General features: G+C 29.2%; 1 protein-coding gene across 1 annotated transcript; it reads right to left on the reverse strand.

Annotated features, from left to right (window-relative positions):
- Positions 1 to 25,996: 25,996 nt before the first annotated feature.
- Positions 25,997 to 98,508, reverse strand: LOC129961192 (follistatin-like). Its single transcript, XM_056074969.1, has 6 exons — positions 98,283 to 98,508; positions 51,353 to 51,541; positions 40,887 to 41,105; positions 39,511 to 39,732; positions 29,901 to 30,128; positions 25,997 to 28,078 (listed from the first exon to the last, which is right to left on the reverse strand). The coding sequence occupies exons 1-6, from the start codon at positions 98,362 to 98,364 to the stop codon at positions 28,014 to 28,016; spliced, it is 1,005 nt and encodes a 334-aa protein (XP_055930944.1). The 5' UTR covers positions 98,365 to 98,508; the 3' UTR covers positions 25,997 to 28,013.
- Positions 98,509 to 144,179: the final 45,671 nt, after the last annotated feature.

Raw genomic sequence — 144,179 nt, forward strand, 5'->3', positions numbered from 1 at the left:
CATATGATTTTGAGATTACAATGGTAGTTCTCTATGACATTTTGTTTTCAATCGGTTGGAAACAAAACATCTGAAACGCAAATTGGATTTTCGGCTACCATTAATCCATGTTATGGATTAATCGCAAAAGAAGTCGTCAACAATCATATAATAGATTCAGTAAAAATGCTACATTTACGCCAAAGATCAATATTTTGTAACTATTTTTCGCCAATGTCATACAAATTATTCGCAGACCTAAAATTTTATGCGGTGGGAAGAGGGAGGGCAGTTAACACCTTCAATAGAAAGTATACGAGAAATCTTTGTGGTGTTCCGCTGGTTATTTTGGATAACGGACCAGACGGTTATGACCTGTTGCGTTATTTTCAATTACAAATCTTTAATTTCACATTTATCCTAATTCTGCGTTCTTTTATTCTTGCCATTCTGAAAAAAATGAAAAGGCGGTTATGTCTTTTTAAATGCCATTTTTAATATTTTTCTTAATACTATTTTTTTAAGCTTAGTTTTTTTTTACCAGTTACTGCTTTAAATTTTCCGAAAAATCATATTAATCTTCTTCCATTATGTATAGTGGCATAGATATACTGAAAATGACCTTAACTGTTCAGTTTTTGTTGTTAAATAACATTTAGTTCGAAACTCTCAATATTAAGATGATTTATTTCGTAGAAGAAAAAAATAATTTATCAAATTCAATTCGAATTAATTCAAATTTTAATTTCCATTCAATTTCAGTCTTATCAAACAACAAAAATGAAATTTCAAATATTTTCCATTTCATATTCATAGTTTAATCATCAGAAAAATAAATATTCGAGGAAAACAAGGTAGTCTCTAAAGGTGACAAATCATCTATAAGAAAGACTGATGGAAGTAGATTTTCGTTACAAAAAAATTTTGCTATATATTTGACATCAAATGTGTTTTTGGCAAAAAAAGGAACAGTAGGAAAATGTATCATGTTTTCGTAGAAAAGAATTTCACTACGATTATAAACGCAAAAATAGAGAGCGATAAATGCGTACGTCTCTGATCATAAAGCGTGAACTACGCCTATCTCATGAATCAATGAGATAGCAGATGTGGTATTTTTTTAAAAATTTATATTCTTTAGAATAATAAATATGGTATAGTTGTTGTTGAAACGGATAAAAAAATTAATTTTGTCATATTTTTTATGGAAACTTTTAATTGATTAGTTATGTAAAGTGCTGCATGTCACACATTAAACACTTTTTAAATCCTCATTATTCCTGATTTAATATTAAATATTTATAAAGAAAAAATATTTCCGTAGCACAATTTAATCATATTTTGAAACCCAAAGAGCTATAAAATTGGTAATTAAAACTGACTGGATTAATGTGTTAGATATTCAAAGCGTCTTAGAAAGTCTAGAACATTCTCGAAAAAGAAATCAAAATATAATTGATCAGTTTATAGTCATTCGTTAAACTACACTATAATCACTATTCTTACTAGCTAACTAACGAATATAGATTCCTGCAGAATAATGATAATGTTTTGAATGATATATGACATGATTCTATAATATGACATTGATATATTGCTCTTTAGAATCTATTACCTGCAATTTGTTAAAGTAATTATTAAATTTTCAAACTTTTATGAAAATTTATAGTTTTATCAGAGAAAATTTGTGGACCAAGTTAATCGAATTTAAACCATTTCAGCCTTAGCTGCTAGACACTCATCAAGTGTATTGGAATTAACAGCCTTGCTTAAGATATTTTCATATTAAAACCAGTAATATGCTGAACATTGAGTGTACTGAAAACTTTTCAAGAGATATGCGCCATAAATAATCTCAATTCAGTTATAAAGGCGGGTATTGGATGGTTAAATAAAAGCATTCGCATTAGGATATGTTCTATAAAATATTGCTGTTAGTATAATGGTTAGGAAATCAATGCCAGACGCGAGATGAAAATCGGAAAAGTTATATTTAATGCCATGGTTATATTTATTACCAGTTCATATTATGGTAAGCCTTTGGGTTGGACTTAACTTGTATTAGCAGATTTTTCTATTTTTATTATTTAAATGATTTAAATGAATCTTTTGCTTTCAATAGTATTGTCTTATATAGGTCTAATTTTTAAAACTCAGTTCGCGTGCAGTATTTTTGTTTTTATTATCATTATCGGAAAATAAAATGCCATTCTTTGTAAAATGTCCCCATATTTTACACTAATTCGTTTGTTAGAATGATAAATGTTATGTAAATCGGAAGCAAATGTGCTTTTTCAAGTAGACATTTTTTATGATCGTTTAGAGACTCTTCATATAATTTAAAATTATTTTGATTCTTTTTTTATGCTTTTATTTAAATAAAAAATATTTTGTCATTTCGAAGTCTATTTTTAAGCGGAATCAATAAAAACTTTAGGAGCGTTTAGTTATTATAAAGTGGCAAAAAGTTATGTGACACCAAAATTATATGATAATTTTAGTTAGTTCAGATTTCATTCATGTATAGCGTGTATAAATCAATGAGATATGTAGTCTTAAGAGAATTTGCAGAAACGAAGAAAAACGCGTTACTAAAATAATAAGATACGCTCTTTTGATATAAAATTTCAACTTCAAAATAACATAAGTGTATATAAACAAATCTATTAGTTTAGAAATTTTATAATCTGTATGAAAAGAAAAGGAAGGAAGGAGGGGAGGGGGAGGGAAATGAATTTCAATAAAAATTGAAATAAAATGTTAAATAGGGAAGATGAGAAATTCAGTCTCAATTGCTAATTGCTAATATAAACCGATACGGTTTTGAAAAGAATGAGAAAGTTTTAAGCTAAAAAAATGTATTCATTTCAATAACATTTAAAAAAAACGAGGAAACAAATATGTTTTTTCCATCAAAACACATTTACAAAAGAATCTAGTAATTTTATTAACAAATTATCATTCCAAAATCTCCAGATAGGAATGGGTACCAATGATAAATGGAAGGGAATTAGAGGGAGAAGTAAGCATGTTCTCGCTTCCTTTTATAGTGCAACAAAGGTGGTGTAATTGTGGTGGTTACAGTTTCATTTATGGGACATATTCCTTGGGATGGATTGATATATATAGTTCAATGACGGCTATTTTGTAAATGATCACAATAAGCATGATATTATCGCGCCCGTCTGGTCGCTTTGGACTTGGACTCTTAAGCAGGGGGGAGGGAGGGTTATGATTCGTCGCAAATTCTTTGATGGACTTCGGAGTTTTTGACTTTTCCTACTGATTTAATTAACTAAAAGAATTTTACAAGATTAGGAAGCGAACCAATAAAATAAATAATAGCTAAGGCATGAATCTCATTACTTTATCGATCAGCTTATTAGTAGAAATATTTTCTTATGACAGATGATTAGTTTAAATGAACAGTAAATATTTAGGACTCAAAATGAAGCTTGATTTATATTCATTATATTTTCATCACTTATAACTTTCATATATAAGAATGGTTTTTGTCATTGAAGTTACCTTATATAAACTCTTATTGCTTTCATTATTGTTGAGGGAGAAATTCTTTTTTAACACCTTCAATAAATGCTAAGGTTTAGTTAACTATTAAGATTGTAAGCAACCTTAGTCTTAGCTAATGATGGAATATAATAGAATAAAAAAGACTTTGTAACAGAAATAAGAGATTTGAATCATTTGCACGCATTTAAATTTTAAATAATATATTTAAACAGAAATGAAAGAAATTATTGATGTTTAATTTAAAACAGACGTAATGATATAATTTCTTTTTTATGTGATTTTATAGCTCTTAATTTCATTTTGAATACTTTTCTCCGTCTTCATTGTGAATAATGCTTTAAAATACTTCTCCCTTCCTATGTTTATGCTGTATGTAATTCTGTTAAATGTTTCTTTGTAAAAACATATTTTGTAAATTATTAGAATTTTAGAGCATTTAAAAACTGATCGCGAAACACTAATTCTTTATACAAGAATCTGCAGTTAAAACGAGTGGTGGATTTCTGCAGTTATTTCCTTTAAAGAAAAAAAAAGCACTAACACAGAGAAATATTTAAAAAAAAATTCTGTTTCATTAATTTAAACATTCAGAAAATTAAACACGTATTATTTGATCATTTATGATTAACTTTCTGGAAATTATAACATGATTTCTTTGGAAAATCGGCCGCATTTTCGCCGATTTCAAGAATAATATCGTTAATGTTCTTCATTTCTTATTTTCTTCGAATGCAGAGTCGAGAGAAATGAGAATGAAGAGTTCGCGTGCTATAAATGGATTTTTTTTAAAAAATTTTTTCCACATTTTCTTAAGAAAAACAAGAATAATAAAGAAAATATTCTTACGCAGAAACAAACCTTTTTCATGGTAAAACTTGGCTCATAAAATTAAGATTCTTTTTTTAAAAACATAATGTTTCAAAATGATGGCAAAGTTAAGAGTTTTAATGTGAGATGTTCATTATCATTTTTTTCCAAGGAACATAATTGACTTCCATGAGTGATAGATATCCGTCATTTGTTCAGAGCACTTTAGGCAATTAAATTCATTCCATTTTGTTTGTTCATGGAAACACAACAAACGCTGATCGCTCTCCCCCAACCCCCCTATAATACATCTTCTTCGGAATTAGCGTCACATTTTCAGGGTAGTGTATTATTTTCGAGAAGAAAATGAATCAAAACATGTTCCTGGAAAAGCGCAAAAGTAATGTCTGAAAAATGATGTTTCAAGAATTACGGTCCATGATTTTTCTGACTCTATTCTTAGGATATCGCTTCTGAGAAGACGATTGATGAGGGTAGCGTGCCACATCTTCATTTTCATCCCGAATGCTTAAACGGCCAACTTCTAGTAAACGAGACATTCCAAAATTCAGCAAGCGGGCGCCACTTCTCCGTGGATTGAGATTGATCTCCGTCAGGCGAACAAAAGGAGGAGAAAAACAATTCTTAAATTTCTGATTCCGAATAAGAAACACATAACTAAGATGCACGTTTATTTTTGATGAGAGTATCAAAATGCTTGTAGTAATTGATTTTAATGCAGGAAAACGTCACGTTACGTTTGTTTACTTATATAAAAGGATACAGATGAAGCAATTGATTGTAAACGTTATATAAAGGACGAAATGTCACCGTAGGGACTGAATGAATGGTTTTGTTATTGTTGCCATTTAAAATTCAAAGAATTATTATTGAGTCTAAGGTAATAAAATAAATCAAAAAGATTTTTTAATATCTAATAAGCATTTTTCCTGACATATAAGATCGCAATTCGTGACAAGTTTTTCTCATTTTAATAACATGCTTACTGGCATAGAGAATTTGATAAACTGTCTAAACGAACAAAATGTAATGAAATAAAATTCTATTAAAAATTAAGGCGCTTTATTAGCTTTTGAAAAATATTCAGTTTTTTTTGTAGTAGGATTAAAATAATTTTTAACAGTTCCTGTGGAACAAAGATTACAATTATAAAACCAATCATTAACAGAAATTTCAAAAACTAATTATTTAAATTTGATGGGATTAATTCCCGCTGCCCTCCTAAAAAGCCTTAACCGCATCACGCTTATTTTGGAATCCAAAATTCGTCTTCTGATTCTTTAGGGGCTGAAGAATACGACATCATACTGCTGTGTAAAATAAGCTATATTTTAGTAACTGCGAGGTGATGTTATCTGCTATATGTCTAATGTTGCACAATTTTGAATATTAAGGAAAAGCTTTCGAAACCTTATGAATTTTTAACGAAGTTTAAAGAACATGACATCCGAAGTATTAAATGGTTAATTAGGAATAATTTTTTTATTGTTGATGATCATCTATTGGATGATAATTTAAATAAAATTTATCCTAAATGCTATTGATTATTACATTCCTAATTAGGTAATTAAATTGACTTATATATGATTTAAATAACATTATTTAGAAAATATTAAGTTTTATTTCATTTCATGTGTAGCATATAAACTAAAAGGATTGTAATTCACACACACACACACACACACACACACACACACACACACACACACACACACACACACACACACACACACACACACACACACACACACACACACACACACACACACACACACACACACACACACACACACACACACAAATGATTTGAGATTCTGATGAACGTCGAAGAACGCCTATTTATCCATTTGCGTTTATGGGAATACAAATAATTCAAAAGTCAAAAATAGCTATATAATAATTTAGAATATGGCATAGTAAATAAAAATGTGTTTGAAATTTTAGGCCAAATCTGTTTTAGGCCAATATTTGATCATCTGTCGATCTGTCAATACGAAAATATGTAACTACAATAACTGAATGTCTAAGGCAATGTCTAAGGAATGTCTAAGACTTTTATGTTTGATATAAGACCCGTATAAAATTTTGAACCCATCTTATTTTCGGAAAAAAGTCCAAAATTCTTAGATTACTTTCAATATACAATGAAACAAAATGCAAAACGCGCTATATTTTGGAAATAACGAAAGATCTGGAAGGAGGAATAAATAATATTTTCTCTAGTTTCGCTTTCTTTAAAACAGCTTTGTGAAAAGACCTATAAACCCTCAGAAAACTTATAAACCTCTTGTACTCAGAAAAGCAATATATATACTGAAGAGCCGGAAAAACTGGTACAGGCGTGCTTATGCAAATAAAGGAGCTCTGCAGCAAATCAGCGTAACGTGATATCATAGGCAGTACCTACAAAAGACAATAAGTGTTTTAAAAGGCTGCTGGATCGGCTCGTACTGATACAATGTAAGGTAGTGAAGGATTTTGAACAAATCGTTCAAGTTGTCACACATCATTATCGAGGTAGCATCACAAAGCATCATCGAGGTAGTGATGAAATTTGAATTGTCATGTATGGAATGTATCGTGAATATCGAATATTCGGTAAAATATCAGATCTCCGACATCCTTGTGGCCAGAAAAATACTTCGAAAGAATAGGACCATCGGTGACCGATGAGAATGTTTAAACCAGGTAGACGTGCAAAACTTCCTCAAATTGCCGCTGATATTTGCCTCAATTGCCACTCAATGTTTGGGCATCAACAAGTGTCAGTGTGAGAATCATGCAACAAATCATCATTGTTATGTGCTTTGAGAGCCGAAAGCCCACTTCGCGTAACATTTTGACTGCGCGGAAAAAAGTTTTACGTCTTTGCCTGAGACTTCCAACACCGCCATTGACTGGAAATGCATTGTCTTGACTGACAAATCTCTTTCCCAGTTCTAACGGACGGATGCGCACATGTATGAGTATGGAGACAATCTCAGGAATCTATGAACTTTACATGTCAATCTGGTGGAATCTTTGGGATGATATGGGCCGTGTGCAGTTAGCGTCATATAGAATTCCTGATATGCCAAGAGATGGATCTGACAAGTGGCAGGTATATAGCATCGTGTCAGTTTCATGTTCATTGTGCAATCTGATGGATATCGATAATTTCAGCAGGGTCCTAAGCGTCGAGAATTGCTAACGAGTGACACAAGGAACACTGTTTTGACTTTAGACACATTGTCACTTACTCTTGGCCTCCTAATTTTCAGATATTATAGAACGCCTTACAAACGTGCTATTCATAAAAGATCTCTATCACATCGCACTTCTACAAATTTATGGTTTGCCATGTGAAATTCATGATATGATACACCCCAGTATACATTCAGACGTTTATTAAATCCATGCTATGTCATTTTTTGGCACTTCTGCTAGCTCTATACAATGTTTGGTAAGCATACACGTTTTTTTTTGTTCCTACGTATAATTATACACGTATGAGTGTAAGGATTCACTGTAATGGTTAGGAAACTGAGAAATCCAGTAATTAATTTGTTTGAATTTCTTAAATTTATCTTGAGTGTTATTTGAGTAAGTTGCCTTCGCAGATTTAGCAAGATTTAGCATTTCCAAATTGAAAAATGTTAATAAAGCCACAATCTTACTTGGAATTTAAAGAAAGCCGATGAAAAAGTTCAGCAACTACATATCCTTTTCCAAATAAAGCACATTTTTTTTTGCAATACATGGGTATTAAAATATGACATAAAACTCTATACTAATATTTTCTTAACTGCAGCACTTTCTTGCATATTAAATTTTTAATTACGTATCCAGAGTATGTTATTCTTTGCTTATGATCACATTAAGATATTATTAAATTATCATCTCATTATATCATTGGTTATATTTTCAAGTTTCTTTGAGCTAAAGAATTCTTTGAGTCTAGTAATAAGCTTATTTCCCTTTGAAGATCTGCTGTATGTTAAAAGCAAAATAAAATTTGTCTGTGAAATAATAAATTATTTACTGTTCTGAAAAATGAAATAAGAAATCCTAAAATTTCTATTTCATCGACTGTATTAAAAGTATAAAGTCGAGCATTTTTATGTACGAAATATTGTATTCGTTAAAAAAAATCGAACTGGAGATTTTGGAAAACTTATTTTTCAGACCATTTGAGTATGAAAAATATAATTCTGTTTGTCCGTGAACACGATAACTCAAAACTGCTTTAAACTCGAAATGAAACTAGATGAAATTGAGTATGTGTCTTTAAACTAAATTTGTAGATTTATGTAAATTTTGAGCGAAATCTATTCAGAGGAATCTACCTGCCATTTGTCCGAGTACTAGTGAGCATGATAACAACATTATATCTTACAATGAGCTATGTAGATAAAATTTAGTACTCAGGTTTAGCATAAAAATGTAGGTGAATTAAATTTCGAACCAAATCTGCCGATGGATCGACTGTTTATCGATCTGTACTTTCGCATGCATGGGAACTCTATGCCACAAAAACATAATAATTGAAATAAATGAAATCATTCTATTTAAACTTTTGACTTTATTCAGTCGGCAAAAAAGGCACCCAAAATATATATTCTATTTTTTGATATTCGTGCATTAACCAAATGTCTGCGATTAATCGCCCCAAATCACTTACAAGATTTAGTAAAACTGCTAGATTCACGGCAAAGATCGATATTTCTCTACCATTGTTCGCCAATGACATGTAATTAACACAAAAGCGCTAGTTTCATTTCCTGCATCCTATAAAGCTCAAAACTGTGTTTAGGATTTTGAAAATAAAAATGTGAGCACCCGAAGCTTTCATGGCCTTGTCCAAGGTTCACAGTTATATTCGGGGAAGGGGGGGGGAGAATAACACCTATGTTAGATAATATGCAAAAAAGTTTCAGATAGGCCACTCACAAATTTTAAATATGTTTTTATTTATGCTTTGGGTTCAAAATTTGAATACTTTGGATGTTGGACGTTAAAGATATTAGAATTCACACATTATTCGTTTGTATTAAGTTGCTGCTTTCTGAGTTCATAAGTTAGACTTTTTAAAACTTTGTTCAAGCGGAAAGCGGTATGTATGGGATTTTTTTTTCAGAATAAAAGAAAAAAGAACTGTGAATAGAAGGTAATAACATTCTTTTTTTTAAGAAAAAGATTGTGCTTTATGAGAACAATAAATATTATGATTCGATTTAATAAAAAAGCATTATATGTAGATAATCCATCGGATTTCGCCGGGAAACTAGAAATGAGCACAAAAGAAACAATTGTAACCATAAATACATAATGAAAATAATATTGAAACTACGAATTTTATTCCACTTTAATAAAAATAATATAGAAATATTCATTTTGCATAAAGAATTCGTTGTGCGTTTAAATGAGATTTTAAGTGTGTTTTAGCGGTTGCTAAAACTTAAAAATTTACATTAAGTTCAGAAAAATTAGGATTGAATGGTTTATACATACACGGTCAATATTTAAATGAATTGAATAGAATCATTTTACGACCAAGAACCGGAGTATTTGGTATAATTCTTTACGCGGTATTAATGACGCAAGTTATGATTGTGTGTAAAAAAAAGGCAGGACAAAGATACTTATATTTTTTTTTCAGTATCTAAATTTAATCACTTATTTATTTGATTTTATAAGTAATTACTTAATCCTCCAACAATCTAATGCAAAATTTCGTTTAAAGCTTCAGGCAAAACGCGGGTGAAAAAAAACCAAGGTTATTTGAGAGTAGAAATGAGGAAAAAAATAATTTACGCTGGAATTTTTCCCTGCCTGAGCTTCTTGTTCCAATTTCCTTCAGTTGAATACGCGCATTTAGAAAAAGTTTAGTGCATTTTTTTTACAATAGACTTTTAAGAAGGAAAATTGTTGCCAAAATCATAGTATCCAACTATGTTATAAACTGAGTTTTAAACCTTTTTTTTTTCCCTCTTAAAAATTTTAAGAGGCGAAAAGAGGAAAGCAATGAATGATAAATTAAAATACTGTCGGTAAATGTGAATAACGTTTTTGTATCCAAAATAATTTTCTTAACATCTTTTATTTAGAAAAGTGAAAAGTCCGAAAGTCGGTGCTTTCAATTTTTTTTCTAGTACTATATGCCATATTATCAACTTTTAACAAAAAATGAATAGTAATCAGCTTCTTAAACAGCATCAACTAATGCATTCCGCAACATGGAGTGATGTAGTATTGTAATTGAATGCTGTTTTTCTCATAATCGAAATATGTAAAGAAAAGTCAATATTGTAATTGCCTAAATGCACGACCTCGAGATTTTTCTTCAAGTTTTAAAGCTATTTCTTAGCAGTGATATTTTGAATTAATCATGAATATTATTTCATTTCAAAACTGAAGCTTAAGTTTTGAAAATGAAATCCTAAAAGGTAATTTTTCTTCTTTTTTTTTATAAAAAAAATAATTATAAATTTAATCATTTCATTTACCAGTTCATATTATTTTCTTTAAAATTTAGCATATGAAATAAATTACACTACTGAAGGCTGGAAATTTTCGATGTAATATACATATATATATTTTATTTTGCTTCCGATGAGCATACGCAGACCTTCCTGGAAATGACACTTTGGTATTTAATAAATATTCTACTTTGGTATTTCATGCATTATCAATTCTGTACCCAACAGTAAAGACATAGGGCAGAATAAAAGTTTATGGAATTAATGACTCGCTTTATTAGTTTAAAATTCAATGATGCTAAAGTAAGAAACAATCGCAGGATTCATTCTATGTAATAATTACATAGATATAGATTATACTTTATTATTTATTTTAATAGTAGCATTTTTTTTCTTCAAAGTTTTTATTTCACCAACTGCTTTTCTTTTAAATCTTCAGTAGGATTAAAATTATTTGATATACACAAAGATTATCGATGAAAGATAACAGAGAAAGCTGAAGAACTCTTTGTGTTGTTTTCTCTTTAATAATATATATGAAATGAGTCTTTCTTGATGAAATTCCAATAATTACGATCTATTTTTATAATTTAGATAACTGATAATTAATGAAATAATAATTTTTATTTACAACAACACAATAATTTATGATTATTACGATTCCTAAATTTATGATTGAAACTGCTTTTATACAAACCTATTTTTTTTTTCTTAAAGGTATTCGGGTCATTTCTTAAAAAATACCATATCCATACTTTCTCTTCTTACACTGTGTATTCCACCTATTAAGCACTATGCATATAGCTTCATGCCATCTGTTTTAACTTCACCTCAGCTTCTTCAATGTTGTTTCAACAATTAGTTCACCCCTGTAAGCCATTTTAATGCCATCGAATTCTTTCGGCTGCTCTTCTAGCTCTTCCATTGAAGAAATAATTTTCCTCCGTTTGTTCGCCATAATAAAACTATCGAATAATAGAACATAAAAATAAATATAAGAAATTCAGATGAAAGGTTGGCGCAGTATATCCAAATATGGTTTTTGCGCATTCAACTCACACAACCATCCAACTTATTCAGATAAAAGGATAAAAACATAGAAAAAAATTAATTAAAAATTAAATACTTTGGCATTCACTACTACACTGATGTGATTAATTTGGAATCATTAGCAGCACTCACTCTATGGCCGTTCAGATGCAGTATTCATCTGATCTCTTATCTGATAACAGCTCATCTAACGATCTTGATAACAGTAGTGATTCATATTATATCTATCTATGATATGGGTATGAAAAAGTTAAAACGAGCTTTCAATGATCATGTTGATAAAAGAGAATTTAAACGAACTAGCCTTTAAAAAGAGAAAAAATATATATATTTATCGTATCAAACACTGCATTGCCTTTGGCGATCAGATGTTTCACAAGAAATATTGGTTTTCAGTTAAATCATTTCTACATAATTCCCTCAAATTAGGATATAAATAAATGAAATAAAAAAAAGTCCCATTCTTTTGCAATTAAAACTGAAAAAAAAAACCGCTTTGACTTTGGCCAAGATTGATTGTGTAAAGTAATGAAATTGTTGATTGCCCTAAAATAATGATATTCTGAGTTTAATAACTCGATCAAGCTTGATTTCAGATCTTGAAATGTTAGATTGTTAAGATAATTTTTACTGAATATGATTTTTAAGATCGAAGGAGTGTATAAAATTTAGATTTCATAATTGTTTGCAGAATGCATTTATTGATTGCAATAAAATGTTATCACATTTAAATCTTTGAATTCTAATCTTTATCACATTTAAATCTTTTTTATTGAATAATTCTTTGCAATGCAGAAATATTTTTAAAAATATTCTGAGATACATTGAAGATTACAATGCTGAAGGATTCGATTTTCTGTGGTCATATTTTTAAAAAAATATGTTTGATTTCAGTAAAACATTTTGGTATTAATTGAAGTCTTATATACTCCATTTCAAATTCGAATTTGATATCTAGTACAATGAACAAAATATCATAAAATACTATAACGCCTATAATAATATATGTTACGTGACTATCAAAATGTGTACTTAAAAATATTTTACCGAAGTAGCTATTAAAAGATCAAGGCACATAAATACTTAATTAAAAGTATTAGGGAGCATTTCTATTGGCGAAGTGGCTGCTCGCCAGAGGCGCAATTAGCATTTAATAATGTGAAATTTAAAAATGTACTTCCCATATTAATTGTTTAGCAACCTAAAAAATTATTAATCTCGATGACCATGCTGATCTGCCAAAAATGGCTAATTGTAAGAATTTAAGGAATAAAATTTCATGACAGTTTAATTGATATTAAAAAAGATTTTTTTTTTTTAATTTTAGGATGATGCAAAAATTAATTTTTGTACGATATTTCTAGACGTTGTCAATAAAAAATGTAAAGAATTTTGCCCTACTATTATTTAAGATACGAAAATTTTCTTTCCGTGGTATGCGTTTCACTTTCTAAAATTTATTTGTGCCAAATCGGACAAAAATTTGCTTTTATTATAAACTAGCTGCCTTTGGACAATAGCGGTTTCGGCAGTATTAATGCAAGCTAAATTATTAATTATTTTATGTAACTTGGTCTCTTAGTAGTTACATCAGCAAAATATTTTAAAGCTTCCATTTTTGATAGTCGTATAATTCACGCATACTATTATGGACGTTCCGTTCATTATACTATGTATCTATCCCTAATTTTCAATCAGCTTCCATAAAATTTCAATTTAAAATAAAATAGGAAATGATTAAACTGCAATTAATATAAAAACATATGTTACCGACATAAAGCATTTGTTTTAAAATAAGAGCATTTAAAACAGAGTCGTTCACTAAAAACAGAGTGCCCTACAGAATAATTCTCATAATTTATGCAATAGCTCAAAGAATATTCAACAAAAAGTTCTCTGATTCATCATAAAGTTCAACTTTTCGTTTTACTGTCAAAATGATTTAAATGACTTTAGTAATATTTTATTTTGTGTCGGTCTATAAATATCTTTCAAAAAACTATGATGTCCAAATTTTATACAGTCTTTTGGTCTAAGGAATCAGATTCTTCGAAATATTTTTGACACTCCAACTTTTAGATTAATGAATAAACGCTTCTATCTTCTGCCATCACATTTGACCGATTTATAAAGTTTTGAATATTTTAAATTTATTACAATGAACTTTTTCGGAATATTAAGCTAATCAGTGATGAGACTGGCGGATCTTCTTTGAGACAATCGATGAAGAGGTCTAAAATCGACCTTTTTATAGAATAGTGATATTCAAATTTTCATAAATCTGGCAGTTTAATTTTCATAAATCAGTCAGTTGATTGGAGGGCAATTTTTTTATATAAAATACAATATCTCGAGAATAGTTTGTAAAATATGATTCACAAGGCAGAGGATCTATGCAAACATTTAAAATTCGCAATTCATCAGAACATTTACTGACTCAATTTACATGAAATATAATTATTTATTTCATGTAGACTATTTTTTAATTAAATATATACTTGAATTAATAAATTTCTAGAAATTAACTGTTGAATCTTGAATAGAGTGGATATTTTGTATATATTAAACAATGTATTCCTTAAATACAGCTGAATTATTGAATTAATAATATACTTGTTCTAAAAGGCCACACAAAACTTTTTATTGCATTATTTTTTAAAATTAATATCACATTTTATATTTATTCAATTTTATACAGACACGTGCTGAGTTTTCTAAGTTCGTTTGCAATGAAATTTAACTTAATTTTTCAGTTTGTGTTGTCAAACGTGTTTGTGTATGTTACATTTTATTTTCATTTTATGCGAAATAATTTTTGAAAAATATAATTAAAATATTTTTTAAATTATTAAAAATAGAGACGTTATTTATGGGTAAGACATTGGTACAATTGAAAAGATTACTTTTTTGAACATTAAGATGATGTAAAAATCAGTTTTGTGCTGTAATATTGGAGTCATTACCTCACAATATTTTTCGAGGCAATGGCGGTGGAGGTGAAAAGTTTCCCTAATTTTTAATTAATTAATATGTTAAAAAAATGTGTTAAAAACATGGCTCCTAGGTGTACATTTTAGCCCTCGAAAGTATGTGTGATGCAAGCCTACAAATTATAGGCCTAAAGAACACACACACACACACACACACACACACACACACACACACACACACACACACACACACACACACACACACACACACACACACACACACACACACACACACACACACACACACACACACACACACACACACACACACACACACACACACACACACACACACACACACACACACACACACACACACACACACACACACACACACACACACACACACACACACACACACACACACACACACACACACACACACACACACACACACACACACACACACACACACACACACACACACACACACACACACACACACACACACACACACACACGTACGTACGTACGTACGTACGTAACGAATAATTCTTAGAATTCTTGCAAAATGAATTTATTTAAATTCCAATTAGAGAAATCCTCTTATTTAATTTAATTTATTGTTATTTAAAGAAAGAAAAATACGCCAGATATTTACGCATGCCCAAATAATTTTTTTACAAAGTAATAACTGCATCGATTCAATTAAATACTTTAAACATCAAAAATTTTGTTATTCGATGCATGAGGATGGTTGGCATGGCATTATATGCGAATTATTCGTTACGAAATCACGTTTTCAAAAAATAATGTAAAAAAAATAGTGAAAGGGATAAAAAATGTTTTTTATTTTGATTTTCTATAAAAGCCGAGGCTTTGAAATAATAAAATTACTATAAATAGCATTGTCCAATAATTATCACTGGCTAACTAATAATTATCACCATGACAACATAATGTATTGTAAAAAATTACCTTTTAAAAATTTTGTTTTTAAAATTTCCTTTTATAAATTCAAAATTGATTACAGATATACATCATGGTTGACAGAATGCGTAATTGCCCGAATTTATCGCTGAGTGCCAGGGGAAAAAAATCCAGAGTCGAAGAAAAATGCAAATGAGATTTCGTGAATGGGGGGATGGATTAGATTTTCTTCAATTATGCATTCCCTTCCATGTTAGTGATTAAAAATTACAACTTGGAAGTTAGTGAAATTATAGTTTCAGTGGAATTTTCTAAACTCTTGATTGTTTTGATGCACAATAGGTGTGTTTCGAAAATCTCCATATGCAAAATCTGGAGGTATTACAAGAGAATTAGCGATCTTTAACCTTTGACGTGACAACAAATAAAATATTCAACCAGAAGTTGCCACGGAGTTACTAAAGTGTAGCGTTTGTAGGAAAGACCTGGAGGCGTTCCGATCTATCTCATTTAAAATGCCACACCCAAGGTTGGAGTAATTAGAGGTTTCCCTTTGCCCTGTGCGGCTGGGGACAGAAGTGATCTGTCTTCCATGAAAAGTTCCATTTGTCCGCACGAAACTCGATATTACTTACCTACCTCACCCTACGTTAATAAGGTGCGGCATTCCTTTCAGAATTGCACCCACGGTATGCAATGGAACAACATGAGACCCCGCTCTCTCTCTCTCTCTGGAGCACTGGAACATTAAGTGAGAAGACAACGAGAAGCATTAGCATGTTGCGAGGAGCATCTTCACGTTTCTGCAGTGACTCACTCACCATAGTCGAGTCTCGACAGCATCGGTACATGAATCTATAGCAAGGCTTCGATACCGACCTCAAGTGATTTCGTAGAAACATTGACAGCGCATGCTTTGCCGGATTCTTCAATAATAATAGACAATTAATACAGCCTCCTTCATTTGAAGTATTTATTTCAAATTTTTCAAATATAGGTTTAAAATTAAATTTTACTTTGTATTTTATTAATGCTCTTTCTTTAGCTTTTTTTCTCCTTTGTGTTTCTCTCTTTTAAGTCGAGAAGGAATTTTTTTTAATGAATGAATGAATGGGATAAAAGAGTCACATATTGATATCACAGTCATGTAAATATTTGTGCCATCTTGAATTGAACTACACGATGCTTCACTCAGTAATGCGATTCCCCTCCTCTTCCCTTTAGCAAATGCGTAAATGACTCAAAAATCAATTTGGCATCCATCATTTCCAGCAAGGAAGAAAAAGTCTAATGAAGAAATTTTGATCTGAAGAGTAGACTATAATTCTACGTGTTCATTTCAGTTTAATTATATACATTAAATTCAAAGTTTATATAATTTCTCTATAATGAAGATATTTTGATATCTCATATGTATATTTGTACATATATCTTTCTACCTTCGATCCATAGCGTCTTTATTTTAATTTTCTTTTAAGTACGCATTTCTGATCTTTCAAGTAGAACGAATTGTTTTTCCACAAAAGCTCTTCACTTCTCGGATTATAGAGCGAAAAAAAAATTGTTGATTTAAAAAAATGAGATTCCAGTCTCGATCAATCTTTCAAATTTGTGAAAACTTTCTGGAATTTTCCAATGCATGATGTATAGTAAACATAATCGAAACTTAATAGCCCTCAGATTTGTATGGGATTAAGATTAAAAAAAGAGTCATAACTCACAGTTGAAATTTACAAGAACATGGCTTGATTACCTGCTTCCTTTCTTAATTATTTCGTAGATGATTTCGTGAATATCAAAAATAAACAAATGAAAAATAAATTGCTGTTTCCCCAGAACTACCTCGCATAATCTTTAATAAATGTGTTATTCACCGTTATAATGTGGCCATGATTACCTTGCGTATCATTTGCATACAATACTTATGATTATATAGATATTTGGTGTCAATCTACTATTTTTACTGAATCTATCGGGGAGAAACAAAAATATGCATTTTGGATGACTTTTTTTCCAATCGACTGAAATCGAAATTTGGCATAGAACTGCAGTTATAATCACATTCCATTTATTTGAGTCATTACATTTACACGCATGAGAAATTACAGACTGACAGACAGGAAATCCTTGGGCAGATTTAGTTCAAAATTTTATAATAATCTATATTTTAGTTGCCAAATTTGAATAATACATCTTATTCATCTAGATCTCTTCGTTTTGTAGTTATCGTATTAAAATATATAACGAACAAACAGGCTTCTTATGAATGGAGTTGGCCCCAAATTTGATAGAAATCAAGAAATTTGGTGTTGATGTGACTTATGGCACTTTAGAAGCCTGCTGACAGTTGTATATCAGCGATTTAAGCCGAGTGAGCGTCTCTTGTTTTTTCAGTAGCGGCAGCTAAGGCCAAGAGTACGACTTAACTACGTAATGCTTCTCATTCGCTTGCATAACCCCTTTTTTCAGGGGGGGGGCACATTCACACACCTCACAGATAGAGTACAGAAGAAGAACCATATTCGAACCGAGATTAGAACCCGGGACACCCAGATCACGAGGAAGATGCGCTATCCCTATGGCAGGACACCGGCAGAAATTTGGTGTAAAGTCCAGATATGAAATTTCATCCATCTTCTTTTCAGGTTATCGTGTGACATGTGACACTTTCTGTCACTTACTCACACTGTGAGTAAGTTATTGTGGTCACACACAAACATAATTTTAAAAATGTGTTTTTCGAAGTCAGGAAGGTCATAAGTTCCGATATTCAACAAAATCTCGAGTTCGAATGTTTTTGAATATTTTCGTTTGCAATATTTTTCTTTGCATACTTCGTATAGACGATAGTGAAAAAGAAAGTCTTGAAACTTACTTTACATTCTTAAGAATTGGGAGATTCAAATAGGAAAAATTATTTTATTGTAAAACTACAAACTTATTAGAAATAGTCTTATGTCCATGAACTGGTAAAGTTTCAAGTTTTCTACCAAGAATATGCATTTTTTATAACATAGCTTTACTTTTCAGGTATTTTTTAAAACGGTTGTCATGTAATAATCTGAAATAGGTAATTTTAAAGTTATAAGATCTTTAATTAATTAAATATGAAACCTCTAATCAAGATTTAAACGCAATTTAATTATGCAATCAAATTTCTAAAATGAACGGACTACTATAGGCAAGATGAATTTTGAAGAATAACGTGACTTTGTAATATAACATCAATTAAAAATGGTTGATCCCGCCTTTTTAGATATCAATAACATCAAAATGGAGTATTAATCAAATCATGTTTGATTTAGATATTCATCTTCTTAGATGCTCTCCAAAAATTCAACGTTATATAAGTTGGTCAACAAAGTTTTTAAAAAATGGGGCTTTAAAATATTATATAAATACTAGAAATAAAATGATAGTAAAAAATGACAAGTTTGAAAAAGCGTATGCATACTACACTTGACTCAATATCTGCTAGTTTTGTGATCGGCTTAAAAGAATGTGCGCTTTGCGTTCTTATATCACCAAACAGGTATTTTTTTCAGCAATTCTGAAAGGCTGTTTACTATCAATAGATGACGTCATGCATCATATAATATGCATGTTGCAAATTAAATTACTTAGAGAATTTCTCTGTGTGCCTCATGCTTTCGCGATATTTGTCATGAGATTTGTTTTGAGATATTGTTTGTCTCTATATCTTTGATAAAAAGTACTGATTTTCCTTTTTGGGTGATTGATAATTTTATATAACACATCGAAAGAAATAAGATATTGCCTACCGATTTCCGAATCGGGTACAAAATTTCATACAGAGTTAAGTATTTTTTTTTGCAAAGGAAATATGGCAGAAATGACCCAATTAGATTATAGAATTGCAAAATTGTCATACTCATGAACAGAAGAATAATTCCAAAAATATTTCTTTTCCAGGAGGTTTAAAATATAGAAATTCTGAGAACGGTATTGTTCTTGATATACCAAAAAATAAAATGTCGATTTATAAGCATAGCTGCGAATTTTTTTTAAAAAGGAAGGAATAGTGAATAAAATAATTTTTGATTCAAATCAATATATGCGCTTTATGAAAACTGAACTGATAATACAAATTTTCCAACTGATACCTAAAGGTACTGTGATTAAATTTGTCCTATTGCATTCTCAGAGCATAGAAATCAGAAATGTCTTAAAATCTTTCACAGAACCAACTATTCATCTTTACAATATCAAATGTGCTGCTGAAATCCCATTTCTAAATCAAACCATATTTTTAATCTTACCATTATTAATGTTAAAGAAATCTCCGTTCTTAAGATAATTCTTTCTTAAGACATGGTATTGAGTCAATATCCAAACATTTTAAAATTTTTTACCTTCCTTGTCGTTAGGCAATTTACTGAAAGGAAATGTTTTATTTGGAAGAAGTTTTAATAACATTAGGAAATATTCGTTGTTTTGTGTTGGATAATACAACTAAAATTCAGACGATGATTCTAGCACACTAATTAATAATAATAACTAGAAGATAGATTATCCGGAAAGTTGCGTTTTTAAAGATGCTATGATGTGGTGGGAGTTGACTCCATTAAGAAGGTTTATGTACACAATAAAAAGAATGATTTTAAGGTTATTAAAACAACGCGACTTTAAGGTCTGTCACAATTCAATGCACAAAAATATTTCTTTAAGGAATCATGAGCATTAAGATGAATAAAAGTGATTTAAACATGAAGCATCCCGTGAAACAACGGGTCGCCAAAGCGGTTAGTATAGAATAATTTTTTGCCATGTTTAGGTTAGAAGACCGCTTTGAAATGTCATATTGGTTATCTTTGGGGCAGAATTCATCATTATGAACTATGGTCGAATCACATGAAAGGCACTGCAATCTATAGAGAGATACTACCTTTTTCAAATCTTTTGTACTACACGAAAATGCTTGACACTAGCGGAATAAAAGTGCAGTAACAAGCTAAATCTTCGCTGAAATCGGGTGTGAAATTCACAATCATTGGGTCCTGAGCCTGAAATTTTGTAGCAGGATCAATGAATCTGTTAGTTCGTGTCTTTCGATTCCGGGTTCAAGGTTGGCATCCAAACTAATTTTTTTCATTCGGATTCATTAGAAAATGAAATAAATTTTTCGATAATATACTTTTTAATGATTTTTTCAGGGCAAAGAACTGAGTAGCTTTGCGGTTATTTTCGAATACGAAACTTTTTTCTTCATTCAATTTTAGTCGTATTAATTCTTAAGCATTTATATATAGGGGAGAGTGTTGCGGAGAGTTAGAAGGTTGACTTGACTACCCTTGGCCGATTTGCACTATTAGCTTTCTATAAGCTTCATATTTTGCATTTTATTGATTATAAGGTTGTGTGCCAACAGCGATGTTCATCGGAATAAGCTCTATTAGCAATGATTACAAATTTAGATATGAAGGAACATTTCTTCCCTAGAAAACATGAAGACATGTGCAGACATGAAAAAAGGAGAAGGGTACTGTAAAGGGACACAAGCAGCATAGCCTACACCACATGCTACAAAAAACATTAAATTTTGAATAAAATAAATTGAAAATGAAGTTATGAGGAAGAAAATAAATGCACCGAGGTGACAAGTCATGGGAAAATCATTCAAGTATGCAGTGCATTGGCAGAGATTTCATTTAAATTCAAATGATTCATGTAAAAAGGCTTCTGACATGATTATGGCCACACGACGGGAATTAACAGACTCTGCTTTGCTGAATGGTAGTTGAAGCTAGACACATGGAACATTCTATTCGGAAATCTTTTGGGAATTCAACATTCCAAAATTCTTGGCGAAGGATTTGGCTACCTAGGTCACCCGACATGAGTCACTCGAACATTTATGGAACATAATTTAGAGGGAGTCAGTTTGTGCATAAAATCCTGCACCTGCAACACTTTTCCAACTACAGATGTCTATTGGGGTAGTATGACTTAATATCTCTACAGGGTATTTCAAAAGACTTGTTGAGTCCATGCCACATCGAGTTGCAGCATTTCGTCAGGCAATAGGAGGTCCGGCATTTTATTACGAGGTATACCAAGACTTTTGTCACCTCAGTGTAAATAAATAAAAATTAAAAGAAAAGAAAAACTAAGAATGTTTATAAACTAGTATATGTGGCAAAGAGAATAAACCAGCAGAAGAATAAACCAGACATAAACCAGTAGTCTCGTGGATTTCGTTTACCAATTCTATTTTACCTATAACCTCAGAAACAGACATCCCCATCTTAATATAGTTTCTGATGTATTCCAGCGGTGGACAAGAATATATGTAACAGTTGATATTATCATTGATGCATCGGCAATAGCAGGATTTAAAGTTGAAATGGAATAAAAATTTGGGACAAAGACTATGATTTGTAAATGTTTGAGTAATGAATCTATTATCTATGCATCTGGAAATTTTAATTTCATTAAATATTTAGTATAGGAATCTTCTTCAAAATCCAAGCGTCTTTGCCATTCATTTTTAAATAATTTTTTAATTTAGTTTTGAAAGTTCATTCTGGAACTTTCAAATAAATATACAGGCAGAAGAGTGTATTCTTAATTGTATTAAAAAATGTTAATCATATTATAGGTAAGGTAATATCATATTTACTTTTTAGTAGTGAAATCAAGTAAATATTTTTATTAATCAAAGTATTAGTTTCTTTGAAACAGCAACAGGTTAAATTAGTTATTAATCTTTGCACCAAGTTTAAAAAACTTCACACATTTTGTCGCCCACTGCTAGCACAGGCATAAGTGGCCCAAAGTATAGCACTTTTCTTTACCAGAATTTTGATTTCAAATTTAAAGCTCCTAAAAAGATTTTTTTTATTGAAGCTTACTTTGATAATTGACTTCTTTTCCCTTTTGGTTTAAAGAAATATTAAGCAATCTTTTGCAGAAGCATGGAAGAAAATTTTGCTGAAAAAGAAATGAAAACACATAGGAACATATGCGCTTCATTAAATACTGTAAAGTTTCGATTTTTGAATGTGTTAGTAAATTAAATACTTTAAAAATTTATTAGTTAATCTACTCATTGACGTATGAATAAAAAACAAACAGTAAACAAAATTGTGCGACACAACTAATTCTTTATTTTTGTATACATTTACAACGTTTGTTCGAAACTTGAACATATCAAATGAAAGTACGAAACATCAAAACGTAACAAATAACTCTAAAACACATAGAACATGAAAGCTGCACAATTAATTACAACATCAATTAGTGAAGGTTGACCACTTATAAAAAGATATCAAAAGATTTCTATTCACTTTTAATAAATATTTTACTTAAGAAACATGAATTTCTCTCTAAGTTAAGATGTCTTATTTATTCATTCTGCTTATCTTTAACAATGTATTATCTCATTTTAGAAAATTCTGTTCAAAGGACAACTAACGTACATGAAGTGCAACAAAAACCAACTTAATTATTTTTAAAACTTTACATTGATTTTTATAAGAAAATTCATTAAAAAAATGTAAAACAGCACAAATTTTTAAACGAATTTGTGCGTCGACTAGACAGCAACATTAATAGCTACTCAAATATTAGTAGTTACTCTGATGAGGAAAAATTGTTTATTCTTTTGATCTCACTTTTTTGACGATATAATTTAGGAAGCACTGCTTTAAAATCAAATGAAGGACTTATTTCTTTGTTTTGCTTCAGTTTTTAACGTTATACCGGATATTCACTTACATTCCATCGAATTTTTCAGGACGAATTATTGCACAAAATATGTAACAAAAGTCATTTTAACCATGTATGCAAGACAAGCATATACGTCAATTAAAATTTCTTATTCTGTGCATTAAAACAGAACAGCGACGTCTCATGCATTGTAACTATGAGGAAGTGGAGGAGGATATAAAATATGTTACATTGTGCAGTGATGTCTTTCGGCATGTGATAAATAACATCTTTTCAAATTAATTTTGAATAATTCCTTCAAGACCCGTGACTTCAACTGATTTTTTTATATTCCTTATTTTAGTTTCGAATTAAAGATGTACAATAAAAGTCATGAAATTGAAGATTAAAATAAATACATAGGTGGAAATTTTCATACTTAAAAAAAATGTAATACTTTATTTACTAATTAATTATTATTTATTTATTTTATATATATTCAAGCTCAAGATTTTTTTTCTTTCATCCCTGTTAAAATGTTTAAAATCCCATTTCTAAAGTACCCTGGAAAGATGAAAATAAATGTTTCACAGACCGTGCAGCGAAATGAATGCGCGTTGTTACTTTGTGAGCAGAGCAGCTGAAATGGATACTGAATTTAAAAACAGTAAGAATTTTCCTCGCTCTGAAAAGAAAGGCTCATTGTTTTTGTTTTTTTTGTTTTTTTTCCACTTTCCCTGGAAATTAAAATCTCTTAAAGAAATGGTGTTAGATTTTCTCTTATGGGTTTATATTCCAGTGCAAAATTGCATAAATGAGTGCTTATTGTTTTTACTCTGAGAAAAGTAAGGTTTGTTGCATTCTGTAGACCCCATGCACGAACTGTTCCTGAAGAAGGACAATTGACATATTATGAAAAATATACCATACACTGAAGTACAGCAGGAAACATTGATAACATAGATAATACCATTTAAATCCTTGTAGAATGAATATCCTAACATCTAACTTGAGTTGATCATATTTATTCTAATTGTTATATATTATTCAAATATTTAAATATTAGACGTATATACTTACTATTAATTCAATACCTAAAAACTTTCAGAAATGACTTTCGTAGCTAATAGGTTAAATATCCCTACAGTTAAATAGGGTTTCTTTCACAATCAAATGCTATGAAATCTTAATATATGTCACTTAAAGTACGTAGAACATTTAAATCTTTTTTTTAGTTTTTTTTTTCAAATGATATCGATAATTGGTTATTTAAAAATTAAATCACGTTTTTTTATATCAAATATCAATAAAATGCAAATAGCATTTTCTTTTTTATCGCTGTCAGAGATATGATGTTCTAACTTTAATTAAGAAATAGGATCAAAAGATAATTTGACACTTTTTATCAAATATATTACATTGAGTGTTTAAGTAAATTTGGTAAAAGGTAAAAAAAAATCAATCATATTCGGCTTATATAACTAAACAAAAAAAAAAAAAAAATGCTACATTAAATTTTTTAAGCAATGAATAATCAGAACAGTGGCATTTATTTTTAAAATGACTAGTCTTGAATCAAATATTGTTTTGGTAGCAAAAAGTAAATTTAATACCCTTATTAGTGCCTTAAATACCATAGGAAAACTAGAAAATCTACACAGTTAAAAAGATTATCAACTATTCGCAGATTGCATATGCAGCAAGAGCTATTTTTCAAAAAGTTTAAGAAAGATATCTTACAAATCCTGAAATTATTAGTTATTATAAAGCGGTAGAAGAATTTCTGCAACCAGTTTTTGACGCATCACAGAAACTGTAAAGGACTAGGCTTCTTTTTGTTCAAATTACAATTTAAAATAACTTTCCATATCAATTTTAAGCTATAAAATATTTGTACGTAAACAGAACTGAATTTTCAATTCAGCAGCTTCTTTAAAAATAGGTCTTCGTTATATATATACTTTTTACTCCCTTTTAATCTTTTCATCATAAATAAAATATCAAAATTATGAATAAATGATATATACAATGGACTTATCATCAGTTTAATTCTCCTAGAACATATTAATATTACATGAGATTTGAATTTTTAGGTATGCGAAAAATGCTAAATCTGAAGTATTAGCCTATTAATTACATGTGGTGCCAAATCAAGCGAATAAAAATTTGGATAGGATAATGAGATGTTTCCAAATTTATTGCTGATTAATTGCCAAAAGGATTAAAAGTTACATGCAATTTCTAAAGTATAATCTTGTCTAGAATTAAAAAAAAAACGCAACATGGCCCATTCTTTAGTAATAAAGCCATTCAAGCATATTTTAAGAGAAATTCTGAAATGGTCAAGAGAGGAAAATAACAAAGAGAAAACTTCAATATTAATTTATAAAATTATAAAAAGTAGTCTTTTTTCCAAATATTTTTTGAACATTTCGAAAAACAAAATTTTGATGTACAATATAATTTTAATATTTTCATCGTTTATGTAATGTGCTGACATTTTTCATCATTTTGCACCAATTTTTATAGACAATAAAATAAAAATTAAGTAGAAGTGCATTTCACACTTTATATATAAAAGGAAATAAAAAAAATCATACATAATTACTATCAACCTTAACCATTTTCTTTAATCCATATGCAAAAAAAAAAAAATCAATGAAATATGATTTACATAAAAAACAATACACATAAATATTTTGTTATATTACACCTATACTTATCAGTACAATTTATAAAAATATGCAACACATATAGTTCAAACAAGAGAAAAAGATAACTTTTATATTTTGCTTAAAAAGTAAGAGTAAGATTTCCATTACAATAAAACAGAAACAATATCTGGGAATTCCAGGAACGAGTTTCTGTTTTTAAAACTTTTTACATTGTGAATGTAAGATCGAAACAATAATAATAACGTAAGAAACCTTCTTCCTTGTACGATCCATGTTGTATATAAAATGTAATTTACAATCAGAATGAGATACATATCATACGAATGAAACTTGCACATAAATTCAAAAAAATGCTTTACAGTTTCAATGATAATTAAATATTCAAATGATACTCGTGATACCCGTTTCGTAGCGACAAATAGCAAAAGTCCTATCATTCGTACACAACACAAACAGCCACTACATCAGTATAACATCAAAGTAAAGGTTGCCATGCTGTCTCTGTGGAAGGTTTACTTTATTGGCTAGACACAGAACAGCACTGAAGAAAAATTCAGAATAAATATCCCATATGAAGAGTCGACCGCCAGCGGATTTCTTCTCATTTTAAAAACTGATCTCAAAAGTTTTCTTTTTTCGGGAAATGATATAAAAAAGGCGAATGAATAGCAGAAATACTTACTGCGATTTACAGAAATATTTGTAGTAACTAATAAATCAAAACTAACATTCAAGCTAACGTTTCTTTTTTAAAATTCCTTTGATTAAACCATTTCACATCGAGAGGAAAAACTTATAATTTAAAATTCTTTAAAAAGTAAAAATTTATTGATCACTAAATTTTTTGAAAAATAACGATTTTTCGCACTTTTTATTAAAAATTTCAATGGACAAAAAAATTCTTTTTTTTTTTCATTCAATTTCGTTCCTAAAACTTTTTTTAACACCCACAATTCCGCGAGTAATAATGATTTACAGACAGCCAATAAAAAGATGAAATATCTTTAAATAGTTAATAAATTAATTAGTAAGAATTATTAAATCTATACTATAAAAATGATTCAAATGGCTGAACTGCAGTCTTCCTTAGGATATATAGCTGTATCGCATTTCCCTATATTTTCAAGATTAGTGATATTTCATTCCATAGTTTGACCACACAAGTGGAATATCTAAAAGAATTAAAATACACAGAGAAGGAAAAAACATTTTTTTAAAACTACATTAACAACTTCGCACGCGTTATATCTATTTTCTAGGAACATTTAGTTTTCTAATTAGCGCTTGCGTATTTGTTTTGACCTAAATCAAAAGTGTAGTCAAACCGTGGTTAATTAACTAACACTGAATCTTCAGCGATAATCAAGTGAGCTTAAAAAATTAGTTCAAGGTATTGCGTGGCATGAGCTATCGGTTGTTTCTATGTCTGCCACTGACACATTTTGACTCACGCATGTGATTTACACCTAGTGCATATTAGGTGATCACTCTTCTACCATAGTTAAGGGAAAAGGTAATTTCATTATACAGGTAGTACCCACAGGCGTTAGTCATGACAGTTAAAGTGTTAACATTACCTTTTAAATAGTTGTTCTTGATAATTTCTTTGACTGTCTTTTTTTAACTGATAGCCTAAGAGTCACAGCAACCTTTACAATTCAATACTGATTCTCCAGTACAAATAAAAAAAAAATGAAAGGAACTGAGATCTCGTAACTGTCGTATGTGAGCCCATGCAACAAATACACTACTAGTGACCACTTAAAAAAAACCTGCTAAAAAAGATCTTGCAAAGGAAATACTCCTGAAGTAAAACAATTCCAGTAAATAACTTTGCACAGATTGTTTCTATTTAGACCACTAGAGGGCTCTCTGTCGTAGGAATGTGATGTTATTCAAATATCAAGACGCGCCACATCAAGGCAGGTGAAAAGTTGGAAATGAACGAAGAGTCATTTGCACAACTATAGATGGTCTTGGGAATCAAACACGTTTATAGGGATTACATTTGTTTGCTGAGATGTAGTTTCTGCAAGAAAAGCACACAAAAAAAAGAAATTAGGATAAATAATAATAAAGAAAATAAATATGTAGATATATTTTTTTCCCTTATGGGTTTTAATTTGATCCTTGATTCAATTTACATCTTATTCGTTAAATAGTCACAGCCGGTAATTTTCATGACAGCTCGTTCTATCCCCGCGGCGAGCACATTTCAATGCCAGTAACCGAGCTTAATTCAGAATGTATTTCTTTAAATTGCTTTATTAGCCTGCAGACAGATATAATGTCATTTATTATGGAGAACTGTTATATTTATTTTACAGTCATTGTTTGTAAAAAAAAAAAGTTATAAATTTCTGACATAAAAATCACCATATTGCGCTCAGAAAAATTAACTTATTCTTCGAGTTGAAATTACTTAATAATGTCATTTAACTTATTAAAACAAATTACAATAAATTTACAACAGAATTTCACCCATCAAAAAGAAACTTTATCATCATATATTTTTCGAAATTAACAAATGACATTTATTGTTATGTCATACATAACGTTAAATCTATCCGATTAATTTCCCCGTATTAGCATAAAGCTTTAGACTATCCTTTAATATTCATAATACAATAAGACATTGCTGGCATGCAGTTCCATCGATGCCATTTACCGTATTTTGCAAATATTCTCGTCAAATACTTTTGAATAAATAGCAAATAATTCCACATTAATGGTATGGTCAGACTATTCATTCAAAATTAGATAATCTTTCTGTATATACTAGCAGAGAGAAGAAATATAAAAGATTTTGCTTGTGTTATATTCCAAAATGGGAGCAGGAAAATCTGGAACCCCTTGACTTCGAATCCGCATAAGTCGGAGTAGCATAACTCGAGATATTTCTGTATAATGCTTCATTATTATTAGAAATTCTGTATTTAATTAGATATTTCGCTTGACTTTTTCATAAACTTATTAAAATTTATTTCAAAAAATGAATTACGATTTTTGGAACAGCACTTTAAAGATTTATACGTTTAAATTATATCTTCCAACATATAAAATCTCTCGATTTAATTGGTTCTTATATGACCTTTTTTCTTTAATAATATATTCAATTGCGACTTTAAAATATTTCAGATTGCAATAACAATTAAATTCTTTATTATATATATATGTGTGTGTGTGTATATGTGTATATATACATACTGTATATAAATGTGTATATATGTGTGTGTGTGTGTGTGTGTGTGTGTGTGTGTGTGTGTGTGTGTGTGTACATATATATATATATACGTGCGTGTATGTGTATGTATATATATATATATATATATATATATATATATATATATATATATATATGTGTGTGTGTGTGTGTGTGCGTGTGTGTGTATGTGTGTATATATATATATATGTGTGTGTGTGTATTATATGCATGCATACATGCACACACAAACACACACACACACACTGAAATTATGTTTTCTTTGTGTGCAAATACAAATTAAGAACCATACTTGTGCAAATACAATCTATTATAGAAATCTATATATTTTTTTCTTTTTAAAAATGTGAGACATATGCTTCGTGGACACTGAAATGACATGGGCCATTGCTTGCTTTTTAAATCCAAATGAAATGATTTGAGAAGATTACATTTCGTTTCAACATAAGTTTTCAAATATTTCCTTCTGTTATTAATCTACAAACCTTTATTATTGACTATCAGTCCTGGCCATACATCGATAGAAACTTATCAGATATTTCTATATTTTAAAAACCTAATGTATAAACAATAAATTAGGTCTTCCAATAAAGCAGGCGGCATTATAAACTAATATAGAGCATCTTACCTTCACAGGGTCCCTCATACTTCGGTTCCAACAATATACCATGCTTGCAAGCATCTTGTATCATATGGCACCAAGTAGAATATGTGTAATTGTTGTTGGCACAGAGCATCGTAGTTTTCGGAACATTGCATTGATTTGGACAGGTCACGCAACGAGGCGGTCCTCCTTTGGGGTCAATCAAACAACTTTGACCTTTGCGGCATCGAATATTTTCACAAGACGCACCAGCTGAAATTACAAAAAAAAAAAAAAAAAAAAAAAAAAAATCGAAGTTTTGAGCTATTAGAAAAATTAAACAAAAACTTGTAAATTTAAACTTATAAAGTAATTCTTAAAATATATGCAACAAGCGGACCCCCATTTATGAAACACTGAATAATTTATAAATACGTTTTGTTCTTTTTGCAAAACAGATTCATTATAGTGAGTTGAGCCCTACTTATCATCACGGAAATGATCACTGCCAGTGCTTTCTTTTATTCCTAAATTTAACACTCAGGAACGTTTCACTCTTGTATATAAATTCCTGTATCTCGTCGAATTATCAGCAGATGAAAGAAAGTATGCTGGATAAATGGAATTAATGCAAATCCGCCGACATGAATTCCTTCGAATATGAAGAGTTCTGGAGATTTCTTACCATTGTGTTTGTAATTTAATAAAATTTCTACTTGTATGACTTTGAAATAACCTGATCTTTCTTTTTTGATTTTAAAATTACCTAAACTTTCTTATTTCGTTTAAAAATAAATAACCTAAATAAAGCTAACTAAAGTAGCAAGCTGAAGTCGGACAAGAATCTGCCTTTTGCGACAATTGTTTTTATTTTCTGACGAATGCAGATTTGAATGATGCATTGTAAACGAAAAAATTAAACTTTTCCTGAACTAGGACGCTGATATAGTTTATTGTAGCCTCATCGAAAGCTGATAGAATAGAATAGTTTTTGAACAATCTGACAATTTGTGGCTTTAACAGTATTTGCGATATTCAACATTGAAGATTTGGCTTCAAATAGAAAAGGTACCTCAATGAGTTCAAATATAAGGACAACTAAAATGTAGTTTATTGATATGAATTTCTCTTACACCCTATCCCATCCCTACCTCCTCATCCTTTGAAGAAGAAACCAAATTTTTCAATGTAAGTAACTACTAGTGCATTGCTTGTGACAGGATTAAAATAATATTATGGAAATGTAAAGAAGTACTATTTTTGCACATTTATTTTTTCACGACATTGATAAGAATTAAAACAAATAGTTAAAAATGCAGAAATGTCAAAAAAAAAAAAAAAAAACAGAAACTATGAAATTAGTAATATTGTGCAAACGACGCAAGTGTAATCTGAATCGTGCAAAAATAAATTTCTGATTTTTTTTTCCTCGCCGTAAGAAATAAATTGGGTAAAGCAATTAATATCTCTATTAGTGTGCAAGATCAGAAAAACGTGTGGCACGCTATGCTAATAGTCTAGAAAATAATGAACATTTTTTTCCTCTTTTCCCATCGCAGTTCTGCGGAAAAAAACCTTGAATTAATCAACAAAACAATCAATTAAAAATAAATTTTAAAAAGATATTTTGAATCATTTTTTTAAATTTTGAATTACGAAAAAAAATAAATAATCCAGTCATTGTTTGCCAAGGGATTCTAAAACCCTCCGTGTTTTTGCTCCCTATGTTAGGATGGGTTTAATTCGGCAAAATAGGCGAGAGGATAGAGGAAAGGAGGAGATGTTTACATTTAACAATAAAGTAAATTCCGGAAATGGACATCCTCCCCTGTGTCAATCTTTAGTGAGATAGAACCGCCGAAAAGGGGTCGTCTCAGAATACTGAAACAAACAGTATTGCCTCAAATATGCTAAAAATAGATAGCAAAATGGGAATGTCGGATATAAGAATTTTAAATTTAGTTTTTTTATGTTCTTTTCACGGAAATGATTGGATAATATTTAAAAAAATTCTGAAAATTTATTAAATTACAATGGAATTTCTTTAGAATGATAAATATTCGTTCTATTTGATGATGCATAGGTTTTTATTTCCTGTGATAATTAAGCCGATATTGCTGGTAAATGTAAATAAATAATCCAAAACAAAGCAAAATAAAATTTTAAAATTTAGACTTCGAGTGGACGGAGTCACCATTACGATTACTTTTATGGCTGTGTAGGTGATAACGTTCTGGACACTGTAAACAGATAAATATCTCCTTTTTATAAATATGAATAGATTAATGGTAATTAATAAAATTATAATAAATAAAAATGTTATAATACTACAGTAAAATATTATATAACATTTTAAGTAATTTAAGGAATGCAATGTTTTGCACGAATAAATGAGAATTTACATGCATCTATAATAAAGACTTTTTTTCAGAAGAAAGTTGTTCTATTTTCATATTTCATCTAGTTCTGTCATTATTGAGGAAAATATTAGCAGATGTTGTTTCATATCGCCCATCTCATTTTTTTTTCTTAAGAAATAAATTTCAATTTTAATGAATTTTAATATGATAGATAAAAGTATATCCGACATGAATCGCATTGTGCAAGAAACTATTTTTTTTTTATTTAGAAAACAAAGCAATTTTTGTCTTTTCCCTTCACACACGTGTTAAGAATCGAAAAAGAAATTGTGGAAGAGGATGTTTTGCTTAAACAAAACTTTTCTTCGATGTTTTCCCGTTTCTGTGGCATGATAGATGGATGGGCGAAAGTTAGGAGCAGATTACGGTGAACTATTTTTGGTTGTAGTGTTTACTTCACACTAAAAGCCATCTTCAGATCGAAAACAACTTAAGATAGCTCCACGGGACACTGTTTTCCAGTCTCTTTCTCGTAGAGTAGACAGAATGCTCAGACAGATGAAACGTAGTTTGTAAAACCTAGATAACGAGAGTTTTTGGGAACTCATTCAAAAAAAAAAAAAAAATGCTAATAATTGTGTTTATTCTTGTCTTTTATGAGTTTTTATTTAACGTCCTTTAGATATATGCTTCTCTATGAAGCACAAGCTGCCATTGTCTCGAGTTCTAAATATCATCTCGTAAACGACATTTCCTTCCTTGCTGCGAAACAACTAGCAGTCGAATTATGTAGGCCCCAAAAAAATTGGTATATTTCACAATATGTATTATGTATTTTTCTATCTTTAAACGATTCTAATATTATATATATATATATATATATCCATTAAAATATGCCACAAAGAATTAACAGTGCATTAATTGCAACTATTTTTTTATTCAGACAACGAAACATTTGAAAAATTGCCATCATTCGTACATTTTTTACAGTTTATTAAAATTATTTCACAAATAAATATTATTTCCAGCATTTGACATAAATTCTATCTTTTGTATGTGTTTAGCATTGCCAGTTCTTTCTACTCCCAAAACAAACAGAAACGCACTTTTTTTCGGAAGCTGCATGGTTCGATCACGATGGTAGTGAGATTAACTTTTACTTATTTGCATCCTTATGAAAAAAAAACCATTTATATTTCTATTTATGCATGAATTATCTAAATAAACGTCAAATACTTAGGGGGAAAAATATAGAGCACACACCTGATCTAATATTCAATAATATTTCCTAATATTTGATAATTCTGAGAATTTCTACTTTTTACTTATTTATTTGGTAACATAAAAGTAAGTTAAAAGGAACATAAAAGTTTTTTAATCAACTTGCTCACGACACTTTTCTAGACTTGTGGCTCTATGCCACTGGCTGCCTGTTGGGAATATGCCATTGACATTGGAATGATGATATATATATATCTAATATATAAAATTCTCGTGTCACAGTTTTCGTTGCCATACTCCTCCGAAACGGCTTGACCGATTTTGATGAAATTTTTTGTGCTTATCCGGTATCTATGAGAATCGGCCAACATCTATTTTTCATCCCCCTAAATGTTAGGGGTAGTCAATTATTAATTAAAAACTAACTTTCCCGCCAAAAAAATCTTCCATTTTCCCCACCGCCAACTTTTCCGCCAAAAAAATCTTCAATTTTCCCCAACGCCAAATGATTTAGGCTTTAGTTCTTTTTTTCTCCCAACAGTAATGAGGCTAGGGTTAAGATTTTTCGGCGGATTATTTCAAACGATTCTGTTTATTTTCTTAATGTTTTATGCATTTAAAATTAAACATTGTTAATTAATCCATGTTTCAGATTCATTCTGAAGTACTTTTGAATTAAAATAGCACAGAATAAAGGAAATTAAAAATGTCTAATCTTCATAGCGTTACCCCAACTGGCGTAGAAAAATTCACGCATTTACGTTACGTAAAAGGCGAAGAAAATTCACGCATGCGCACTGTGTTCTGATCGTTGGCATGACAACCATTATCAACGGACGATTTAAATTACTTTTAGGTTAGTTGTATGCTTTTGTAAGTAAATTGTATTTATGTTATATATTTTTTGTATATGCTTATAGTTTTAAGTACATCGTTTTTTAAGTAGTTTTTTTTAACCTGTTTACAATGATTTAAATTATTTTTAGGTTAGTTGCATGCTTTTGTAATTAAATTGTATTTATGTTAGTTATATATATATTTTTTATATATGCTTATAGTTTTAAGTACGTCGTTTTTTAAGTAGTTTTTTTTAACCTGTTTTCAATGATTTAAATTATTTTTAGGTTAGTTGCATGCTTTTGTAATTAAATTGTATTTATGTTAGTTATATATATTTTTTATATATGCTTATAGTTTTAAGTACATCGTTTTTTAAGTAGTTTTTTTAAACCTGTTTTCGACAGATTATTTTAAACGATTCATTTTATTTTCTGAGTGTTTGATGCATTTAAAATGAAACATTGTTAATAAATCGATCCATTCATGATGAATCTGAGAAAATTTTGTTGACAAATGCTTGAGATATTACATAAATTAAGAAAGATATTCTTTAGTGCCCATAAAGTTTAAACGCTCAGTGACTCTATTATCAGTAATCATATTATTAAAAAAATGCTTTGTTTCAGTAAAAAATATTGTTATATTAATTGCAGATTAATCCTTTACACTTTAATTTAAAGCATAAATTCTACGAGGGGTAACAGAAAATTAGAGAGATACATATCACGTTATGACTGAAGGCCTTTATAATATTATGAGTGAATTATATGACTATCAAAATTTGAAGTTTTAAAATATTTTGCTGAAGAATAAAATATTTTGCTGAAGAAGTTGGAATTGCATAAAATATTTAATTATTAAAATTTTAACGAACACTAAGATTGGCGAACCGGCTGGTCGCCAAAGGCGGCTAGTATATATATATATATAATTAAGATTTGATTCATCAATTTAAGAAAAATGTGGAGCCGCGATGGCCTGGTGGTAAGGTCTCGCTTCGGAACCGGAGGGCTTCAAGCTCGAAACCCGATTCCACCGAAGAACCGTCGTCTAGCGCACATTAAATCCGTCGGGGCCAAACGTCCTCCCGCTAGAGTGGTGTGGAAGTTTGGAGAGGGAAGGGGGTGCCAGCTCAGGTGTCGTCCTCTCATCTGACCATGGTTCAAAATTACGAGGTATGTCCCAAAATAGCCCTAGTTTGCTTTAAAACGAGACGTTAATATAATTAAACTAAACTAAATCTAAGTAAAATGTCGATAATAATATTACTGATAAAATAAAAATAAGAAGATACTGTCGAATTGGTCTTACTAGTGATCCTTCAGTTTACAAGGATTCAACATGGAATAATAATAGCAACAATAGTAAGTATTTACAAAACTTTATTTATTTATTAACTAGACATCTTTGGTGACTAACTGGTTCGCCTAGAATATTGGTTATGCTTACTCTTATCTAAAATTATATCTTTTATGCATAACTTAATGATCATGATTCCGCCATTGAAATCTTTTTATCAAATTGCCATAAACATTAAAGATGTTATTTTAATGGCTTTATGCCAGTTCAATTCATTATGTGTATGAATCATCGTATAATGACTTCACAATGCTATTAAAATCGTAACTTCATTTTCCAATTCGTTAAGTAAACTATATAGAAATTAAACAGAATCTTTGTTCCTTAGCATTCATCAGCGAAAGAAAACCACACGAGCGCAAGATTTTCTTAATTATTGTTCGCGATAATTATGCATAAGTACATGCGAAAAAGTTTCCACTTCCGATAGCTATTTTTGAAAATCCTCATTATGGCTATTGCAGTCATTTACCTGTACATACAAAGTAACTGGATAAAGATTGCCTTCGTTGAGTTTTGTAGTTAAGAATATACGTCTCAAGAATTAGAAAAGTGTATTTTGATACTTGACTGACTGATCCCCAATTATTAAATCTGCCTAATACCACATTTTAAGTAAACAGATTCTGATCTAAATTCTCAGTAATTTTATCTCTTGTACAAGCTTCCACATTAATTCACTAATTTAGTAATAAATTATTGAAAGACATTTTTTTCTGATTCTTAAAAAAAGTAAAGAAAAAAAATGAATTCTCAGTTACGGATTGTTTAATGCAATTATCCATACAAACACAGGGAATTTTGATTTTAAGAATGACGGGGGTGTTGAAGGACCTAGAAAGTTTTAAATGATATATGCAAGCGTTAACAATATTTAATGAGTTTAAATGGGCAAGACAACGCTTAATCGAATGCCACGTGCTTGTTTGTAGAAATTTATTAATATTGGATATGTGTATGTGTGTGTGATTCCACCTTTTTAAAATAACAAGAAAACGTTTATAATAAATATTAAACATTTATTTATTCCAATACTTTGGGAAATAAAAAAAATTCCGCAAAGAAAAAATTCTGGTTGTTGAGATGCATCAAGTTATCAACAGAATATTTGATATCTAGGTAAGAATTAAACTTCTTTCCAGAAAAGGCACTCTGCACGGAGTTAAACAGAAAGTAATCTGAAGGAGCAACATCTGGTGAATATGGCGGGTGGAATAACACATTCATGCGAAGTTATTCTTTCATTAATCTGGTAACAAGTTGGCGAGCACCAACGTGATGGAAAACAATCGTGTCATGTCTTTTGCCATATTCTGAACCTTTCTCTTTAAATGCTTCGTTCAAATGGATCAACTGCTTTTTGTATCGTTGATCATCGATGGTATCATCAAATAATGTTTCTAAATCTGCATCCTTCATTTTTTTCGTGATTTACCATGTTCTTTATCATGTCAAATCGTTCTGTTGAAATTGTATTTCATGACACGTATTTACTATAAATATTTAGTAGCAATCGTTTTCCTTTTCAATAAAATACATTACAAAACTTCCCACAAAAACTGTTTGTTTAACACGAAATAACTTTTTTCCAAAGTTAAAACTTAGCATTTTTTTAAAAAGATGTACAGGTGTTAAGGATTTTTATCCTTTCTTTCTTGCCATTAGAACGACGAAATCGGCCATTTTGTTAAGTGTCTTTTAGAAATGATTAAGTGAAAAAGGGAATGGGGAAATAATTAAGTAAAAAATAAGAGAACATTTTAGAACGAAGTTAACACGGACTAATTTAAGATAAAATCAGGAAAAGCAGGATTTAAAATAGATTTAACAATATCAATACACACACACACACATATACATACTAATCTTTGAAGTTGTAGCCAAACAAATCAAATGCAACTTTTTCTATTTATTTACAAGCAAGAAACACTACTATCAACACCTAAAAAAATTGGGTGAGGCCATTTTTATATACTTAATAATTCTATATGAAGGCGCTTACCGCACGAGCTTTAAAACCAACTATTCAAAGGAAAATAATAAATACCCATGTTACGATAATTCGAAACGCAGAATTCCCCCCCCCCCCCACACAGACAAATAGACGTGGAAAAATGAATCCTTCTGCCCTCCCCACTTCTCCAGCTATTCTCATCGTTCTTGTGGGCAAGAAAGACTTTCTTCTCGACTGTTAGCAGAAACCACGCTTTTTACGAAACCATCAGCAACTATGTATGCTTGTCGCAGGTCTCTTCGAGTGAAAAGCGCATTTTTGTTCAGGCAATCCATCTTAAGTGCGATGTCACATCCTTTGAAATTTAGCGCGCTTTGTGTTTTCAGTCATTAGTTGTTTTTTTCGGGCGGGTTGCTACCATTTTTTTTTCCGGAGGCGTGCAGAGATAATGAAATGGCAATAAACATGATGGTAAATTTAAGCTCCTCTATATAAAATGAAATCATTTTTTTAAAAGGAGGGGAGTATGATTTTTCAATGCACCATTCATCGTCCGTTTTTGAAACATTTTATGCAATGGAAAATGTCTGTAGCAAACACGTATCTTTAATTGGGGAGATTGGAAAGAAAAAAGAAAGCCTAAATTTCCAGTATTTCAAAATGATACGCACATGAGCATTTTTACACATTGCAGAATTTTTTTTAATTTTACATAGAACATAAAAAAACTAAATACTCTCAAGTATTCGTTTTTGGTTTTTCAAAAGAAAGAAATCAAGAAATATTGCACATTTAAGTATGAGTAGTACTTCGTATCGAAGAAGCCACTATGGACCATAAGGACTGAATATCACAATGTTTAAGTTCTCTCTTTTTGAAGCGAAAAGGCTGATGGCTGACCAACACGCTACTATCAAATCTGTCATTCTACAATACAGTGACAACATTCAAACAGTATATGAATCAACCGAAAAATGAGGTTGTTATTTATTACCTCTGGATTCCTTATCACTCTGTGGCTGGAAAGTAGTTATTAAGCTACGGAACTATGCCTCTGTATGGCTCCTGATGTTAGATCCAAAGATTTCTCCTTTTTTGGCCCAATTTCGAAATAAAAATATTTTTTATTTGACTACGTAAGCTTAAAGTTATCAGAAACAGGAAAAAGCGACTTTAGAGACACGCCTTTTTTCTAGAAATATGATGTGTGATGTTTCTTAAAAGATATCAAAATGAAGACGATATAAGAAACTGATATTCGTATGATAATCGTAATATCAGATATATTTTGAAATATATTTTCTGAAGCCTTACTTATTATCTAAAATAGATTTTTGCGATATTACTAAGGAACAAATCTCGTGTCCTTCGTTTTAGTTCGATCAAGGTTCAAAATACTGAGAGTTGTCGATCCCATTCACCCCAAGCGGAAAACTGATAAGGCCATCTATGATTCGGTTCATATCAGAACACTACAGTTCCTTCTGATTATACCAAAGCGCCTACTCTGGTTTCAAATTAAGGATTCCATTTTTTTAAATAAGAAAAGTTGAAAATCCAACCTATTCCAGTTAAGTTGAAATGAGGAAATCTTATCAAAGAGTCTTGGTGCGTGATGGAATGAACAAAATTATCGAAATGATGCATGAGTGGAACTCGGCACATTAAATTCGGAGTTAGATTAAGCGTTCTTCATTCGTGTAATATGTCAAAAGCCGGAATCCTTGGTTTAAAATTACGAGGTCTATCTTCAGTAGCCTTTTTTTTTAATTTCAAAATGAGACGATTATCTAGCATGTTATTCGCGCCAAGCATGCTAAAATGCAATATAAAGAGATAATGAATGTAAATGGACTGTGAACAAATAAATACACGGAGAGTATTATCAAGCAAGTGGAGTTTTGCACAGATTACAACTTACCTTTGCATTTTCCTCTGTAAGCTAGTGGTACAGCTTTCCCCTTGGCGCATGCAGCTTGACGAATGTGACACGAGCTACTGTACGTGACATTGTCGGCGCCACAAACATACTCTCCAATAGAGCCCCGGGGACAGTATCCTTGACAGCGAACACAGTGAGGCCGTAGAACTTGATCCAGAAGACAAGTCTTGCGCCCCGCACAGTGAACTTTATCACAGGTTTCTAAAGTAGGAAAAAAAAACAGATTTTAGTTTTGAGGGGTAATAACTAGACACTTTTAAAGAGGCAATAATTTTAATGTGTCCATTCTAGTATAGCTATTGTCCTAGTGTAAAGTAAACATTTTAGTGCTATTCCATATTTAATAATACAAGTTCCTGAAAATCGAAGTTATTTATTAAGTCATTCATATTATAAATTTTTGGAGGGTCCTCATACTTTATTTATTTACATCTAAAATTAAAATTCCAAAATTATTAGAAGATATTATTTCTAAATACAATGAAATAATATGCATTTTGAATGACGAAATTAACTTTAGTTGTCGATACAGTTTCAAAATATCGATTTATCTGTTCATTTTATGCCAAAAAATTAAAATATATATAAATAACTTCTCATAAAATTTATTTTTATAGAAAGAACTGTTTGCCATAAAATATATACAAGGAGAAAAATTAAATAATTAAAATATTTCGAAAACAAACTTAGAATGAAATTACCTATTCCAATCTGATATACACCCCGGTTTGAAGCTATAACAATTAAAATATCGTTTACATATCAATGGAAAGATGTTTGATACACGAACGCTTTCATATGTGTTACTGAGTTCCGGTTCGTGTTCAATATACGAAGATTGTTTCTAATATGAGAATTAAGTCTTAACATAAAGAGATAGATGATTGTAGTGCCAGTTTTTTTTTTTTTCCATTTTAGAATTCAAATGTTTTTTTTTATTCTATAAATCTTTAAATTCGCCAAAGTCAGTTGCAAAATTTTACTATAATCTTATTTATTTTTACTAAAGGAGATTGCATGCACAAACGCATAAAAAAATATAAAATAAGCCGAGTTCAAGACAATCGATCGAGTTGAAAGTAATCCAGACTGTATTTAACCATCGAATGTGATTTAAAATATCAGACATTCGTAGGACTGCACTCGAGAATACCTTATATGAATAATGCATGCAAAAGAAGATTCAAAAATTAAATTCCTTGATTAATGAAGTAAATAGATATATAATTCAACTGCTTTTTCATACTAAACTCTTTTCACTCGTTTCCCTTTTTTCACTCTTGGAAAATAAGTAGCAGACATTTTGATGTTATTTCGATTATCTTATGAAGTACTCTTTCTTATGAAGTACTTACTTTGACATTTCCCGAAGTACTCGATGGTGAGTTGTTTGTTTTTTCGGCACTGACGCTTTAGTAGCCTGCACATATGCTTGTAAGTTCTTCCGTCCGATCCGCACACCTCTCCCATTTGTCTCTTTTTGCGCGAGCAGGCTGGTGAACAAACGCAAGCGGGTCTCTGCTTGCGAAGGATGCACCGCATTCCTTTGCCACACCTTACGCCTTCACACGACACTGAAAAGAAAATGGCAAAAAGTTGATTCAATTAGTCTTATGAATGCGCTTTCAATATTGTTTGTTTAATAAAATGCCTTTAACTATAAATTATTTTATTTTTACTGTGAGCGCGTTTTTGTTTTACCAAACTCGGTCCCGATTTGAACTTTTTAAGACATCGTCAATATCTAATTTTTATTTTCAGTTCTTAAAATATGACTGTCACTGTTAAAAGTAAAATCTGAAGATGAGATTAGGTATCTGTTTTACATTTTTGGATTTCTCAAGAGATGTTATGGAATGTATATTTTGTGGCACAAAATCAGAAGTAAATGATGACGGCGGCGAACCAAGAATTAATTGTTCAGTGTTGGTAGGAAGTAATGAAAAACTATAAAAGAACTATAAAAGATGTTTTGTATTAAAAAACTAACATGAATAAAGCAAGAAATACAACATTTAACATATTTTATTTATTTGCTTGTGTTTAATTATCGAAAATCCGAAGAAAATTTAAGGAATTTTAACACATTTAATAAACTTGTGAATAATATGCTTCTTTATATATAATTTTTTAAATTAGAAAAGTTCTAAAAATAATTTTCTAATCATTCGAATTCTGTCTGTTCTGTAAGTTGCGCACTAAGTTCCTTTTTCTATAGAATCAAAATGCTAAATTGACAAATTCTTTTCTAAAATTATATAAGTTCAATTTCTTTCTCACGGACTCTCTTTCCTGCTTTATGCGTTTCTACACGCTTCTGTTCTCTTGCCATGGTTCGGGAAAAAAAATCATGAAAAAAGCTAAAAACTGAACTATTTCTTTAAAAGTATGAAGAATAAGTATTGTTTAAGAACTCAATGATAGCTTCTTCAAATCATGTTTTTATATTTAAATCATGTTTTATATTTAAATGTATAACTGTCAAGATAGTATAAAAATTTGTTTCTGAAGGCAATCGTTTCTAAAATAATTACAGGCGTACATCAAAAATTCGAAACTGAAAAAGAACAACAGCAAACTTAGTATAAAAGATAATTTTTATTGGTGTTAATTGAGACTATTTGGTTTTATAAAACATATGTGCCATTATTGATTAAACGCTATAAATGACAATCTTAAATGAGAGCATAATTGTAAAAGGAAAAGTTACCCTGATTTTTGAATAATTTTTAATAATTTCATAATACAGACTGTACATCTTCAAATATTAGAAATCGTTATACTTTGTTATTTTGTCGAAAAAAAGATGTTGTAAGTTAGTATGGCTTCCTAATATAAATTTTCCCCAAATGTTACATATATTTATTTGCAGCACTACATCTTTTATGTTATATAATTACTTCATAAAGACTGCAATACCAGAGGCTGTCGATTTCATCATTTTCGGGAATTTATATCTTGATGTTTGCAATGCGGTGTTTATCCATCTTATGAAATGCATTTGATCTGAAAAGAGAGCACCTGATATACCTTAAAGAAGCGTACCTTAATCTAGTTTTTATGAAGATTGACGTCAGTTTCGTGCAATGGAAAATGATCTGATAATTGATGTGGGTGTGAGAAAAAAGTTCTATTCTCAGCCGAGAGATGAAGTCAAAGTGTTATGTTCCAAGAAACAGCTGCCGTATTTTTCAGCGGACGAGAGTAGATTTTCAAGACAAGAGGGTGTCTTCGCTTACATCCCACCCATAATGCGAACTATGCCACACGAACTTCGCCATTTGATTCATTAGATCCACGGTATCAACTTGTTAAAATACAGATGCTTGCCTCCAGAATCAAATTTCAAGGGAGAGATATCGTCATCCGCTCAACAAAATACTCTCCAAACAAAATGAAAGTGGTTGACTGAATGCATAATAAAAAGGATGAAAGCCTAAAGGCCTGCAATTTAGTCTTAATAGCAGAAAATTACGCCTATCAATTCTTTGATCAAGTTACAGTAATTTCCGTACTACTGATAATAGCTTATTATATAATTCGAACGCTTCTTTTTTAATGAAAGAAATTTTGGCTTAGTTTCTTCCAACACAACAATCTTCTTTCATTTTTAATTTTGTTAGAAAAATAATTCCATGCCTTGTTATTCATTCAAGTTATTCAAAATGTATTCCTTTCAAGTTGCTCTTTGAAACTTAGGATAATATTGTAATAAATTTGACAGAAAAAAACAGAACTAATCAATGGTATGAATTCCTAGATGAAGGTTTATGTATTGAAATAATTTATTTATTTATTAAGAATGTGACTTTAGCAAGTTCGCATTCTACAGCTTATGCATTCCTTCTCATTTCATTCAGCCGTTCATTTCAAAACAAGAAAAAAAAAACATTTAAAAAAAGAAGAGAATTGAGTCTACTCACTTTGTATGCGTAAATATTTAATGATAGTAATATCTCTTTTCAGACAAATTCGAATAAACATATTTAGTGTATAATAATGCATGATATGGTATTACATTATTTAAGCCCATTCATACGGTCAACAAAGTAAATCATGATCTAAAAAATTTAAAGCCCATCATTGGATTTTTTTCTTACGAATCAGTATTAAATGAATTTGAAAGCATGGAAATCTGAAAAATTGCAAAATAATCGACTCTAATAAAAAGTTGAAACATTTCTAAAACTGTTTAACTCGGGAGGAAATTAGGAAAAGCCTTTGAAGGGAAGGGATTACATGACCTTTCTTAATGATTAAATAAACTTTCTTAATTTCTTAAAATTCAAAACGTTTTGATAATTTATGTTTATTTATGTAACATAATTTTGACCACTTAAGAGCTTTTAAATAATGGTTTTAGCTTTAAAAAAACTTTTTATAATTTTTGCTTAAAAAAATCACTTTTTATAATTTTTCTGCTTCTCAAAATTATATTGCTGCAAAATATCTTTAAGAATTATTCACATTCTTACGAATGCTTTTTATTTCTCATAACAATATGAATTAGACTAACTATTTATAGATTTTTTCGATTTTATAAGACCAGCATAATTTTGTTTGCTGACCAATATATGCAACATTTATATACAGCAACTTCAATATAAGCGAAATATATGATTAAATAAAATTAATCAGTTTAATAAAATAATTCTTTTGGAAATTTTTATTTTTAAATTTGTTACTGCATTAAATTTAGACTTCATATTTATAAAATGTCGTCTTCACATATCCCAAGTACTATATCGGGTTTTGTTGTGAATAAAAAAAATGTGCAGAATGTAATTAGCATTAAATTTAAATATTTTATTCAGTCTTTTTATAGTTAAAGAGTTTTCCTTAAGCAAAAATCTTTAAAAAGTATTTTTATTTCGTTACAATTGAAGATAGTTCAAGTTTCTTAAAGAAGTCACATGAAATCATCTTGAACTTTCAAACTTCATACATGTATTCAATTCTAGCGCTGAGAAATTCTTAGTCATAAGTTTAAAAAAACATAAAAGCAAAGAACGCATCATTAAATTAGCCATATTGGCATAAGAAGTTGCACACTTCAAAATCCAATAAACTATGATTATATCGCATACGGCTGTTCTCGAATAAAAAAGAATTATTAGAAAGCCAATAAATAAGAAACACAATAAAATTTAGCACACAAAGAATCTAAAAATGTTTCGATTTTTTTATCTGTAACGGAACGTGATTTCAGAGGCAATTTAAATCACACAAAAATATCCATACTTCTTTTTCCTTGCGTTCAAAACTTAAGGACAACTATAAAATCTTTCCACGTTTCCAAAATGAATTTTCAAATATATATAACTTTTGCAATGATAAAAGCCAGTAAATGTACATTGAAATTCAAAATGTAAAACTACACAGATATGAAACAAAACATGACAAATAAAATTATAGTACTGCGAAAAATCTTTTTACATTTTTTAATAGAAAAAAAAGTTATGATAATTTTAAAACTAGTTTTTAAATTATTCTTTTTTCATTTACATATACTTTCCGAATAATAAAGAAACCTTTCTTTTCTTTTCCCCTAAAAGTGATAAGAATCGTAATATATTTTCTACATAGTTCATCCATTAACAACGATAAAAATTCTTAATTTTATTAACATTTTTTTAGTTGATTCGCTCAATTATGTAATGAAAGTTACTTTAGTAATTCTAAATAGTTTTTTTTAAAATAAGGTAATGTAATTGCATTAGGCAATAATATAAAAGAAAAATACACTTGAACTGAAAGACAAAAATACAGAAAAGCATATATTTCTTTGATGAGCACTATTCAGTAATTTGATCAAAATATCAATGGTAAAATAGAGTATGGGGCTGTCAGGAAATGTTTTGCACGGACCCTTAAAAAATTAAACTCTTTTCTGTCACACATTCTAAAGGTACTTCATTATTTGAATTTGAGACATTCAAACATTCTTTATATTACTATTAATTGATTTTAAAGAATCTTATCATTTAGAAGAAACAATCCAGAATTTCTTTATCAAACGTGGAGCGAAAGATAATAGCAATGCCCATGTGCTTAGATCAGGGGATTTCAAATTTTAAATATTTATTAATATTTTAATACTGTTAAATGTTAATAAATGAATAGGAATAACAAAATGCACATATCACTAAAAAAGAGTTTTTGATAAAAAAAATTCAATGTTTTCTAAAGAAAGAGCCAATAATGAAAAAATCAAATTTATATTACTGAATCATTTTCATTAATGAAATTTCCCATTACATTATTTTATTCTTTTCAGGAACAATATACTTAGCAAGTTGTTTGCAATGATATATAATAGTATTTAATGTCACTGATGAGGATTCATTGGACACACGAGCTTATTTTATTGTGATCAATTTCAAAATGTCGAACTTTATTTATCATCCATTTCAAAAGTACAATTCAAGTTGTAACCTTGTCTTAAAACATGGTTGAAAATTCAACTTCGATTGGATTTGGTTAATTGAAAAGCATTAGAAAATTTTATCACTTTATTGGTAATTAGGGATTGCAATACCGGTATTTTGAGGCATTTGTACAATTTTGTAATACCGGCATTCACAAGTTTAAATACCGTTTTTTCGATATTTACTAGAAATTTTTAAAATTGTCTCCACTATACGTTCAAAGATCGCCAATACGCCAACATAGCAAAATAGTCTCCCTAACGGGCTAAATTGATTAGACTGTGAATACAAAGTTGCATCGTACAATCAAGAGAAGTGATAAAATACGGTTTGACAACGGATTGTAAAACCCTCCGCGCTTTTGTGCATGTGTTGGGATGGTTTAATTCGACAAAATAGGGGTGAGAGGAAAGATGAAAGGAGGAGATGTTTGCATTTAACGACGAAGACTCGCGGTTTTATGAGACGCAAACCTTACAGATTAATTAGTAATACAGAAGGAAAAGGGTGCTAATGCACAGTAAAATATTTCAGAGCAATTTTTATTTAATATAAGGTACATAAACATTAAATTATGAAGAATAAATGAAAAATTTCTGTTCTCAAAATTTGGTAATTATTTTTTACAAAATAATAATGATCTTTTTTATATTAAAATGTTTCTTTTTTATATGTTATTAAATTTTTTCAGGAATATTTTAATACCCCGTTTTCTGCTTCTTGATCACAATATTTAATGATATTATGTAAAATTTTCTTCGTACCATTCCTGAAGGCTTTTTTATCACTTTTGGCTTCACATATTAATATGAAATTTTGAACACAACACTCACATGCACATGAAAAAAAAAAGTATATCGCGCATTGCTAACAGTACCACCAACTAGCGTAGATGTCGAAAGAGCGTTTTCGACGGTTGGTATTTTTTGCACAAAATTATGTTCCTGACTTAATGATAGTACAATTAATGCGTTATGTTTTTTAAGATCACATTTCAAAAATTTGTTATAGTACCATAGACTAAATAGTTATATTTACACTCTTTTGTGATTTAAATAAATAAGATGTTCCTTTACCTTTTTGTGATTCTTTATATACTTATTTATAAGTTACAAATTATTTTTTGTAATATTTAAGCTCTCTAATAAAACTGGCAAATATTTTTTTTCTTTCTTTTTCCAAAATTTCTACTACTGGTATTTAAACCGGTATCCTAGTGTTAAGATCTAAAAAATACCGAATACCGGTATTGAAATTTTGGTCCGATATTGCAATCTCTATTGGCAATATATTGTTTTCAAACAAAAAAAACTGTATAAGTTAATTCATTAGAGAAAACTCTACAGCATAAAATACTAAAAATTTGATATCTTCCTTTAATTAACTGTCTCGGAAATCACCTAGAAACACAACGTGGAAATGAAAGCAGATATCCAATGTTACTTTCATTTTCTGGGAACTTGCTAACAAGTCTTTTGCACGCTTTTCTATAAATTTAACTAATTGCTCAATATCCGAATAATAGAAGATTAAAATAAAATATAAAAGTGACGCCATTTAACATCAGTTTAAATCTTAAGTGCAAAAAATTGGAACACCGAAATTAAAACAGTACTATTAGTTTTACTTGTGTCATGATTTGAGAAACTCGGGTCTAATTGTGACAATTCGGATCGGTCCCCCCCCCCCGGACTGCGCATCGTGCATTCCTGGGATTTTGTCCTGGATAGTTTTTAAGTAGGGACATTTGGGATCTTTTATATTATCTATTAGTCGCCTCAGGTGATCAACTGGTTCGCCAGAAATATTGGTTATATTTGTTTTCAGATAAACCGCTTAAATGCAATTGATCATGATACTGCCAAATTCTTTTACATTAATACCATGTTATTTTAATGATCTTGCAGCGGCCAAACAGGCGATAAATGGCTGTTTGTTTCGCCAGTTGACGATAAGCATCAATCATACCTACGGAGATGAACTTTGCTCTCCAACGAATACGAGCGATTCACTTCCTGCCTTCGCCGGCTTGCTTAGAACTTCTGCCTCGTGCTGGTCGATGGAATTACGGCCAATATATCATGATTTATATTTGTTAATTTAATTTGTAATTAAAATTTATTTTTGTTATTTACATGGCTGGCAGTTTTCATTAAGTAAAAATGTTTTAATACTTTAATTTAAAGTAAATTTAGCAATGCGTGTTAAACCACGCACCAAAATCTTAAGTAAGTTTTATTTATTGTATACATGAATCTTTCTAATGATGGCTGTGTTATAGCATCTTGGGGCAATTAAAAACGAAAATGCCCGGCTCATTTAAGTTTCTCGCTGTTGTAACTTAACATTGTAACTACAATATAGCGAAACTAACAACAAATATATTAAACAGAAACCTTGTTCTTTAGCTTTCAACAATGGAAAAAAATTACCGGATCAGATAGTTGATGAAACAATGAAACCGATTTAAACTTCAGTAATAAATTATACTTCTTTCCAATAATAAATTACACTCAGTATAATTTATTATTGGAAATTAAAAGAAATTTTTAAAAATTTCCAAAATTCAGGAAAAACTTCCACGCTTATTAAATTGACATTATTAAAAATACAATTTTTTTTAAATTTCTGAAAAGTGTAAATTTTTTTTCAGCAATAATATTTTAGGAAAATATCGTGGGAAAACGCCAAAATATTGTTTAATTTTTAATTAATAAAAACTTTAAAAAATCGCACATTCAAAGTGCACATTCCCATTCTCCAAAGTATATATGTGCCAAATTTGGTAGACTTAGGTCAACTGATTTGGCATGCAGAGAGCAAACACACGTACATCTTTATTAGTAGTATTGATGAGTGATAACTAACAGAATGCAAGAAATAATTTCAAACACTCTAAAAAAAACCCTGATGAATTAACAACTGATTGATTTACAGTACCACCAAGTATACTTCAAAATCTACGACTGGCAACAGTTAGTAATAAAATCATCCTTCGGAATTTTGTTTTGATTATGTAAGTTTTTATTAAAACTTCAATTCTGTTCCAAATTTGTACCTACATTCCCTGGCATTCATAAACAAAATAAATTTAAAAAAATTAAAATGAGCAATTGCATCAGTTGATACATCAGTTACATTATCATAGTTATTGCAGCAGGTTCATAATAATGAATTAAAGATTTAAAGAATCGGATTTAAACAGCATATACACTATACAAAACAAATAATTAATTGCACTTCGGGAAATATTTATTAGTATTTTTGTCCAAGGGAAATATTTTCTATATCCATGTTAGGGGAAAAAGAAACAAAAAACATTGACTTTATTTATTTTGACTACGCAACATGTCTTCTTGCCTCTCCCCCACCCCCACCCCTCTTACCCTCTTTTTTAGAAGAAATAAGTGTTGTAATGAACTAACCACCGATGCTGATTTTTAAAAAATATGTCGTGGAAAAAACTATGTAACAGGTTTTATTACATGAATCAACGTATCTGATTTTCGTATAGTGTATGAAAGAAAGAAATAAAAAATATGTTTTTAACTAGAAATAAAGAATAACGAAACAATAAAGAAAGAAATGCACCAGACGATCAACGGTAACCTTTGCACTCAAATACAAAAATAAAATTAAAATATTATTCAAAGATGATGAATTTATAGCAATTTTGGATACAAAATATTCACAAAGTATTAACAGCTCCGAGAAATATGAATATAATTTCTACTCTTCTTGAATAAAAAATTAATTAATATTCTAATTTAAAGATCATGGGCTGACAGGAGCGCGGGATTTGGTTCAAGGGCAAAACATGCATAAATATCCGAGTTGGGCTACGATTTCCGAATACCACACATTTATAATTTGATACAAGAAAAATATAAATGGATATTAAACCTTAAGGTACTTGGTTTACGAGTAAACCTAATTTTTCGGAAAGAGCGGAATAAAAATATTTTCCTATGAGCGAAATACCAACACGTGGAAATCGCCGATCGCATTTCTCACAGCTCAGTTACATTTGAACTTTAGCGAGTGACCTTGTAATATTACTTCAAAACGTTCTGAATGAGTTGGCGCGTATTCGCCTATATTAAAATAAAGGGGTTAAAAAAAACACGAGAAGAGATCATTCAGTCCACATTCCTGCAATTGAAATAGCTTTAATTCCAGAAAAAACATAGACACGTGTTGACCCTTTTGTACTTGGATTAATACAACTGCACGTTGTATAAGCCACATGATGCCTAAGGAAGAAGAAAAAATACTGAAATAAGTGATCTAACTGATGTGTAGGCAAGTGGGCGTCCTATTAATTTCTTAACGAACTGTAAACCAGCAGCTCAGCGCTGCAGGTGGTTGTAAAGCTTTCAATTGCTATAAAGGCACGTTTGAGTATAAAATGCTTCCACCGACATCGTAAATGTGGCTTCTGTCTTTTTCTAGCATGCTTGAGAATTATTCTGTTCCACAGATCTTTAAATATAATTGTCGAAAGCGAGCCACATCTTATTCTAAATTCTTTGAATCTTTATTATCTCTGAATAGTTCTAAAATTGTAATTTTAAATCTCATTTTTTATATGTGTGAGTATGTTTCTTTTGCATACTGTTTTGTTTTATGATATTCTGGTAATATTTGATGGATAGCATGTTAATGTATATTTATCGTAAAATGTGTAGCTATCTATAAGTACAAGCAAAAATTTGAGGATTGGCGTCTCAAAGCCCAAAAATAAAGCATAAATATAGCCTCTAGGACCCTGCAATATTAAATTATTTTCATAGAAATGTACTTTCTGAAAGTCCTACTTTTCTGTGTCATCTCCTTCCTAAAAGATCATATCATCGAAACCCAGTAAATTTGAATTTTTTTCATTATGCAAGATTACACGATTTCCATTTAGGCCAAAATTAACACACAAAATAGGACTGACCTGGAAAAAATAATTCAGTTCTTTATTGTAATAGAAATATTTGTCCTATATATATTTACATATCTTCAAAATATATGTTGGAAATAACACTATCTCTTTGTATGGTTTATGATAAATGTTTAAGTACATATAGTTTTGAGAAAGGATTTCTTTTTGTTGTTGTTCTGTGCTTTATTATAAACATGCTAAAAAGGACGCAAGGTAAGTCTTTCTGTGTTTACTCACTCAACACCTTCGACAGCTACGAAATCTTCGCATTCTTATAGAAAACTTACATATGAATGACATTTACGTATTATTAAATTATACCTTTGTATTTCAAATATAATCTCTTGAAAAAATATATATATATTGGAACACAGTTCGCTTTTGAGTTGCTCTGTATCTGAGAAGCAAACTGATAATCGAGATCATAAACAGGAAACGAGTCCATTTTACAGAAAGCATTTACCTTTGCAAGCTTTGCACGTGACTCCTCCACCAAGAGACATCCAGAAGAAAAGATCTCCCGATGTTAAATCTTTAGGACTCCAGGCAGTCGTTGCACTGCCATCACTGCAACATTCTTCTCGCGTCACATTGGTCCGAAGGCTTTCGGTACACCTTTCTGGCCGGCTCATCATACTCCAACACTGGCCACCTAAGCGAAATTAAAAACTAACATGAGTCATATGTTGAGACATTTTTGCAGGAAATATGAATTTTGAAACTGCGATTCAAAGTGCATGTACGTAATACTTAACTGAAACATTCATTAAATTTAAAGGAAAACGTAAATTGTAATAAATGTGGTTTTTCAGAAAAATGTATTGATTTTTTTTTTCAAATTCAGAAGCTTTAAGAAAATATGCAGACCTGGACAATAATACTTATTCAAAGAAATTTTGCTGTTTTAAGATTTTGCTAAAAGCTTTATATATCTGAGATTTTATGATCTCCTAGTATAAACCATTTTCACATAAATAATTCGAAGTATATAATGAATTGTTTTAATAGAGAGTTTCAGATCTTTTTTGTACTTATTTAAGAAATAATATCACGAGTTATACATCACAATTATAAAATTACTGAAAAATTTCAGATTTTTATAATAATAATAACACATGCAAATGCTGACAGCACCAATCAATAAAAATACATTAATTAAAAATTTAATTCAGATTACTATTAATTAATTCTATAAAGAAAATAAATCATAGTTTGAAAGATTAATTATTAAGTTCAATGTTTTTTTTTTTTAATTTCATTTAAAGTTCAAGGTTTTCAAAGTGTCATTTCAAGTTTTCTGAAACAACTTTGAATGAGAACTGGCATCAATACGAACACTGTTTATGAATTGAAGTTCACTACTAGTCCAAGGTTTTGTTTATCTATTTATCTCCTCTTAACTAACACATCTAGTAATGTAAAGAAAGCTTCTTATGATTGATTAATTGCCAACAGAAGACTGGACAATGGCGTCATTCAGTGTTTATTTGAATAGAAAAGTCTCAATTTTTATCAACAAATTTAAACAAAACAAATGGAAAGGAGCGTCGTCATCGTTTTTTTTCTCTCCTTCCAACAGCTGAAATGAAATACGTCAAACGAGAGTGAAAAACAAACGAGCATTTGATAGAGCGGTATGAAAGTGGACTAGGTAGAGATGAGAAAGTGGCGTTGAAGCAGTAGCTGCGGCCTGGATGAATGAACGACAGAGTAAACAAGGATGACCTCGGACAGGAAACTTCATTCATTTTCCCAAACGCCTTCCTGAAAACATCCGCTCTTCGTTAATGACAGAACGATGTAAATCAAAGCAGCAGTCTTGTGCACTTCCTCGATCTGCACCGAGCAGAAGTACCGCAAACACGCGTCAAAATACTGTGCTTTCCAGACAAACAAAACCATTAAAGTCAACCGAGAAGATGAGTTTATAGATTAATTTGGATCACTTCCCATACCCTTATGCACACACTGAAGTGCTCGAATCTCGTCTCAGCAAGTGTCAATTGCCGTCTTACCATGATCAGGAATGAAAGTTAAAACTTGCCCATGAGAAACCTACCGATTTTTTACAAATTGGATAAAATAGATATCAAATTTCACACGTGCTTGTTCCTATAAACCGTGCTAAATTATTCAAAGGATTTTGACCTCTGGAAATGGAACAGAACACTGAACTTCTGTTGAGGAGTAAATATTATTGCAAAACAAACTACCACTGCTATTAACTCTAGCGTAAGTAGTACATTACTACTGTGATCTAGTTCATATAAATTCACCCACTTTACAATAAAGCTACCACAGTTCAAAACGTTTGTTTGACCATTAATTCAAGTTTATTGTCTTTTTAAATCGCACTGAGTTTTCCATAAATATAAAATATCTGCTCGCACTTTGCTATTAATACTTTTTTTAAGAAGAGGAACACTTTTAGTTTGTAGTTCTTAAATGGACGCTACTAATTAACATTACATTAAAGCAGGTTATTCACTTTTTGAAATCCTAAATATGTTTTTAAAAATATTGCAATATCTCGGTGTTTTTTTTTGTTTTTTTTTTTGCAATTTTAAAAAATTTTAATTGCTAAACACATATTTATGTAATAAGATTTTATTGGTTACAGAAAAAAAAAGTAATCGGTAAGGACTATGAATCTATTCATTCTGACGCAGCAACACTGTTTCAGTTTTATGCCGAAAAGAATCAACACATCTGGCCTAGAAACGTTATGCTGATTCTTTGTAGACTTCGAATGTTATGAAATTTTTAAGATGCGACTGCACCACATGGTATATATCAACTTAATTAATTCAAGCATCACTGCACCGCTTAACACATTTCATCAAAATTTATCAAATATGTATTGAAACTCAAAGATACAAAGGCACTACGATTTCGTGGATCACTGAAAAATGTTCCCGTTTTCCTATTGGATACAGCAATATTTAAAGATCTATTCACCTTTAGACTAATAACCGGATATCTCTCCTGTAAGAGAGATTGGACTAAAGCCGTTGTTATCTCCAACCTTACTTTCTCGTCTTTTGCTGTCGTGATAATGATCAGTTAGGTCTCCCTAGTGCCAAATTAGGGCAGAAGTAAGAAGTAAAGAAACAGTTATTTTGGTTATATGAGTTAAAAAAGGAAATTTTAATTCATTTAATCGTACATATTATGGAAGATTTTGTAAAATAGTCAAAATATATACTAAGCCATGAGACTTTCTATTTTGCCACAAAAGTAAGGTGCCCGCTTGAAAGTTAAAGTATCTCTTTTAAAAACATTAAATTTGAATGTCGTTTAAGTATTTAATTAGTCATAATTACTTTGTTTCTCATCCTAGCATATCTAAATAATCTGTGAAAGAAGCTCTTGCACATTTTCCCTAAAAAAAGTGCTGTTAAATACTTAAACCTCATACATATAAAATATTTTTTAGATTTACTCAGTAAAGCAATATATATTTCATCCCCTTTATACATGGTAAGAATATTTATAATGATGATAAAATGTAAATTAAGAGGTTTTGCTAATGATAACATTTTTGCCATACTGGTTACAGATCAGAAATATGACTTTCATAAAAATGTTGTTTTCGGTTAGCAATGAAATCACATGTTTGCAAAAGAATGCATGAACCAATTTATAAATTCAGAATCAAGGAATTTTAAATTATATAATTTACATTCCTTTCAAAGATTTATTTTAAAGTACTTCTCTAATTTATTTTGCGCTTTAAATTAGGCACATTCTTTTTAGGAATACTATTTGTGCAATGGTTATTATGGCACGATATCGGAAAAATTTCCGTACTATTTCTTTGATCATGGTCCTTAGAATTCAAAAGCGCCACTCATTTAAAAGTTTATATGTAATACTTATTATATATATATATATGGAAAAATTTCCGTATTATTTCTTTGATCATGGTCCTTAGAATTCAAAAGCGCCACTCATTTAAAAGTTTATATGTAATATATATATATATATATATATATATATATATATATATATATATATATATATATATATATATATATATATATATATATATATATATATATATATATTAAACACGTTAACGTAAAAAAATTTTTTTACTCGAAACACCTTGTGGTAAACTTTTTGGTACAAAATTCAATGACTGTGGTTGTTTGAAAGATGATTGTATCACGGGACATTGTCATTTTCTTTATGCAGGGTGTCCACTTAAATTCCTTGTATCAGAACGATGACAACTATATTCAGGAAAGTGGTATCTAAATAAATTAAAACGGATATGCGTTACACGAAGTGATTATTTATATCTTCACATGGTGGCAATTTCTGGAGTTAGCGTTCCTATCTCAAAAACAATACAAAGGAAAATGTCAGTTACAAAATTGTAGAGAATTATCGATTTAGTACTAAAAGATACCACACACGCATTAATGCTAAGAACAAAATGCTAAAAATAAACTTTTGTTTATTCACGTTTTATGAAATTATATCATAAAACGTGACAAAAAAAAAAGAAAAATGAAAAAGAAATTAAGAAAACTAGTTATCACAAGATAAATTTATTTTTGGCATTTAAGCTGCTCTCCCATTGCTTACAATGTAAATTTGGGGTTTGTTTGAATTTTAACTCTACCCTTTTAACATGTCAGTTGATGCGCTAGCGCAAGCATGACTAATAATATTTTATAAGTTCTGCAATGTTAGTGATGTTAGTGGATATCTGCTGTCTGCGATAAACCTGCAAGAAGAAGTGGATCGGGTCATATTTTGTCAGAAAAATAAAAATTCCTCAATCTGTTTTTGTCTTGTGATATCCAATTTCGAAAAATACAAAAACTAAATACGTACTTTAAGCACACTGTTCTTAGCATTAATATAGTTAAAATATCGTTCTGTACTTAAAAATAGCGCTCTAATACTTTAAAATTTATATTCCCAATTTTAGGGAGAAATTTAAGTTTATAATTCCAATTTATAATAATAATATTTCGAAACAAAAATACAAATTCCAGAATTTTTCACTAGTTAGCGCTGAAAATGTCTTATCGCGTAATGCATAACTTTTTTATTGTATCTAGATGCCACTTTCATGGCTATAGCTATCTCCCTTCTGAAGCTCAGAGAAAGGATTTAAATGGGCATCCTGTATATTTTTATTTAATTTTTTCTGCACTATTTAAAACAAGTGACATTTAATTTTAATATGAATATGAGTTAAGCTCAAAATATAAGAAGAAAGTTATAAAAGTTATAAGTTATAAAAGAAAACAATATATGAAATTTAGATGATTTGTTGGCTAGAGGCAATCCTGCGATATCTTATAAGAAACTCTCAAGGTAAAATTTAGTTTTAGTAGTAAATAAGTTGATGTAATTATTACTAAGAATATTTCTTTTTCACAAATGCACATTTTATTTTAAAGCAAAAGATAGTCAACATGACCGCCACAACAAGGTATTAAGCAAGTGAGGCGCGTTACTACGCCTTTTACAGCTGAGCATTTCGACATAAATACCACCCATGATCCGTTGAATGGAAGCTTTCAGTTCAACTAATATGGCTAGAGAACCCCGTTAGACACGGGTCTTAGGTATCCTCACAACCAAAAGTCCGCTTTAATAAAGTAAGGTGATCGTAAGGGCTGCATAATTAAATATCCTTGGCTTATCATTAGGTCCTCAGTGAATGAGTCCAGGAGAAAACGTCTTGACGGAACGAGAAACGTGAGGCGGGGCACCATCCTCCATGAAGGTGACTGTAGGTAACTCACGTCTTTACAGCAAGGCAAGCACAATGTGGTCTCGTAAAAGCGTAAGATATCGTTGTGTAGTACGAATGGGTGTTGCAAACGAATACACAACAAAGCTCTTCAAAAAGAAGAGCGAATGAATGAGCGGTGAAACCACACCAAACAGCCACATGCGGAGAAAGTAGTGGTTTGGTCGTGTAGTCAAGAAGGTTTGATGTCGCCCAGATACGACTGTTTTGCATTTTGACGTCTAAATGCTTTATCTGTCCATATGATGTTCAGCAATCGTTGTGAGTCACATTCCATTTGTGCTGGCACCCATGTTGCAAAGGCGTATCTTTCACTGGAATCTGATGACAATATTTGGAGGAATATCTGTATTTTACACGGACGCAGTTTCGAGACTCCATGCAGAATGTGTCGGATAAACGCTTCTGGAATCCCCGTTACTCTTTCAGCTTCAAGTGCACTCTTATTCCGTCTTATTCTTCTCTTATTTCTGTCTTGCCTTGTGACACCTGGTACAACAGAGACGAGGCAGCACTCACGGATGGTCTGCCATTTAGTGGACAATCTTCGAAATTCTTCGTTTCCTCAAAATGGTGTATTAAATTTAGTATCCCATTCAATCAAATAGGTCTTTTATTCGCCTTGATATCTTTTACCTTGAAGAATTTTCGCAATGCTTTTTGTCGCGAATTCACGGTCCTTATAGAAAAGTTTAACCACTAATTCTCGATTCGATAATAATAGAAGGCAGCTGGCATTCTATTATTAATCATGGATCCATTTCCAATCACTTGTTTTCTAGCTATCTTAATTTTCATAAACCGTCTAGGTTTCACGTGTGAGCGCCATCTATCTGTCATTTTTTGAATCATTTTAATAGGGGGAAAATCCAAAAAACATATTCCCGTAAACCGCAACTTTCTCAAGCAACACTTTTCATTATGATTTTTTGAAATTTAAACGAACTTATGGCGCACCTTGTATTTAACATAATAGAAGTAGAAAACTCAAAATAAACCAGCGTTTTCTGGAGTAAAAGTTTTTTGATAAATGCTAAAATATTATATTGGAAAAAAAACACAGCATAAAATTGTTATATGAGAGGCAATTATTCGCAATGTCTAATCACCAACAAAAATTAAAATTCTAAAGAAATAGGATCTTGTTTAAATTAGTATATGGATATCGGATATTTCTTAAATTTATATAAAAATACATTTTTTTTTAAAAAATTTTGAAGTTTTTCGTTAATTAAAAACAAAAGATAATATACATGCCAGAAAATATGTCGTATTCGAAACATTTTTGAATCACTCTTCACGTGTTCGAGGCATAAATGCATATAAACCCTTAACTCAATTGCCTTCATCATATCGAATTATATCATAATTTGACAAAGCAGAAATAAATCTAACATAGTAAAGTTTCAAAAATAAATTCAGCACTAGCAATAAAGAAATATATGTAATATTTTTATAATATTATTTTAATCTAAAACTATTTAGTATAATTTTATTTAAACGTTAGCTATTTTACTCATCGTTCGACTCAACATAATTAAAACGTACCAGCTCTAGCTAATACAGCAAAAGAACCCTAAAAAAATTGATAATGAAAATCAAAACAAATACTGAAAACAAAAAACAGATACAGTAAAATTAACACTACTTTTTCACAATTTCATAAATCTTAGTATATCTTATACAGTAGTTAGTTAAAGCACAATTTAGTTCGAATGAAAAATATAATTACAAAAATAAAATTAAGACTCAATAAAAAAAAAAGAGCAAAAAAATATTCTTATCCTCAGAAATTTGAAAAAACAACTGTAGGAGATAATCGAGAAATTGATCTCTGTCATATTGAAGATAAACGTTTAAAGATTAAATAGACTCAGTAACCTTTATTGATAAAATATATAATTAGTTAGATAGGGTTTAATATTAAACTAATAGAAAACATATGGCATGTCCGTAACATGATGAATGTGAGCACAATAAAGATCAAAATGACATTAAATAAAGAAATGAAGTTTAAGGAAGCCAATTAAAAATAATAGAAATGCATTTGTACGTTTATTTTTCTTAACGACAATCATGTTGGACGAAAATAGAATGAAATAACAGAAAATGAGCATATGCTAAAAATAGAGAAGATGAAATTAAAATATTTGCAACAAAAGATAATTAGAATTTAATTATTGTAGAATTAGTTTCACGAATTTTGGAGAGACCAGTATGTTCACTCCTTAAAATAAAATAATAATTCAATTTAGACTGAAGAATTAAAATCTTCGCATATTTCTTTAAATATTCAATGCTGAATGCTGAAGGAATTAGCAATACTTAAGTAAAATAATCCCACAAAATAATTTTATAATTAAATTATTAATTTTGAAAAAAAATTATGATTTATTAGAGTAATTTCTATAAACAAGGTAAAATATTATATTTAAGATCAACTTGAAGAAAAAAAATATGAAATTTTCAGGTAGATAACTAACTTTTAAAGCCATATTATGAAACTAAAAACATCGGATTTTTTCAGGTTCGTTTGCTGATATTTGCTAAGCACATAAACATACAAAAACAAACAAATTTTAGGAGAACAATGTTCTTTTCAATGGTAACTGAATCCAAGACTTAATATTCACGATTCATTTAACAATTAAACATAGTTTAACACTTTTTAAATTGTTACAGACAGTAAAGGATTTTATTTCAATAGATCCTTTACTGTCTATTGAAAGTTCATTTACTCTGTAAATGAACTTTCCTAATGAAGTCAAACTCTATGATGCACAATGCCATTAAAAATGTAGTTGGTCGGAAAACGAAATAATTGCAAGTCTTTCGTCGTCTGTAACTTTACTGTTTCTCCTCATGTAAACCAAACAGATAATAAACAGAATTTATCTACCTAAGCTTTCAACTATAGAAGAAAATCTTATAATTAAAAAATTGATGACATAAAAAAATTGGCTTGAATTTCTTTGCAACAATAAAATGCATTGTTGAAATTTATGGAACAAATATTTTTGAAAAATAATCGAAATTAAGAGAAAAAATTACTCGGCAATTAAACTGATATCAATATAAATATAATTATTTGAACTTTAAAATGATGTAAAAATCATTTTTTGGAATGATATTTGAAGTGACAAAATCTCGCTTTTATTTTAATAAATAAAGTTTCAAAAAAATTGCTCCGAGGTGACAGCACGCATAGCGCGCGCGCGCACGCACACCCACACCCACTCCCCCCCCCACACACACACTTTCTTTTTTAATTATGAGTAGAAAGATGTGAAAAATCAGAATTTGAAAATAATGATTAAAATAATTCATTTTTTTATTTCATCAAATATTTTTATTCATAATCAGCTCCGCAATGATTTATTTTGCTGCTATTAATCAGTCCAAACAGTGTAAAAAATGAATCTCGGGTAACCAAAATTACATACAAAGCTTTTTCTGTGCACGTGCAAAGACCGATCCTTGAAGATACCGATAGTCATCTCGAACGGGTAGCAACTAGAGCATCCATTACGCGTTGCACGAAGAGCTAACTGAAACCAGTAAAAGTATTTTTCAGTATGAGTGGCTTTTCTTTGCCAGTTAAGAATGTGTAAGTTGCGATCGTACTCTAATGAAGAAGGAAGGGTGGTCCTGTAAGATGCCAGCAGACAGCACGACGGCGAGAGTCCTTCTGCTCTCTCTCTCGGTCAAGGTCGCCTAATGCCATTCCTTCCTCCTCTGATTTAACATTCCGCATCACTCTCTTTCACCGTCTGTTGACTCTTTTCACATAAGCTTCCTCTCATTGCAGGTTGACTTTTCCAACCCCCAGACGTACATTCAGATACCACACAGCAGAGCAACCTTATTCCCTCCTTTATTTTCTTCTAAAAAGCAGGTGGTAACTATTTCATTCAGAAGTGATATAACAGAATTCATCCCCTGTTTAAACATACAGTCAATATATACCAGATATCGCAATCTGTATAATATAATCGACTGGCTTTGGTTTCCGTTTGGTTCAAGATCGAAAAAAAAATTTAGCTTGCGACTGGCCCTTTCTTCTTATATATATTTTTTTTCATAGAAGTAGTATTTGTAAAAATAAAAATATTAAATTTTAAATACGTATTCCATAAAAACCAATTAATTTGAAAATGTAATACTTTGTTGATCTCCTTACGAAAGAAAACAATTTTATTAAAAATTCGTAATCCGATCTGACCCTGGTGAATTTGTCAACTATACGATCTGGTAAATTTTACCAGGTAGGCAGTTGATCATGCTTATACTGATATTGGCAATCGAGGCGGAATCAGGGGTTTCTTTATTCCTGAAAAAGCTATCGCACACTATATATAGCAGGGCCAAATTTATAGATTTTTAAATTTTTTTTTTCTAATTTCCCAATTTCAGTTTCATTTTAAACTGAATCCATATATTTGACACACACACATCTTCATCATCAGTAGAGATACATCGATATTTAACCCAATTAATAAATGTTTGATTTATGTTACTCTAAGAAAAGATCTTTTTAAATATATTTAAAAGTTGATCATGAAGATACTCTCCTACCCCCCCCCCCCCCCTTTAAATCTCTAAAAGAATCCCTCTTCACTTTTATCATTATCCCTCTATCTTTCTTCACTCTTAGCATTATTCAAAATAAAATTATCACTTTATAACCTTGAATATTTGTTATTTTTACAATCCATTTTACAAATCATTGGTTAAGTATATGGTCAAATATAAACTTTTGTACGCCTATTTTTTTTTAAATTTGCAAAGGAAATATGTTTGAAAAAATAATTTGCAAAGACTTAAATTTTTGTTTTTCATTATTTTTCGTCATCAACAAATTATTCGAAGCGTTTATCACTTGCTTGAAGAATGCTGACGATTTCACGAATCACCATGTGATATTGATGGAACTGAAATTTCACATACTGTTTTTTCTGTTGAATTCAAATTTATTTAAAGATCACAGTATTCAACCACGAGTGTCGAAGAAGAACCCAGCATGAATGATCGCCTTAAAACTTTTTCGCATACTCTCAAATAAAGGTATTATACCAAAGAACGATTAGCATAGCAATAGCGTACCACAGCTATGAAATATTAACATTTGGCGTGTATTTAGCATTTTTATTGAATCTATCGTTTCATCTTTGGCGATTATTTTTTGGCGATCTGGAATTTTTTCATTCGCTGGTACCGACTGTTTCTGATTTTTTTTCCCTCCATGATCCGGATTTGAAGTACATAGCTCTCTTCACGAGAAGTAAGTTGAAGTAATCTGAGACTATATGCTTATCCTTGAACAACAAAACTTTTTGAACCTGAAACGAACTCAGCCATAAGTGATGTCAAAGCCGTGCTACTGTTTAAATGACGAATGTGTATCAGCAATTCTGTTTATTCTTAATGGTGATCTCGATTCGAGTTATTAACTCTTCAAATCGAGGATGGGTTAGGATATTTCCGCATAATTTTTTTTTCTTTCCCGTACTATCACTTCTATGGTCACATTTTCATTTAGCTTGAAATTGCTGTTTTTAGAATATTAATAAATGCTTTTCACAAAATACCATAGTTTGAAATTCGATATGACCCTGATCTACAGTAGACAACTATCCAATAGTGATTATTGGTTCTACATTATTGATCTAAAAATTCACTTCGAACAGTCCTCGTTCACAAATTCATTTCATTTCGGTATGCTTCCGTAGTTTAGAAATATAATAAAATGAAATAAATGAATGACTTATCTTATAAAACATTATGAAAGTATAAAATTTACTTAAAATTGTAATCAAGTATATTTTTTTACACGATTGTTTTAACTATTACTCATCATCACATTTATTTTTCAAAAAGGACAACGTAATATACTCACATTTTGATTTATAGAAAATTTATATGAAAATATTCATATCAAACATTACCTAGTGCAACGTTTCAAACGTTTCTTTCATCTTAAGCAGAGAGAATCGTATAAAATTTCAAAAGAAATTTACAGAATCAGCCATAATTTAAGGTATTTAAAAAGTACGATGAATTTTAAATGAATATCCATGGAATAACCCCCCTCCTCCCCCTCCCCCAAAAAAACCCCTGCCTTGCACGCACTATGGTGGGAAATCCATTCTGGGCCATTTATGGAATAGTCACCTTACCCACTTAAAATACATGAATACTCTCCATACATGAACGCAAAAAGCTATTGCTGCAAGAAATAAATAACTTCCAAATATTTTTCTGGTTAGAATTTTTTCAAATGTCAGTACACCTTGCTAATTCCCGATGGACGTCAATACAAATGTATTTTCAATGAATCAATGATTAATTATACTTTTAATTACTTTGCAACTATAAAGAAATGCTTTTTTACGATGAAAAAATAATGATATGCATGTAAATGAACGTTTAAATTAATTGTAACAAAAAGAACACAAAGAAAAAATCATTGTATACAAATAAAAGTGAAAAACAACATAAATCGTAACAAATAAGAACGAGCTATCCCAATTGACTGTTTTATAGGAACTGATATTTACTCTGATTCTCCTGATGGCGACAAGTGTCAAGGAAGTCAATTCATACTAATATGATACCAGCAAAATGAGCAGCCCCATTTTAGTTCTGGAGACCAATTAGATAACTATCATGCAATCAAAGCCACACGATACAAATAATTGCGTATGTTGTATACTATCTGCAAAACATTCTGTGATATCACATCAATTATTTTCCCCTAAAAGGGGCGTAAATTTATTCAAAATTTGAATTCGCACGGAGGGCTTTTAAGTCATATAAACGGCACCAGATTGCAGTTTATCTTCAAAACAGCACCTGCATCATTGATAAGGTGGTTGCGGATAATGGGAAATGGTTACATCAACAAGAACTGTTGTTATGAGATAGTGAAATAACGCAGCATTTTCCCTTGAGAATTAAAAACAAACTTTAAAGTTCGTGTTTGTGGTTATTTTCCAAATTTTCTTCAATTAGAACTTAATTTAAACATTCTTAAACAATTAAATGATTTCTAAATCTTCCAAGTACTTTTGACGACAAACCATATTCAGATACATCGACTGATCTTAGATATATATTTATTTTAGTTAAACATACATAAAACTTATTAATTTTAACTGAAAAAGGAAACTGATCTTCCATTTCATATATCCGTTTTTCGATTTAGTAAATTATTGTATAAGAAAGATCTCAGTTCCTAGAAAAGAAATCTAGTTACCATGTAATGAATTTCAAGTACATTTAACCTTTTAATGACTATTTAATTATTTTAGCACAGAACTGCAAACATAATTTTTTTTTACTTCATCATAAAAAAATCATTAACATTTTTTTCATTTAATTTATTAGGCTTTTTTTTTTAAAGAGATCAGAATCTAAAAGTAATCATTCTGGAATAAAGATGAGAAGCTAACTATCCTGAAAATAAGCAAATATCCCTAATTATTATCTATAAATGGGACTTAAAAACATCAATTTAAAGGCACAGTACAATGGTCTTCAAAACACAGCAACACGAAAGTCGTTAAAATGATTTAAGATCTTTTTATAGGTTGAACCAAGTGTGATGCAGAATCCAAATTGAGCATGTAAAAGCAGGCATATCATAAACTTATTACTTCCGTTGCATGCCATAAAACCGTCAATAAATCTTTTGTTTCTCCTTTTTTAGAAAAATAGATTTTACTGACTTTCGTAGTTTCATTTTTCCTTTGAAATCCAAACATAGGATTCCCGAGAGTGGAGAGATGGGAGCAAAGACCCTCATTTTATGTTCTGCAAAAAATTCTTTACGAATATCTTGAAACCTTCGCCAGAGGCAGGTATGAGTGCAAAGGTGGATTTCCGATTAGATCTAGAATCGGTGACTTGAAAGAAGAAGGAGGAGAAAATCGATTAAAAATGCTATTAACATATTTGCCAAATTTGTAAACAATAAAATTCTAGGATTTATAAAACATTACAGCTGCAATTCGCATCCATATTGAATTATTAAAACAATTATTAAAGAAAGTGAAATACAATTAAATACTTATTTTAATATTTTGGAATACATATAATTATTTTATGCTATATTCTTTACATTTGACAAGAATGTAAAACTACTTTTTAATGCTACATTTCCTTTACAGTTTATTATTTCCTTATTATCTATCAAAATAATACAAAAATGTTTTTATTTGCAAGTAAGAACTATTAGCCAATAACTATGGTTAACCTTTAAATTATTTTATTATTTTAGTCTTTTTCCCCATTATATACATATCAAGAAAAATCCATAAATGTAATATATTCTCACAAAGTTCTTAGATCATGAAAAAATTATCTGAGCTTCCGTATAATATTTAAGTTAAGTAAATCATGAATATATTAAGTCAAAATATGAAGTTAAATTAACAGTTATTGAAACAGAATATCGAAATGTTCATCGCATGTGGCTACAAAATGCTCACAACTGCCACTGTATATGAGTACTTAGTTCTATGTGCATAAAAAAAAATGCATGCGCCCACAATCATTATATTATTTCAATATTCACATGCTTTGTCAAGTACAACATAGGAAATATAGTGAATATACAATTATTGAAATTAACACTTTCAAACGTTGTTAATAATAAACATTTCAATAATGTCACGATCCTGACATTATTATTTGAACCACTTTTATTATTTAATGCATTGTGGTTCAGTTTTTAAATCACTAAAATCACTGAAAAATAATTAAGTAAAAATAATTAAATAATAAGTAAGTGTACTTTTCAAAGCTTAAAATTAAAACTGACCTGTTTAAAAACTGAAACCATGCTTTACTGTAAGTGGTTTAGGAAATCAACAACCATGTTTGTAATAGTTAACAAAGTAGTATTTATCAATAATTCGTTCATTTACTTAGAATTCACTTATAACTAAAGATTAAATATGTATTACAATTTAGAATTTAAGTAAGTATTCTTTTTATAATTGTTAAAGAAAATGAAACATAATTAGCTTTGATGCTTTAAATTTTACTTGAGATAATTTTCAAAAAACGTATTACTGCAATTAATATTCAATTGACAAAATCAATATTTGTTAAGATTTAAAATCGATCAAATATCTGTTATCTTTAATTTAGAAAAATTAAAAGTTCTAAATTAGTTTACAATATTATTATACTGACAATTCCGAATATACTCAAAGCAACACAAAAATTGAAAAACTGTTTAGTTCATTTATGTTGACGTATATGAAAGGAAATCAATGCCAAAGTGTATTAGTTATTACTAGCATTTCCTTATTTAAACATGCTTGATTGAAAATTGTATGTGTGATATCCTTCTAAAATTTAACAGATTTGAGGCAGTTCTTCAAATACATTGTTTTGCACTTTTTTATTATAATTTAATGCAGACATTTGCTCAATTCTGTCATACATATTTGTAACAAAAAAAATCAATAATTGAAATAATATTTTAAAAATCAACGTTAAATATTTATATTAAAATTGCTTACAGATTGATCCTCAAACTATATTAAAAATGTGAATCGCTTCAACCAACTTCTGGTATACGAAGCGTAGTATAAGGAGAAAATATTGCAATGGTTTTAAAAAAATCATCCGCGAAATTTTAATGAATCACCGAATTTTTTATCTCCTTGATTTCGATGACCGGCAATTATGAACCAATTAACTCAAAAACAGAAGGAAATATTTGAATGTAATTTAGTATATGGCATTAACACCCAAAATGTAGAACTGCGACACATTTTGGACTAAATGATGAGATAATTGTCAGTAGGTCTTTTATTTATGCTTATGTAAAAGAAATAAGTAAAACATGCAACAAACGGAATATATGAAATTTGGTATATGAATTTGATTTTTTAAAAAAAATATACATCTTTATGAATTTTCGTACCGATAGGTTAAATGGAAGAAATGTAAAAAGTGTATTTTTCACTATACAGTGAAGTTGAAAGTAAAACGCACAAGTCGAGGGATAAAAATATCACTGGATTATAAATCCTGAATTTATACAATTAATGATTCTATTGAATTACATTTAAAATACATGAAGTTGTATACCTGTCACATTTACTTCAATGAGTATTTTATCAACACATATACAACGTTAAGTGTTATTTGTATGTATGATTTTTCAGCTTCACTTCCGAACAGCTAGGGTGATTCTCATGAAGTTTCGTTTGTCAACCAAAGGTACTATAGAATTAAACAAATACTAACCCAATCTCTTACAGTAGGGCAAGGGTGGGGGGCGATTTAAATGTGAGCGACGAACGACAGATCAATCATTGGATAAGCTGAGATAATTTTGATGAAACTTCAAATACATGCAAAACTTCAAACAGTCATTATTTGCACAGAATTCTTTTACTTTAGAAAGATAGTCTATAAAAGTTCAAAGAACACCTTCGAGAGGCAGGGGTGGTCGCCCGTTCATTTTCCAATAAAAAAAATAGAATCAATTCTTTTCGTTTCCTTGATTTTACACTTCTTATTGAGCAAAAAATGAGGAGAGAAAGAGAAATACTACTACTAATAATAATAATAAAAACTCCAACGCAGAGAGGATGTGGAACTTCCAATGTTGAGAAAAATGAACGTCGTCTTTTGAATTGTTGATGATTCAAGTGATCGTGAACGTTTAACAAAGACCAAGAAGCAAATTTCGACAGAAGCATAGCATTTCATTTAACTTTTGCAAATGCCACGTCTTTTTTTAAATGCTTTTTATTTAAATTTGCAAAATACATAATTTTTTTAACCGAATATTGAATATTTTAATAATTGATAATTAATATAATGATAATAACGAGATTGATATAATACTAATTTAATATTTTGATTGTGGGAGAATGTAAAGAAACAAAATCATTAATCATTAATTCACAGACTTTGAAAACATCGATGGTATTTTCCCCATAAATACTAATGATCGATCAAGGTTTCATAATTTTGATTACAAAACAAAATTGCAAAAATTTTGTCAATGGAGAAAAATTAAAAGATCCAAGCAAATACAAATTGTAAATACTTTTTAAAAAATTTTTGGAGCTTTCTATTAATGCATTTTTTAAAGACAAGACTTAAAATTCAATGTCTAGGGCTTGTTTTAATAATTTTTTTGTCTACCAAACATGAAAACCCAATACAACGGTCGATTTTGTTTGGAAAGGAGGGCGGTCACAATTTCACTTTCTTTTTAAGGATAATACATTAAGTTCCAATTGCTTCTACTTTCAAAGCCATTTTTCTGCCATTAAATTCGGCTAACGATAATATTCAAATGTCTACCAATGCAGGTTTGGCTATTTTATTTTCCATCTTTTGCCCATCGGACTGGTTCTCAGTGTTACAGGCACCGAAGGGGGGGGGCAAAGGGTTATATTATGTCTACCATGCAAATTTTATCTCAAAAGCTTCTATGACTCATTTCCACTTTCTCGTCATGTGTCAAATCTAATTATTCATGCAATTCATTTAATTGATTTAATTATTCATGCAATTTTCCCAAGTTCGTTACCGATGAACATTGCGAAGCATCACGTATAACAAACGATTATTCTAATGAAAAGTACCGTCATCAAAGCTATAAACATTAAAGCTCGCAACTAAAATTCAACAAATACGAAATGCGAGGTTTATACTTTGCTCTTGAATTTAACTTTGTATAACTTCTGTATCCTCTTTAATGTTGCATGTACGCAAGTCGGGTCTTCGAAGCATGCAAAGCGCGCATGCACGAAGGCAGCTAACATAGAGAGTGACATTTCTCAAAAAAAACGTAGTCCTGGTGACTGGCCTGACTTTTTCCAAAAAATGTCGATTGTTTACTTGCCTTAAACAGAGAGAAAGAGAGAAACAAATTACATCAATTGAACTGTGGCAGTTCAAGTATCTTCATTTATTGTGGAAATCTGTATTCATTTACACAGTTTTTGTTATTATTAGAAAATGGAAAATATCAACCCTTCAACCCTTTTCCTTCCTGCATCTTACTAATAATTTAATTAAACATTAAATGCATAAATTAAGATTTCTTTCGTCTATGAAGATCTGCTTTTTTTTTTTTGCCATTATGAAAACTATGAAAATGATTAATTTGAAATATACTAATTTTGAAAATGAGTGGAGGTTTCATAGCAGGCCTTCTCAAATTATAGTAACATTAGTAATGGTATATTACATTATTTTTGGCGGCATAATTTTCATACCGAAGATTTAAATGAACGTTCGAAATAAATTTAAAACGACAATAGTTTTTAACATTTAATATTTAATTCTTTAATAATCAGATTTATATTTTATTCTCCATTTTTATCTTCCAACGAAATCGCATTTTTGATGGCAGAAACAGCAGCTACATGATAATTCCGGGTCTGAGGTAATATTTCTGACAATTTAAAAAATAAAAGTTGGATGATAACCCCCTTTTTTTTATTTTGAATACTTTGCTAGATAGTATAGAGTTAAAAATAGAGGAATTGGCTTTTAGATATTTCATGTGACAGAAGTATAAAATACAAAAAAGATAACGAAAAGATGAATCTGAAAATATTTCCAAGAAAGTGATTTTATTGTTTTCTACTGGAGTTTCAGCCATGCTATTCATTCAAAATAAATATAAAAGACTATTAAAACCTAACATAGTTTGAAATAAATGAAAATAAAGCTTAGTGCCTCGAAATTATTTACAAAGTCAGAAGCTCTTTCGTTAGATAAAATTCATTTATAAATATTAATATTTGCTGTTATATATTTATTACCCATTATTTGTTAGAATACACAGATTTTAAAACGAAATTTCAGTTTGAGTTACAATTGAAAACAAGTTTAGAATGTTTTTATTCTTTGATTATAAATCCTCTTTATAGGATGCATTGCATTCAAGTCAGAAATATTTTTGCGACGATACGCATACTTTTTATTCTTATTTATATAATACAAAATCAAAAAGTGTGAGAAGCTACATGATTGGTGAGGGCAGTCTGAAATTTAAATAGCACGATAATAGCTCCACCTTTAGAAACAGACCTACTTATAAACATTATATTTCTCCGGATTGATAAAGATCATTTTCTGAAAAATATACAGTCATACATTCATTTGACTTACAATTAAACCATGTATAAGGGACAAAAAAAATGTAAAAAAATGACTCGCTTAGTGAGCGATATTTCGAGAAACGAGTGGCGAGAAGACATCGTGACATCATATGCTGGATTGGACTGTATCAGCCTGTGTTGAGCCTTTGTTTGAAGAGGGAGCCTTACATTCATATGGAAGAAGTTTCGACCGGACAGCGTTGTCGAACCCGACTCCGACTACCTTTTAAGCCTTAATCGACGAGACTTTGTCTCTAGCCGAGATTATGGGACTAGAAGTGGACGGCAAAGGCAATTATGAGCTATTCTACAAATATACCTAGAACTACCGAAAGGCTTGTGGAATTGCAGTCTTTGACACAACAAAAAGTCATTGAAGTGGTTAGTCAGGAGAGGAAGAAATAACGGACACAACAGAGCAACATCTTCCGGTGAACTAAGGGAGATATTGAAAGAATGGGTTCAACTAACCAGGAGAGTATAATTTAATAACAAAGCCTTGTCTCATTTTCGCCAAATTCTGAAATGCAACCACTGACGAATGTCTTTAAACAATTTTCTTGCAAAAACAACATACATTATAAATGATAAGTTAATATTATAAATTTGTTTGCCCGCATTTTTTTGGAGTGGAACACATTGTCCTATTTAACATGAATTACTATGAAAGAAACTGCTTCGTTTAACGAGTGCTCCGCATCACAAGTAAGATTCAGGAACGAATAATACTCGTTAGGCGAGATTCTATTCTCCTTTCTCCTATAGAACTTCATACACCTACTAATCTCAAAAATGTTACCACGAGGAAAGTTCATTATCAGTTGATGTAAATGCGCTCATTTTTTCCGTGCCAGCAGTATCGAGAGAATTGTCAGCAATAATAATAATAATAATAATAAAACAGTATTTAACGAAAAAAAAAAATATTTAAAAAATCATGCTTTTCAGCACAGCATTAAACAAGATATGCCTTTTCTTTTATACATCATTTCTCAAATCATGGCTGAAGTATAAGGAAGAAACAACGGTTTCATTTAAAGGAGATATGCCTTATAATTGTGACACCAATAAGGGGTTCACTTAAAGGTAAAATCAGCTTAGCACTAATTAATAAGTATTTCTCATCACGTTTACTGTCACTGTTAATTGGAATTTTTTCAAATTAACAATGGCTTTAATAGAATCAATTCATGTTCAAGAGTAAATAACGTAAACATAATATGGATCTCAAATTATGTTTAGCTTGTATTCAATGACACAACCCACCCTCAACACATGTAACACATATGTAAAAATACTTCAATTAGATATTTAGTGCGTAATATTTTTTTTTCAGATCGTATCCATATCTCTGTATATGAAATTATGTTCTATTTGAAGTAATTTTACTTTACTTTTTCTCTGTATAGTATATTTGAATTAAAAAAAAATTAATTCTCTATAGAGATAAATAATACTACAAAACTTAAAACATCTCAATAGTTTAGGTCAGTCTGGAGTTGTTCATTTAGATAGACTTTTAGCATCGATTATTATTTTGTTGGGTATTATTTAAGACTGACAGAAATGACTACTTTAAAATGAGGCACAGAAAAGAAAGTAGAAGTTGTGCAACTGTCTGGAATTTTTGTTCGTCTCTTACGTAAGTTCAATTGTTTTTGTCATCTTGCGAAGCTAAATTGTATTGCCTCCTACCTTTACATACATTGAGTTTGATATGTTCCAGTTCTACACATGTGCATAAATGTTTCTTCTTGTAGAAATAAAAATTTCTGCTTTAAGATGAAATAAAATAAATTTGAAGCATAATGCGTATAATAGAGCATTGATCATTCAATATACATTTTTACCGCTTTCATTTTTGATAACTTTGTGCATTTAAGTAACTAACATATATGACATTTGTTAAGATAATTGCAAATTTATCGAATGTCACTATTTTCAGATTAAACTTAGAAATATAATCGTCACATAAGCAACGAAACATTATATATATAACCGCTCGTCTTTTAAATTTCGAATAGCAGCTGAAGATGTGATTCAACAGTCAATAATAGTTTTTCCTTAAAAAAAAGTTGCGAGAATTAAATCTGCGAGGACATTTTCTTTTAATTATTAAACCTGAACGCATTTTTCCAATTATTTTTATTCTTGTGAACACTAATATTTAGTGTTTCTTCTTTCATTTCTTAGTTTCCGCAATTCTTTTCAAATTTATTTTCATCATTTTTTTTTTCTAAAAATTTGCCATGATAATACCACCTGAAATCATCGAGTAACGCTTTTAGAAAAGGATTTTTTTTCTATCCTGCAGTTTGTTGGAAAAAAATACTTACAGGTATTTTCGACGACTTCCCCCCCCCACGTCAAAGTTGAATGTTTTAAAAGATAACGCAGATATCAATCTGAAATTTTAACCAGGTATTCACTACAATGTAATACAAACTGAAGCATAATTATAAAAACTTCATGTAAATTGAAAATTATATATATTTCCAAATTTATATGTTTTTAAATAAAATTTATTCCAAAACTAATTAACTATCTCAACATTCGAAGCTTTATAATACAAACCTTAACAAACTGGCTTTATAACGCAAACCTCAACAAAAATTTAAGTTTTTTTTTTTTAATATAACTTTCCAATTTAATTTTTTTACTCTCAGATTAACAGTCTTATTTAATCGCGACGAGAAAAAGTTAAAAACTTTTTCTTACCCTCCTCTCCTTATTCGGTCCTATATCAGAAAATATATATAGTGACCTGTTTCAGATGATCAAATCAGTAACTTAAATATTGCTTTTGTGTATTTTCCCAAAACTTTGATACTTTTTATGGCGATTCGATTGGACTAACCGGCTTGGAGAATAAATGGCTTGCTTGCATTCCCACAAATATAAGCATTGCGTCAGGAATACCAGCCATTATCACTAAACTAAAGCAGCTTTAAAAATAACTAAAAATAAGTGATTAAAATACCACATTAAATCTGGGTTGAGAGCCAAATTTCAACAGACAATTTCTACTTATTTACGATGCACCTTCTGAAATAGATATACCACAAATTTCTTCCGTTCCTTATTCCGTTCAGTCGTGACCATCTACCGAATTCGTCGATATTTTCATTGACAAATTATCCGGCAGAAATCAAACCCTGTTTATTTTGCATTATTGCCTTCCTGAAAGCATCGCTACTAACAATTGTAAAGTTGCAAGATCTCGAAAAAGCGGAAGAGTCAGCCTGCTTCGAATTTCTAAAACCTTAGTTCGTCTTACACTGAATCCTAAATCAACTGCTTGTAATCTCACCTCATTTCATTAAAATTTTAGGTAATCTAGATAAAAATTAAGTAATCTTCGTAAATGCCTCAAGCAATGTGAATTCCATCAGAGCAGAGTAAACATCGACAGCAACAAAAAAAAGTCTTTCGAGTTTCACTATTAACCACTGAAGTTTTAAGTCAGTTTCAGCACGTATTTTAGTTTCTTTTAGAATCAAAATTCTACTTCCATGAGACCATTTATTTAATAATTTTATCACCTCATTCCCAATTCTACTATTAATACATTTTCTAGCTTGAGTGATAATTTGTTATGATATTTCTTGCATGATTATTTAAATAACATATTCGAGATGATTTCAGTATATCTGAAAAACATAATCACAGTAGATATAATCTTTAAAAATCTTAGTAGATCTTTAAGAATTTTACAAGATAAAGATACTCATTATAAAATATCATTAATAACAGAAACCTATGCAAATATTCTACTCTTTTGATTAACATAATACAAGATTCAACATTCAATTTTAAAATACATATTTATAAAGTCAGCGTCAATGACAATCACGAAAATACGGAAACTCCCGGTGGTAATATTGTTTAAGGAGAAGGAAAATGTAATTAATGGCAGTACATGTAAAATATTAGCATATCTTTCAGTACACGCTGAATAGTGTAGACGTTAGCAGTCTCTTTCATTTCCATAAGTTGTTGCTCCCGAATTAAAATTTAGAAGAATCGAGGAATGAATAATTTTTATAAATTGGGCCAGGAACCAAAGTAGAATGAACTTAGAGGTTAAAGATATTATTTTACTTCAAATTTGATCAACTCATTTGTTATGACCAGAAAGAAAGCACTGTGGTTTCAGACCATTATGATCCCGATATATTTAATGTTTAAGAAGCTATAGTTTTACAACAGGGACACCTAAGGCTATTTTCCAGCACTTAGTAAAATAATTATATACTAGAAAATAATTCAGATGGAACTATTTGCTTAGAAATAGTGAACCAAGTATTTAATTGCACCAAACTACAACAAACGTTACGTGCTTATTAAAAGCTTTGAAAACTTATATCCTCTCCTGACAAATTGTCAGGAGAGCATTTTTGCTTTAATGCAAGATCAAATCTAATTTAAAGGAACCTAATACTTTTATTGTGAAACTTATAACTTTTTAGAGAAAGTTTCAATGTATCGTTATTTCTTGAAAAGAAACGTTCGCCGCGCCAAGAAAAAGGAGAGCATTCACAGAAAAAGAAAAATTTGGGTACAATACAAATGGTATTCATGATGATTCGAAAAACTCGGAATTATGAATCGACGAGGGTAATCCCATACGCAGGTAATGTAACATCGTTTTGATCCCTGACACCCTAAGGGATTGTTTTGCATAACTGATGAGAAGCGATTACCTTACAGGGAGATCAAAGAAAAAATATTTCCCGTCTGCGAAGATGACTGAGAGGCAAACAGGTGAGAAGATAGCGGCTGTGTTTGCCAAGGAATTTTTTTCTAGCTCTTAGACGAGACGGTAGGTTCTTGGGTGACCTTCACAAATCTTAACTGGCGTAGAGAAAAAGAAAAGCACAGAGATACATAGCACTGCTACACATAAAGCACTGATGCCCGCTTTCTTTCTTCACTTTTTATTGTGATGCGACGACAAATTACAAACAGCAAGATGGATTAGAAAAGACACGTTGTTGAATGTTTGCGCTGGATACCCAAATAAGACATCTATAAAACCATAAAAATCGCTCTTAATGTAAACGAGGGAGACAAATTTTAAGCAAAACTACTTGATTGAAGAGTTGTTCGTGTGTATGAATTTACTTACTTTTACGTCTCAAGATAAATTGCATTTGAATTGCTTCACTGTAATTCCTTCATCATTTTTTTTCAAAGAATAATTTAGGCATTTCAAACCTACATTTTAGTAATCAATAAACATATATTGAAAAACTTTCCAGACTTTGTGAGGAAGGACGTTTAATATGTTTAGCACTTTCTCACCAGATTTATGTGTTTTTTTTCATTCGAATATTTCTATTCAAAACTATTAAATACAATTGTGTGTATTTATATTATATATAATATTAGGTAACTAAAATCTATCCCTGAAAACAAAGATTCAATTCTCACATGAGTAAACTCAATATCAAAAATTTAGGAGTACTGGAATATCAATTAATTTCTACATTTTGTAATGTGTACAAAAATTATACAGCGTTTTCTTATTACAAATATTTTCAATTTTTAATTGTATTTCAGGAGATTTCTTTTCAAACGAATGAATTTTTTTAATTCCAAGATTTGAACGAGTTCTATGATAAACCCACATCTTCTGCAATGTGCACTTAAAGAACTAAGAAAGAAGAGATATTCTAATGAAAGTAATCCATTCTAATTACTTTATTTTGTCATTAACAAAGATTATGTTGGATTTGTATTCATAGATAACATTTTTTGTTGTTGTAATGCAGTTAGAGTATAATTAATTGCATTAAAAATCTAAAAATAAAAATGCTTCTGCATTATGTGAAATCAACAGGAAAAAAACAATTTTATTTTATTTTAAAGATGCAATAATTATGATAAAAACGAATGAACAACTTAATATCTCCATACAATTACTTTAAAAACAATATATAAAACAAAATGTTCTTTAAAACAATAAAAATATTCATTGAGATTTTGCTTGAAATTAACAAAAATTATATTAAATTAATTATTCTTCATTTATATGAAAGTATAGTTGAAAACAACTATAAAAGTATATATTTTTCGAGGAACTAAAAATAAAAATAAAAAATAAATTGCCGTCAGAAGAGAGAGTTCTTCAGTTTCCTGAAATCAACTGATAAACTTTCAACTGGTTTTTAGTTTTAAAAATTCATTAAGTCTGCTTTACAAGAGTGAAAGAATGTGGCTCCATGCCAATCCATTTACGGAAGAAAGAAATACTTCAGCCTCATCTTAACGTGTGATCTGTAACCCAAATAGAATACAAAAATCTGCCATCCATATGAAAGCCAAATATTCCCATTATCTCTGCACTCCTCTTTTTGTGTACTTTTTGAATTTCAGATTGTTTCTTTTTCATAAATGAATTTAAAAAAAAAAAAACAGGCTTAGTCAAAAGTAGTTCTGCGTCAAGAAACAGGTAGGCAATATATCTATATATATATATGATGAAGCAAAATAGATAAGACTTAAACCAGCGCCATCTACGTTTATTTTGGCTAACTCTGTTTCTACTTGGAACGAAATCATATTTGCAAATGATAATGCAGCAACTAATAATGGTTTCAAACTGTCTTTTACGTTTTTGAACGTTTTTTAAGGGTTACTATGAAAGAGAAGTTTCTTTATGTTAATATTTAACAATAAATGTTACGTAATTTGCTCTAGCAAAACACGAGCCACATCTGAGTACGAAAAAAAATATATATAACTATAAATTTATTCTATTATCCAATGAAAAATATATTTATTAATTAAATTAATATCGGAAATATAATCGAATCAATTTCAATATTACAGTTTTAATAATTTTAATTATAAGAGCAAAATTTGAAAAAATTAAAAAATTAAAAAGAAAAATATGTTTTCCCTTTCCGGTACACTGTCTGATAAAAAATAATCATGCTGTGTAATTTGAATGACATAATAACAACTTTCCAGAGGTAAAAAAAGAACTTGGTGAGCATTTATAAATAGAAAAAGACTGATAATTAATCTTAATTCGACATTAATTACTAAGATATTTACAAAAACAAATAATATTTAAAGCTTGAGAATAAACTATTTCTTTTCAATTCTAAGAAAGCGAGAGAGAAAGAGGCGACAGCTTACAGACAGTTCAAGTTAATTTTAAATACAAATACGCGGTAGCTGCTTTTTTTCTTACGATGTGAATCTTATTTCTGAAAGATAGACACTTTTTCATATCACTAGCTACAGATGTCATAAATATTCAGAGGATTTTATTAATAAAACTCTTTAATGTATATCCAGAAATATTCTCACAAATAATGATAAAAAATGAACGAGATTTTAAAAATCTGATCTTATAAGTGTACTAAAAGTAGAAATTTTTTTGATGAAGAATATGAGATCAAAACAAGATATTAAATGCGTGAAACACTCCTATAAAATTTTAAGCAATCTGAATTTTAAAAATATTTATAATATATTTTCAAATTTGAATAAATGTTAGAGAATTTTCCCTATTTCATATTCATTTTACTTTTATTTTCTAATTTTATTATTTTTAACCCCTCCAGGCCTTTTGTCATTTTGCTTCGACATCAAATTTTTGCGATAAAAATTATTTCTAAATTTTAGTACATTAATAAAAGCATACTTTTAAAATTTTAAATTTATTTTAATTATTTTACAGTTTTTAGTTTTGAATTCATTATGATAAATATTATGCATTTTATATCGCAATACACATTTTTTTTCTCCTAACAAAATAAAATCTGATAAAAAGTAACAAAATATATTTAGAATTAATAGATCAACTTATAATCGAAAATAGAATAAAATGTAATTATCTTATAATCTCAAAAATATTAAACAGTATTTCATCTGAACATACAGCTGCTCAAAATGTTAGAATTATATTACACTGGATTATTAAAAATCGATTACAAATTTTTACCCTTACAACCATGATATTTACAAACATAAGATGAGAGAGTTTAAAAATCATTAAATTAATAATTAAAACTCAATTAAGATCAATTTAAAGTTAATTATTAAAGTCATGTTCTTTGGCTAACATTTGAATTTCATATTTAACAATTATGCTAATTTACGAATTCATGTTATTTATTTGTTCATCGTTTCATGGAAAGCTTTAATTACCTTTTCCCCAACGATGTAAAAAAAGAACTTTCATTCATACTTCCGGACCCAAGCAGTTTGCCGTTACAGAATAGAAAAAAACATAAATAACATGTTAAGTCTTCACACACCAATTACCACACACAGATTCTTCTGCAAAGTAAACTACAGTAGGACTGAAATTCATCTGTAGTAAGCTGTCATAGTGTGCCATCAGCAGTTGAATGAAAATTATTGCTGTCACTCAAAACCATTCCCTAAAGAGCCAGGCCATGGTAAGTTTGTGCATCAACAGCTAAAATAGTTCTCCTTAGAGACGAAGGAACACACGCTAAATCTCTCATTTCCTCCTCATATTGAGAGGACAACTCATCTCTGAGCTTAGGAGGGAAGGCAGGGGTACCTGCTGGGTAACAAGGTGTGTTTCTTATCACTTGTGAACGGATGAATACGTTTTCTTGCTGGCATCCATCCTGCGACGCGCTTCGTACTGCGTTCAAGATATTTCGGTTTTAACCACACTTCCTCTCCTTTACACTAACAATTTACAAGTAAATGATTAGATGTTAATGTAAGCAATAAATGGGTAAAGACAAAAAATTTAAATAAGTGACAGCATTCAATGAGTTCCTCAACATTGTTAATTCATGATTATTTGAATGTGGATAAATTTCTTTTAAATTAACTTATCTGTCATTAAATTTCTCCTCTCATAGTTATAATTTAAATCCTTTTCCGCTTCTATTTGTTTTTATGCAAATCCTAAATTCACTTTTTTTTTTCATTCAATAAAACTTATATGGAAAATAGAAAAATCAATCTCAGAAATGCAATTAACTCATTATGTTATTTATGAGTTATGTTATGATATTTTATGTATTAAAATAGATGAAAAGAAATTTTGAAATCACCGAGAATGAGCAAAAAGAGATTGAAAATAAAATGCACACACACATGAAATTACGAAGAAAAATTAAACTACTTTCAAAAATTTTCACGTATAAGACCACACTATTATGAGTTAAAACGAAAAAGTACAGATTAAAGAAATCTTGATATTATGAATTAAGGATCCAATTATAAAAGGCTATAGAGAAGTTGAAATCTCTGAAGTTTCAATGAAAAATAAAAACCTCTCAAACAATATTGCTTGACAGTGACCCTCTGAAGCATGCAGTAAAGTGCTTCAATTGTGTCAAATGTGTTGAATGCTGTCATTTACATTAGATCACGAAATTTTTAAAAAGTTGTATATAACTCCCAAATCTACAAATCTTATGAAACAGTCATATCTCATCTTCTTTTGGATATCGATAATAAAACCTCTTTAGTACGTCCTAGAAGCTGTGCTATAAAGTGACGTATTATCTGATATTAGTTTTAAAATTAGAAATAATAGTATCTAAAGCAATCGATGATAAAACGATGAAGGTCTATTTTTAATATTTCATGACATTTTTGGTATCTGCCTAAATTAATACTATTTTTATTTTCTTTTAATTAATTGATTAACACTTATTGAAAATTACAGCTTCAACCTTTGGTGAATCGATTACTTCATAAAAGTCGAATATCCTGAAGGAGTTAAAAAAAAAAGAAAAAAAGATTATAGATGAGTTGGAAATTCAGAGAAAGTGTCGTATTATTGATACGTTTTTTTAACACTAAAATGAATAAATAATAATTAAGACCTAGACTCACTGGCGTTTTTACAAGCAATGTAGGGAAGATGTTGCAAATTCGATGTTCTCCAATTGTTTTTTGAATGTCTAAAAATTTAAAACTCATCCTTATTCTAGTGGAGATTCTATAATATATTGATCATTAAAAATTTAATATTCTTTATTATGCCAATTGCCTTGATTCTTATTTATTTTAAAGCAAATATTCTTTACTACGACAGGTATATGACATGCATATTCTGAACTTTCAACTCATCGATTTTTATTTTTTGAGCTCACATTAAAACGGCGGTATTTTCACTTTACTTTCCTAGTTAGATGTTAAAATACTGGCCGATGCCGGGACCTATCAGTCTTAAAATAAACATCTTGTTAAGACAAATCCCTTAAATACCTTGGGGAACATTTAAAACCATTGATATTCTAGAATTCCACCTTGAAATACTAGAAAATAAAATAATCACCAATGTGTAATATCTTTCTTAAAGTAATCTCTGGATCTTGATATTGCTGGGGGGAGGGTCGGAAATAGTATTACAAATACAATAACTTAATATATATGTAAGTAAAATATTATAAATAATAATGCAATATTATAGATATGCCAGTTTCACAGTATATATCGTTCCATTGAATCAAGTAATTAATGTGCTATTTCGAGTGGCCACAGACCTTACCCTGATCGTTACCTGTCCTTTCAGTGAATAAAAGATTCAAGCTGAAAAAATTAAAAAGAATAAAGAAACTAAATCCTTGGAGAATTATTCTCAATGCGGTGATTAAGCAGAGGCTGTAGAAGAAAATGATAATATATTTGAAAGTAAACGGTACTTTGGATGATTTCTCAAATCTGTACCCGAATTTAACGGAATTTAAAATGCGCTATTTATGCGCTATAGTTATGTTTTGCGCTATAGTTATGTTTTGTCTGATTAAGATGAAGCCAATGGCAATGATAAAAAGCACAAGCCATTGAAGACTTTTCTTTTAGGTATTTTGTTGTAAGTAAAAATTTCCAATTACTTTAATTTTAAATTAACCACAAGATAAAATAAATAAAAGTTAAATAAGAATATTTATTTTTAAATATTAATTAAATCCACAATACATGTTGCAGAGTTTGAGAAGTAATTTATCAACTGAATAAATCTAAATGATCAAAAGCGTTTTCATGAAATGCACCGAGCTGATATTTCGATGTCTGTGTTAAGTTTATTTAAGGGAGGAAAACAGAATGAAAAGTATTCGGATTATTGACTTAAAATGAATATAGATAGTTGGCAACACTTTTTTCCCACTCTAGAAGATAATATTTCAACAAAATCGTTTCAGAATGGTGTGCGATTTGTGTCCTCTCCATATGTAATCTGAAAGACAAAGAAATCATAAAATTTCACCTTTTGGAATTCGTACATGCTTCTTTTTTCAGAAAATGTAATCGAATACATCAATAATGTTTCTGTTGAATATTACTGAATAAGGATTTTTATCGCAAATTTTTAAATGGGTCGTAGGGTTGAGTTCACTGCATCTCTCCAAAATAAAATCGTAAACCTTGGCAAGTGGCGCGCCAAGCGTACAAGATGTTGTTGCCTGCTGATTTATAGATTTGATGATCGGCCGATGGAACGAATCGCATGTTTTTGTAGCAGGCCAGCAGTAGGGCATTTATTTTGAGATCCTCCTATCTGTTGCTGGAAGACGCAGTCGGGGTTCTCTCTCAAGTGGGATCGGAAGATTTTGGTGTCAATGGCTCTTCCATCGGAGAAGGAATTTCCTCATTCTTTGCAGCTTACTAAGCTCATCACGAATAACCTTTTACAATATCAAATATGAACAAGAATGAAATCTCATTATATTCACAGCTCAGGTGATGATTACGAACTAGCTATTAAAATAAGTGAATTTAAAATATTTAAAAGAATAAAAGAATTTTTATGAATAAAGAGTCTCAAATCACACATTGTTAGAAACGCCGCCTTTTGATATTCTTCTTCCATATGGAACATAAATATTAAACTTCAAAAATGTACATTTAACTAATTCGAATTTTTCAACTTTTTTTTACGGATTCTTTGAATAGAAATTCGTAAATACTGAAATTACATCAGTCGATTTAATGTCCTCAAAAGTAAATTTTGAAAATTATTTGTATTGTTTCTGCTTTAAACAGATAACGAGATTTTCACATTTTATATAGAGGTTTCAAAAAAATTGTAGCTAATAATTTTTCAGGTAGTTTTGCATACATATTCATAGATTTTATTATATATGCTGGATGGGCAGCCTCAAGATATCCGAAAATAATGCTTTATAGAACCACATGGCTGGTTATGAATTTTAGTAGCATTAAAGAAGACAATTCCGCAAGTTACTCTGTAGGTGAAAGATGCTCAATGGGACAACTATTACTAGATTTGAGTGCCAAGACAATAATTGATCATTTGAAAAATGTAATGTGAATGTTATTCTTTTATCTGTAATTTCCTAACACCAATCAATCACTTGAAAAGCTTATTATACAAGATGTTATAATACAAATTTCTACTGTGATATGTCTCTGCGATCTTAAAAATAATTTTTTTGCTAATATACAGCCAGTTCCAAGAAAATTATCAGAAGTTCTAAAAACTGTATGTAAAGAGATCGAGGTGGGCGAAGAAAGCCATCCACGTTTTACAGTGTTACAGTTTTTTTAATTGTCTGATATAGACAGTGTAGTCTATATCAGACAATTAAAAAAAAAATGGTCCGAAGCAGCTTTTCATAGCAAGTGAACTCAATCTTGATAGGGAACTTTGAACCCCACATACATTTTGCTTTCTTCAAGTATTTCTTTTCGTATAAAAAAATCGGATCATGATCCAACATAACACTAGATAACTCGTGTTCATTTATCAATAATTTGAGATTAAAATAATGCTTTGTAACATTAATCAATGAACCAATGTATATTATCTATGAAGAAAAAAGTAATACTTGTGCACAAGTTAAAAATTCATAATCTGACAATTATAAATACGAAAAAAAAATAAACCAGTACGATTTCCATTCGAAAAAGGAAATTGGATAATGAGAATTAATTAATAAAAATATACACAACTCGGGAATTATTGTTTCTTTTTGCATATTTATATTGTCATATTTTGAATAAATCAGCTCGACTTCTACATTTAATTTTATATTTAGAAAAAAATGGAAATTTTTAAAATTCCCTACGCTAACTGGAAATTTAAATTAATTGTTGAATCAATCAAAAAGGAAGATTAAAGTAAAATCGTAATTTTTTTTTCGGCTAGGTTTGACAAGGAGAGGGCACGGGTTGGAAAATTGATATTGATTAGTATAAAGGTAGTATGCCAATAGGATGCTTCCGATAAAATATTAAAGCACAATAGCCAGCCAATTTCGGCAAAATGCCCCTCAAACTTACAATATAACTTATACACTAATAATGTGTCACCATATGCAAGTATACTCAGTGGGTAAGGTACTACTGTCTTAGCAATCGCCAGACCCAAGTATGGTCCCAGACTTGTGTGTGTGTCTATTTTCTTTTAAAATTATTTCAAATTAATTTAAGAATTTACTAATAGTTTTAATTAATCTATTTTCACTTTTTATGCAAAAATAAATGCTTATTCTTATAATTCTTGAATTATAATTTAGTTGAAAAAATTAGTTATGAATGCGTTTTAAAAACTTTAAAATGATGGAAAAGTTTAAAAAAATGATAAAAATTATACGAATAAAGTTTAAAACTTAGACAGTTTTAATTAATATATAACTCTCATATAATGCATTTTTCAAATAATCAACACATAATTTTATTTTTAAGACGGAAAATAATTACAACTATAACTTAAATGATGATAAATATTGATTATAAGTATTGACATCATAAAAATATTTCATTAATATTATATTATATACAAAAGCCATAATGGCAATAACCATAAAAACACTGGAAACAAGATAAATATATTTTGACATTTTGCACAATTAATAAATAATGATAACCCAGAAGAGAAACATTAAGTGGAAAATGAACTTCATTTACCTACGAGATATATTTATCTTTCTTCAGAGAATCGTGCAGCCTACGAAGCATACCGAATCACGTTATTAAATATTTTGAATTCTCTGCTTATGCATTCCGTAACTTAACACTTACTTTTTTTTTTTTTCCTTTTTGATTATTATTATTGAGAGTATTTGCTGATGTATTTTTTTTTATTAATTTCAGTTGTTCTTTTTAATTTCCGAAATAAATGCAGCTTTGCTGAGGTATAATAAATAATTTTTCATTATTAAAATTCAAAAATTTAAAACTTTTAATGATTTCAAGATGGTAATAGTTATTTAAATTAATTTATCATTAAGCTTATATTTATAATTAATTTAATACTTAAAAATCAAATTATAATTCAAGTACCTTATGAATGAACAAAATTATTTTTTAAAAATTTATTTATAACTCACGTATTAAAATATATAAAACATTTATTTTTGCATACAAAAACGATTAGCATATTAGTTGAAAACATTTTTAAACTGTTAATTTAATTTATATAATTCTGAATATTTTAAAAAATCGTATGTAAATTTATAATCAGTTTTCTTCTAAAAAGCAAACCATAATTCAAGAACTAGGAGAATGAACAATCATTTTTGCATAAAAAATTAAATTAATAATAAATTAGTTAAACCTATTTGTAAATTCTTAAATTAATTTGAAATAATTTTAAAAGAAAAAAATACACTATACCAGAGCCAAACTTGGATCTCGTAAGTAAAATGAATGTTTTACTTAAAAAATTAGAATTTTTTTTTCCTTCTTCATATAGACGTAAAACATGCTAAAATTGTTTAAAAGCAATCGCTTCATTTCTGACTTGCACGGACACAGTCAACTGCTGAATAAAGTTTGACGTTGATCCAATTCAGTTTTCAGAGCGAGTCAGGCCTATCAGCTGACAAATGCCGGAAATTTCCCACAAATTATTATTCTCTCCCCCCCCCCAAATACGCATAAGTAAGATTGCAAGAAAATTCCTGAAATACAATTTAATTTAAAAAATCGAATATTGTAGTGATTTATTTTAGTTTGCCAACTTTCTCTTTTTTTTATAAATAAATCAAGATAGAACTGATAAAAGTAAAGAAACGTGTCGGACTCGGATAATTATAACCGAGCTAAAATTATTTCAGGATAGAGCTTCAAACTCCGCGTCTGCTCAGAACTCTCTAACCCTGATTTCTGAGTATAATTTACAAAGAAATTTCAAATAAATAAACTAGTTTATGGTCTCTTTAAATGTCATTAAACTGAGTACAGACAGAAATTTATCAATCAAATATTTCATTGTCCGTTCTAAAACATGAGGCTAGTCTCTTTTTCCTCTTCCCTTAACGCTGTCGTAAAAGAAATATATTAATGCATTTAAACTTAAAACCTCAGACAAAACAGCAACAGTCGGAATTTCATTTCTGTGTCACGCAAATATCGCCCTTTAACGATCAGCTATGCACAATACCAGTATTCAAGACTTGTTCAGGTATCACGTGGAGGGAAAAATTCGCTTACCCACCCATAAATTAATGCACACACATACATTCGCGTGTTGGGAAAAAGAAAAACCGAATAGTAAAATCAAAAGAAGAAACGACCGTTCTATTTCAGTGCACAGTAAATCTCCGGCTTTGTTTTCCGAGGCGTAAATTACGTCAGCACTGTTGACATCGCCCCTGAATGTCGCATCAAGTGCCATTATTTCATCGGTTTCTTTATTTTTGTCGTGTTTGGCCTGACGCCAGATGACCATTGGGTCGGTGGCCCTGCCTGATCATGACAGCTTCAAAACAACCCTCACCGACACATCATCCCAAGGATGTTTTTCTCCGCAGAGGCATGCATGAATAAACGATTCATTCATCGCAAAACATTCCGAATACTTCACATTCATTTAACCACACCACAAATACTTAAACTTGCCCACATTAAAATTGTTTCATTTTCAAACCTGTTTTCGATTAAGAAAATAAAAATTACAATTTATATTTAACGTCAAAAACTTCTTACTGAATAGAAAAACTGGCAATATGAAGTGTCTTCTTACTAAATAGCACAAGATCGAATAAATTTATAAAGAGATTTCATTATAAGTACTCATTTAAATTTACTATATCACAGGTAACAGAAAATATCGGATAAATATTCATAAGTATAAAAATTCTGATTTTTAAAAGATCTCAGAAGTAGAAAGTCTATGGTATAATAGAAATTGGCCATTATTTAAATTTTCTGGCAGAAAAAATAAAACATCAGTTTAGGAAGTTCGATGAATGGGTTTAACTTAAGACAAAGGAGTAATGATCTAATTAAGGGATATTTAAATGGGAAGGCGGTAACATTAATCGATAGATGTTATTACTGAATCAGACATAAATGCATCTATTATGCATGCAGCATTTAATAAGATCTTTTATTTAACTGCATTTTAAATATCCATTGCACGATTATTCCGAATACTATTTTTTATGAAATGATTCGAATACAAATGAATAACAACTACAATTTCTATTCAAGATCTTCATAAAATAAAAATATTCAACTGAAAACTGAATTAATGATGAAAAATGTATTGCAAATGCGATATATTACAGTAAGCAAGGTCAAAATATCTGAAATCAACGAAATCGTTTAAAGAATTGAAATTCGGGATCATTAAACAAAGTATTTTTATTGTTAATATTACACATTGTTATTTCGGTTATTTTTTTATCACCTATCGTTATGTACTATCTACATTCGATGACCACCTGTTTGCCTTCCATATATACGAAGTTTTAACCAAACCATTTCAATCAATTGAAATGAAATACATCTAATAACAACGGAAGAATGTATTAATATTTACATTACAATAAAAACAGAATATTAGCTATATAGCAGATAAAACTGACAAAATCTCTCTAATTATTGAGGATAGGAACTCAGGAAAATTTTTATTTTACAATATCTCCCAAAACTCCAAGAAGATTGCCTCATGTACAATGAAATATTTCTCTCGAAAATGGAAGGCAGTAAAAGCAGAAGGTCATTGATGACATAAGAGATTATAAGCTTTCATACAATAGAAAAATTGGTTAAATTAGTGAACTAGTGTTTGAGATTAAGGTCCTAAGATTTCGTTAACTCATTTTAAAATACATATTTCACATATTGTTATATTATTTATATCACACATCGTTAATTTTAAATATGTGACTTTCAATTATTATAGCATGTATATATATAGCAGGCAAACATACATACGTAATATTAATACTGCAAATGAAGGCAATAATTCGGTTTCTTTAGTTTCGTTATTTCTTTCTCTATATCGATGTAGCCAATATTTTAGATATAAAGAAGTCCCCCTCCCCTCCAAAAAACTATGCAAATACGATTAACTTCCGTTAGAATTTTTCATTTTGTTCTTTCTCAATGTCAAATAATGATTTCTTTCATTTTTTATTTCCTAAAGCGAAGTCTGGACAATGGGAGATTAGTTCAGGCATCAGTTTTGTCATTTGCAAACAGTTCAACATTTCAAGTTCTCTATAACACTATTATATATATTAACTTAACTATAGTTCTCTTAACTATAGTTAAGCTAAAATTATCCCATGTGTGTGCTTAATACAATAAAAATTTTGAAAGATTTACAATTAGATGAAAGCGTTTTATACATATATATAAAAAAAATAAGGAACTAATAATGATTTAAGAATATATTGTTTTTCCCTTGACACTCTAGAGCCATTAGTGTACAAAACTCTTAGAATCTTTTAGAAACAATTCCATGCGGATCGAGATGTCTTAACTCAAGGATAATTTACTCCACAACCACTTTGTGGAATGGGAAAAGCATGCAAATCGAGGAAGGAAGTTGTTGATGAGATCTTCTGGAAGATCTGCTGGAGACATATGACAAATATCGCTAATCAGAAATGTTGTCTCAAGAAGGGAGTGGATGCCAGCCGTCACTTTTCTTGGGGAAATATTTCTCAGTGGGATGTCTGAGTAGGGGCAGGTGAATTTAAGGGCTATTTTATACAGTTGTCGTCAGATGCGATTGGGAAGTGACATAAGATCTTTAGTTTTTCTATTTCTATACAGACAATACCTCTTTATTTAAACAACGGCTGCATCAAAATCAAATTTTTGGTGCTGTGCAAAATTTGTCTTTATTTAGCCATGAAGGAATAAAATACACAGAGATAATTTCTTATATCGATGCTACAATAATTCAAAACCAGGGGGGTGCTATACCTTTTTTTAAGATAGTTTATCATATGCAGAGTTATGAATTATATAAAAATATGTTGCATAATACTTAATTTGCAGAACTTAATTCCCAATTTAACATGTTGCGTCAAGATGCAACACATTTTCTCTAACGTCTATAAATACACAAGACTTTTTTAGCTATTAATTTCCCGAAAACTTTCAGTCTCAAAGCCATGCTCACATAAAACAATTTATCAAATTAAAGCGACATAATCTATGAAGCAGATGTTACATTTTAATAACTCACTGCAAAAAACAGAATATTTAAAAATCAAATTTTTCAGTTCGACCAATCTGTAAATGCCTCCATAAAAACTTAATTAATTTGCCATTAAATTCTGAAACATCATAACATAATAATATTTTAGGCTTGATTCGTCTGACTTAATTTTATTTTTAAAATGTTCTCTTAATTTTATCGCAGTGATACAGTGTCCTCAAAAATGTATTAAATATTATCCAACGTGTATGAGTATAAATTAAATTAAGACAATGAGAATATTACAGTAAAATATACTTAAAAATATTTTTAAATTAATGAAAATTATAAAAAAAAAATATTGGGAAATAAATTTGATTCATCAAAAAACTAATTATTGAAATTTTAAAATGGTGTAAAAATGATTTGCTTATTATAATATGCTCCGAAATATTTGAGGGAAATGTTAGTAAATAAGTTAATTTTTAAAATATAATTAAAATTATGCAAATGCTTTTAAAAATTTAGCTTCTAATACCGAAGAAGTAATTGCCTGTTATATATTTGCTAGTTTTAAGTTCAACGATCTAACCCTGTACAGCGTTTCACATTATTTTTAATTATTTTTGTTTGACGCAATTTAAAGTTAATAAGTCAACCTGTAAGCATTATCATATTAAAAAAAATTCAATAATCTTAAAAAGACAATTCATTTGAATAATTATCACGATTATGAATGAATACTGCATTAAGATCATCATTACGGCGAGTCATACGTCTTAGACACTAGCAAAAGGCAATTCAAATATAACATTTCAATATTACTTCGCATGGTGATGCATTAAATAAATACTTCTATGAGAGCATAACGAAGGTTACTGAGGTAGTTATGAATTTCAGTCAGAAGATAAGAGCAGCAGCATTAGATTCATCATTTGGCTCTCTGAGTTTACAGCAAAGAATGGTTTTAGATATTTTTTGACAGACTATAGACATTTTGGTATAAGAAAAACGCATGCATATTCGAATCCAATTTTGGAAAAGATTTGCTCTATTAAATTTGACGTCAAAAAGTCAAATGTCTTTTTATTAATGTGGTGTGAGAATATGAAGGATGCATGCCGACTCAGATATCAAACAAGTCATCCGCCCCTGATGAAGAATTAAATTCTCATTCCAAAAATAGTTCACGAATGATTTCGAATTGTGAAATTTTAATTGAACCACACCAATATGAGACCATTTTAGACTCAACACATTACAATGTCAGATAGTCCCTTTCTCACTTATTTTTGTTTTGGTAGAAAAAATTCACCAAATTAAACAAAGATAGTCTAAGATAACGTTACTCGCATTAGTCAATTTAGACTATCTTAACTTAGTGAAATTACTCATGCTGCATTACGCAATTCAAAGTTAAGAAATGATTTAATTGCGCATATAATAAAATAATGAATTTACTGATTCAATCCATTTAAAGTGATCATTTCAATCGTAGAACAATAACTAATTTCTAAATCCTTCTCTGCTGAGCCTTATGTTTCTTATTGGAAAAATGCTTTCAATGAAGCTAAAAATTATTTTTTTTATACTAAATCAATAAATGTACTGCTGAAAGAAATTAGAAAAATCTATATTTTTATACAATGCCGTGGCTGCCTATTGGTTATATGTACTTAGTATATTAGTTGCAAAAAAATATTTCAAATGCAATACTTAATTTTTGGATAATGCAACATCGAAATTATTTCTACAATGTTTTACAAAAACAGCTATATTTCACAGTTTGAATTCTGAAAATTGTTTCCTATTCTATAATTCCTTCAAAAAAAAAATGTCCTTCTCATACGATATGTCTCCTTTTAACGTGCACTAAATGTAACAATTCAAGCAACAGGAAATATAAAGTGCAAATTAAATGTATTCGTGCCGTGTTAAAATATCTTATAAATTTTTATAAATTCGAATATATGAAAAGTGAAGTTCTAATCGGTTTGACGAGTCGCACCGAAATAGCAAGAGAAAGATTTTTTTTTTATTATTATTATTAGAACCCATTTCGAAGGAAAGTAGAAAATAAACCCATCCGAAGTTCATACCCTCTTTTTTTCTCCACTCAGCTGCGTACGTGACATGCAGCTGAGATTCAAATAATACATTACAAGTAAAGGATTATGCGCTATTTTAATTGAGTAAAGAAAAAACGTAACTGCTTCGCTTAAATAGCATTCTCAAGCGCCGTTTACAAAAAGGGAAGAAAAATAAATAACAATAAAATGCAGGAGAGCCTGGAAGGACGTTGGGCAACTTGTATCGCTCTAAGCTTTTACGTATTGTCTGTCAAGGTCACTTGGTCTTCCCTTTCTGATTTTTTCATCATCATCTTCGTATGTTACTGCTATTATTATTCGTCGTTTCACATATCGGTTGTTTTAAAGCCGTCCGAACAGATGTCGATGGGTAGACCGGGATCCGACAGAAGTTTCGGCTCCAGCAGATCGTTGAACTCCTCGAGGCCGGCACCAACGCTCAGGACCCGAGGCCATAGCTGAGGAAGACTGAAGTCGGACCCCTCGTTTAACCACGGAATAAAAAAGACCGAAAGAAGAAAATCGAATTCGCCAAGCAACATCGGCAGCAATTCGACAGATGAATCGAATCCCGTCTTAGATCGAAAGGCGTTGCGATACGATCAATCAACAACAAAAACCGATCTCGGCGACAATATGTGTTTGGAATTCCTAATATAATTAATTAAATGCTTGATAATGTTGTTAGAAAGTAATTTAAATAAAGTTTCTTCCAATTTAAAAATTGATTTAACAGTCTTTAATAATATGGCGAAGGATTCCCATGGCGATACTTTTTCTATTAAATGAGAAACAATCTTACACGAATGTAGTAGATTTTTTCTATACAAGTTTTCCTTTTTCTCTACAAGACCTTTCAGTTATTTGACTACAAAAACAGTTTTAAAGTGAATTATCAACTGATAAAGCCAAATGTTTATCAGCAAATAAATTACTAATAATTTTATGTCATTATTCACTCGAGCCAATTGGGAGTCATTTGATCAATGTATTGCACATATTTATCTAACGTCAAATCGTATGCTGTCTTAGGCTATACTGCGACGTTTTATTCATCTTTTCATTTTTCAAAATGGCAATAGGTTCAAAATAGTGCTATTCATTTTTCATTTATTATGTCAGGTCATTGGATTTCATTTTATTTACACCGCATCATGAAGAGTGTTACTATTTGGTTGCAAATGCTCCATCAGTAGTACTTAATGAATTAGTAGTAATAATATTAGAAATTCCTTTTCATTAAGATTTCATTGTAATATCCTTTGATAAGCAAAAGCATGGGAGGCAGTAAACAAATAACGATTCTAAGAATTCAAAAATTGACTTGAGTACAAAAACATTTTCTTAAAAATAAATATGAAAAAGTTATTTTTAATTTCCAAAGCTGCTGTAAAGAATGAACTTTCATTATCACTATTATGATAATGAAACGTACGTAGTACGGTACTTGATAGCAATATGCAAGTTGTATAATTTCAACTAAATGGTTGAAAATTTCCCAGCTATATTTCTTCATTTTATCCTACAAATATCTTTTTATATTTTAGACTGAGAAAAGTACTTCAAAAAACACAAATAAACAAACATTCATATAATATCGATTAATATCTATGCAATGGAAAGACAGGATTCAAAATGTGATGGTAGGTAATGAAATAAATTAAACTAAGATAAAATACTTACATAAACAAAAAACTGCAAATCTGTAAAATATTTTCAGAAATTTATATGATTATGTTATTTAATGCCTTAAATTTTTCAAATATTTTTTTAACCAGTAATATCGATATTTATATAAACAGGTGGTGCTCCAGTGATGAGAAGGTGGAGTTCTAATGTACTACTTTCTATGAGAATTATTAGAGAGAAAAAAATTCCATTTAGGATCGATTTAAAAATGAAGAAAATATTTAAAAATAAATAATAATAATTAATTTATCTTAGGGTTCCTTTAAGTGATGGCATGGAAGAATCTTGTTTTTGCACTAATTTCGTGTTGATCTCATTATTTTCCTTGAGTAATTGATTTGTTATGAATCCAACATGTCACAAAAATACAGAAGTCATTCATTCTTCTTCATATCCTTTGATCAAATTTAAAAATCACAAATTTTCTCCCAGTAGTACTAGAAATTATTTGGAATCACAGCTTAATGCATGATAATACACATTTAAAAATGTTATCGACGCGACCTTTTATTTCGTTCTTTAATCTTTATTTGTTAAGTTGAACTACAAAATTAAAAACAAAACAGCAATAAAATGGAAGAACATCATAAAATATTTCAATATTAATTTATATTTCATTGAAATGATTTTAGGTTTATTCGGACGAATTCGTAATTTATTTTCATAAATCGAACTCTCATACACAAGTCATCAAAAACAGAAAGTAAGATTAAGACTTTTTGCTCATATTTTAATTCAATGTAACGTAAAAGATAATTGTAAGAACTACGGTTATAGAAAAGATAGTATTGGTATGGAAAATGATTTGCTAATAATATTAAGCATTCTAGAAGGAAAAAAAAAAGCACAAAATTTTGCGAAAACAAATATTTCAATCATAATAAAACTCGAAATAGTTAAACATTTGATAATAAAAGATGCATTCATTCGGTTGTTTTTATTATTATTGAAAAAGTTCTGCCAAAAGTACGTCAGTAATTAAATAAGGTGTGGAGTTTTAACTTTACAAATAACGAATGACACTGTACCATCCTTAAGCTATAACTTACAACTTTTAAATACATACATATATTATTATTATGGATGTTACGCATTAATTATTTGGGTGTTAAATGACAACACTGAAACTGATATGCGATTTGATTTTGAGATATACTATATTCTTTGGCAATGAATGCTTAAATGCATTTTGAAACATCTTCAATAAAAGTTTTTCACTATGTTGAAATAAAAATATAAAAATTCGTGCATTAAAAAAAAAAGATTTTTAGGTTTTTAGATGTCATTAATTCCATAGTCAAATATATTCCAACATCCAACGTATTTCCCCTGCTAGATTTAAAGATCCGTCATTTTATATACCATGTGAATTCACGTAACTGAATCATAAATTTGGAACTTTGAAATTTTTAAATCCAAATTCTTTTTCAAAAATTACGCAGAATTATTAAATGGGATTCATTTAATGATTATTTTTCACCAGAGCATTGGTTATTTTTAAATGAAACATTACATGAATAAAAAAAAATTATGCTGTGGTTTATTTAGAAAAGCAATGAAGCGTGTTTCGCTATCATTTTTTTTTTTCTTTTCTTTTACAATATTACTTTATGAAGGTTCTATGATAATTTTTGGATAGCAAAATTTTAAGCTTTTTTCCTGAAAAGTGTTTCGTTACGCAAATTACAACTTTCTAGAGAAAGAATAGAAAGTTCAAATATGATGGGGACTTTACAGATATTCAGTGTCAGAAATGTCATGGGACGAATTCATTCACACGTTAGATGGGATTAGATAAATCATCTGATGCTACACGAACTCCAATACATAAGCTTTAGAATGAATCTCTTCTGGGACCATTATATAGCTTTCATATCTGAGCATAAGTTTGTTCACCATTAAGCAAACATAGGAGGTTTTTTTATATCTTGTTAATGAATAAATGGTATCAATTCCATTACGTTATAATCACACGACAACCATAATTATGCATGCCAGCAACATCTACCAAAGCGTTGTCTTACGCCACATCATTGTCAAGGCGTTGTTATGCCACATCATTTTCCTTCTCCAAAGTGTGAAAAGGATTCAAAAATTAATCTGCACAGCGTGCTTGTTCTGCGTCATGTTAGCATGAATCGCTTTGTACATCCAGTAGATGATGTTCTGTTGAGAAGTCACCTTGAATATTAACACGATGAAAATGTCATTTTTTTCAGTCACGACATCTGTCTACTTTAAAAAGTAACACTTGGGGAGTACACTTAATTGGCCGGTACAACTTTCGGACTTGTCATGTGCTGACTACGAATTCTCTGAAGCCTTGATGTCTCATATCATCCGCTGGGTATAATGAAGCGTGCACTTCTGCAATTCCATGGAAACATTTGAAATTTTTCGGCTTGATTATTATTTCATGCTGATGCCAAGTATGCGCTACTATAGCGCATGAAGTCAGTTTGAATATCTTGTAAAACCACTGTGAGTTGCGCGTATGAGTCCATTTCTAATAATTAAGAGCAAGTTATTTTTATAGCTTAAGTGCATTCATTTCTCTTGTTTAGCACATTGAAATGTAGCGAGCGATGATGTCTCAAACCCGACGTTGCTATATCATTCCCTTTCTTTCAGCATTCTATATCTTAGAGAAATCTCAGCACAGTGAAATATTCCACATTCTGTACTGCATTTTTGTTGCTATAATCAAGGGTATGGTATTAATCCGAAATTTGTTGAGGATTCAATATGTCATTTTTCGCTGTCAACCTAATCTGCTACCTCTAAAAGCATACTGACGATTAAAAAAAATCGTGATTTATACAGTCCGGCGGAAAAAGGAAATGAGAAACGATTAACATGAGATGATGAAGTATTTAAGTCAACATGGAACTTACTTAAAAAGGAACTATTAATATTTATCACTCCTCGATAATTTAGTGCAACATGTAATACACTAATGGCCAAAAGATCATTTTGTTGATGTAATATTTCGTTTGTGGTCGTTAATACATCCGATCATTAAATTCATTCAATCAATTATTGTCATTAAGTACTCAAAATTAGGCTAATATAAGAAAAGTGAAGGGGAGAAAATTATCATTTATCGGAAGAAAATGGAGATATCGAAGCAGGAAAAATTTATCGCATTCATTACAGTAATGTGTTTTTAATTTTCACTCAACAAATTTGATAATGATGTTGGTTACTTTTAGTCGTTAAATAGTTACAATGTTAAAACAGCTTATTTATTGCTCGATACGTAAGATAAACTTAAAACTTTAAAGAAAAAAAAAAGCACTTTTTCCTGCACTTTTTTAATGATGCTTCGGGTATAATAAAATAATAGAGGCTACAAGGGCTATATTTCAATTAAAATTCTACACGAGGATTTATTTTTTCAAAAATATTCTGGGTAAAAAAAAAAAACTTCTTTCACATAGGGTGGATTTAAGAAGAGAAATTATTTCATTCGGAATTGAGCAAATTAATTTTATTTTGTTTAGTTTTAGTTTATAACTTATTCTTCTTAATCTCTTATGATCTCTTAATCGTTGAAAATATATTACGATTATTTGGTTAGAATATCCTTTGTATCTTAATCTATTTGAGAGAGTGGCTACTTGGCAAACATTGCACTCGCACGTTAACATGGTGGTTTAATTCAAGAACATCCATCCAAAATACATAAATGCTGCATCATTTTTAAAACTGCGTTAGTAATTCAGAAGCACAAACTCAAAAATCCAATTTTATCATCAAATATGATCATTTTTTCACACAAACTACTTACTTTCGCATCTAACTGAATTATTTATATGTTAATTTCTCATATTATAAGCATTTTTACACAGAAGAAACTTTCGAGAAACTTCCAAGCACAGCACTCGAAAAAGAAAAAAAAAAAAAAAAAAAAAAGTTGATTCGCGACGATAAAATTCCGATTTAATCAATTGAGGAGAGTTTGAGAAGACAAGGTTTTAATGAATGCAAGAGTGTTTTTTTAAGGGTTTCAATGGAATGATAAAAAATTATTGCATAGAAACAGTCTTAATGTTTTATAATCGTATTAACAAAATGATTAAAGTTACATTATTTTAACTAATATAACATAAACAAATATCTGAGAATGATGAATATAAATATATACAGTAATTTTCCTTTTCAGAAGAATATCGCAATATACTCCATTTTATATACAAATGAAATAGAAAATGTCGATTAACTTGCATTGAAAAAAACATTTTTATATAGAGTTTTTAAAAAACATACATATCGAGTTATATATGAAATAACGAGTTAACGACTTATTAAATCTTTTAACATTATTTCATAAAAATATGCATAATATCTATAAGTATCGTTGATTATGATCAGATAAGCCATCTGTAAGTGACAATGTTTAGAGAACTTATGCTTGATAACACAATTCAAATGTTTCAAAAGGTACTCAAAAAATTTCTATTATCATTAAAATATAACTAAACTATTATAACATACAGCAGTTAAATTACAGATATTGCAAAACAAAGTTTCATTAAGTCATCAAATACACTGAGATAAAATCTTTAAATTCAAAATACGAACTGTTTTAAATCAACCTATTTATAAATAATTCGCATTTCATTTTTTTAAAAACACATAAAAAATTAATATGATGAAAGAAACTCGATTAAATCATGTTATTCAATATAACTATTTACATAAGCAGGACAAAAGAAAAAAAAAAAAAAAAACACAGCACAAACTAGGAAAATTATTTTTCAATTTATAACTCTCGTCAACTCGTCAATACTTTTATACATTCTAAAATGCAGTAAGGAGTGAAAAAAGTTAATTCATCACTCTTAATGAAAATTCATTATAGTGAATAATCAATGACATACAGTCACATGCTTCGCTACGAAATTCGAAAAACGCAGTTTTATAGAAAAAAGAATAAATAAATAAAAATAATAATAAATTTAATGCTCTTTTTTACCGAACGCATCGTTAGTCAGGGAGGGATAAATCTGCCGCCAAATGAATAAAACATATTGCAAAAGACATTTTTTTTTCTGTTGTCTCGTCTCCCTAGTTACTTTTACTACGAGCGGGAAACGCGCTTTTTCCCTCGTATATCCTCGAGTTCTAATTCGTCATCTCTTTTCCGGCTGCGTCACATCAAAGCATTCTTCCAAGTCAAATGCATGTGCTTATTCCTAAATGTAATACAATCCCACAGCACAATGGACTTTATTGGAGCTCTAACTTATAAACGATTGCCTACTCGCTAAAATATCGTCACCATTTTCCCCATTCCATCCATGGGAAACCGGCGTTTCTTCATCCTCGTTTTCCAAGCACGCTGCATCATAAAAAGCTATTTTAAGAATAAGTCTTATCCCAATAAAAATATAAAGGTCGGTTAATGAAACCTGTTTTGTCCTTGCTGCTTGTGATTCCATTCTCTGACAGACCTTCAACGGAGAATGTGTATTCTAAGGAAGGAAATGACTGCATACTCTTGAAGGTGCACGATTTCGATTTTGTGCGCATCGTTCTATATGTGAATATTTTGCAATTTGTTCAGCCATTTAGAAAATTTATCAATAAACATTTTCAATTGAAATCAACATTTCTTAATAATTTTCATTGCATTACAATAGAAAATAATATTAATAATCAAGAAAAATTATATATGTAAATATATACATATATATCCTAACAGTACTTTCCTTTACGCTCAAATTTTAAGGGGAAAAAAAGATAATTGATAATTGTTACGCTTTTAGATATTAATTGCATGATCCAATAAGCTTATTTTTATGACAGATATATAAATAAATATCTCAAAATATCTGCTCCTTGGAATACTACATTCAATTTATTCTGCGCATAAAATTTCATTTCCAAATTAAAACGTTAAACGTTTTTCACTATAATGAATGTCACTGAAAAATTTATATTTCCTTTTTTCTCTTTAACCTTAACATCATTTATTTTATAAGAAATAGGGAAGGGGAGAATTTTTATACCTAAATACAAAAGCAAAAAGAATTTAATATTTTATTTTTGTTATCCGAAAATTAAAAGAAAAAAGTCAAATGCTTACGATATTGTAATATTTATTACTATTTAAATACTTTTTCGGCAAATTCACATCAAGAGTTATTAGTATCTTCATATACGGATCCAAATGAAATGAATAAAAGTAAATGCCACTAATTCTTTTTCGTCGTAATTTTATTAATGATACGAGCAGAAAAACTTTCAAGTATTTTGTTGTTTATGCTCCCTTTTCCGTCCCGATGCTGAATTTCCCGCCCTTTGGAAAATAGTGTGCAGGCAAACCTTACCTTGGGAAGAGGGGATGAGGACTGCGATGGAGAGGACTACGGGAACCAGGTGATGGAGTGCCGTGGGCGATGATTTGAACATGGTCTTGACACGCAAGGACGACCTCTCACTTTCGCCGACACGCTTTCTCTCTGTATCGTCTGCTCTTCTTCTAGTTCCATACCTCCGCGGGTTGCCAACTGCGCTCCCCTTTCGATCGCCAAGAGCGCTCCTCAAGAAAACGTAAACACCTCGTACTTGTCAGCGGATCAACAGGAGTGTGCAGGGGAGGAAGGGAAATGATGAAGTTCGTCTCTTGCAATGATTAAGAAATGGTTGTGAACTCTTAAAGGCTATTCCATCAAGATCGGTTAACATGCTAGGAGGTATATGGAGCATGAAACTTTGTTAACGTTGCATCAAGCAGAAGAAAAACGATGCGTAACATTCAAAATTTTGACTTAAAATTTATATGACTTTTTATGAAAAAATTTGTTGAAAAAAGTGCCTGGAATTATTTTATCGAAAAATGTTAGAAAAATCAGTTATTTTATACAAATTTCTTTTATTTTGTTTCAAAATTTTCTCATTTCAGAAAAAAAAGTTTTTAATAAAATCTTATTAATATTTATAAATTCTATTCGAAAAAAATATTTTTTCGCCCAAATCTTCGTAAATTTTTAACCATCTTTCTGAAAAAAATCCTACTGTAAAACACTCTTCATATTAAATAATATTTTTGTTGAAAAAACTTAAGCGCAATTATTTAAAAAAATTTGAATGCAGAAATTATTTTTAGTTTATAAATTAATAGACAAATATAAAATGCTAATTTTCCCACACCAAAATTAAGCGTAAGTGACTAACGGAAACGGACATAATTGCCAAATATAGGTAATGGAATTTGAAGATTGGTTGATGAATTTTCAAATATACTTGATAGACATTTAAGTCATACAAAAGGAGACTATGCGAAACAGGATGAAATGATAAAATATTAAGTATGTGTATTATGTACATGATTTGATTTTTTTACTCTTTATCTAGTTAATTATTTGAATCAATGAACATATGTAGATGATTTTGCTCATGGAAATATTGCGGTTAAATTAGAAAATGCCCTGTCTGTTAAAGTTTTTGTTTATGAATTGGTAATTACTAATAGCATTATTACATGATTATGAAAAATATCTTATGAGAAGGAAATAATTACTCAATATTTTAGTTCTAATGGACTAGATAAAATTTCTGCAAATGCTAATCGTTATATAGAGATTTTATTTAAAATGAAATCATCTGGTAATTGCTGTCAAATTGGCACAGGGATACTGATAAGAACAGGCATTTGAATATCATGTCAGATGCTGGCCAAGAGATTAAACTGTATTGATATGTTTGCACGTAAACCAATTAAATGTATTACTTTAAATATTTTCAAGGAAAAAAAAAGATATATGAGTGGCTGTTAGGAACATGTCAATGGGATTGATTAGTTATGAAAAAATGTACCATTTACAGATGAGTGTTTATCATACGATTAAAAGTGTCAGTACATTTGGTGTGAAACTGGAACTGTTTATTTTTCCACAGATTTAATGGAAGTTGATCTTAACTGCAGAAGTGATGCTAAAATCTGGGCTGAAAAAAGGTGAGCGTATGCAACTTTACGTCTTAAAGAGGCACATTAAGAATACACATATTTATTGCTAGAATATAATAGAAACTCATGTGTGTAAATATTGGTGTGCTTTTAAAAATTATTCCATCTTCATGGGTGATTATGCCCAATGGAATCATGTGCAATGGTATATGTATGTTTTGATTACTTTATTGGAAATGAAAAGTTGCATTGAATGAGGTAATATTGCTGACCCGATTATAATCCTAAAGAAACTCTACCAAGCCTATAAAAGCAAAAGAATTACCTTAAATAGAAGTGGCGGATTTATTTCAATTTTTGCAATTTGGACAAATATATGTACAACTAATGGTATATATATGATTTATAATAAGAAGTGGACGGATGCCTTATCAAGTTTTAGTAAATTTGTTATATTTTGTTATTTTTTGTTGTTTATTATTCTGTTGTTTGTATATTATATTTTTGCTTTGGTTGTTCATTTTATATGTATACATTTAATAACGTAAAGTTATATCAAAGTAATTTTTCTTAAAAAATTTTGTTGCTCTATAATTTATGGACAATAGTGCATAAGTTGATAAATTCTTCTCTTAAAATTAGTAATAGGCAGAGAAAAAAAAATTCTACCTGGCGATTAAGAAAAAATGCTAAAATTTTGTAATTTTTAAAAGAAAATCTGAGTATTTTTCTAAAACGCTCCTTATAAATTTAAATAGAATAATTTCATTTTTTAAAAAATTAACAAGTTATTTTGGTCTGTAAAGTCACTTTGCAATGGCTAAAGGTTAGAGAAATGGCCCAATTAATGCAATTATGAGTGAAGCCATAAGCCAAAAAAAAAAAAAACATTCTTCATTTTCTACACAATTTGTTTATAAATAGAATATAAAATATGGAATGGAAAGCCATATATCTGTGTCTGAAATTTTATTAAATGCAATGTTCTCAAATCTTTCCATATGATTTATAATTTTTTATAACGACGTTTCATATTATTATTTTAAAAACAAAGCAGTAGTTCAGTTAGTGTGCATAGTATTGAAGGCAGGAGAGCAACGGTATAGAATATCTTAGTGGTTGCAATCTCAGATATCAACAATAATCGCATTTTAGTTATGAGATTTGCCTCTGACTGTCTTTGAGGAGCTTCAAACAAAAGAAAGTTTTCACTGCGAATATATATATATATATATATATTTTGTAAATCTGAGTATTTTAAAGCCATTTTATATCTTTACATTAGAGTTAAACTGAATCGCAACATCTCTACGGATTAAAACAGATCTTATTACAATATTAAAGAATGCAGTAATATTATAATATTACATATTAAGTATTACATATCAAGTATTACTTATTAAGATCCTTAGTTTCCCGCCTTTTTACGCTTAAAAACTTAAGATTTTCACTTTGAACTATGCAAAGAAATTTAAGAGCCAGACACCTTAAAAAATTATTCTTACGGTACTTTTATTTTTTCATCTCAGTTTTCTTTGGCATATGTCAACAATAAATGGTAAACAAAGCGTAGTTAAAACAAATTTAATTTAATGCATTTAGATATTAAAAATTAATAAAATATTTAAAATCGAAATTCCTTCCTTAATTTTTTGCTTTTATACTTTTGGAATAAAAAGTGCCAAAATTTTCAGAAGGTTTTTTTTTTCTCATAATATTCTATTTATTTTCTCTCCATAAAGAAGTAATGAATATAATATAATAGATAAAAAAGATGAATTAAAAAAACACTATACTACCTATTCATCACAATCTTCACCACATGATTTCTAGAGTAATCTGAGTCAAAATTCATAATTCCTATCGAAAATGAATATTAAATTTATATTAATTCATTCTCCTCGAAATAATTAATATAAAGAGAATTAGATTTCTTTGAATTATTAAAGCATTATAAAATTTATTTCATTACATATAATTGTCAATTTAAGTCGGCCTCTGCGAAAAGTGGAATCATATTGTTCCTTTCTTATATTCAAAATTATAATGTTCATGACTCAAATTTTGTTGCAATATGTTACAAAAATATGCCAAATAAAGTAGGACGCCGAAATGAGAAAAATGTCCTGAAGGCAAAATATGGGCAGAGAAAGAATTAGATTTCAAGATCAACATAAAAAGTCATTAAATGTCATCGCGATTTTAAAGTTAGTTGCAGCAACCATAAAGTCGTTTATCAAGACATTTGTAATAAATGAGAAATCGGATTCCCCCCCCCCCCTACAGTAAAAAAAAAAATCTAGAACTCAAAGAAATGGAGCTTAAAAGCAAAAATTGATGTAGATTTAAGACAATTAGACTTTTATTTAAATTCCTGGAATACATGTTGGTTCATCATATGATACCAGCAGCATGTTATCGTTCCCACATGAGAAACTGTTGATTAGACATATTTTTCTTTATATCAGCTATATTGCATGAATGAAACGATTCAAGAAAAAAGCCAATTTATCTCTTGGAGTGTCCTACACATAAAATGTTAAGTTAACAGCCTAATCATCTTTCAAGAGAAGCAATGTTTGAAAAGCTTGAATGATACTGAGATTCTCAGATCACCAGTTCAATGTATCTTTCGCTTTTCAATGCATCAGTTCAATTCATATTTCGATAAATTGCGCTCACTGACCAGTTATTATCACTAGATATTTAGAAAGTCTTTTATCAAGTGTCCGGCAAATATTGAGTAAGAAGAAAGTTGATGGATGAAGTTTACTTTTCCCTGCAAAGGCACGCCGGTAGCAGAATTTTCACCATTTGAGAGAAATCCAATTCCCGTGAGTATATGATCAGGAACCTCTGCAGACACCCCATGTGATAATCTTGTATAGTTTAAATGAATTTTTTCATTGTCTTCCATTTCGTTTCTGAAGAGCATTGCTTAGTATCTAGCTGGGAAATGTATGTGTACTCTCTTTTGAACGTACCTCTCTTTTGTGCCCACATAACACTCTTCAGTATGAGCTAGCTGTAGCAGGAAAGAACTATTCTGCCTGCAGTAATCTTCATACAAGTTGATGTTCTATTCAAGATTTCAAAGTCAGTGAAAACATTACTTTAAAATAATTTTGTTGAAGACCCAGCTTTAAATTGAGGCCGTTGAATTAAAGAGTTTCCTGGAACACCGGATTAAACAACGACAAACGTTTGGTTGTAGAGTTACTTCAAGATTCTTATGTACTAGTTCCTCTCTGACACATTTACAGAGCCATGCCGAATTCAACCGTCACAGGCGTTGATTCATTCCATATCATGTAGTGGAGGTAACATTGAACATTTATTTCTTAAATAAATGTGTGTAATTCAAGATTGTGTTAATGCTATCTTTTAACACCCTGTTTGGAATTTTTTTAATATGAAAAAAAAAGGCATCTTCTTGTAAACTGCAATTGTATAAAAAAATTCCTTCCTTAAAAATAAAATTTATAATTTTCATAAACTCATAGCTTGCTCTGTATTTACCATATATTAAAAATATTTATGATTTGACATTTTTGTAAATGCTGAAAGTAAAGAATGCCATAAATAAGTAACTGAAATTATTCTTGTAATTCTGGAATTTTTACAAATTTCTTTGCATTCTGGAAGGATGAAGCACAACAAGACAATTTGTTTGACTCAGAATATAAATCTGCTAATTTGATTCCTTACTTGTAATTAACTTTATGTTCAAAAGTAGTTGATGTACGTTTTATCAAATATTGCTTAATTTTCAGATCTCTTGTTTGGAAATTTTCCACCTTTTCTCTTTTATGTATAATACAAATAAAAGGGGGTTAAAATAACTTTTAAGGCCAAAGACGTCACATGTTATTAACGCAAAATGTGTTGTATATGAGTGAGTATTTTCTCTTTCCTCCTTATTTTAAGGATATTTTATCATGAATTCAAATTAGGTAATTCTTCGTCCAATGATAAAGTGGCGAAGTGGGATTCAATAAAAAAAAACTCAATATACATCATTTTTGATTTCACAAATTATTATTATTATAAAGAGGTCGGAAAAGAACAAATTCAGAACAGCTATTTAATTTTTATACATTTAATATAAAATATCATAATGGCTAGATTTCTTACAACAGTTGCTCATCTAGCTTAGTCCATGTTTGTATAAATTTTATTATTCAGTTAGTTTATATATTAATCTTTGGAATTTTCGTATAGGTTTCTAGCTCTAATGCACAGAGTAAAATCTTAAAGTTTTTTCGAGAATATTTTTAGATTTCCTGAAGATTTTTATTGCTATATCTCAGTTTTTGTTTCTCGATATTCTGAATTTTCGGACAAAGGATAGAAAAAATGTCAGAATGTTCGAACATATTTGTCAATAAAAAAATAACATTTTTTTAAGATATATTATTAAAACCTCAGGAATTTGACTATTTAAATTTTAAGCAGTTTAAAATTGTCCTATTGTAATAATTTCTGATTAAAAGAATTTTTAAAAACATTTTTGAATGTTTCTAATATTTGTCCAAATTTATATATTTAACTTAAACTAATTAAAAAAGAAAATTATTTTAAAATTTGTTCAGGTTAATTATCCAACAAAATTCTGTTAAGTACATTATCCATTTGCATTACAAATGCAAGGACTAGACCTGGATTATTAATAAATTCACACACAAAAAAAAATCACTTACTTATTTTTTAATATAAGTTTTTCTTCCACACATTGCCAATTTAAATTATCCAAAAAGTTGTATTATCGTCATTTTGCGCAACTAAATTGCAAGATTTTTAACGAATTTACTATATTAAAAGAAATGCCAGTATTTTTTTTTTATTTATTTATTTAGTGATGGCTCTATTATTTGGAATAACTTTAAAGTTATTAGATTGATTAGTAAGCCGAAATATCAAAGTCCCCGCAGTCGCAACTTTTACATTAATGTAACTTGAGGAAATACTGGTCGCCTATACACATATGACAATCTTTGGGTGATTAGAGATAAAGCGGATAATTTATTAGATGCTAAAATTGGTTTTTAGTATCCAAAATATGAACAATAGAAGCATAAATAAATAATAAAATTTAGAAATTCTGAAATATATTAAACATTTTTTTGCAAAAGTTGCCACTATTTTTCTGAATCTGTGATTGCTTTTCCCATCACCGATAAAATAAAGATGTGTAAAACAACATTGAAAATTCTTTCTTATAAAATATATAAAATCCATTATTACTAATTTTTTTCAAAAAATATTTATTTTATGTTTTCCATGTTTATGCAATTCACTCCAAGTACTACAGCATGGTTGGAGTAATTTTTTATGTTTCTATTTCCTATGCATTATGTTCGGATTTTCGAAGTTTTAAAAATATGTTCATAAAAGTCAGAATCCATTGTATGAGCAGCAGCATCTAAGCTAGTTTTAATTCAACTAAAAATCTGGAAATAAAAACATGCAGCCAAAGTGATAGAAGAAATCAGATTCGATCTGATAAGAAAATCCTTCCTGAAATTTTAATTCCTGATCATTTCACGAATTCTCAACTTTTTTTTCCTCTTTCCCACAGTATGAGTAACCGAAAAGGTGCGCATTTTCGCCAAATATAGCAATCCTGAAAAGTGACGGAGAGCGTAGTAAAATCTCTGGAGTGTGTATCATTCCAAGCTGGTCTGCGCAGCACTCCACGTGACCGAGGGCGGGACTACGCTCATTGAGGACCATGAAATTCTGGCTCCATTCACGGGACTGTGACGTCAGATGCGCGCCGACCTCTAAATTGTTTCGCTGCACGTGGGTGAACTCGGAACACGAGCGCTTTTTTCACTGGTCAGAGGGAGATTCTTTTATCTGCGAGGGAGGTAACATAAATCATTTATATACATCTACTAATATCGATTCAAAGTCGATACTCAAATAAATCCGCCGGTAGGGTTAGATGAAGCTGTCGAATTCTAACTTTATTTCAAAATCAAACACATTTCGGCTTTTATTGTCTAATAGACCATATTATATATATATAACATTTAAATTATTTGGCACTTGTCATTTTATTCAGGAAAGGATTATATGTTGGTGATGGAAAGCTAAACGTTTTTAAACTAATGGAAATCTGATATAAACTAACTGCATATTTCTTAATAGGATTATGTTAGGCTGAATTGGAGTATTATATTGAATTGAACCATTCAGATTAAACTACATCTTTGACAGAACACAGAATCTAAGACATCAATACGCAGTGATTCACATTTTCGTTTTTAAAATTTTTACATTTTTCAAGAAATTTTGTATGATATATTTCACAGAATAAAATAATTATTTTATAATATTTATGACTTGGAAAGTTTTTGGCAAAAATTTTTTTACCAAGAGATAAATATTATTAAAGTAGTTAATTTTTACATAATAAAAATTACATGTACGGCATTCCTTACGCTCATTTATACATTTTCGCTTTACTTCAGTTTAAAAAAAAACCGCCTATTGTGACATTAATTGGTGCATATTTAACATAAATGGATGAGAAGGAGTACAATTATTTTACCATGTATGGGCATTTGAAGTTTCATAATTCAATAGCCGAATTTGGCTCGCCAGCAACTAATTATTTAGTAGTATATGTTTACATTTGTTGGAATAAACATTGTAAAATCATAGAAGAAAATAATATGAAAAAGTGAAAAAATATTTTTTTAAATGTTAATTTACAGAAGAAGTTTAAATTTATCTATATTGACGATTAATTGAATTAAAAAAAATAGTTTTAAAACAAAATTCAAAATTTCAATTTTTTTTTTTTTTTGATCAGATCTTTTAACATTTCTCTAGAAGTCTTGAGTCAAGTTCTTGAGACCTAGAATTAATGTTGCACTTTGACCACATAAATAACATTTTTATTAAAAAAATTGCGAGCTTCGTTTGTACGTGACTATTTCCGAAACAACATATTTTTGACAAATGATATTAACCAATTCTCTCTCTCTCTCTCTCTGCGCATTTGCAGCTGAATACAGACTAGAGAAATGGAACGAATGTTTTAGCTAAAAGTTGTAGGTTAATTACAAACCATCCGGTAATTAAATTATTTGGGGGTGGTTTTTTTAAGACTTTCTTACAGACACTATAATATAATAAACTTTAAAGGGATTTTAGACTTCAATATAAAATATTTTGTGCTTGGATTTATAGTATTGTAGAGAAATACATGCCAAATAATTTTCCTTTGACCTATCAGAACTAAAATTTTAGTACAAAATGATAGATTTTCGAGATCAGTATCGTACAGCAAATATCACTTATCTTCCTTGTTATGTATTTAAATAATTGTATTTACATACACAAAAACTAGCAAAAAAAAAAAAAAAAAAAATCTGCCCAATCAACACAAATTTGGATCAAATTTTGATAAAGATCGGAAATTACAATTATAAAAACATATAACAAATTACATGTACCTAATCAATAGTTAGCTTAACTCTTTGATAAATACTGATGTACGAATCCTTCATACAAACGTCACTTTCCCCTTTCATGTTCTTCACTCGGGTCCAGTGACACATTCTTTGAATCCAGGCTCACTGAACCCCCCCCCCCCACCTATCCTGTTTTCAGTTTTCAAGGTCACATGCACAAATACATATAAATTTCAATTGAAAGGATTTCTTTCACAGTTTGGTAGATATGTACAATTTTGGTTTGAAAACCGTTATTAAAATTATATCATAATGCGTTTTTAAATTATGTATTCATTAATAGATCGGCAGACAATATCCCAAAATCGTTTTCCCGAATTCAAGGAGAGTAAAATGTAAGAAATTCAACAAAATGTCGCGTTTTAATTTTTTTTTTTTTTTTCAATTGTAACATTGTGTATGCTTTGTGCACAAGTAACAGGCGAAATTGTAATAAGCTAGGTTTAAAATATATAAAATGAATGTCATCAGTCAATTAAAAGAAATAAAATTACTGGAAATAAAATTAAAAAAACTCACAAATAAAATCAATTGCACAAAAGTAATGTTACAATCAACGTTATTACTTCGTTAGCTAAATGTCATAAAAATTTCCGTTCCATGTGCCATTTTTTTTTTTTTGTAAGTTTACTAGAGTATGCAATGGAAGTATAAAAATGTGTGGAATATTTTACACACAATGTTAGCACACAGAATACTATCTTCTTATATTCTTGAAGCATTCATCTGAATATTAGTTTCTATTTCTGTAGGTGGTATGTATGTGGATTTTTTTTGGATGAAGAAATACCCACATATTTAGGGATATCACCAATTATAAGACTATCTGGTATCACAAGCAGTTGCATTCATATTATTTGTGTGGCAGAAACAACCATGAGTTTTTGTATTGAAAACTTTGTATTGACTAACTTGAGCGCGATTTTATAAAAATTAGACATTTGCTTCTGATTTGTAGAAATAATAACTTAATGGGTGGTGTTACTTTAAGATTTAAAGTTTTTAATTTTTTTTCCTTTGCAGCTAAATGCAACTTTTTAAAAAGTTTTTTTTACTCTTAACAATTTTGAACACATGATCATATTACGAAGCCCAGACAACTTCACAAATAAAAATATATGGAAATGAAATATCTCCTTCATAATCATCTACAGAAAATGATATTGCAACGGATTCTAGAATTTTGGAATCTAACCGAAAGCTTTTGTTTGGGTTTGTTCGTTATTTATTGATGAAAAATACATTTCCTATACTGAAAATAAAATGGATATGTATGAGTGGACAGATGTTTTCATTAAAACTGAAGCAAGACCTGTTCATTCAATATCTAATAAGATTGGATGAAGCAGTGGAAGAGAAAACATCCTGAATTGGGAAATCAATTAAGAATAACTTTCTTAAAATATTAGATTGATTCATTTTTAGTAAAAAAAACTATTGCAGACTAGTAAAAATATATATTTTAGTTAGAAAGTAGGCTTACATCTTCCAAATGACCTGCAATTGCTCAATCAGGTGATTATTACAAAAATTTATAAATAGTCAAACTTTAAAGGGACCTATAATGTGAAATTATTTATTTTGTTTTATAAAAACCACACAAATACTTGGATAATTAGCATGTTAACTCGTAACATGTTACGAGAGAAATGATGGATTTCGATGATGACTGAGATAGCAACATAGAGAGTCCCGCGACATAGCTCAATAATAATAATAATGGCCATAAGTCTTTTAAAACGTCGCCTCACAGAAAAGGTCATCTACTGTGATCTTTCACTTGGATCATCAATGTCTTATCATGTTTCCAGATAATTCACTTTTCTTAAAGAAAAGACAATTTTAGATAAATACGAATTGGATAGCAACTCGGTGTTTAATATACTTTGAATTAATTTTGAGGTATTAAAAAGAAGACCGTCTTTCTTCGTTTCTAAAATTAACATTGTATAATTTTCTAGAACGATGTGCAGTGAATTATATATAATGAAGTAATATTCCTCGATGATAAGTAATGAACACATGCTCACATATTTAGTCTGTGACTAATAAAAGAGTTCGTGAATTTTGCGCACAGCCATAAACAAATGGAAATATGAAAACATCAAGAATGATTTAGGGGAAAATTATTCCTTTGGAATATTGTTATTAAAGAGATAAAAGACCGTTAAAATGATAGATGGCTTCAAAACATATCTATAAAATATATCCACCCATTCGACAGTACTACTTATGTGATACATTATGCCGCTTGAATTACAATTAAATCAAGTGTTCGCGTCAAATGATGTTGTGTCGATCATTAAAGGTAACTAATGATTTCTTAAAAACTGACATATAACATCGTTAAACGAACATATCTGACTGATAAGCAAACTTTACTACATACCAAAAAAGAATTTCAAGGGCAGTTCAAATTAAAAAAAGGAAAATTACTGAATATATCTGATTTAGCTGATGTTTTGTTTGTCTCGCTCTGTTCGAATATTTTCAAAAATTCTGTTTTCGAAAATTCATAAGTTTCGATGCTTATTTTAAATTAAGTTTTTATTATTCGGAATATTTATAATACCATTCTTAATAACTCTGTCGTGCCAATAGAAGATAACCAAGGCTAAGAAAAAGATTCATAAAACATGTCTCAAGATTAGATGTTCTGCTAAGTTGCAAAATATTAAGGGGGACTATTAAGAGGACTGTAAAAACTATTTTAAATAAAAAGAATTACTTTATTTAATTTTTCTTTTTTTACTCGTTAGTAAAAAGTGGTTCAAACTGATATTTTTTTTTCTTCTCAGAATTTTGGATGCATTATCGACTATAACTTATACAAATGAAAAGTCTTTACCATTTACAGAGGTGTACCTATTCTCTGTTCCGAAAGTTTATAGAATCTTCAATTTTGCCTATGATTTTTCTTGTAAATGATATATTTTAATGCAATATTTTATCGATATATTACGCCTATTATATTGAAAAAACAGCAGTTTTACTTCGTATTTTTAATGCCAATTTTTAAATAGTAGCAGAAACAGGAGTAACCTGTACCAAAAGTTTTTAGCAAATGCAATTTTATGCTTATATGCTATATATAATGACGTCGATTCGAAGCCTAATAAATACGTTATAAAAAAAGGAAAATGATCGTTTATTATGAGTTTCAAGATGTCTAACACTTCGCAGGTCTTTAAGGAAGAAATGAGTAAAATTCGGAATTTGAAATTGCTCGGTAAGGCTGTTAAGGAAGTATAGAAACTTTTAAATCATTCTAAAGGAATGATTTATCGTGTAAAACTCTCTATGAGCCAAAACCTCGTTCAGGAAGACAACGTGTGACGGATATTAGCAGCAACAGACAGATTTCAAGAGTAGCTTCTTGTCAGTAAATGTTGGTTCGCAAAATTACTATGGCTTCTCAGTTTCGAATGTCCAAGAACACTCTTCATAGACGAATTATAGAATCTAGTTATATGATGCACGTAAAAGTGGCTCGCAGATTACCACTTTCATTTCCAAGAGATTATAGTGGGCATGTAATCATATGTCATATGCTGATAAATGGATGGCTGTCTTTCTCAGTGATAAAAAATAGACCTCGATGAACCTTCGAGAATATAAAATATTGGCATGATTTACGAAAAGAGCCCAGGAACTTTTTTAGCAGACAAATTGGTGCTGGAACGGTGATAGTGTGGGCGGATTTCGGTTTCATCAGCCAAGTGGCCATGACTATTTTAGATGACCGACAGAGTTCTCCTAAATGCATAGAGACAGTAGAACAACATTTTATACCATTTCCAAAAAACATAAGGGGACGAAATAGGGAATGTTAGTATGATGCTGCTGCTTCCTTTCATACCTCCAATGCTGCGAAAAATGATTTAAACTCGGAAATTGCTACTGTTCTTTAGTGTTCACCAATGATTCCTGATCTAAACCCAATTGAGAATGTGTAGAGCATTATGTTTTAGAAGGTATAGGAGAGCGAAGGGCAATTTTATTCAGTGAATGTCTTGAAAATAGACAGTAAAAGTGTATAGTACAACTTGGAATCAAAGATTTACAAATCTTAAATATATCGATGTAAAAACGTGTATATGATGTTATATTGATAATTGGAAAGACTTAACTATTTAAAACATTTTATAGAGCATTTTTAGTTGAAATGACACAAATTCTATAAAATTTTGGGACATCTAATATTTTAATTTTGTTTGACAATTGAAATGCAAACTGTTATTTTTTCTAAATTCTTCGTTGAAGTATATAGTAATATAATTATAAATATGGTTTCAGTAAAAATATTTATAATTGGTGCTTGTATGCCTTTTAGTTTTGCTAAAATATGCATTTTACTAGAATTCGGGACAAAATGCACATAAAATGGTCCCGAAGACAAATACCTGAACTGCGCACTGAATTTAAAAAAAAAATATTGCCTCTATCTTTCTCCGAAAACTTGTATCCGAGTATGCTAGGACTGGCATTGAAAAGAAATCTAAATATTAATACATGAATTTTTTTAAAACTTAGGATCTGGAAGGATAATTGGGAATGGTGACTTCAGTATGCACTGATGAAGTTTCAATGAACTGTTGAGCACGTGGTTGCTTTAATGCACTCTAAATGAAGATAAATTATACATTCTCGCTTTTTTCAGTGTTATTTTCAAATATCTGTTTATTTTAACTGGTTAAAAAACGTGAAACTCAAACTTTCCAAGGAGTCAATATTTATTTCCTACATCGACTATTTGAATGAAGCGTTGCAGTGTTATATATTTCCGGGAACTATAGAATATTCAGGTTGCGAGCAAGTATAAATTTTTATTTTATGACTTTCTCCTGAGAAACAGGATAGTGGTCTCTTTTAAAAATTCTCACCTAGGGATAATTAAGAACAAGCTTTTAATATAATAAAAAAAACTATATTTTTCCTGCGTTTAGAAAACGATAGGAAGTAGTATGAAATCTAGAAATGCTGTAATATTTCGCCTTTCCAATATTTTCTGTCAAATCAGCATTATTTTATATCAACTTACATTTTCAAAAAATCTGCCATATAATCTACTTACATATTATATTTCATGAATGGAAGTTGGTTACTCTTCATAATAAACTGCCTTTACCGACTATCTATTTGCTGGGATTAGTTTTTTTTCTAAAAATTTCAATCTAATATTTTATAAAACTTGTTAATTATTTTTTCAACAAATTATTTTTGTACTTCAAATTTGATGAACTTTAACTCGTCCTATTTTAAAAGCCTTGCATTATTCCGTTCAAAGCGCAGTGAATCTTCCAAATTTTTTTTCTTAAATAAAATGGGAATTTTATGTGGAAAACGGAACTGCTTCAACTAATAAATTTTCATGATGAAACCAAAACTTTAGATTTAGAATATAAGAACCGAAAGTAACATTGAAGTTTTATGTAAATTACAGAATATTTTTCATAATTTATATAATAATTCAGGGGATTATTGAATAAAAATGTCTTTTATGAAACAAAAAATAATCAATGCACTAAATAAGAAAGTAGTTTTAAAACTATAATAATGCATTTTTATACGTTCAGTTATATCATAAAATGGCAATGTTTATAAATTGTCACACTTTTAAAAAATTTCAACGTTGATTACTTCTGAAGTTAAACCCTGATTGCAAGTGCAACAAATTTCAAAAATTATAATAATTAGTCTTTATTTTTATGAATGATATTTAAAAATGAAATTAAACGCAATTCATAAAACAGCTGAAAATGAAATTGCAAATAATACTTTTAGAAAGTATTTTTCATTTTTATTTTAGATATTTAAAAACTATTGTCTTTTATTCCTTTTCTTTGATATGCAATAGATATTATAAAGGATTACTTTGTCTCAGTTTTTTTTTGTTCCCGAGGACATTATTACAAATTCAGATAATTTTGAATCACTTAAATATCTTCATTTTTCACTGATGTTGCAATTTCTGACAATAAATGCACAGGAAAGTACATAAAATCTTATTTATGGAAAATATCAATTGATCTCCCTAGATTAGTTAACATACATCTTCTAGGTGAAAAACTAAAGAAATATCGAAATTTACTGATACTCGAGACGAAATCTACTCATATTTGTTGAAGGTACCAGGATGAAAACTTGTTATCAATAAGTCTGAAATGCTGATGGTGATAGTCAATTGAATGTGGCATCATTAAAGAGCAGCAATTTGTCTAAAGACAAATTTATTTTGGCTGTTAATAATAGTTTTCAACTTTTGAAAGTCAAATAAAATCTATAGCTTCGTTTAAATACACTTTTTTAGGTGATATAAATTTCAGATGAAAATGAGTTTTATAGGATATTGAACGTTACCCTTGGAGTGAGAACTGTATTTTTTACAATTAAAATGAACTACTAAGAAATATTAATAAATTTTCGCTCCCCTTTTAATCAATACAAATTTTATTTAAAGCTTCCAAAATATCTTTCCGAGAAAATCTCTCCACTCACCAAAGTATATTTGTGCTAAATATACTTTAGTGACTTTAGATCAAATGGCTTGTCCTATAATGCACCAAGACACAGGTAGATAACAAGCATATTTTGTCTTTAATATTAGTAAAAAAATTAATTTCGTTATAGAAAATAATTACGGATGGCTCTTCGTTCTAAAAGTTATCATAAGAATATATCACAAAAATGTATAAAAAAATTATTTTTATAAAATGTTTTAGAAAGTTATTTTTATTATTGAAATGCATAAATTGAGATTTTTAGTTGTAAAATGATGTCATCTCCTAATGTCAGAGAGTCAGAATTAATAAATAGCAACAAAACTTCAGTGAAGGAATTTAGAAAGTTTTAAAGAAATTATACTAAGCATACTCAAATAAGTTTTTTCATTATTTTTTAGGCTCTTAAAAAGGCTTAAACAGAAAATTCGAATTACTATTTATATGAAAATTTCAGATCATTTGAAAAATGTAAAAAAATATCCATTTCTTTGTTATACTAAAGAAATTTAAGATGAAATGTACCCATTATGCTTGATCACATAAAAAAGACTTCCAAAAACTCCCATTAATACAAATAATGAAAAAAAATATGTATTATTTATTAGGAATAAAAATTATAAACATCAATAATAATTTAAAACTGAACCATGCAAATAAAAGTATTTTTTCTCATTGCTTGAAAATAAACACAATATTTTATTTCTAATTTGTTACTAACTTCAAAAGAAGCGGAATGGATATGGTGGTTACAACGTTTTATTTCCATGCATATCATATGAAATCCTAAAACACTCTGCGGAATCAACTGTTGTCATCTTTCCTTTTCTAAAAAGACCTTAGGATATTCTAGTATACACCTCTTCCTAAACCATCTTTCAATAGGATCTCAGCTTTAAGAGAAGGTTTTTTGAATATTAGATCTTTATCTGTTATTTTAATTTGAATTATTTTCCTGATTGTAAATAAGATTTCATCCGTTATGCTCTCTCTGATTTTACTGAAACCATTTCAATTTTTATTAATCTGGAAAATAATAAAAAAATCATATTTTTCTCCAAAATGCAATTAATTGATTTCTCATTTTCGCAGCCTCTGATATCGGTATCCAAGGCACATGCCTTACTTGTTCCATCCTAATTACGCCACTGATCAATAAACAGGCAATATTAATTTGCCTACAGACTTGTTCTGAATAATGGTGTGGAGTATTTAAAACTATAATTTTTTATACTAAGCTGGAATGTGTATTTTTCTCTTCAGAATATCAATTGAAACTTCAAAATGTATATTCCAATGTTTAATCTACATTATTTTAAAAACATTGTACTTATTCTATTTGTTTTTTAGAACATGTGTTTTATGAATTAAAAAATGCAATCAAATGGGCAAACTAAGCACATTTTCCATCATTGTTTATGTATCTTAAAGAAAAACTCTAAAAAACAACAACAATTATTTCAAAATTTTAAACCGAAATAGCACGAGTGGCCTTTTCGAAACTTTTCTACATATCCTCTAATAAAGAGCTATTTTCTTATCCCGCATAAAATTGTGGAACTTGGGAAAGGGTTAGCATGCTAAATGTATTTTAAAAACATCGTCATGAGTGCTCAGGTTTTTGTTTTCATACCTGAGAGTTGTGTGCTTAGCAATATAATATTAATAAACAAGTAATATATAAAACAAAATTTTTTAAGTCAATTCTTACTTAGGTCAACAAATTTATTTTAATTTTAAGTTACTTTTTTATTAAATAATTACAAAATTGGTGTCAAACTTGGCAACCATTTGGCGACATAGCGACGAATTTGGCAACTTAATAGAAATTACTGGACAAATTTAATTAATTAATATTTGAAAAGAAACTTTATTAACATCAAGTATCATCCACTACTAGTTTAAAAAAATGTTTTTGAACTTGAGTGGATGAATAAAAAGTATTTTATTAACGATTGAAAATTTGAACAAGATACATACATATAAAGAGAGAGAGAGAGAGAACGCAAGCCAATAGTAAGAATTGAAAAAAGAAACGATACTTTTGTATTAAAAGCATGCCATTTGGCATACAGTAGGTACGAAAATTTATCTTTGGCATGAATTTGGTGTTTTACAGTTCAGTGTGCTATCTTTAGCGATTTTCTTTCACTAGCTAGTACAGGCATACGGTTAAAAAGCAAGTACAAAAAATTTAACATGTACTTTGGAAGCTTTACTTCGAATCGATTGATACCAAAATTTGACAATGAACTGACAATGATTGAAAACATAAATTCAAACGCCAAATGTCTTTATTTAAGTCAATATATTTCTGAATTATAACATTTAAGTGCAGACAAAAATACAGACCAAAACACGGTAAACTCCTTTGTTTGATTCAATTTAAAATTTGAACTAACTTACGTTATTATAGACATTGAATCGATGTGCTAAATCGCATTTATCTGGTTGTTTACGTTTTGTAGTTATTGTGTTTACTTGCACACAAGCAGGTGAACAGATAGATTTCTTGTTAATGGATTCGTTTAAAATTTTATATAAAACTACAATTTTAGTGTAAAAATTATTTATCAAATGTTACCCTTCTAGTTCAAAACGTTTCTGAGTTATCATATTAACAGATAGAGTTACAGATATAATTTCAAAAATGTATTTTTCGAACTGGAGACTTCTGAAAGGGGGAGGGGATTCGACAATATTTCCTTGATGATTACAATGATTTCTCTTTGTATATTTCACATACGAGAAAATAAAAACTGTAAGATTTCAAGAGCTTTAAAATGAAGCATGCTAAATGCATTTAAAAAATCGACATTATTATATACAATATTTATTTTTAACACCTTTTTCAGCCACTCCTTGTTAACCGCTGGGGAAAAATCGTTTTTTCAAGTATTTGTGAAAAGTTATTATAATCATACAATCTAAATATTTTTATAGTAACTCTTAAAAAGTATAAACATTGAATGTAGAATACAGGGTTAACAACGAAACATTTAAAATAAATAAAAAAATTTAGGAGAAATTATTAAATTCTTGTTATCCATTTTCTGCATCTCAGGTGTTTTTTCTGTTTGTGGTAAAAAGCGATTGTCTGCCTGACTTATTGCATATTTTATGTTCAATCAACCGACTCATCTATAAACTTTATTCTGTACTAAAATATTTTTGACTATTTTATTACTAGCCGCGTTTGGCGACCAGACGGTTCGCCAATCTTAATGTTCGTTAAAATTTTAATAATTAAATATTTTATGTAACTCCTATTTTAATAGCGTCTTCATCAAAATATTTTAAAACTTCAAATTTTGATATATAATTCACTCATAATATTATAAAGGCCTTCAGTCATAACGTAATATGTATCTCTCTAATTTTCTGTTAATAATATGATTACTGAAAACAGAGTCACTGAGCTTATTTAAACCTTATGGGCACTAAAGAATACCTTTCTTAATTTATGTAATATCTCAAGAATTTATCAACAAAATTTTCTCAGATTGATCATGAGATGATCAATTAATTAACAATGTTTAATTTTAAAGGCATCAAACACTAAGAAAATAAACAGAATCGTTTAAAATAATCGGTCGAAAACAGGTTAAAAAAAAGTTACTTAAAAAACGATGTACTTAAAACTATAAGCATATAAAAAATTATATAACTAACATAAATACAATTTAATTACAAAAGCATAAAACTAACCTAAAAATAATTTAAATCAAGTCCGCATCAGTTGAAAATATTAGTCACCAATCAGAACAGAATGCGCGTGCATGAATATTCAACGCCAGTTATGGTAACGCAAATGCGTGAATTTTTCTACGCCAGTTGGGGTAAGGCTATGAAGGTTAGAAATTTTTAATTTCCTTTATTCTGTTTTATTTTAATTCAAAAGTACTTCAGAATGAATCTGGAAGATCGATTAATTAACAATGTTTCATTTTAAATGCATCAAACACCAAGAAAATAAACAGAATCGTTTGAAATAATCGGTCGAGAAATGTTAAGCCTAATCTTATTAGCGTGGGCAAAAAAAATGAAACCTTACTCATTTGGCGGTGGGGAAATGAAGATTTTTTTGGCGCGGAAGTTAATTTTTAATTAATAATTAAAATTCTGATTAAAAATTCAAAAAAGGGACCCCAGGTGCACATTCCCGACCTCCAAGATATACATGTACCAAATTTGGTAGCTGTAGGTCAAACGGTCTGGCATGTAGAGCGCCAACACACACACACTGAGCTTTATTATAAGTATAGATAGATGTTTAAATTGAAATAGTTTCGATCTGTTTCCTTTAGCCTAACTAACTTAATTTCAATAGCAGGACACTAGAGTTTTAACTATGTGACTACCTAGCAAGCAGGAAAAATCAGTTTCAGAATAAAGTTGATTACGAAAATCAATTAATCAATTGAAAAAATTAATTACAAAATAAGTAAAATGAAGTTACTGGAGCAGAAAATTTGCAATAATTGAAACAGACAGTGTAAATTCTAGCTTTAATGGTATATTTTATAATAATAATAAATTTCTATTATATTTTCTTAAACTCTCTGAGATTAACTAAATTTTTACTGTCAAATGAATATTTCAAATATATACATACAGCGCAAAAATGTTAATTCTAAATAATATATGTTTAATATTTTCCTAAAATTTTTCCCCTTCATTATAACCTACGCTGCACCATCAGAAGTTCATTAAGTATATTCTCTTCCGATGAACTAACTCTCTGATGTACTGGGCGGGCGCATCTTTACGAACTCTTCATTTTGTAGAAAAAAAAGGAGGTACTTAATAGCATTGAAACCACCATATTTAAATATTCCAATCATTTACAGATCAAAATAAGTATTCTATATGCTATACGCGTTTCATATTGATTGCTACGCCTGAAATACGATGAATGTCTCTTTCAAAATAATAAATCAGGACTTTTTAACTATTACTATTTTTTTGCTTATTATAAGACGAACTTGTAATTACACGGGTAACTATTAGACTTCTAGAAGTTGGATTTCTGAGTGATATATTTAAAAAAATATTAATAAACGCACTTTCAACTATTACTATCTTCTACTTATTATAAGACCAATTTATAAGTACGGTAATTATTAGACGACTAGAAGTTAAATTTCTAAGTGATATTCTTAAAATAAATTAATAAACGCATTTTACAATGAACTGTTTGCTTAGCGTAAATATCGTGTATTAAGTAAACACAATCCAATTTTACAAACCTATTATTCTATTATTTTATATCACTATATAAGTATAGTTTTGTATGGAATTATCTAGTACAGGATTACTTAAACTTTTCTATTCTTTCTAAAATTCGAAACTCCTACTTTTTTTCTTTCCTTTATATGCAAAAATATAGGAAATTAAAATAAAGGAACAAACATTTTATAAGAGTTTGAAAATTTAGTAATTTAATCATCTGGATTATCGCCCCAAATATTCTTTAAAATAAATTTTATTTATCATTATTTTTCCTTACAACTGATAAAGAATATGAAGTTTCAAAGCTTGTGAAGTTCATTTCTGCAACTGTATGGGGTTCAAATTCGAAGTTCAAGAAATCCTGTACTGTGGATAAATATATTTTGATATATTTTAGCATTCAGCTACTTAAAATATTAATCGTAGTTCAAAATACAAATATACAAAATATATAAAAAGATTTAAATGAAAACTAGAGTAAAAGAATTTGATTCAAAACTATATATTCAAAAGAATGTTTTCGAAAATTATTTATAATACGGAAAACGATTTTTTTAAATGCTTGTTAAAATAGAAAAATTAATGATATCACAATTATTTTAAAACATTAGTATTGGAATCAAAATTATATAACAAAAATTATTTTTCGTTTGATTTTCTTTCATCTTGTCATTAAAAACAATACCACTTCAGGGAAATGATTATAAATCAATAAAAAAAATTTAAAAAAATAAATAGCATGTAATTTTATTAAATTTTTTATTTACTTTCGAACTAATTATACAAACTTTACTAATTAATTATTAACTAATTAAAAGTATTTTAGATAAATTTCAATATTATCAAATTTTACAAAATTATTAAGGAATTAGTAGTTTTCAACATTTTGATGCTGAATGTTTGAAGATACTTTCTAATAAGATTGCTTTTTGTTTGATTTTAATAGTTTTTATTTTTAAACATATTACCCAGATTTTGAGGAAATATTATTTTGATTTTAGGAATTATATGATTCTGTTCAATTTTCAAACATACTTGGGATAAATTACTATCAATTATATGTTATATTACTTTACTGGTGAACAGCTCTTTTTAGTTTCTATAATATTATATTATTACATTTTTTACACAAAATTTCCACAGCAAATTTCAATGAATAAGTTAGAAAAATCCCTATTTTTTTTAAAGGGACAAATTAAAATGCAATGTGTCCACTAAAAATGTAGCCTTTGTAAAAATAATAATCATAAGCCCACAAATACTTTTTATTTTTTAAACAATAATTTTTTGTATTCTTTACTAGTTTTTACTTAAAACAATTGATTCTATTATTGTAATTTATTATTGCATGAAAATTTAAAAGAAGCTTGCTATATTGAAATAAGAACTATTAAAAAGATTTCGGTTTTTTTTTGTTCACGTCTTTATAGAGCAACATAATTGATAAATCCCAATTTTATTTTTTAAAACATTTACTTAGAGCGTAATAAATTTACAAAGTTTGGAAGAAAGTATTTCATTCGAATTGGTTTGATACATCTCAAAAAGAATACTTGCAATGAATTATTCATCATTAAATAAAAGTGAAAATATTATTAGATTTACTTTCTATAAATTAAAAATGAATGAATTTGCAATTTATTGATACGTTGAAATATTTAGAAAACAAGTTTAAAGTTGTTAAATGTTTTGTGAGAATCACGTAGCATTACATTAATATAATAGCCGCTTTTGGCAACATATCAGTTTGCCAGAAATTTTTGTTGCGCTTATTTTTTTTAAATGAAATCTTTTATGCCTAATTTTCATGACTCTTCCAAAAAAATCTATATATCATAATGAGGAAACATCAAAGCAATGTTATTTTAATAGTCTTATACATATTCTATTCAAAGTATATATGAACAATGTTAATAGAGTCAAGCCTCAAGAAATCATGGAACTGTTAAAAACGTGCAATAAATCATCTAACTTTCGGAGTATTGTAGCTTCACCTTCTTATTCCTCACGTAAACTATTCAGATGTTAAATGCAATGCATTTTTTTTTAAAGTTTCAACAGCGGAAGAAAAAAATAGTTGATGTAAAAATAATATAAAATATTTGACGAAACCATGAAAATGGTTTGAATTTAAATTATAAAATAAAATCTATTGTTAAAGATAATGCAAAAATGTTTTTAAAAAATGCCACAATTTTTTTTAAAAAATGCATGACAACTAAACTGATATAACTAATAAGATATATATTTTTTAAATTTTAAAGCGCTATAAAAGTTAATTTTGTGCAGTAATTTATTGCGGGAATTATCAAGAAAAAAACTTTAATATTGCTTAATTTTTAATAAATTAAACTTTCAAGACTTTTGTACTTTTGGGCGAGTTTTTTAAAATTTTAATTAATTAAAAATTAATCAACATTCCGAGATTTTTTCCATTAAAACTTTTGAAAGTTTTACAGACCAAAATTGATTCTTGCACCATTTTAAAACTAAAAAAAAAATATTTTTAATAATGCCTATCGAGAAATTTTTCCTGATTTTTTTGGTAATTTTAAAAAGTATTTTTAATCTTATTTTAAACAACGGATTTCATTGTTAAATTCAAACCGTTTTCATTGTTCCTTCAAATATTTAATAGTGCGATTTTCTTTCATTGTTGTAAGGAAGAAGGATTCTGCCTAATATTTATGTAGTTTGCATAAAGAATAATTGTGAAGTATAATACCGGGAAAGTTAGAAGATAAATTATTCAAATAGAAGAGGAACCAGAGGCTAATTGTAACAGGGGTAAGCTGTAATAAGCATATTACATATGTTTTTTTTTTAATTTTTAATCAGAATTTTCGTTAAATATGATTCTTGTTGTGCATATTATTATGTCAGCACAATCAAGGCCCCAAATGAATAGTGGAAAATTGTGAACATGTGCTCCGTTTTAATTAGTAAATAGGGGAAATATTTCGTAAATTTTGATTTAAAACAAGCAAATTTATTGTTTTTAAAAATGTTTTATTCAATTACTTTGTCTATATATTAAATTTTTAAAATATACTCTAACTTTTTTCCTACTCTGAATTTTTTTTAATAAATTAACAAAAATATACGAAATTATGCAATAGAGCAAGTTGCTACAGATAAAAACTTGCAAGATTTTTCTTTATTTGTATTTGATCTATGTATTTCGGTTATCTACTTTAAACACTATCATGCATTCTCGAAGGTCGGATCTTTCTCTAGGAATTCAGCTCTGAAAAAGTCTAACAAAAGCTCTAAATTTAAAAAAATAATTAAAATTTCCAGATTTACCTATCTGATAAGGAAAATGGGTTACATAATAATTAATAAGAAATGAAGAAAAATCTTCATTCCTTATAAAGTAAAAAAAAAAAAAAAAAAAAAAACGGATAAGAGAAGGGGAAAAGTTTCAAGAGCAAAATACGAATACGAAAATAAAGGGGGAAAAAAAGAGGGCGAAGAAGATTTTGTACGGTTTTCCCCTAGTGCGCGGAGATGCGTACTACAACACTGACGATATATTATATTAAAGTAGATTTCATGAGCATTACGCTTTGAAGCAGCATTAAGGCAATTTTTGGAATAGACCACATAATTCTGAATAGCTGTCAGACAACGATACAGCCCTTGAGTTGACGCTCTCTTTTCTCTTTCCTCACCACATCAGATCTGGCAGATTCAGCTTATACCAAATCATACTGTGTTTCTTCGGCGAAGTTGGAATTTCGAACAAGGAATACTCAGGTGTTAAATCGAAGACATTACAAACAGGCAGCCGAGCCTCTCTCTCCGATTCTGATGAAGAAAAATGGATTCAATGCTTAATTTGAAAGTTGTGGGTACAAAATGTGAACGATAGGAGACAGTTTACTATTTACCTGCGTTTATGGCAATTCTGAGATAGACTGACTTCTGTGTTGATTAGTTAAATAATTTTTTTCTCGTTTTATTCTATTCTTATTTGATATCACTTATAATCATTGTGCTAAAAAATAGTAATTACTAAATTCCTTATGAATTTTAATCGATAAAAGAAGGATTGAGAAAATATAATTTTAAATAATTTCATTTTTATTGTTACAATTTGCTCTACATCTGTTACAACTTACTACAGATATAGTTGCTAATTATAACAATCGACTCGTTTTGAAAAAAATATTTCGGGTACTAAAATCAACAAAATTATTGAATGGTTCTTTTTTGTATATCTAATGAATGAATAGTAAAAATATAAAAATAAGTAACTATAATCATGGAATCGTGAATACTTTTAAAAGTATAAACTTTTTAAAGAAAATTGTTTTAACTAACCTATTTCTCCTACGTCCTTTCAGCATTATCATGTGATGAGATTTGTTTCTATTTAAATTTTCCATATACGCAATTAATAAAACAGTTGTAAAGCTATTAAATTTTTATGGCTTTTTATCATAATTTGATGGCTAAAAATATCTTCTTGAAGGAATCATGAAGAAGATATGAATAAGAAGTGCATTCGAAAGTAGCACAATTAATATTCCCTGCACACCATCTGGTCGCGAATGACGGTTTATTTACAATAATTGAGAGATATGCTACTTGTGTAATTTCTTCTATTTTTAATAAGCAACCTGCTATTTCATACAGAAAATCATTAAAATTCATCTACGTATAAATTTTATAGCATTTTACAGATTTGACAAAATTGCTGACATACAATTTTAAAAGAAAGCAGGCGAAATTCGAAGACTAATAAAAAAATCAAAGTTTATATGACCCTCAAAAATTAAACATTTTTGGGAAATAAAAGGCAATTTTAATAATAAATATTTACTGTCACCTACTTGAAATTTCCTTCCAGGGGAAATACCTCAGTTCAGGAGAATAAATACCACCAGAGGATTAATATTTGATTGTCGCTCCACTCTTTCTCCCAGTTTCAGTCATCAGTTTTTGATTTAAAAAAATTGAAATAAATAAATATATAGCAAAATATTGCATTTGAGGTACCTCCTGTAGCTGGTACTGTGTATCTACATCTTTTTTGCACATCATTCGCTAAGCATTGTTTCTTTTCGATATTTTCTTTTCAGAAGGAAATATTGATCATGACGTTTACGCTCAAACTGATCAAAAGTTGATGTCAGTAATTCTGAAAAATTTTAATGCATCAAAACGGACCAACAAATAAGTAAATCTTTTTTTAAAAAAAACATCGTTCTTTAAATCTTGCTTTTAAAACGAAATTTTTCTGAACTCCTGCTAGTTCCATCTCTATATATCTTAGACCAGTTCTATATTCATAAATACTCCTATATACGAATACAAAAAAATATTTTCTTTCAGAGATTTAAAGTTTAACAATTTTATGTGAAATTCAAGGTCAATTTTTTTTACGTTTCAGTTTTAGATAAACTTTTTATGCGCAGCTAAATTTTTAAAAAAATTGGAAAGAATATTTAATAGTTCTTAGTAATAGAACAATTACACTATTTTAGCTGCTAATACAACCTTCTTGCAAATTCAACTTCTTAAACAAATTTTTGTTCAAGTCATATAACAAAGAAAAATGTCAAAAAAGTTTCTTATTTCAGAAGAATTATATATTTAATATATAAGAAAAAGAGAGCAGACATTTTCCTTAAGTCAGAACTCACTCATTGGAACTCATGAGCCTTTGCTAAATAACTATTATTGTTGTGAAAAGGTTTCTCCTTCATAAAATTTATCTATTGCGATTATTTTTCGGAAGTCCTACTGCGAAGGATTGAAAAGCTTCTCTTGCAAAGTATCATCAGAATCTGGTACATCAAACCAGTGATTCATGCAAAAATCCTCCTTATATTTCTAGAAACGAAGAATAAAAGAAACCGACGTTATAAAGGAATTCGCGTGAACCGATCTTAATGGAACCATCTCTTGCAAATAGAAGGAATTTAGGCACCGTTAACGGTACTTAAGTTGAGTTCGCAATGATTCCAAACGTTGGATGGTAATTATTTCACGGATCCACTTAAAACAGAAACATTCCTATGAGCACAAGCTCTTTTTCAAAGAAAATCTCTTCATTGAGCCGCGTTAATGAAAAATCACATGACGTCAATCAGTTACGTCAAATTTTCCAGAACATAACACTTTGTCTCTTATTGAGGATTTGAAACAAAGGCTTTTTTTGTGCTGATGAGACCAGTTTCACAAGTTGATAGCTTTTGGAAATCAATCATTTTTCATTCATTTTGTGAAGTGACATCTCATTAAACAGGGAGGAACAAAGTATTAAAATGCAATTTAATTGATTATATTGATTGATTAATTATTGTAAAAAAACTAATGTCTATAAATCAGTGTGAAGTTAATCTCTTAATTGTTATTTTCATCATTACCTAATTAGATTATATTTTCTGTTTAGAAAAATCTGTTGATCCACTTATTCACTTTTCATAGAATATTTTAGGTGCGTGTATTTAATGCATAATTTTTCCATCAATAGTGTCATTGAATGATTAATTTTAGACTAATTTTGAAAAGCGATAAATCGTTGCACATATGACACACGGACATGACGATTAAAGGATTGTAAAGCCATTTACACAGAATTCTCTTTATATGCTTTAAAATTATACCTATATAAAGTAAAAAACTACCGACTGGAACCTTGAAGTGGTCAAATTTTGTAACCAAGATGTAGCATATAAATTGTTATAATCTTTGTTTCAGTAGATTGTTCAAATAAAAATTTTATTTAAATGTACTTTCAAGGTTTTTTTTTATTTGCTTCTTGCAACAAAAATGCCTTGCTTTCACTTTTAACACAAACTGCACACTGCTATCAGAAGGATAACTGTTAATAAAAATTTGAGTCTTTCCAGAATTTATATTAAAAGCACCATTCCGTATCTCTATGTTCGATTCATTCATATTCCGTTATACTGCTACTATTAAAATTATCAACATATACATCTAACGAAAACACATAATTTTGGAACTGAAAGATAAAAAAAGAAAAAGAATAGTTTCTTTTCATCCAAATTTCATCATTCCAAAAAACTTAAGGCTAAGAAATATACTCGATCTATGACTGAATTAAATAAACTTCAGTTAGAATAATTATAATCCAAATGCTCACGACGAAAATTCCTTTTTAAAATAACTAAATTCCATACTGAAATTAGAAATACTAAATAGATAATATGAGATACTATCTTAATTCTACAATTCAAATTTCATTTGTGATCCAGATAATATCATTTATTTAGCCATTTTAAAGAGTACTTTTATTCAATTAGAAATAAGAGCTCTAAATTAGTTAAACTCAGACACTCTTCAGTCATCCAGAGTCTCATGTCAGGAAGTTTACCCAGACGTTTTTCAATTTTTCTCCGTCAAAGAAGGACCTTTTCCTCTTTTTTGCTTAAAAAAAAATATATATTGATATATATTGAATATATATTGAATTTTGATTTGGTGAATGAGAAATCATATAAGGGATTTCATTTTAATTTTGATACCAAAGTTTGTCTTCTAGATAAAACTCTCTTCTGAAATCCGATAAATAAATCAATATGAAAAATATGAATGATTATAAACTCATTATTCCTCAATTAAATATAAATTCATTATTCTGAGCATCGAGGTAACTCAATATATAACTGAATTCCTTCAGAAATATTTTTAAGCAATAAAGAAGTATTTATACCTGCATCACTCATTCTGTGTAGTGAAAATGGCCTTCTTATTAAAATCATTTAGCACTATTTCCTCATTGCAAAGTACTCGCTATAATAACACACTGGTCCGAATTAAAAAACTGAGGTCATGGCTGATCGCCTTAAAAATCAATTCGAAAACAAAAATCACGGCCTTTGAAATTCTGAATTTGTTGCATGCTTTATCACTGAGATATAAGAATTCCTTCAAATGCAATATACTTAGATCCTAAACTTAGATCGTTTTCAAACAACAGAATTTTCGAACTTTATCATAATTCTGGAACACAATAAATCTTGGCAGGGATATATTTTTAAAATTACATGATCAAAGATATTCATTTAATGTTAAAATTTTCTGATTTCAATAGTTCTGAATCATTTCCTAATACACTGAGTGAAGTGTATTGTCAAAGTGTAGAGTGTGTCTTTGTTTTTTAAATGTCTCATTTGATTTCTATGATAACAGAAACAATTATAGCTGAATCATTTGACTTTTGATGAGAAATGACGTTTCTAAATTGACTAAAATCCGAAGCTTTAATCATTTGCTATGTATTATGGAGCTGATTAATGATCTTTTTGAAAATCGAAACTGCTTGTCCACTTTTTTTGAACACATATTTTTATTAAAATTGGAAGCAGATGGATTACTATTTAGTCTAATAATTTTCTGTTCTACTCACCAGTGAAGAGAGGGAACGAATGCAGATTTTGAAGAAATATGGTCAACTTGTAAAAAATATCCACGTTTTTCAAAATTCTCTTAGCATTACAGAATGATTTCGAAGAATCTTTAATTCCACCGGTATTTATAAACGGCGCCTCATCGAAAACAATGCGCACTGCTGTTCTTCAATTTGTATCTTAATGACATTCGTAATACGCTCTTCTATTGATTTTTACTGGTAATACCACAATTATTACTAGAAATTCCAATTCAAGCTTAATTATCATAATGTTGTATAAATTACGTCTTATAAAAAATGCTTAGATTCGTTGTCTGAAGAATAAAAACAATACCAATAAATTTACGTGTCTTCCCTTTTACTAAAAACTGAAATTTGCTAACTTTATGCATACACAAACATATATACATACATCTCATCTCTTGGGGCAAATATCTAGCTTTATTATTAGACCCCAAATTATCTTTTTATGCTTATATAAAATGGAGATTAACTAGTATTCATCTAAAGCAATTAACAACTCAAAAGAATTATTTTGACGATTAGACATAAGCTTTTCTTACAAATTCATTATATATTTAGAAGTATTCGATGGCTTCCCCATCTAATGATCAACAGCCATTGATAGGTAAAGGAAATTGTATTTCAAATTCAATATTTAAAAATAATCACGAATGTGTAGCGAGTTCTAATTTTAACTTTTTATTGAATTTTTATCGATATGATGACAACACATTCACAAAAATTAGTTTCTCTCCTACATGATAAATTTTCTCATGCTGCAACTAATTTTTCTCATGGATGCGTAATATGAAAATTGAGCATTCAGAAGAAAAACTAGCTTTTATCAACATATTTTTATCACGTCGATAAAAACTGAAATTGAACACTACATTAACATATGCCCAGTTAGGAATGGTTCTACAAATATATAACTGCTAATAATAGAACATTATCATAGTTACATAACGGAATGACCGTACGGCTGCCTTAAATAAGTATATAAAAAATTAAGTTTAATTAATGTTAATTCAACACGAAAGAACTTACAACAGGTTCATAAAAACATTTAAATATACAATAGGATCAAAACATTATGTTTGAATATATATATATCTTATATCATGAACTAATATAAGTTTTTCCTCGAATAAAATAAAAATAAGTACTTATTATATTGTTTCTTAAAATAAGGAAAAACGAATTAATTCATTTCAATTATAAGTCTTCTAATAAATTTCTCACAACATACAAATTTTTTTCTAGCCGTTTGTACTTTCTTTTCACATTTGAAACTAGGATATTGAATGCCATAATGCCAAAAGCTGACTTTACTCAATCATGTGAAATACATTTCGTATGCAAATTCACATCGATGCTGCTGATTTTATTATTTAAGACAATACTTCGACATTGCACCCTTTCTTCTATGCGGGGTGGGATGATTTTGACCATTTGAATGAAGACGAACGAATGAAACTTTTCTTTTAATTGGTGGTACAAAAAACTTAAATATTTTAATTGTACCTACTGCTGGCATATCTACTGAAAGCATCTGATCTGCCCTATTTGGTGGTTTTACCTGCCATTTTGATTTCTTCACATTATAACAGCAAATCAGAGTCGATAGTTCTGTCTTGAGATAACTGATACAACTATTTGCTAGAAGACAAGTAACAATAATTTCCTGCCATCCACAAGCAAATGATGCAATCGAGCTTCTCTGTTTTGCCCTCAAATATGATCTGAAAGTCTAGAATGGATAAAAACCCTTTTCTGTAATTCATCTGGAAATTAGAGTTACTGTGAAAGCATATATCAAAATTTCCAGTGATAATTTACTAAATGGAAATTCTTTGATATTTTCCGCTGACCTGTGCAAAGAATTTTAATGCAGCTCACAAACATATTTCACTTAACATTTTGGCAACTGTTGCGAAAGGAATTATAGTATTCCTATCTTCCCTATAAATCCTTATCTTCAGCAGTTACAATAAAATGGTTTTAATACCAACAGAATTTTTTAGAAAAAAAACTACTGGCTTATTTTATTTCTAGTAGACAAAACCATCCCACTCCTCAAACAACCATATATAGAATTTCTCGAATCATTTTATTTTGAAATGTTAAAGTCATCACTATCGACGTGAATTGGCAAGATAAATACATTTGATTGAGTAAAATCAGCTTTTATATTTATGATAATAAATAAACAAATGCAGAAAAATAATGCAGATTACGGGAGAAATACAGAAGTTATGAAATTTTTTAATAGTTATTCCACTAAAGCTGGTCGACATATGAAATTTAGTAAAAGGCCTGTTAATGAAATGAGTTAATTCGCATTTCCTTATCTTAAGAAACAATATAATAAACATATTTCCATTATATTCATTGAAAAAGAAATATAGTTTCATGATTTTGTGACATGTATGTTTAAACATAATTTTTCTTCTATTATATATTTCAAAGTATAAATAAATCTAATGTATTTTCTTTCATATTGCATTAGCGGAATTTTACTTTTAATATATATTGAATGCAACCATATAATCATTTCATTATATAATTATGCTTTGTCTTCCATTAGTAATAATTTTTTTGCTTGCTGAAAATTTTCCCCTTCTAGATGGACTGTTATTCTATTCATAGTATCGAATGATTATTACAGATTAAATGATGAAAATTGAAATATAAAATCTCTTGCACACTGAAAAAGTGCTTAGGAAGTGAAAAACAATTATTACTTTGTATTATTCACCTTAGATAACATTAAAAGTTTTGTTTTCCTTTAATGGGAAAAGTTTTCAAGAACTCTTAAATAAGAACTAAACAATTCGGCATAAAACTAATAGTATTTCATTAACAACAACAACAAAAAAAATGCAATGCCAAACACAAAATAAATAAAGAGAAATTGCAGACCTCAGATCATTAAGCTTTTTTACAAATAGGGAAAATGTAAATAAAATGCGAGACTTGCAATTCTATACTTAATTTTGTTCGCAAGCCGATAAATCTGCCAATGGAAACATTAAAAAAAATCCTTTCTCAGTTGTCAGACGGCAAAATATTGAAATGACATCTGTTTGGTTTGCATCATTATCGGATTTTGCATCCGATTTTGATGCAGATCAAAAGAGAAGGAATAGTTTTAATCCAGCCTAGTGTTACAGATGGCGGTGGACCGTTATATATGCTAATGATTTCGGTCCTTCATAGAGAGATTCTGACATAATGAATGTTAAATTTTTAATTTAAACTTCTATCCGCGTAATGGCAACATGTTGGTAAAAATTAGTTTTTCTCTTATAGTGCATAATGTTATAGTGCAAGAAGATTCTATTTTGGTTTAAATTTTGCACTATAGAAGGAACAGTTTCGATTAAATCCTTAGATGAATATTTGACTCCGACAACTAGCAGAATCACAAATACTACATCATATTTTAAAATTCCTATTAAATTTGGTACTTATAAAAATTTGATCAAACTTTTCAAAAAAATAAAAGATTTGCCATGAAGTTTCTTCACAAGAAATTCCTGCATTTGATCTAGCGCTATATAGTTCCGAGAAATAATCTCAAGCCATTTTGGATCACACCTTCCCAAACGCTCCAGCAACTAAGAAAAGGTATGCCAATTGAAATTGCAAAAAAGGAATCATTTAGTTTTTGCAAAATTATCTGCAACTGTAACTTAAAAAAACATACAATAATGTGCGCGACAAGATCGTAATTTTCAAGACTTAATAATAACACCCACTTTTCCCCCCTTTTCCTAGTTTTAAATCTCCAATTTATAGTGAGAATGTAGAATAGAACTTTTCCTTTAAAACTGAAATCCGTTTTAAATTTTTTATTCAAATTTATAGCTAATAATCCAGTAATTGCGAAAAAAGGGAGTTTTAAATCAAATAATGGTGCAGTTTTGAATTTTCGGTTTGCACATGTTTTATCGGTTTATTAATTACGAATCTGATATTTGCTACCAAAAATTTCTTTTTAATTTTTTTATAACCAAAAACAATAAAAATACCATTTTTAGGATTTTTTTTTTTTTGCTTGTAACTGAAAAAAAAAAAAAAAAAAAAAACTATCAGCTTTCAGTGAAATGTTACTCCACATTAAAATAATTTGCTCAAAATTTTCTTTAAGTTTTTCTTTATAAAACTGTCCGGCTTTCAGGATAAGGCCAACTTTTTAAAACGCTTTTATTTATTTTAATTATATTTAAAGTCTCTTTTGAAGCAATATGAAAACTATGAGAGCTGAAATGAATATGAGAGCTGAATATATTTGAATATGAGAGCTGTTTTCTTGCTTTGACGAAGAAAACTCAAAAAAATCATATTTTTTACAATTTTTTGGTGACCTGCTCTAATATTACGAGATGGTCTATGGCATTATCTCGATATATTCAGGATATTGTCTGGCATTTAGATTATCGAAAAAGGATGTTCTTCATTTCTATTTCACCCTGTCTCTCGTCCATTTGAGGTATATCTTTTGATGTCCTTTCTTGGTACTAAAAGTTACTTTATAACAGGAAATGATTTAAAAGAAATACTTATTCGACATGATATATGCATTGAATTCGATTATTAAGATCATGCGAGCAAAACAAAGCTATAAGAAAATTCTTTTTTTTATGCTTGTAAAAAAAAATACCAAAAATTCTTTTGGTAGCAAATTTTATGAGCAACACCCCAAAAAACATAAAAGAGTTAAAATAAAACTACATAAAATTTGTTTTTAGAGTCTACTTAATAACCGCCTATAAAGGCTACTCTATTTTTTAAGGCCTTTTAACCTTCCGTCGGGCGCAATTCATCTAAGAGATTAATGTACTGAATTAATGCAATTTTTGAATGTATGTTAAAAAAAACATATTAAACAGAACTTTTCACTTACATTTGAGTATATTTAGTATGAGTATTTGAGTATATATGAGTACTCAATTAATGTGACTTCATCTCAAAGATTAGTTGCGCCCAATGGAAGGTTAAATTTATTACCTAAATTATTTTAATTTAACAAAATATTCAATAAGATGTACAAAATTTTCATATTTAACTTATTTTTTGTTCATTATTCTATAAACGATGTCACTAAAACATTGTTCTCTACATTTTTAAAAATATAGTCCTTTCTCGTAGTAATATTGTATTGACAGCTCACAATTTAAAATGAATTAAAAGTTCAAAACCTAAAATTTTACTTTCAGATTAACATTCCTTCTGATAAGACTGCAATGTTAAGTTACTAAAATTCCTATCTGTGTGCCACATTCCATTTATCCGGTGATTTAAGGACTTCTCTTCCTATACCATTTTTGATACCACCAGTGTTGGAGCTATGAGAAGAAAACATATCGCAATTGACGAGAGCTTCCCAACAATCTTTCATAAATTTAAGTTACTTATCGAATTTGTGTAGAAAATCTCTTTTTAACCCGAACTTCAGAACTATCACATATATTGAAAATCTGTCATATCTAAGTGGTTTGTTATGATGAACCGATAATTCACCTAATTGAAATTATCTTTCAATTTTCAACACTAAGAGATTTATAAGGAAATGAAAATTTTAACTACTCAGTGCCACTATTTTCATCCTTTCTGAACTGGATGGCTCATTTACAAACTCAAATGAAACTTCCAGCTTTTTCAAATACGATCAAAACTACATGAGTTTTCTTACTCACAAGCTCATTAAAGTTATACATAATGTGTATGTTTGTCCGGAGATTTAAGGGTCCCTGTTCATTTGGTATATTATATATATCGTCATCGGAAATATATAATCTGGATTTAATTAAAATAGGAATATTAGTTAACCAAATGATTTTTTAAGCCACATTTAGCTAATTTCCTTATAAGTCATTAATATTTGTTATAGAAATATTCAAATTTTGTTCACAAATACTGAAGTATAAAAAAGAATTTAATGAAATTTTGAGACAATTAATAAATAGTCAATGTTTTATTAAATAAAGGGCATAAAAATGAACCAAACAGTAGTTGCGCCTTATTTAAATAATTAACAGTCTTTGAAAAATTTTCTTTAATATTCATTTAAAATTTTGCTTATGCGTTTTGTCAACGAATCATCTGAAGTATTTTTGTTCTTCAACAATGTAAAAAAATCATTATTCATTTTGAAAAATTTAGTAACGTAAGAGAGACTAATCATATTGAAGTGAAATTTATGCCACTGGAAAGCTAATTTTTTGAACTTTAATAGGGTACGATATATTATTTTCGGAAGCTATCTTTGAATAATCCAAATTCTTCCTTAATTTTCAGGAAATTTTAACGACTGTAATTTTCAAACTATTTCAATAAATTTTAGAATTCATTTATAATCAATAGAAACATCGCCCAGCTGCAGCAATGAATATAACTTTCCTATGCAATGAAAGAAATCTATCTTAAAGAAAAAATCAACATAAAACCCATGGTTTAATTATATTTAGATATACTTTTGCTTTGAGAAAAATTTGCAACATTTAAAAATAGTTTCTAGAACAAATTGTGTAGGTGTTCTTACTGATGCAATGAATTGACATAAAATTTACACTTATGAGTTATTTATAAATAATCCAACAACCGGACTGACATTATAATTTTATACTGGTCAGATGAAGAAGGCATTTGCATCGATATTCCTGTCTTTCAAATTCCCTCACCTCATCGGCTGAATGACGTTTGACGCACGACGCCTAATTTTGCATTTGCTAAGCCCACATACATGATGCGTTTTTAATTGACTTGAATTTCGAACTTGGAGCTCTCTGGCTCTGAAATCTTCATACTAGTGGGCAATCGCAGTCCCAGTGCAAAAAAGATATGCAACGTAAATAATTCTTCAAACAATTCCTAAATAACAAATCAAGTCACATAAGTTTAAAATGCAAATAAACTATTTTTGAAAATATAACATATTTCAAAAATCCATTATGATAACAGTATAAAATTTCCTATTATTAGTTTTATTAAAATTATGCATGCAGACTGCATTATTTTTTAAATTATATTTTATCTTACTGCAGTGTATGAATTAAAATTCAAACAACTTATGAAATACGTAAAAGTAAAATACAAATGAATACGTAAGTCTAAAAGTAATTGTTGCATGATGAAAATAAGTTTGTTTTAATCATGCTAATTATCATCAATTTTAATTTATGAGATGCAGATTTAACGGCAAAAGAGATAATCAAAAGTATAATTTGGATTTGATAAGGAATATGCTGAATATTTTTTGGGTTTTTTTTATTGCCTGAAAAACGATGTACTTTAAAAATTAAATCAATAAGATAGATGATTATTCGTTTATGTTAAATAATATTAATTTTTTTAAAGATATGTAATAATAAATTTCGAAAATAAGAAATCCACTTAACTATTTTCAATTTTTTTTTTTTTTTTTCTTGCATGCAACGCTTAGCAATTAAAGGATAACAAATTGTTCAAAAATGTAACAGCAGTTTTAGGTGCTCAGACATATCATTTATGTTTTAAAATTCTGTATAATTTTGTGCATTAAGTCTTAAGTACTTCATTTTCCGGAACCTTCTTCATATAAGTGTCACGCAATCGGAGAATTTCGCTTTTACGAAGAAATTCCCCTTTTTTGCAATAACTAATAAGTGGTTGTGGTAAAAGTTCTAAGAAAGATGCCTCTCACTCCAAAATTTGCTTAATGACTTTTCTTTTAAATATTTCATTTTTTTCCATGATTCTTGCAATTTATTTAGTTAGTGCACGTCATATTATATTTTAAGAAAAAAAAAATGAAAATTGATTTTAAACAAGTAGATTTTAATTAAATTAATCATTTGTATATGGTAACCAAATATTTGTTTAAATAATATTTTTTCTGATTTATGAAATAAGTAATAAATAATAAATGATAACAAAAATACCATCTCTTTTTCTGGAGCTTTTATAGTTTCAAAATATAAACAAATAGGAAGGAAATCTGTACTTCTGCTTAAAATTTTTAGCAATTGCACCCAGCTTCATTGATGTATTTCATTACAATAAATAAATAGATTTTGTTGCCTATAAATTAAATATTTAATGCTAAAATTGAGAAAATTTAATTTTTAAATATTTGAGTAACTTTGAAACTAATCTCTAACTTCCTAATATCAACAAACAAACACATTCATTTTATTGTAACTTATGAAATAGAAAATATTTTTAAAGACTTTTAATTAGATTCAGGAAATGAATGCAATTCATGAATTTTTTATCACTATTTATCATTAAATAATTTTCATTTTCTAGTTTATTCCTGATGTCTTATCTGTTTCAATAGAAATTCAAACAAAATTTCCCTAAATTAGCAAGAGTGTAACCTTGAGGTATCGTGATTTATGACTTAAGAGTTTAATTTTAATTCATATTTTGCATTTTAGTTTTACAAATGAATATTTCCGTTATAAAAAAGGTAGCATATGTGATGATACATTTATATTTGTTTAACGAATTTTAAAGACATTGAGATAAGACAAAAAAATTTTTTCTTCATAGTTAGGAAAACAAAAAAGTGAGCTTGATTTGCAAGTTGTTTTATTTGTAATTTGATCAAAATTCTCATTTTATTCTTTTACATCTCTTAATTAAAATAAAGTTTCTTTGACAGCTTTCTTCCTTTAAAAGTATTGGATTGAAAGTTTTGAATTTACGCTAAGCTGAAAATTGATAGACTTCCGTAGCTAGTAAAGAGTCTCATGCCTTTAATTTAATCCATTACCTTACACTCTAAATGTTTTGCATTTTTTATTATATAATTAGAAGATATCTTCTTTTTTAGGAAGACACTGCCCATTGAATTAATTCTTGGGTTGTTTGTGGATTTTGTGCAACTTTTGTATCGAATACGTATATTACTGTTTTATAGTTTGCGAATGATTAGATTTCAGCTTATAAGTCTGAGAAGTAATATTTGATGTTGTATGATGCACGGGCACGACAATTAAACCGTTAAAGGAGACATTATAAAAATTAAAGATGTGGTTGGAGATATATATATTAGGAATTTTGTAGTTTCACTGCATATGTCATTTTCTCTCTCTTTTCGTTACATAAAATTTGAATCCACATATGATTCAGATTACTCAATAACTTTTTATTCTATCATTACTAAAAAGTTTCACCATTCTGTAATAAAAATATAAATTATTGATTCAAATTTATTTCATTACCGATATGTTTATATATTTATATGTAAACATATTTTGTAACATATTTTATAAACATATAAACATATTGTAACATATAAACATATTTTATATGTAAACATAACTGTTGCATGGCTGAAGAGAAGAGACTTTTGAAGCTTTAATTTCGATTTATTTCACCACAGAAGTTTAATTTCATACAAATTTAAATTTTCAAGCCCACAAATAATTTTCGTACAAAGAAAAATCAACAAGCGATGCGTATGTCTACATAGCGAGACAAGAGGGGAAAAAAAAAAAAGAGACGGAAATTTTGACACGCGTCAATTTAGCAAAGAGTATCTTAGGTATCTTTAAAAGAATGTTGTAAGCATTAGTGATTTTTTATCTCTCCACTCGGAGCGTGAGTAAATGCTGAGATCGGCAGTTTTACGGAGCGCGTGTGGAATCAGAAGTATAAAATGGATCCTGAAATAGGAGATCATTTTAGAATGAAATTAACATAGGCTAATTTAGGATAAAAATTAGGAAAATAATTAGGATTTAAATTAGATTAAGAGATATCATTGTATTTATATTAAAATATTTTTTCACTATTTTCAACAAATATTTAAAAATATAAAAAAATATTATATATTTTTTGAAGAAACAGATGCGGATAAAAGATTATATTAAATTTTTAACGCTTCTTAATTGTCATAGTTTCAAGCAAATTCTCCAATTTTCGTTTATTATCAGGATTTATTTTTAAAAGCAACGATGAGCGCAGCAAATGAAACTGAAAAACAGCAGAGAAAAAGGCTGCAAGAAAGCATATAAAAAATAGTTTTACAAAAAAAAAGTTGCCAACAAAATGTTTTGGTTCTTTGTGTGCAACTCAACTAGTAACCTGTGCAACTCAGAAATAAAAGTTACAGAGAAGCCGAAGATCAAGTGATTAGAAATTAATTTTTTAGAACGGTTTATATATAATCTTTTCTCAAATCATGGAAAGTTCATAATTTTAATCGTAGATATCTCCTCCAATTTTACGAAGAACTCCATGAAACATTTTGCTTTGGTTTCATTAAAGTATAGCATACATTGAATTGATGTATTGAACTTTTTGGCCGATTTCCTTTATTATTTTTTTATTTTTCTAACTTCCTTGCTTACATGCTAGGGATTCTATAACCTGTATGAATAAATTCAGCATAGTCTCTTTATATAGATGTACGTTATTTTCGTGGATTCAAAAAGTCTGTTTTGAAATGAAAGGCCTTAAAGAGCTTCGTATTTAAATGGCTCCTGTATTATATATGTTGCCTTTAAAGCTCGAAAGCCGTTAATGTGCATATTAACTGCAGGTGCTGATTTGCTCCGTTACAGTGCGGAATCAAGGGTTTTCCGCATTTTAACTGGATAATGGCGGATTAACTGAATTAGAGGTTTCAATATCATTAAAGTTCGGAAGTTTCTATCTTTACCTTTCCCCTCTCTCCCCATTTTTAGTTTGGTTTCGTTTATCGTATGCTTTGCAAATTAATTTCCTTAATTATAATTATATGTTAAACCATTTGATTCTTTGTATTATCGTTATTCAGTGGATTTATGATTGATTGATCAACTAACGAATTGATTGTTCGATTGTACTAACATGACACTTTAGATATCAAAATATAAATAAACAGCATTTAATTTAAGCGTGCAGAAATGTTTTTGTTGTTCCAACAATGATCTGATTTTCACTTTAACGCGTATCGAGTAGATAATGTGCAGATTATCTAGGAAATTCTCAGATAATTTGAGAAATGAAACAATTTAACGGATCACCCTAGTTAATGTCCAGATTAATTGATTTATGCTCTTTAGTGGTAATACACACACGAACAGACAGACAAACAGACAGAGAGAGAGAGAGACTAGCAGTTGTGGCCGAATGATAGAAGAAACTTTTGAAACTTCGATTTATTTCACTATGCAAGGCATAGTTTACATATAAAGAATAAGCGGTGAAATACGTCCGCCTACGTTGCGACACAAAAGCAGAAGAGCGAAATTTTTCCCTTTAGCGGTTTTACTATAAAATTTTGATAGGGATTTCTTTGACACAAGTCGATTTAAGAAAGGAAATCGTAGGTATCTTTAAAAGAATGTTGTCCGCATTAAGGATTTTTATCCCTTTACTAGGAGTATGAGAAAATGCTGAGACCAGCGGTTTTATCGAACGTGAAGAATTAAATAAAAATTAAGAATTGGAGCAAGAAATAAGAGAACATTTTAAAATGAAGTTAATATGGTCTAAATTCGATTAAGAGACATCAACACATTATATATATATATGTATATATATAAAGAACCTTAACTTCTCAATTTCTAGATTTTATGGAATATGGAAATGGCAGATGATTAATAGTTTTATTATTTAGACATGGCAATAGAAATTTAAAATTGCGGATTTATAGAAAAGATCTTTATAATAGAATATGATAATTTAAAAATATATGATATATTGCAATTATTGGAAATTAAAACAAGTCCTTACACTGATGCATTTTCAAATGTAATGCACACATTTATATGGAGAATTTTAAATCACGTATATTTCCACGCTGGAAGATAGATAATGCATCGTATCCCTTTGAATGATGTAACTAGCGCAGTGATTTAGATTAGTGTGCTGCATGCTCAAAGTCAATAATAATTTTGGAAAATTACTTTTATATGAAAAAACATTAATAGCACAGAGTAGTCTTCAACCATTGTGCAACTGTTAGAATAATGCATTTTTCGTCTAACTGTTATAACAATTTAGACGTTGAAAAAAGGCATGTCAGACAACTTCAAATTCGTTATTTTTAATTAGTTAATTACAATTAACACATCGTGTAAATCATTTTTCAATCCAGTTAGTTCCTCTTTCATATTTATATTTTAAATTTTAGACTTTGTAGATTTTGGTTGAGATGTGGAATAAAATACCATCCCATTAATCCAAAATTAATATATCAAACTAATTTAACTAACTTATAGAGACAGAATATTCCAAATTTCATATTGATCCTTGGTTTTTAATTAATGTGATTAAATTATAGGTCTACACTGATAATTCTTAAATTTTATATAAATGTCCATATAAATCCCGACATTGTCCATAAAAGGAAAATAAAAATTCATGAATTGCGATGAAAAAGAGGAAGAATATATCTAAAGTAGTAGACATAAGTATTAATCAATTAGTTGTAACAAAGAGAATTGTTTAATCAACGATAACTATGATTTGTTAGCTGATATTTACTTAATTTCCAGAAGGGGAAACATTCAAAGTGGTCTCTCTGAAACTTTTTTTTGCATATTTCCTAATAAAAGTATAATTATTCCTCCTCCGTTTAACATTTCACAATTTGGGCGAAGTCGTGAATGACACAAGAAATCAGATTTTTATTATCAGATTATTTTTTGCTTCATAGTATACTAAAAAAAACTGAGTGTGCACTTCGAACGTTTTTTTTTTTTTTTTTGAAACAAATTCAACAGAATTTTATATACAGCTTTAGTACCATGATCACATATTAAAATTCTGTTATCTAAGTCGTTTTGTTTTAGAGTTACATCCCAAGTTTCCACCCATTATTTTCATTTACATCCATAAGAATGAACAGGCAGTCCAACTCTTATCGGACCTGGCTCTTGAAATAAGAGACTACATAATACAGACTAAAATTGTGTACTAAATTTCATTTATATGAATCTTTGGGGTTTTGAGTAATCACATTTACATTCGGAATTATAGATTAACAAGCAGCCTTGTCTGATTTAGCTCAAAATTTGATAAGGATCCACTCTCTAGAACCTTAATTTTATCCATATAAGTCTTTGCATTTTGTGTCTTTTGCATTTGTTCACCTGTTTTTCTAGAGCCAAATTGAAAGGCTTCCTGTGAATGGATTATGCTCAAGTTTTGATAAAAATCTACAATCATAGTGTTAGGACTCAAAGTTCATCCGTCTAACTGAATGGATTCACAGACAGAATGAGAGACGGACAGACTTCCCAAAACTTTCCAAAAGCCTTTTTATATTATTTTATAGAATATTTTCTCTTTGTCTCTTTCTTCGTATACCGGAAAGTGATACATCGGTTTTATTTCCTTTCTTACTGTAAACCAATTTCAGAACATTTACATTAAAGAAAAGGAAAAGGCTTTTCAAATCCAATTATTTTTAATAGATTTTAAGCATATTTATAAACTGAGATAATTATTTTTCTTTTCACATTAGTGCGCAAATTAGTCACAATTTTCTGTTTTTAATTTTGCAGAAATAAAAAAATAATAAGTTAATTTAAGCATTAATATGAGGAATTGATGAACATGGAATTCGCTATCAAAGATCTTTATAATCTGAATATAAAGATGATCTTTGAGAAGTAGATACAACAGTAATTGTAGAAAAGATTGTAGCTACAACAAAGGCATTGCATTTCATCAATGTAATGCTGATAATATTTCATTTCATTATAATGTTTGTGTTTACATTCGTTCAGCAGAGAACTTAGATACCAAACAAGTTTTTATATTTTCAATATTCAGTCAAATTAAATATTTTAAAACCTATTGCTAAAATTTCGATAGAATATTTGACTTACCAAAGTTTATCAGCAGCTGCCATTTGGTAGAAGAATAAATGTCCTTTATAAGAAATTATATCATTGGATACATTTTAAAAAAGACCTGAAAATGGAAGAGCAGTAATTAATAGGATTTCATTTTCACATATTTTGAAGATTAAAAAGTTGGTTAAAAAAAGGATCAACAAAATGAAATAAATTTGAAAAATTTATTCTCGTCGCCGCTCTTATTACTATTTTAATAATAATTCAATTAAAAATAATGGGAAAATACAATTTAGAAAAAGTATTACGCATATTTAAAGGAATATTACTTTGTAATCGCATTTCTTTTGTAAAACGCTTTTTTTCTACTTATTTAAATGATTTCTGAATGTTTAAGGTACAAAATAAAACCCAAATCATTATTTTTTTCTGTATAAACAAGTTTATAATAGTAAATCGTGCGTCTTCTAATCTTACTACTTATCTTCATTTCACATTTCAGTAAATTTCATACAGTATTTTAACCGCATTTGAAATATCTTATTTTTAACAAGCCTTGTATCTTGAGAACAAAATTCATCTGCTCATTGCATTAAAATACTATAAATTAGAAATACATTTTTCATTTCATTTTTGAGTTGAATGATTATACTTTTTATTCCTAAAATACTGAATGTCATAATAGAAAGAACAATCGAAATATTCTATTCTTGATATTTTTCGAAAATTCGATTTTCCCGCCATTATAAAATATTGATGATGCAATAAAACGATTTAAAGATTAAAAAATAATCGTATTGAGAGAGCCCCCTTCTTTTGAGGATTAAAACTTCGACCATTTGGAAGTGTAACTTGCTGTTATTCTGTCTTCATTAGCGGTTGCCTAAAAATAAACGATTAGCAACCACTGCTGTGGAAAACTGAAGGAGCCAGACCAAGGTAGAGGAGTTCAGCAACCTTGTAAGTCGCAGCAATTTTCTTCTTCTAATTGAAAAGTCATAAAAAGTCCCTTGTGGACCTTAAATCCAGGAATGCGCTTCGGGGATGGATCATAAAATTTCATCAATCGTCGAAAAGCAAGAGAAGGGAGAGAGAACTGGATAGTCTTTTTTTCTAACCCCCTGCTCACTTTTTTTAAGCTTTACTTTTATGTCTTCCTTTCTGTTTCGCTGTGTGAAATGCCACTGAGCCGCCATGTGTCCTTCACAAGTACGTCTGGAGCGAGGATTTGATTACTGTAAGAACTCAGAAACGAACTAGGGCGTCTTATGTAATCGCACATATGTTAGAAACCGAGCCGACTTTTTTTTCTTTCGATTTCCTTTTCTTTTATGTGTTGCATTTGTATGTCTCCATGCCTCTTGCAAAATATTTGGTAACAAATAGATACTCATTGTTTAGAGAATTCAAATGGGCTAGGAAACATCAAAGATCTTGAAGAAAATAATTGTCGGTTCTTTCAAATGGATATCTAGGATAATAGAATCATATTTGTCAAATATGGTGAAACTGTTTATACCTTTTAATAAAAAGGCCTAAATTATAATCTATTAAGAAAATCCATATAATGCTGAAAGAATAAAATAATGGTTTTTAAATAGCACAAAGTTTCATAAAACTGAATTCAATTATATGTAAAAATAGTGAAAACATTTCAATAAAAAGTAAAATCTTCCCTTGACTTTAAACAAATACTTAAAATGGGAAAACAATATATATTATTCAGACAATAATATATTAAATAACGGTGTTCTAATACTTTAAATATTCTAATATATTAACACATAAAAAGCATTTTTCGGGGTCAACAAAATCTAGTCAACATGAAAAGAGAAAGTGAAACAATTACTTTCTTTTAAACTGTTACATTTCTCTTTAATAATCAGTCTATAATTTAAATGAAATTTAATAATTAAACAGTAAATAAATAAAAAGAAATAAATTTTGACATTTACTTCTTTTCTCGTTCCTTCTTCTCACTTCTAATACTTTAATTGGTTTTAAAATACACGATTGATTTAAAAAAATAAACGATTAGAATTATAAAAAATGTTGCCATCGAATAAATTGGTAAAATAAAACTATAATAAAATAATAACTTTTGTATTTAATCTTCTTCACGCTCAAGAGCCACAAAAATATGCAGTTCACTAGTCTCTCGAGATGCTGCCATTTTTTTGTACTTTTAATTAATTTCTTGGATATGAGTGCATCTTTATTTCCCACGATATTCTATGATAAAACTAATTCTTTTCAATTTATCTGGCAATCAAAAGATAGATTAAATATCCAACTTCTTAAAGCCACGCTTTTTCATCCTTTTATACTAATTATAGAAATTTACATAAATAAAGTAATGAATGTAAGGAAAAAAAAACTCTTTTAAAATGTCTATCCTTAATATTTACTTATAAGGTACAGAAATAGCAAGTCAAGGACAAAGCATTTAATAATATGAAACCTATAAGCGTTTTATAAATATTTATAAAACAGTAATACGCTTTAACAAATGGACAATTAATTAATATATAAACCTACTAAGAGAAAAACGTTTTACTGAAAGATACTTTTAAAAAGTTTAAGTCTTTAAGTTTATATTCACACTATCATTAAATATCATATTAACATCGCCTAATCTTAATATCTGTATGCTAGAAATTAACTGTACAACTGAATGTAACAACTGTAAGAGATTTATCAGACTCAGTTTTTTTTTTTCATTTTTAATCGATTTTTTTTTATCTATAACTACAACAATATGTTAACTCGAAATGCTACGATAAGAAATACCCACAAAATTGTATGTAATGATATCTTTCTTGCTTCTAAAGAACATATATATAAAATACATAATTGTTTTCTTGTTTATATCTGAATCTGTATATTTTATGCTATCTTAATCAAATGTGAAAAATATGTGCCTTAAAA

The sequence above is a fragment of the Argiope bruennichi genome, chromosome 2, assembly GCF_947563725.1.
Source record: "Argiope bruennichi chromosome 2, qqArgBrue1.1, whole genome shotgun sequence".
Lineage (NCBI taxonomy): Eukaryota > Metazoa > Arthropoda > Arachnida > Araneae > Araneidae > Argiope > Argiope bruennichi.

Coding starts and splice junctions, on each gene's coding strand:
- LOC129961192 (XM_056074969.1), bottom strand. CDS start 98,364: ATGTTCAAATCATCGCCCACGGCACTCCATCACCTGGTTCCCGTAGTC. Junction 30,129..39,510: donor TTACAGAGGAAAATGCAAAG/GTAAGTTGTAAT, acceptor TTGTAATTTCAG/CTGGTGCGTCTTGTGAAAAT. Junction 28,079..29,900: donor GTATGAGGGACCCTGTGAAG/GTAAGATGCTCT, acceptor CTTTTCTTGCAG/AAACTACATCTCAGCAAACA.